The 144,179-nt window shown below is 46.0% G+C and overlaps 1 protein-coding gene across 1 annotated transcript; it reads right to left on the bottom strand.

Moving 5' to 3' along the window:
- Positions 1-25,134: 25,134 nt before the first annotated feature.
- Positions 25,135-69,204, bottom strand: LMO1 (LIM domain only 1). The gene is made up of 3 exons (XM_089663872.1): positions 68,973-69,204; positions 42,398-42,523; positions 25,135-25,620 (listed from the first exon to the last, which is right to left on the bottom strand). The coding sequence occupies exons 1-3, from the start codon at positions 69,176-69,178 to the stop codon at positions 25,515-25,517; spliced, it is 438 nt and encodes a 145-aa protein (XP_089519998.1). The 5' UTR covers positions 69,179-69,204; the 3' UTR covers positions 25,135-25,514.
- Positions 69,205-144,179: the final 74,975 nt, after the last annotated feature.

Genomic DNA, 144,179 nt, shown 5'->3' with positions numbered 1-144,179 from the left:
TAGTGGACTCATGACAGTTGAGTGTAAATTCAACTGAAGATTGAAAGTGATTAACATTTAACTTGTCCACAAATGTTTTTAATGATTCAACAGAGCCAGTCCAGATAATGAAAATGTCGTCAATATATCTACACCAACATACTGCATGATCAAGATAATTGCCCATAGCTTCTTTGGAGAAGAGATCCCGTTCCCACCCACCTGAAGTACAGATTGGCGTAGGCTAAAGTACAGCAAGTGCCCATGGCCACACCCTGCACCTGGAGGTAGTGGGACCCTTTGAAGAGAAACCAATTGTGTGTGAAGAGAAACCAATTGTGTGTGAAGAGAAACCAATTGTGTGTCAAAATAAAGAACAAAAGTCTCAATAGGAACTCATTGAATTCCCATTTGGAACGTTCTTGCTCAAAGTGGAATGTCTGTACAGTTCTTACTCCCTGCTTGTGAGAGATGCTGGAGTACAAGACCTCCACATCAAGAGTCACCAGCAGGGCATTGGAGGGTACAGACATTCTCTCATTGTGTTTCAAAAAATCAAGAATATCCTTGATATAGGATAGTAACCGCATGACATGGGGCATGAGGAAAAAAAAATCAATGACTCTACAGGCATTTTCGGTCAGAGAGCCTACCCTCGAAACAATGGGTTGTCCTAGTGGGGTCGTGGGATTTTTGTGAACGTTAGGTAACGCATAAAAAGTAAATCCAAAAATGTAATAGTGGACTCATGACAGTTGAGTGTAAATTCAACTGAAGATTGAAAGTGATTAACATTTAACTTGTCCACAAATGTTTTTAATGATTCAACAGAGCCAGTCCAGATAATGAAAATGTCGTCAATATATCTACACCAACATACTGCATGATCAAGATAATTGCCCATAGCTTCTTTGGAGAAGAGATCCCGTTCCCACCCACCTGAAGTACAGATTGGCGTAGGCTAAAGTACAGCAAGTGCCCATGGCCACACCCTGCACCTGGAGGTAGTGGGACCCTTTGAAGAGAAACCAATTGTGTGTGAAGAGAAACCAATTGTGTGTCAAAATAAAGAACAAAAGTCTCAATAGGAACTCATTGAATTCCCATTTGGAACGTTCTTGCTCAAAGTGGAATGTCTGTACAGTTCTTACTCCCTGCTTGTGAGAGATGCTGGAGTACAAGACCTCCACATCAAGAGTCACCAGCAGGGCATTGGAGGGTACAGACATTCTCTCATTGTGTTTCAAAAAATCAAGAATATCCTTGATATAGGATAGTAACCGCATGACATGGGGCATGAGGAAAAAAAAATCAATGACTCTACAGGCATTTTCGGTCAGAGAGCCTACCCTCAAAACAATGGGTTGTCCTAGTGGGGTCGTGGGATTTTTGTGAACGTTAGGTAACGCATAAAAAGTAAATCCAAAAATGTAATAGTGGACTCATGACAGTTGAGTGTAAATTCAACTGAAGATTGAAAGTGATTAACATTTAACTTGTCCACAAATGTTTTTAATGATTCAACAGAGCCAGTCCAGATAATGAAAATGTCGTCAATATATCTACACCAACATACTGCATGATCAAGATAATTGCCCATAGCTTCCTTGGAGAAGAGATCCCATTCCCACCCACCTGAAGTACAGATTGGCATAGGCTAAAGTACAGCAAGTGCCCATGGCCACACCCTGCACCTGGAGGTAGTGGGACCCTTTGAAGAGAAACCAATTGTGTTTCAAAATAAAGAACAAAAGTCTCAATAGGAACTCATTGAATTCCCATTTGGAACGTTCTTGCTCAAAGTGGAATGTCTGTACAGTTCTTACGCCCTGCTCGTGAGAGATGCTGGAGTACAAGGCCTCCACATCAAGAGTCACCAGCAGAGCGTTGGAGGGTACAGACATTCTCTCATTGTGTTTCAAAAAATCAAGAGTATCCTTGATATAGGATGGTAACCGCACAACATGGGGCATGAGGAAAAAAAAATCAATGACTCTACAGGCATTTTCGGTCAGAGAGCCTACCCCAGAAACAATGGGTTGTCCTGGTGGGGTCGTGGGATTTTTGTGAACTTTAGGTACCGCATAAAAAGTAAATCCAAAAACGTATCAGTCGACTCATGATAGTTGAGTGTGAATTTGAGATTGAAGTGATTATTATTATTAAAAAGTGAATACTTGTGAGCCACTATATCTCAGATGTTCAATATATTATGTGCAATTGGTGGTAGTAAACTACCTGTTGTGTTAGGTGCGCTGGCACTTTCACAAACTCACTTAATTGTGTATATGTAAATTGATTAGACGTATTTATAATGCCGCGCTCCTACTGTTAATACTTAATACTATATTGTGTATCACTCATAAACCTCAATAAACGAAATAAATAAATATTAAATATAATAAAAATCAATAAATTAATTGGTGTGATAAAGTGAATGACAATCAAAACATTAATTTGCTACATTATGTCATTAGTGCTCAAACAATATTATCAATGCCATATTCCAATTACGTGATTAAATAAAGAGTCTTTTATATCTTTGTGCAAATGTGCATACAATAATGAACAGTCTTAGATATATCTTTGTGCAAAGTGCAGGTGAACTCCTTAATCCCTCTTTCCAGGTGCCGTGTAGTCTCAACATGCGCTCACCTTAATATTTGCCCAAATAAATTTAGGCAAATAGACTTTTAGTCCTTCCAGGACTGGTGGGATAGTACTCCTTTATGCAGTGTTCCAGATGGATGTGCAGACCTGCTCAGATCCTCCTCCTCTAATCTTCTCTCAATTCATCCACGTGGCCACTCATAGATAAACTTTTGAAAGGGGTATCAGTATCTCCTATTTCCCCTCCTGGGGACACCTCCTTCTCATATCCACCTTTCCTCAGCGTAGAATATATAGATCAGATGGAGAAAAAAAATACCATGGTGCCTTATCCTTTTAAGTAAGCGTATTTATTGCTACCAATCCAATCAATTTCCCCCTGATGAAGTCACGTGACCCTGTGACGCAATGCGTAGGGGAGGGGCTCTGACGTCACGACGTTGCATCGGAGAGGCTCGGCGATTCTAGCAGAGGCAGACAGAGAGGCAGAGGGAATCACTAGCTCTGCACATCCGCCTAAGATAAGTGCCTCAAATGCTTGTATCACCGCATCTGGTAGCTTACTTAAAAGGATAAGGCACCATGGTATTTTTTTCTCCATCTGATCTATATATTCTACACTGAGGAAAGGTGGATATGAGAAGGAGGTGTCCCCAGGAGGGGAAATAGGAGATACTGATACCCCTTTCAAAAGTTTATCTATGAGTGGCCACGTGGATGAATTGAGAGGAGATTAGAGGAGGAGGAGGATCTGAGCAGGTCTGCACATCCATCTGGAACACTGCATAAAGGAGTACTATCCCACCAGTCCTGGAAGGACTGAAAGTCTATTTGCCTAAATTTATTTGGGCAAATATTAAGGTGAGCGCATGTTGAGACTACACGGCACCTGGAAAGAGGGATTAAGGAGTTCACCTGCACTTTGCACAAAGATATATCTAAGACTGTTCATTATTGTATGCACATTTGCACAAAGATATAAAAGACTCTTTATTTAATCACGTAATTGGAATATGGCATTGATAATATTGTTTGAGCACTAATGACATAATGTAGCAAATTAATGTTTTGATTTTCATTCACTTTATCACACCAATTAATTTATTGATTTTTATTATATTTATTATTTATTTATTTAGTTTATTGAGGTTTATGAGTGATACACAATATAGTATTAAGTATTAACAGTAGGAGCGCGGCATTATAAATACGTCTAATCAATTTTGATTATTATTATTATTTATCATTATTATACAGTATTTATAAAGCACCAATAGATTAACATTTAACTTGTCCACAAATATTTTAATGATTCAACAGAGCCTGTCCAGATAATGAAAATGTCATCAATATATCTACATCAACATACTGCATGATCAAGATAATTGCCCATAGCTTAGTTGGAGAAGAGATCCCATTCCCCCCCGAAATACAGATTGGCGTAGGCCGGAGCACAGCAAGTACCCATGGCCACACCCTGCACCTGGAGGTAGTGGGACCCTTTGAAGAGAAACCAATTGTGACAGATGCTGGAGTACAAGGCCACCACATCAAGAGTCACCAGCAGGGCATTGGAGGGTACAGACATTCTCTCAATGTGTTTCAAAAAATCGTTAGTATCCTTGATATAGGATGGTAACTGCAGAACATGGGGCATGAGGAAAAAAATCAATGAATCTACTGGCATTTTCGGTCAGAGAGCCTACCCCCAAAACAATGGGTCGTCCTGGTGGGGTCGTGGAATTTTTGTGAACTTTAGGTAACGCATAAAACGTACGATCGTGAGGATGTTTTGGGTTAAGAAAATCATAAGTATCTTTAGCAATATGTAAAAAATGCCACCTCCATAAAGACATGGTTTGACCAGTTTGGTGTCGAGGAACTCAAGTGTCCTGCAGAGAGCCCTGACCTCAACCCTACTGAACAACTTTGACTTTCAATGTCGGAAAAGTTGGGAAGTTACTTAGACAGATCCACTCTTCTTCCAGTTTATTCCTAAGTAACTTCCCAACTTTTCTGACATTGAAACGTCCTACAACTCTTCACAATAGGCTAACATTTAGTTCTAAACTTCTCTGCCTACCACTGGAAATCTGTGCCTTTTGTCTGACCTCATCCCTCTTGCTGCCCTAGTTCTTGCCTACCTTTCTGATTACCTGTATGGGTCATCAAACTCGATCCTCTTCTCTCCCATAATACCAAGATTCTTTGAGATTCCTCAAGCAATTTCGCAATGGTTATCGCCTAGAAGTTTGAAGGAAATATCCAGCAGCCAGGTACCATCTTCACCATCAGAGGAGCCTCCAAAGACCAGATGCTCTGTAGACTCTGCACCAAGAACACTTCTATGTCTCCTAATAGAGGGCAAGTCAATATGCAGCTTCCAAGTTGGGTGGCCTGGTACATTGCTGCTATATCTAGATAGAAATCTTAAGCCCTAGGCAGGTTAACTTTTAGACGATAAGATGAATTAGAAGAAAATATTTGATGGTTCTTCCGAGAACTATCTCCTTAGGAATAAACTGAAAGGAGAGTGGATCTGTCTAAGGAGATAGTTCTCGGAAGAACCATCAAATATTTTCTTCTAATTCATCTTATCGTCTAAAAGTCAACCTGCCTAGGGCTTCAGATTTCTATCTAGATATAGCAGCAATGTACCAGGCCACCCAACTTGGAAGCTGCATATTGACTTGCCCTCTACTAGGAGACATAGAAGTGTTCTTGGTGCCGAGTCTACAGAGCATCTGTTCTTTGGAGGCTCCTCTGATGGTGAAGATGGAACCTGGCTGCCGGATAGGTGCTTCAAACTCCCAGGCAATAACCATTGCGAAATTGCTTGAGGAATCTCAATGAATCTTGGTATTATGGGAGAGAAGAGGATCGAGTTTGGTGACCCATACAGGTAATCAGAAAGGTAGGCAAGAAATAGGGTAGCAAGAGGGATGAGGTCAGACTACATTGCTGCTATATCTAGATAGAAATCTGAAGCCCTAGGCAGGTTGACTTTTAGATGATAAGATGAATTAGAAGAAAATATTTGATGGTTCTTCCGAGAACTATCTCCTTAGGAATAAACTGGAAGAAGAGTGGATCTGTCTAAGTAACTTCCCAACTTTTCTGACATTGAAACGTCCTACAACTCTTCACAATAGGCTTCCGGGGTTTTTCATTGACTCTCGCAAATGCGCGTTTGGACTCAAAGGCATCCATTAAGAAGATTAGGCGTTGTCTTCGCGCATTCTGTTGGCGTGCCAAGCTTCGCATGTGTTTTTTGGCATCTTCTGAAGAAGCATGTCCTGTGAAATGTTCTTTTCAGTGAAGGCAATTTGTTGGCTTCCCAGCGAACAGTCCCAGGCATCAAACGCATTTTTTTAAAATTTTTCCTTTTGATTTGTAGGTTCAGACGCCGATATTTCTTCCAGCATTTTAGCATTGTCTAAATCCTTAACAAAAGAAAATCTCTTTTAAAAAGCCGATGATGCAGACGCTGCACCATATGTAACTTCCATATCTTGTATGTAAACCTAAAAATAAAAGATGCATTTGATGTGCGAGGCTTGATATGTGTTGACATTGGTTTTGGTGGGAATTATAACATGGCTTTGTTATTTATCTGTAGTCAGAGAGATTATGCAGACTTCAGCTTAAAGAACTGTTTTCAATCAATGTGATTATTTCAAGTTTTTCTCTTTTTTTTTTTTTGTAAAGTATAATTCCACCTCTTGGTACATTTTTCAGGATAAAATCAGCATAAAATGGCAACGCTTTCATCAATATAATCATTCTTCCTAATATGTGGATCTGTTTTTCTTTTTTTCTGTGGATTTCCCCTCTTCTGTCTGGATACAAAGCTCATTGTCGGATAGGATCTCGTCTTCTTCTTTTCAATTAACCTCTCGCAGCTCATGATATTTTTATGCTTTGTGTAATATTTGTGACTTAGGCTTCACATTTTGTCCCAGTGGGCTGGTCTTCTTCTCATTGCTGGACAACCCTGCCAGAAGCAAAGCCTTGTGGGAAAGTTAGGGGTTATATGCAAATGAAGACAACCTTGAGTTACAGTTGTGCTCAAAAGTTGGCCTCCCCTTGGAGAATTGGTAATATACAGGATGGACCATTTTTAAAGAAAACATGAATGAGCCGGAAAAACCCATTTCTTGTATTTCTCATGGGATTCCTATTCTGTAACTGGAGGTGATAACAAAATGGCCCAATCATAAAACAGAACATGGCGACAAGTAAACCAATGTTCTTAATCCTGTGTTCACCCCCCTTTGGCATCAATAGCAGTGTGCAGTCTTTTGTAATAGTTGTCTAGGATTCCAAGAATTCTTGCAGGTGGTAGAGCTGCCCATTCGTCTTGGCAAAATGCCTCCACCTCCAGGTCATGCAAAGTCTCTTTGGTCGTCTTGCATGAACTGTGTGTTTTAAGATCTCACCAGAGTGGTTCAATGATATTTAGGTCAGGAGACTGTGATGGCCACTCCAGAACCTTCACCTTCTCTGCTGTAACCACTGGAGGGCCAACTTGGCCTCATGCTTAGGATCATTTTCGTGCTGGAAAGTCCGAGAGCGTCCCATGCTCACCTTTCATGCAGAAGGATCCAAATTGTCTGCCAATATTTTCCGATAACATGCAGCATCAATGACAGCGTGCAGTCTTTTGTAATAGCTGTCTAGGAGGCCCCAGAATTCTTGCAGGTGGTAGAGCAACCCATTCGTCTTTGCAAAGCACCTCCACCTCCAGGTCATGCAAAGTCTCTTTGGTCATCTTGAGATCTCCCCAGATTGCCTCGATGACATTAAGGTCAGGAGACTGTGATGGCAACTCCAGAACCTTCACCTTTTCTACTGTAACCACTGGAGGGTCAACTTGGCCTCATGCATAGGATCATTGTCGTACTGAAAAGTCCATTAGTGCTAGGGTCAGGGTTACCGTTGGCATTAGTGCTAGGATCAGGGTTACCATTGCCATTAGTGCTAGGGTCAGGGTTACCGTTGGCATTGGTGCTAGGGTCAGGGTTACCGTTGGCATTGGTGCTAGGGTCAGGGTTACCATTGGCATTAGTGTTAGGGTCAGGGTTACCGTTGGCATTAGTGCTAGGATCAGGGTTACCATTGCCATTAGTGCTAGGGTCAGGGTTACCATTGGCATTAGTGTTAGGGTCAGGGTCACCATTGGGATTAGTGCTGGGGTCAGGGTTACCATTGGCATTAGTGCTGGGGTCAGGGTTACCATTGGCATTAGTGTTAGGGTCAGGGTCACCATTGGGATTAGTGCTAGGGTCAGGGTTACCATTGGCATTAGTGCTGGGGTCAGATTCACCATTGGCATTAGTGCTAGGGTCAGATTCACCATTGGGATTAGTGCTAGGGAAAAGGATACCATTGAGATTAGTGCTAGGGTCATGGTCACCATTGGGATTAGTGCTAGGGTCAGGGTTACCATTGGGATTGGTGCTAGCGTCAGGGTCACCATTGGGATTGGTGCTAGGGTCAGGGTCACCATTGGGATTGGTGTTAGGGTCAGGGTCACCATTGGGGTTGGTGCTAGGGTCAGGGTCACCATTGGGGTTGGTGCTAGGGTCAGGGTCACCATTGGGATTGGTGCAAGGGTCAAGGTCACCATTGGGATTAGTGCTAGGGACAGGGTCACCATTGGGATTAGTGCTAGGATCAAAGTTACCATTGGGATTAGTGCTGGGTCAGGGTTACCATTGGGATTAGTGCTAGGGTCAGGGTTACCATTGGGATTAGTGCTAGGGTCAGGGTCACTGTTGAGATTAGTGCTAGGGTCAGGGTTACCATTGGGATTAGTGCTAGGGTCAGGGTTACCATTGGGATTAGTGCTAGGGTCAGGGTTACCATTGGGATTAGTGCTAGTGTCAGGGTCACTGTTGACCCCTCTTCAAACATAGCGGTACGGTTGTGACCATAATGTTCTATTTTGGTCTCGTCACACCAGATTACAGTGTGCCAAATTTGTGAGGTGTGTCAAGGGGTTGGCAGGCATATTTTAACCGGGCTTTTTTGTGACATTGGTGCAGTAAAGGCTTCTTTCTGGCAACTCAACCATGTAGCTCATTATTGTCGTATTGTGCTCCTTGAAACGACCACTATATATTTTTCCAGAGCAGCCTTCATTTCTCCTGAGGTTACCTGTGTGGCTTTTCTTTGTATCCCGAACAATTCTTCTGGCAGTTGTGGCATGCGGTCTACCTGACCTTGGCTTGGTGTCAACAGATCCCCAAATGTTCCACTTCTTAATAGGTGATTGAACAGTAGGGACTGGCATATTCAAGGCTTTGGATATATTTTTATATCATTTTCCATGCTAGGATCAGGGTCACCATTGGGATTAGTGCTAGGGTCAGGATTATCGTTGGCATTAGTGATAGGGTCAGGGTCACCATTGGGATTAGTGCTAGGGTCAGGGTTACCATTGGCATTAGTGATAGGGTCAGGATTACCGTTGGGATTAGTGCTAGGGTCAGGGTTACCATTGGCATTAGTGATAGGGTCAGGATTACCGTTGGGATTAGTGCTAGGGTCAGGGTTACCGTTGGCATTAGTGATAGGGTCAGGATTACCGTTGGCATTAGTGATAGGGTCAGGATTACTGTTGGGATTGGTGCTAGGGTGAGGGTCACCGTTGGGATTGGTGCTAGGGTCAGGGTTACCGTTGGCATTGGTACTAGGGTCTGGGTCACCGTTGGGATTGGTGCTAGGGTCAGAACTACCGTTGGGATTAGTGCTAGGGTCAGGATTACCGTTGGGATTAGTGCTAGGGTCAGGGTCACCATCGGGATTAGTGCTAGGGTCAGGGTCACCTCCGGGATTAGTGCTAGGGTCAGGGTCACCTCCGGGATTAGTGCTAGGGTCAGGGTCACCATCGGGATTAGTGCTAGGGTCAGGGTCACCATCGGGATTAGTGCTAGGGTCAGGATCGCCATTGGGATTGGTGCTGGGGTCAGGGTCACCACCGGGATTAGTGCTGGGGTCAGGGTCACCATCGGGATTAGTGCTGGGGTCAGGGTCACCATCGGGGTTAGTGCTGGGGTCAGGGTCACCATTGGGGTTAGTGCTGGGGTCAGGGTCACCATTGGGATTAGTGCTGGGGTCAGGGTCACCACCGGGATTAGTGCTAGGGTCAGGGTCACCATCGGGGTTAGTGCTGGGGTCAGGGTCACCATTGGGGTTAGTGCTGGGGTCAGGGTCACCATTGGGATTAGTGCTGGGGTCAGGGTCACCACCGGGATTAGTGCTAGGGTCAGGGTCACCACCGGGATTAGTGCTGGGGTCAGGGTCACCACCGGGACTAGTGCTGGGGTCAGGGTCACCACCGGGACTAGTGCTGGGGTCAGGGTCACCACCGGGATTAGTGCTGGGGTCAGGGTCACCACCGGGACTAGTGCTGGGGGTCAGGGTCACCACCGGGACTAGTGCTGGGGTCAGGGTCACCACCGGGATTAGTGCTGGGGTCAGGGTCACCACCGGGATTAGTGCTGGGGTCAGGGTCACCATCGGGATTAGTGCTGGGGTCAGGGTTCACCTTTGTTGGCAAAGTAACAGTTCCAGGATGGTTGGAATGGACGTTTCTAGTCCTTGGCTCCATTTAAATACCATTCCCTTAGAAACCATCAAAAACTAATTTAATTTTGACTTTCATGCAGCCAAAATGGGAATTTTTTTAGGCAAAATGTCACCAAAACATTGCAAAGTTAAACTTCCTAATTTCACCGAATTAGTGCTGGGGTCAGGGTCACCATTGGGGTTAGTGCTGGGGTCAGGGTCACCATTGGGATTAGTGCTGGGGTCAGGGTCACCACCGGGATTAGTGCTAGGGTCAGGGTCACCACCGGGATTAGTGCTGGGGTCAGGGTCACCATCGGGATTAGTGCTGGGGTCAGGGTCACCACCGGGACTAGTGCTGGGGTCAGGGTCACCACCGGGACTAGTGCTGGGGTCAGGGTCACCACCGGGATTAGTGCTGGGGTCAGGGTCACCATCGGGATTAGTGCTGGGGTCAGGGTCACCACCGGGACTAGTGCTGGGGTCAGGGTCACCACCGGGACTAGTGCTGGGGTCAGGGTCACCACCGGGATTAGTGCTGGGGTCAGGGTCACCACCGGGACTAGTGCTGGGGTCAGGGTCACCACCGGGACTAGTGCTGGGGTCAGGGTCACCACCGGGATTAGTGCTGGGGTCAGGGTCACCACCGGGACTAGTGCTGGGGTCAGGGTCACCATCGGGATTAGTGCTGGGGTCAGGGTTCACCTTTGTTGGCAAAGTAACAGTTCCAGGATGGTTGGAATGGACGTTTCTAGTCCTTGGCTCCATTTAAATACCATTCCCTTAGAAACCATCAAAAACTAATTTAATTTTGACTTTCATGCAGCCAAAATGGGAATTTTTTTAGGCAAAATGTCACCAAAACATTGCAAAGTTAAACTTCCTAATTTCACCGAACTCGACTCCCGAGGTGACACTGGGGGAGGGTTCTCCGTTGTCACCCAGGAGAGGAACCCAACCAACTTCTTATGTAGTAGAAAAGTTTTCGCAAACCATATTGGGCAAAGACTCGACTTTATAACGTCTCATTTAAAATCTAAATGTCGCTCCTCGCAAATTCTAATTTGGAACTTTTCAAATAAAGAAAAACAAGTCATTAAGGAGCGCGGCGTCACGAGGCAGAAACGACGGTCCAGGAATATGAAAGGGAAAAATAAATGACGTGTGGAAGTTTAATTGGAATGTTCTTCTTGGTGTCAGCGGAGGAGCCGGGATTGAGTGACAGCTGTGAATCATTAGCGGCTGTTGTTGTTTTCTTGTCAGTCGCAGCAGAATCTCCACGAAATAAACAGGCAGAACGCACGGCGAGGGCGGAGGAGTCACAAAGGAATTAACGCTCGTAATCTACGTAAATCGGCATCCTAGGATGGCTTCTCTGCCGATGGGTTGAGTTATTTAAACTCCAGGTTTGGCGTGCTGGATGTGCGGGGCGACGCTGGAGTGCGGCTTAGAGGTGGATGTGCGGGGCGACGCTGGAGTGCAGCTTAGAGGTGGATGTGCGGGGCGACGCTGGAGTGCAGCCAGGGGTGGATGTGCGGGGCGACGCTGGAGCGCGGCTTAGAGGTGGATGTGCGGGGCGACGCTGGAGTGCGGCTTAGAGGTGGATGTGCGGGGCGACGCTGGAGTGCAGCTTAGAGGTGGATGTGCGGGGCGACGCTGGAGTGCGGCTTAGAGGTGGATGTGCGGGGCGACGCTGGAGTGCAGCCAGGGGTGGACTGACAACTCATGGGGATCATGGGGCCCCTGTGTCCTTGCCCAAACTAAAAAAAAACCTATGAAAAAAGTACCAGGGGCATCTCATGGGGCCTCTTTCTGACCCCGGGCCCTCGGGCAGTGCCCGAGTTTCCAAATGGTCAGTCCACCCCTGAGCGCAGCTTAGAGGTGACCAATCAGAATCTGGGAAATAAGAGCTAAATACGTCTGTGAAGGTTCTCATTTAACCAGGTAATGGTATAGATCCGTGGTCTCCAATTTGTGGCCCAGGGGCCAGATGTGACCCTTTGCTTGCCTTTATCTGGCCCTTCGGGCACCGTGCCATACTCTGACACCAATGATGGGGCACTATTCCTCCCACTGACACCAATGATGGGGCACTATTCCTCCCACTGACACCAATGATGGGGCACTATTCCTCCCACTGACACCAATGATGGGGCACTATTCCTCCCACTGACACCAATGATGGGGCACTATTCCTCCCACTGACACCAATGATGGGGCACTATTCCTCCCACTGACACCAATGATGGGGCACTATTCCTCCCACTGACACCAATGATGGGACGCTATTCCTCCCACTGACACGGATGATGGGGCGCTATTCCTCTCACTGACACCGATGATGGGGCGTTATTCCTCCCACCGACACCGATGATGGGGCGCCATTCCTCCCACCGACACCGGTGATGGGGCGCCATTCCTCCCACCGACACCGATGATGGGGCGCCATTCCTCCCACCGACACCGATGATGGGGCGCCATTCCTCCCACCGACACCGATGATGGGGCGCCATTCCTCCCACCGACACTAATGATGGGGCACTATTCCTCCCACCGACACCAATGATGGGGCACTATTCCTCCCACTGACACCAATGATGGGGCACTATTCCTCCCACCGACACCAATGATGGGACACTATTCCTCCCACTGACACCAATGATGGGGCACTATTCCTCCCACTGACACCAATGATGGGGCACTATTCCTCCCACCGACACCAATGATGGGACACTATTCCTCCCACTGACACCAATGATGGGGCACTATTCCTCCCACTGACACCAATGATGGGGCACTATTCCTCCCACCGACACCAATGATGGGACACTATTCCTCCCACTGACATAGATTAGTGCTGGGGTCAGGGTTAACCTTTGTTGGCAAAGGAACAGTTCCAGGATGGTTGGAATGGACGATTCTAACCCCTAGGCTCCATTTAAATAGCATTCCCTTAGAAACCATCAAAAAACTAACAGAGGTTCTAACCCTTCTCCACAACCCGGCAGAAGATCTAACCCTTCTCCACAACCCGGCAGAAGATCTAACCCTTCTCTATAACCCGGCAGAGGATCTAACCCTTCTCCATAACCCGAGAACAGAGGTTGTAACCCTTTCCCACACTTTCCATAACTCCAAACCCTAAACCCCCAACATTTTCGGTTGGACTTTGAACGACTCCTCGACATTTCCTTCTGTCGCTGTGCGCGGCGCTCGTCACAATCCTGCCACACAATCGAGTAAAAGTGAAATTGGCGGGGGAGGGGAGGGCGTTCATCTAATGGATTGGTTCCCGACAACCGCCATCGACATGTTCCTAGTTAACTCCGGTAAGAAATTCGCCCTCCGCACCGAACAATCAGCTATCATTCCAGGAGATCGCTTTAATTCACGGATAATAAAATAATGCGTTCCCCAGACACGGCCGCGGCGCCGCGCAGAATTCGCTCCGAACATTACAGGATTTGCGGCTAATGATTTAAAACTCCCCGTCGTCTCATTAAACGCGCTAATGTAAATACCGCCGACGCCGCGCAGCCCAGCGACTGCAAATACGTTAAATAAATAAAGCCGCGGCGACATCAGAAGGCGGGCGAGACGCGCGGTTTTAAGGGGACCCGTCGTGGCGATTGTTCCGAAAGTGAAGCGCCAAACTACTAAGAGGTTAAAATTTGGGGATGCGATCCCAAAAGCATCTATCACATTTCAAGGGGATCCAAGAGCGTTTCAGGGGGATCCGAGCGTTTCGGGGGGATCCAAGAGCGTTTCAGGGGGATCCGAGCGTTTTGGGGGGATCCAAGAGCGTTTCGGGGGGATCCGAGCATTTCGGGGGGATCCAAGAGCATTTCGGGGGGATCCGAGCGTTTTGGGGGATCTGAGCGTTTCGGGGGGATCCGAGCGTTTTGGGGGGATCCAAGAGCGTTTCGGGGGGATCCAAGAGCGTTTCGGGGGGATCCAAGAGTGTTTCGGGGGGATCCGAGCATTTTGGGGGGATCCGAGCGTTTCGGGGGGATCCAAGAGCGCCCCCCCTTCAGGAGGACTCGAGGACTGAATGGAAGAATTGTCCTGTGGCTTTCCTGTACAGCTCTGCCTTTCCACCCTGGGCGCCCCCTGCTGTATGATAGGTGCACAACAGGGCAGATAGGGCGGGGCAAGAAGCAATGAACTCCACCCCTTGATCACTGACCCCTCCCTTTATATTTCTATGGACTTTATGGTGGTTATTGCTGCGCAAACCGTTAGCATGTTGGGGTTCGGTGTTGTTGTTTTTTTTTGGGTTTTTTTTAGGTGAAATTTAATTGGGAAGGGAGGAGGGATTTGTACTGAGAAGGGTAATTTGGGGAGGATTTGTGCTAGGAGGGGGATTGGTGAGGTGGGTGGGGGTGTTCGCCAGGAGGGAACATTAGGGAGTAGAGGATTTGTGCTAGGAGGGGGATTGATGGGGTCGGGGGGGGGGGGGTTTGCCATGAGGGAACATTAGGGGGGAGAAGATTTGTGCTAGGAGGGGGATTGGTGGGGTGGGAGGGGGTGTTTGCCAGAAGGGAAAATTACAGGGGAGAGGATTTGTGCTAGGAGGGGGATTGGTGGAGGTGTGTGCCAGGAGGGAACATTATGGGGGAGAGGATTTGTGCTAGGAGGGGGATTGGTGTGCTTGGTTTGCCAGAAGGGAACATTACAGGGGAGAGGATTTGTGCTAGGAGGGGGATTGAGGGGGTAAGCCAGTGTTTGCTAGGAGGGGACATTGGGGGGGGGATTTGTGCTAGGAGGGGGATTGGGGTGTGTGTGCCAGGAGGGAACATAGGGGGAGAGGATTTGTGCTAGGAGGGGGATTGGGGGGGTGCCAGGTGGGAACATTAGGGGGAGAGGATTTGTGCTAGGAGGGGGATTGGTGGGGGTGTGTGCCAGGAGGGAACATTAGGGGGAGAGGATTTGTGCTAGGAGGGGGATTGGTGGGGGTGTGTGCCAGGAGGGAACTTTAGGGGGGAGAGGATTTGGGCTAAGAGGGGGGATTGGTGGGGTAGGCCGGTGTTTGCTATGAGGGGACATTGGGGGGGATTTGTGCTAGGAGGGGGATTGGGGTGTGTGTGCCAGGAGGGAACTTTAGGGGGAGAGGATTTGTGCTAGGAGGGGGATTGGGGTGTGTGTGCCAGGAGGGAACTTTACGGGGGAGAGGATTTGTGCTAGGAGGGGGGAATGGTGGGGTAGGCCGGTGTTTGCCAAATTTCCACTTCCCCCCACAATGTCCCCTCCTAGCAGAGGAGCAGATTTGTGCTAGGAAAGACAATTTTCTTTGTTTTGGGGGGGGGGGGGGCAAAGATTAGGACGCAGAATGCTATTGGTCGGAATGGGCGATACGGTTCATACTAAAATGGGGGGGAATATTCACATACGTTCATTCTGTGCAAATGGGGGATAACAAAAATCGAATGTTATTCGGCTCTTTTCTCACCCATGCAGATGTTCTTCATTCACATTAATGTGGAAAATACCCCATTATGGCCACTAGATGGCGCTGAGGATCAGAAGAAATGCTTGTTTACTAATATGGTCAGCGCCATCTAGTGGCCAAAAATGCAAAACTTCCCTGATTCACTCTATTCTGTATGAATGAATAACATTCGACCTGTAGAGGAAATAGCCGAATGACGTTTGATTTTGCTCCCATTCACATGGAATGAATGTACATGTATCCTGGGAGAGCGGTCCCCAAACTGAGGCCCTGGGGCCGGATGCAGGTCAATTGCTTGCCTTTATCGGGCCCTTGAGTTATTAACTGACACCAGTGATGGGCCACTATTCCTCCCACTGACCCCAATGATGGGGCACTATTCCTCCCACTGACACCAATGATGGGACACTATTCCTCCCACTGACACCAATGATGGGGCACTATTCCTCCCACTGACACCAATGACGGGGCACTATTCCTCCCACTGACACCAATGATGGGGCACTATTCCTCCCACTGACACCAATGATGGGGCACTATTCCTCCCACCGACACCAATGATGGGGCACTATTCCTCCCACCGACACCAATGATGGGGCACTATTCCTCCCACTGACACCAATGATGGGGCACTATTCCTCCCACTGACACCAATGATGGGGCACTATTCCTCCCACCGACACCAATGACGGGACACTATTCCTCCCACCGACACCAATGACGGGGCACTATTCCTCCCACCGACACCAATGATGGGGCACTATTCCTCCCACTGACCCCAATGATGGGGCACTATTCCTTCCACTGACACCAATGATGGGGCACTATTCCTCCCACTGACACCAATGATGGAGCACTATGGACCTCATATTATATGGTTTTTGGTCAATCTAAAGCATAAATTCTCAAGAAAATTGTATAATTTATGGCCAGTCTTATGCAGGCCATAGATGGGTTTTTTTTACTCAGGAAAGTTGGAAAAAAATCGGCCGATCGGCCGATTTTCGCGGCAATAATGGGCTAATCGGCCGATTTTTTACCGATAAAAAATATGCGCATGAGCAGTGACCTGCAAGAGGAAGACAAAAAGAAGAAAAAGAAGAAGAGGATGAAGAAGAAGAAGAGGATGATGATGATGAAAAAGAAGAAGAAGAAGAGGATGATGATGATGAAGAATAGAAGAAGAAGAAGAAGAGGATGATGATGATGATGAAGAAGAAGAAGAAGAAGAAGAGGATGGTGATGAAGAAGAAAAAGAAGAAGAAGAAGAGGATGATGATGATGATGATGATGAAGAAGTAGAAGAAGAAGAGGATGATGATGATGAAGAAGTAGAAGAAGAAGAGGATGATGATGAAGAAGTAGAAGAAGAAGAGGATGATGATGATGAAGAAAAAGAAGAAGAGGATGATGATGATGATGAAGAAGTAGAAGAAGAGGATGATGATGAAGGAGAAGAAGTAGAAGAGGATGATGATGAAGAAGTAGAAGAAGAAGAGGATGATGATGAAGAAGGAGAAGAAGAAGGATGAAAAATAAAAGGAATTCCAGTCCGGCAAAAAGTGTCCCTGCAGAGAGCTCCGCTATTTCTTTGACATTTATAGCGGTTGCAACATTGTATCTATTTGTTTCCGAATAAAAACATCTGTATCCTAAATGGATACAAATAGATACATTGTTGCAACCTCTGTAAATGTCAAAGAAATAGCAGAGCTCTCTGCAGGGACACTTTTTGCCGGCTGTAGACGGGATGAAAATCGGCCGATTTTTTTTACCATTGGTGGTAACGTCGGCCGCTTGAACAACCGATTGTTCGTTTTTTTAAAAGAAAAATCGGCCGATTTTCGACCCATCTATGACCTGCATTAGTCAGTAGGGTTCAATATTGGGTTGGCCCCGCCCTTTCCACACACATGACCTTTAATAGCCTCCCAGTCTTAGTCCGTAGGGTTCAATATTGAGTTGGCCCCGCCCTTTCCACGCACATGACCTTTAATGGCCCCCCAGTCTTAGTCCGTAGGGTTCAATATTGAGTTGGCCCCGCCCTTTGCAGCTATAACAGCTTCAACTCTTCTGGGAAGGCCCCCCACAAGGTTTAGGAGGGTGTCTATGGGATGGTTGGACCATTCTTCCAGAAGCACATTTGTCAGGTCAGGCACTGATGTCGGGGGAGGAGGCCTGGCTCGCAGTCTCCGCTCTAATTCATCCCAAAGGTGTTCTATGGGGTTGAGGTCAGGACTCTGTGCAGGACAGTCAAGTTCCTCCACCCCAAACTGGCTCCTCCATGTCTTTATGGACCTTGCTTTGTGCACTGGTGGGCAGTCATGTTGGAACAGGAAGGTGCCATCCCCAAACTCCTCCCACAAAGTTGGGGGCATGAAATTGTCCAAAATGTCACCTTGAGAGTTCCCTTCACTGGAACTAGGGGGCCAACCCAACCCCTGAAAACCACCCCCACACCATAATCCCCTCCACCAAACTTTACACTTGGCACAATGCAGTCAGGTAAGTACCGTTCTCCTGGCCACCACCAAACCCAGATACGTCCATTAGATTGCCAGACAGAGAAGTGTGATTGGTCCCTCCAGAGAACACGTCTCCTCTGCTCTAGAGTCCAGTGGCGGCGTGCTTTACACCACGGCATCCGTCGCTTTGCATTGCACTTGGTGATGGAAGGCTTGGATGCAGCTGCTCGGCCATGGAAACCCATTCCATGAAGCTCTCTACGCACTGTTGTTGGGCTCATCTGAAGGCCACACCAAGTTTGGAGGTCTTTAGCTATTGACTCTGCAGACAGTTGGTGACTTCTGCGCACTGTGCGCTTCAGCATGCGCTGACCCCGCCCTGTCATGTGACATGGCCTACCACTTGGTGGCTGAGTGGCTGTTGTTCCCAGTGGCTTCCACTTTGTTATAATCCCACTAACAGTTGAGCGTGGAATATTTAGTAGCCAGGAAATGTCACGGATGGACTTATTGCCCAGGTGGCCACCTATCACGGGACCACGCTTGGAGTCACTGAGCTCCTGAGAGCGACCCATTCTTTCACCAATGTTTGTAGAAGCCGTCTGCATGTCTAGGAGCTTGATTGTATACACCTGTGTCCATGGAGGGGATTGGAACACCTGAATCACATGATATGGAGGGGATTGGAACACCTGAATCACATGATTGGGAGGGGATTGGAACACCTGAACCACATGATATGGAGGTGATTGGAATGCCTGAGTCACATGACTGGGAGAGGATTGGAACACCGGAATCACAGGATATGGAGGGGATTGGAACACCTGAATCACATGATATGGTGGGCGGGGCCAATACTTGATAATTTTGGCAATCGAATGTATTTGCTGGCCCCTTTCCTTGCTCTCCATTCTGAAACATCCCCGTGTGCCTGCAGCAGCAGTCGGTGGGAGAAGAGGGAAGCCGGCAGCATTTTGGGGGGAAAGGGGCACACAGGGGGTGGGGGGGCAAGACAGCAGGGGAAAGGGGGCACAGATGCTAGAACTAAACCCACCGAAGTGTAGCCAAAGGGAGGGAGAGGAGAAGCCAGAAATGCTGCAGGGGAGGAACAAGAGGATCGCTGTCTGCAATATGGCAGTATGGCTTGTCCTCCTGCTCAGCAGAACTGGTAGGGCCTGGGCCTGGTAGGGCCGGCTGTTCCTCTTTATCAGTGGCTCTGGTGCAAGACGGGATTTGGGTGTTCTCAGGCCTATGGGCTAGGTGCTCCCAAAATGGCATGTTTTCTTGACCCACACAGGAACATGCCGTCCTTCATCAGACAAGCGGCCGTGCTGTTGATGGCAAACCATGCATCTGCTGGCACACACCAAGCATGCAATGAATTCATGGTTGGTTGCCCCTCTACGGTCTGAAAGTTCAACATGAATCTTTATTGGAATTTTTTGTGTCATATTATCTCCATTTCACACCGTAAGATGGAAACAGATACAGCTCTGGACACCACCCATCTACCCTTCTGTAGGTCTATGCCTGTCACTTTGCTGATGACAGGTCCTCTTTAGGGTTCTCTTGGATAAAGGTTCTATTTGCCACCATCATCTGATGACAAAGGCCACCCGTTACATTACTGCAAATCTCCTGGCCTACGTCCAACACTATGGAGCTCTTTCATTCCATTCTGAAGTCCTGATGGAGGCCCCACCTTTGAATCCTTGAAACTCACTGGCCACTTATACAGATTCCACCATAATTGTGGAAATGGATGCAGCTCCAGGGATCCAGCACCACCCATCTACCCTTCTGGAGACCCATACCTGTCAATTTATGCTGCCACTTTGCTGATGACAGATCCTCTTTAGGGTTCTATTGGATAAAGGTTCTATTTGCCACCATCATCTGATGACAAAGGCCACCCGTTACATTACTGCGAATCTCCTGGCCTACGTCCAACACTATGGAGCTCTTTCATTCCATTCTGAAGTCCTGATGGAGGCCCCACCTTTGAATCCTTGAAACTCACTGGCCACTTATACAGATTCCACCATAATTGTGGAAATGGATGCAGCTCCAGGGATCCAGCACCACCCATCTACCCTTCTGGAGACCCATACCTGTCAATGTATGCTGCCACTTTGCTGATGACAGGTCCACTTTAGGGTTCTCATTGATAAAAGGCTAAATTTTCAACCATCAGCTGCTGACGAGTGTGCTGGAAAGCTGGCTGGTACATTACTGTGAATCTCCCACCCTAAATCCACCACTGTCTAAGACCTTCATTCTATTCAGAAGAACTGTTGGCTACTTATACAGATTCCACTTTAGATTGGAACATATTTTTTTTGCACCACAATACTCTGGTGTGGCTCTCCAGTCCTTTCTCCAATTACAGTTCAAAGGAGACTTTGTGGAATTGGTGAAATGGATGCAGCTCCAGGGTTTCAGCACCACCCATCTACCCTTCTGGAGGTCCATACCTGTCAATTTTTGCTGCCACTTTGCTGATGACAGGTCCTCTCTGGGGTTCTCATGGATAAAATTCTCAATTTTCAACCATCCGCTGGGGGCAAGTGTGCCCGAAGGCTACCTGTTACATTTCTATGCATCTCCTACCCTATGTCCTCAACCATCTAAGACCTTCATTCTATTCTGAAGCTCCATCTACCCTTCTGGAGGCACATACATGTCACTTTGCTGATGACAGGTCCTCTTAAGGGCTCTCTTGGATAAAAGGCTCAGTTTGCAGTTATCATCTGGTGGTGATTGAGCCCGAAGGCTTCCTAGTACACTACTGTGCATCTCCTACCCTAAGTCCACCACTATCTATGACCTTCATTCCATTCTGAAGTCCTAATGGGTTGGGGACACCTTTTGAACCCTTGAATTTCATTGGCTTCTGTGACGGAAGTGTAGGCAGGACAGAACACACAGAGAAGATGGGGAACACACAAAGCTTTACTGAGACAACAAAATGACGGACACTCAATGGGGAAATGGCAGGGAGGGTGATCTGTGCGCAAACTAGGGACGATTCCTGGCACGGGGGGTCTTGCCAATAGGGGGGTGACACCAAGGAGGGGCTAAGATACTTGTAGCCCAGCACCAAGGGTAAGGAAGAGTCTCTGTGGCGGATTGTAATCTCACAAGGGGCAAGGGTCATCACAGAAATAGTTCCGGTAAAACAGGGGATCGTCCCAGCAGCAGTTCAGGTAAAACAGGGGGAAGCATGTGCCCACGGATCCAACAGGGTGTCCGGTCCCCCAGGGATAAGAAAGTAAGACACAAATAGCTGTTGGAGGTCCGGGACAGACGAGGGGTCTCAGGTAGGCTGGCTTGTGCGGTCTTCTCCCCCTTTGGACTGGGGTCTTCGGCAGCAGGCGAACAATCTCCCCTCTAGGCTGAGGTCTTCAGCAACAGGCAGGCGATCCACCCCTGGACTGGGGTCTCGGGCAACAGGCGGCAACCTACCCATGGACTGGGGTCTCGGGCAGCAGACGGCAACCTACCCCTGGACTGGGGTCTCGGGCAACAGGCAGGCGTTCGTCACGAGGGTCCTGCCTCAGCTGGGCTCCCTCCGTGACTGCACAGCGGACCGGGGCTTCAGGCAACAGGCGGGCAACCTACCCCTGGTCTGGGGTCTCAGGCAACAGGCGGCAACCTACCCCTGGACTGGGGTCTCGGACAACAGGCGGGCAACCTACCCCTGGTCTGGGGTCTCGGGCAGCAGACGGCAACCTACCCCTGGACTGGGGTCTCGGGCAACAGGCAGGCGTTCGTCACGAGGGTCCTGCCTCAGCTGGGCTCCCTCCGTGACTGCACAGCGGACCGGGGCTTCAGGCAACAGGCGGGCAACCTACCCCTGGTCTGGGGTCTCAGGCAACAGGCGGCAACCTACCCCTGGACTGGGGTCTCGGACAACAGGCGGGCAACCTACCCCTGGTCTGGGGTCTCGGGCAACAGGCAGCAACCTACCCCTGGACTGGGGTCTCGGGCAACCGGCGGCAACCTACCCCTGTACTGGGGTCTCGAGCAACAGGCGGCAACCTACCCCTGGACTGGGGTCTCGGGCAACAGGCAGGCATTCGTCACGAGGGTCCTGCCTCAGCTGGGCTCCCTCTATGACTGCACAGCAGACCGGGGCTTCGGGCAACAGGCGGGCAACCTACCCCTGGTCTGGGGTCTCAGGCAACAGGCGGCAACCTACCCCTGGACTGGGGTCTCGGGCAACAGGCGGCAACCTACCCCTGGTCTGGGGTCTCGGGCAACAGGTGGCAACCTACCCCTGGACAGGGGTCTCGGGCAACAGGCGGGCAACTTTCCCCTCAGCTGGAGGGTCTCAGGTAGGGTCAGGCGGTCTCCCCTTAGCTTGGGGGTCTCAGGAGTGGGGTCTGACCTTTGAGGAGGGGGCTCATGCAGAGCTGCGGAGACTCCCACCCTGGGACATTAAGCGGAGGGTAGCGGGTACTCCCAACCCTGGAATATTGGAGAGGGTTACAGTCCTGACCTTTGGGGGGTCTGCAGAGTGCGCAGCGGGGATGGCTGCAGAGGCTCGGTCCCCCCCACACGAGCCTCCCAGCGGCTTTCAGGGAGGTAGATGATTCCAGCAGCGTGCACAGGAACAAAGAGGAGGGCTGCTTCCTGTGCCAGTCCTTTTAAAGCAATGCGGGACGCTGCTGGGTTGCCTCGGCAATGGCTGGCCCAGCATGGAAGCTACAAGGACAGAGGAATGTGTAAGGGTGGAGGGATATGGCCGAGGAACAGCAGGCAAAAGGGGGTGGGGAAGGCAGGGGCACTCCGTGACAGCTTCTTATACAGATTCCACCATAATTGTGGAAAGAGATGCAGCTCTGGGTAGCCGGTGCCACTTCTGGAGGTCCATACCTGTCACTTTGCTGATGACAGGTCCTCTTTAGGGTTCTCTTGGATAAAAGGCTGAAATTGCAACCATCAGCTGGTGGCGAACGTGCCCGAAGGCTACCTGTTACATTATTGTAGGTCTTCTACTCCAAGTCTACAAAAATCTAAGATCTTCATTTCATTCAAAACCCTGATGGAGGAGGCACCTTTGAACCCTTAACACTTATAGGCTACCTATAAAGATTACATCATAACTGTGGAGATGGGTGCAGTTTGGTGAATCCAATGCCTCCCCATCAACCCTTCTGGAGGTCCATACCTCCCCCTTTGCTGATGACAGGTTCCCTTTGAGATTCTCTTAGATAAAAGGCTCTCAATCATTGTGACGAGTGTGCTTCAAGCCTGCCTCTGACATGCTTGTGAATCTCCTACACTAGGTCCACCGCTATAGAAGACAATCCATTCTTCATTCCATTCTTAATTTCTGATGGAGGAGGCACTTTTGAACCCTTGAAGCTCATTGGCTAGTTATACAGATTCCACCAAAATCTAAGACCTTCATTCCATTCTAAAGTCCTGATGGAGGAGGCACCTTTGAACCCTTAAAACGTATAGGCTACCTATAAAGAGTACATCATAATTGTGGGAATGGATGCAGCTTGGGGAATCCAATGCCTCCCCATCAACCCTTCTGGAGGTCCATACCTGCCCCTTTGAGCCCTTGAAAATCATTGGCTACTTATACAGATTCCACAAAAATTGTGGAAACAGTGCCATCCAATCAACCCTTCTGGAGGTCCATACCTGCCCCTTTGCTGATGACCGGTTCCCTTTAGGATTCTCTTAGATAAAAGGCTCACAATCATCAGCTTGCGACAAGTGTGCTTCAAGGCTACCTCTGACATGCCTGTGAATCTCCTACCCTAGGTCCACCGCAATCAAAGTCAATCCATTCTTCATTCCTTTCTGAAGTTCTGACGGAGGAGGCACTTTTGAACCCTTGAAGCTCATTGGCTACTTATACAGATTCCACCATAATTGTGGAAACAGATGTAGCTCTGGGTAGCCAGTGTCACCCAATCAACCCTTCTGGAGGACCATACCTGTCACTTTGTCAATAACATGTCTTCTTCAGGATAATCTTGGATAAAAGGCTTAAGTTACAACCATATCTGGAGACTACCTGCTACATTACTGTGGGTCACCTACCCTAAGTCCACCAAAATCTAAGACCTTCATTCCATTCTGAAGTTCTGAGGGAAGGGGGCACCTTTGAACCCTTGAAACTCATTGGCTACTTATACAAATTCCACAAAAATTGTGGAAACAGATGCAGCTATGGGTAAAAAGTGCCTCCCCATCAACCCTTCTGGAGGTCCATTCCTGCCCCTTTGCAGATGACAGGTTCCCTTTAGGATTCTCTTAGATAAAAGGCTCACAATCATTGTGACGAGTGTGCTTCAAGCCTGCCTCTGACATGTCTGTGAATCTCCTACCCAAAGGTCCACCGCTATAGAAGACAATCCATTCTTCATTCCATTCTGAATTTCTGATGGAGGAGGCACTTTTGAACCCTTGAAGCTCATTGGCTAGATATACAGATTCCACCAAAATCTAAGACCTTCATTCCATTCTAAAGTCCTGATGGAGGAGGCACCTTTGAACCCTTAAAACGTATAGGCTACCTATAAAGAGTACATCATAACTGTGGAAATGGATGCAGCTTGGGGAATCCAATGCCTCCTCATCAACCCCACTGGAGGTCCATACCTGCCCCTTTGAACCCTTGAAAATCATTGGCTACTTATACAGATTCCACAAAAATTGTGGAAACAGTGCCACCCAATCAACTCTTCTGGAGGTCCATACCTGCCCCTTTGCTGATGTATCCCTTTAGGATACATTATATCTGGGCTACCTCTGACATGCCTGTGAATCTCCTACTCTAGGTCCCCCGCTATCGAAGACAATCCATTCTTCATTCCATTCTGAAGTTCTGATGGAGGAGGCACTTTTGAACCCTTGAAGCTCAATGGCTACTTATACAGATTCCACCATAATTTTGGAAACCGATACAGCTATGGGGACCCAACGCCACCCTATCTGCCCTTCTGGGGCTCCATACCTGTTACTTTCCTGATGACAGGTCCTCTTTGGGGTTCTCCAGATAGAAGCACGGTGCAAATGAACGAGTCAGCCAAGCAGTAAACATTCATAATCTTTTAATTTCACACCAGTAATAAAATTGCATTACATTTTCATAAAATAAATGTTCCAGTTTATATACATAAAACAGACTGTACAGGGGGGCCCCCGGAACGCCACCCTCCCCAAATCCCTGACGAACATACAGGCAAACGCAGTGCTCAGCTAACCAGGCACGACTGTACACCTAAAAACCGCAACTGCTTCGTGGGGGGGGGGGGGGACAGAGAGTACCACATCGTACACAGTCCTCGGGGGGGTTCGGGAGGGGGCCAAAGATTTTAAAAAATATTGCAGGCGAGCCGACGGACGCTTTGTCGCTGCTTGCGTGGCAGGACAGCCAATCGGAGGAGCTTTTGGCGAAGCCGCAATGCCAGGCGCTATTGGACTTGGGATTCGAAGCTCCCGTTGAGCTGCCCCTCTTCATAGTCCATCTGGCACAGGATCATGTTGTTCTTCAGGAAAAACTTGTCCCCGACGCAGAACCTGCAGGAAGAAGAAACAAAAGGACAGTTTAGTCGCGGTGCCATTTCCTGCTGGTCACACTTCTCAACTGCCATTTCTTCGTGGTTTTGGGATGACTTTGGGTTTGTGGACATCAGTCTTATCCAACCGGGGTCCCTCCAGATGTTGCTAGGGGTTCATTGAGTAGTGAGAAATTCACCTGTACCACGCACCTACCATTCACCCGTACTGCGCACCTACCATTCACCTGTACCGAGCACCTACCATTCACCTGTACCGCGCACCTACCATTCACCTGTACCGCGCACCTACCATTCACCTGTACCGCGCACCTACCATTCACCTGTACCGCGCACCTACCATTCACCCAGACCGCGCACCTACCATTCACCTGTACCGAGCACCTACCATTCACCCGTACCACGCACCTTCTCCCCCTATTACCATTCACCCGTACCGCGCACCTACCATTCACCCGTACCGCGCACCTACCATTCACCCGTACCGCGCGCCTTCTCCCCCCCTTACCGTTCAACTGTACCGCGCACCTACCATTCACCTGTACCGCGCACCTACCATTCACCCGTACCGCGCGCCTTCTCCCCCCCTTACCGTTCAACTGTACCGCGCACCTACCATTCACCTGTACCGCGCACCTACCATTCACCTGTACCACGCACCTACCATTCACCTGTACAGCGTGCCTTCTCCCCCCATTACCGTTCACCTGTACCGCACGCCTTCTCCCCCCATTACCGTTCCCCTGTACCGTGCGCCTTCTCCCCCCCATTACCGTTCACCCGCACCGCGCGCCTTCTCCCCCCCATTACCGTTCACCTGTACCGCTCACTTTCTCCCCCTATTCCCGTTCACCCGTATCGCGTGCCTTCTCCACCCCATTACCGTTCACCCGTACTGCGCGCCTTCTCCCCCCCTGACCGTTCACCCGTACCACGTGCCTTCTCGCCCCATTACCGTTCACCCGTACTGCGCGCCTTCTCCACCCCATTACCGTTCACCCGTACCACGCGCCTTCTCCCCCCATTACCGTTCACCCGAACCGCACGCCTTCTCCCCCCCATTACCATTCACCTGTATTCACTGTGGTCTGTTGTGTGATGGGCTCTACGGCATGATGTATTTGGGTGCCATTCACACTGAATAGCACCACAACGCAGCGCATGTAGAGCAAGTGCAACGCAGCAATGTGTGTCAACACGGTTACTGCACAACACACAAGTGTGAATGGAATGGTTTGCCCCAATCTGATTTCCATTTGGATACAAAGTCCGTGGAATCGGATACAAAGCCTGTGGAATCGGATACAAAGCCTGTGGAATCGGATACAAAGCCTGTGGAATCGGATACAAAGTCTGTGGAATCGGATACAAAGCCCGTGGAATCGGATACAAAGCCCGTGGAATCGGATACGAAGTCTGTGGAATCGGATACAAAGTCTGTGGAATCGGATACAAAGTCTGTGGAATCGGATACGAAGTCTGTGGAATCGGATACAAAGTCTGTGGAATCGGATACAAGGTCCGTGGAATCGGATACAAGGTCCGTGGAATCGGATACAAGGTCCGTGGAATCGGATACGAAGTCTGTGGAATCGGATACAAAGTCTGTGGAATCGGATACAAAGTCTGTGGAATCGGATACGAAGTCCGTGGAATCGGATACGAAGTCTGTGGAATTGGATACGAAGTCTGTGGAATCGGATACAAAGTCTGTGGAATCGGATACAAGGTCCGTGGAATCGGATACAAGGTCCGTGGAATCGGATACGAAGTCCGTGGAATCGGATACGAAGTCTGTGGAATCGGATACAAAGTCTGTGGAATCGGATACAAAGCCCGTGGAATCGGATACAAAGCCCGTGGAATCGGATACAAAGCCCGTGGAATCGGATACAAAGTCCGTGGAATCGGATACAAGGTCCGTGGAATCGGATACAAAGTCCATGGAATCGGATACAAGGTCTGTGGAATCGGATACAAGGTCTGTGGAATCGGATACAAAGTCTGTGGAATCGGATACAAGGTCTGTGGAATCGGATACAAGGTCTGTGGAATCGGATACAAAGTCTGTGGAATCGGATACAAGGTCCGTGGAATCGGATACAAGGTCCGTGGAATCGGATACAAGGTCCGTGGAATCGGATACAAAGTCTGTGGAATCGGATACAAAGTCTCTATAATTTCCCTTCTTCCAGTCTGTGGAATCTACGAACGATCGTTTTCCCGCAGCGGCTGTCCCCGCCTTCCAATTGTCTTTTGTCACTGAACCTAATCGGATCATTCCAGGCCAATCCGCCGTCCATATCCTATCCCTCATCCATTATCAATATCCCGATCACTCCGCAATCACATCGAACGGTCGGCTGCACGGGGGGTGGGGGGGGATCGGCGTGCGTTCGGCCAGCACGACGGCAGAAAGGTAGCCGAGTCCTTCGAGGGTTAATCCGCGGAGTTAATTAACAGTCTTTGTGATTGATCTCAGGGGGACGTTGTGCGACTTTCAGCTACATTATGGAATTAATTGCCTGAGATTAATTGAAAGAATCTCTTAAAAAGCGACCCATTAATTGCGCATTCCATTATGGAGGACGGCGGCCATTCATTAGGTGACGCTCAGCGGCTGCAATACATCACAGGCAGTGCAGGTGCACCGCACCCCCTCCAGTCCTGAGGAGGGACCAGGAAGACGAATATATATCCCAACATGATTGGGCGTATTGATGAAGACGGGAAATGCGACATTCACCAAACATTCACAGGAGGGACATTACTTCCCAATTTTTTTTTTTTATGGTTGAAATGGATGGACTTTTGTCTTCTGTCAGCCAGACTAACTATATAACTTTAACTATGTAACTGTAACTATGTAACTTTTCTTTAGATCGACTGCCAGGGTCACCATGTCCCACCCTTCCTTAGATTGACTGTCAGTCCAACCAGGTCCCACCCTTCCTTAGATTGACTGCCAGGGTCACCATGTCCCACCCTTCCTTAGATTGACTGTCAGTCCCACCAGGTCCCACCCTTCCTTAGATTGACTGCCAGGGTCACCATGTCCCACCCTTCCTTAGATCGACTGCCAGGGTCACCATGTCCCACCCTTCCTTAGATTGGCTGTCAGTCCCACCCTTCCTTAGATTGACTGTCAGTCCCACCAGGTCCCACCCTTCCTTGGGTTGACTGTCAGGGTCACCAGGTCCCACTCTTCCTTAGACTGACTGCCAGCGTCACCATGTCCCACCCTTCCTTGGGTTGACTGTCAGTCCCACCAGGTCCCACTCTTCCTTAGATTGACTGTCAGTCCCACCAGGTCCCACCCTTCCTTATATTGACTGTCAGTCCCACTCTTCCTTAGATTTTCTGCCAATGCCACCAGGTCCCACTCTTCCTTAGACTTATTGCCAGTGCTACCAAGTCCCACCCTTCCTTAGATTGACTCCCAGTCCCACTCTTCCTTAGATTGGCTGTCGGTCCCACCCTTCCTTAGATTTACTGCCAGGGCCACCATGTCCCACCCTTCCTTAGATTGACTGTCAGTCCCACCAGGTCCCACCCTTCCTTATATTGACTGTCAGTCCCACTCTTCCTTAGATTTACTGCCAATGCCACCAGGTCCCACTCTTCCTTAGACTTACTGCCAGTGCTACCAAGTCCCACCCTTCCTTAGATTGACTGCCAGTCCCACTCTTCCTTAGACTTATTGCCAGTGCTACCAAGTCCCACTCTTCCTTTGATTGGCTGTCAGTCCCACCAGGTCCCAACCTTCCTTAGATTGACTGCCAGGGCCACCACGTCCCACTCTTCCTTAGATTGGCTGTCAGTCCCACCAGGTCCCACTCTTCCTTAGACTTACTGCCAGTGCTACCAAGTCCCACCCTTCCTTAGATTGACTGCCAGTCCCACTCTTCCTTAGATTGGCTGTCAGTCCCACCAGGTCCCATTCTTCCTTTGATTGGCTGTCAGTCCCACCAGGTCCCACCCTTCCTTTGATTGACTGTCAGACCCACCAGGTCCCACCCTTCCTTAGACTGACTGCCAGTCCCACCAAGTCCCACCCTTCCTTAGAGTGACTGCCAGTCCCACCCTTCCTTAGAGTGACTTCCAGTCCCACCAGGTCCTACCCTTCCTAAGACTGACTGCCAGGGTCACCATGTCCCACCCTTCCTTGGGCTGACTGCCAGTTCCACCAGGTCCCACTCTTCCTTAGATTGACTGCCAGTCCCACCCTTCCTTATGTAGCACCCTCTGGTGTTCTGCTAGGATAGTGCGGTGTATTGCAGGTACAATCATTGTGTGGGACTCCTGGTAACTGTCCGAGTCGGGGGTGGAGGTTATTGCAGGTCAGCTTGATGACATAACAGGTTGTGGCTCCATCGCCTCCTCCTGGCCCTGGAGGACCATAGAACATTCCAGAAGTCGGTAAGCAGGAAGGGGTGGAGACCTAATATGCATGTTTATGGGAGTCTGGCCACTCCCAGATTTGGAGGACCTGGTAGAGTGGTGGACCGGTCCGTAAATATCAGAGAGTCAGGCTGACAGAGGAGTCGGGTGGAAGATGGAGTGCTGAGGAGACTGTCGGTGCCTGGGAGAAGTCCCCTACGTCTGGCGGCCTCCAGGATGGGCTCAGGAGGATGGATCCAGCAGTGCAGCATGGACAGGATGGGGACCTGGAGCTGGGGGAGCAAGGAGGGCAATGTGAGTACAGCAGCACTCTCTGGGATCCACAAGGGGAGGGACTGCTACATGCAGCAAGATTTCCAAGGACAGCGCTGGGCACAGTCCTTTCAGCGCAGCCAGGAGGGTTGGTATTGTCTTCAGGCTGTGGAGCTCAGAGAGGAGATATCTCTGCATGTAGTTGCAAGAGGCTAAGTTGATTTTTGAGGGGCTGCAAGTTCCTTGTCCATAAAGGACTGTTGCTACTGATCTGGCGGCTTACAAGGAAAAGGACAGTCCAGGATCTGTCCCTGTACATTGGAAGGAAGTTGTCCCCCCAAACTGGGCATCCCATAATCCCTAGTACCCTATGCAAGTTATTTCCCCGAATAAAACAACAAAACCAAGCTCAAGGACTGTTCACGGACTGTAGATGAAAGTGTGAAAAGTGCATGTGCCTGGCAGTGCAGAACTTAGGGGTTCCTACAACACAGCGGTCCTCACGAGGGTAGATTGACCACCAGTGCCACCAGATTCCACCCTTCTTATTGCCAGTGCCACCAAGTCCCACCCTTTCTTAGGATGACTACCAGTCCCACCAGGTCCCACCCTTTCTTAGGATGACCGCCAGTCCCGACAGGTCCCACCCTTACTTAGATTGACTGCCAGTGCCACCAGGTCCCACCCTTTCTTAGGATGACTACCAGTCCCACCAGGTCCCACCCTTCCTTAGATTGACTGCCAGGATCACCAGTTCCCACCCTTCTTTAGATGTACTGCTAGTGCCACCAAGTCCCACCCTTTCTTAGACTGACTGTCAGTCCTCCCAGCTCCCACCAATCCTTAGATAGACTGCCATGGTCACTAGGTCCCACCCTTCCGTGGACTGACAGGCAGTTCCACCAGATCCTGTTCCTTAGTTTGCCAGTGCCACCAGGTCCCACCCTTCCTTAGATAGACTGCCAGGTTCACCAGGTCCCACTCTTCCTTTGACTGAATGCCAGTTCCACCAGGTCCCGCCCTTCCTTAGATTGCCTGCCAGGTCCTACCCTTCCTTAGATTGGCTGTCAGTCCTGACAGGTCCCAGCCCTCCTTAGATTGATTACCAGTCCCACCAGGTCCCTCCCCTCCTTAAATCGACTGCCAGGATCACCAGGTCCTACTTTTCTTTAGATTTACTGCCAGGGTCACCAGGTCCCACCCTTCCTTGGACGGACTGACAGGGTCACCAGGTCCCACCCATTCTTAGATAGTCAGTCCAAGGAAGGGTGGGACCTGGTGACCCTGGCAGTCAGTCCAAGGAAGGGTGGGACCTGGTGACCCTGGCAGTCAGTCCAAGGAAGGGTGGGACCTGGTGACCTTGTCAGTCTATCTAAGAATAGGTGGGACCTGGTGACCCTGGCAGTCAGTCCAAGGAAGGGTGGGACCTGGTGACCTTGTCAGTCTATCTAAGAATAGGTGGGACCTGGTGACCCTGGCAGTCAGTCCAAGGAAGGGTGGGACCTGGTGACCCTGGCAGTCAGTCCAAGGAAGGGTGGGACCTGGTGACCCTGGCAGTCAGTCCAAGGAAGGGTGGGACCTGGTGACCTTGTCAGTCTATCTAAGAATAGGTGGGACCTGGTGACCCTGGCAGTCAGTCCAAGGAAGGATGGGACCTGGTGACCTTGTCAGTCTGCCAGGGTCACCAGGTCCCACTCATTCTTAGACAGACTGACAAGGTCACCATATCCCACCCTTCCTTGAAATGACTGCCAGTTCCACCAGATCCTGCTCTTCCTAAGATTGGCTGCCAGTCCCACCAGGTCCCCACCCTTCCTTGGCCTGACTGCCAGTAGCCCCATCATCTCATCAGTTATTCTTGCCGAATCTTCCCGAACCAATCCACACTTTTTTGTAGCCCATCCTTGGAAATCGGCAATTTGGAGGTTCCAGAATTTTTAAATAGTTGGCGTTGAACAGTCCTTTGAGAAGTTCTAGTCCCTGGTGGAAGACATGAGGTGTAGAGGAAAACGCAGCCAAATTAGAGCCCTACGGAGGTCATAAATGAGGACAAACCTCACCATTTCCTTCTGACCGTAATTCACAAGAAAAGGTTATTTATACCCCCCCCCCCCCCGCGGCCGGCGGGCGTTCACCGCGCCAATGTCTGCCCCACGCCGGCCTGAAACATAATAATGACGAATTTTACGGCTGTAAATCTGCAAATATTCCCAGAGGAGCTTCATATATTCCGCCTCCTATATAAATATATCAGCCTGGAAAATAACCTCAAATATTTATTTGATACCCGCAGCTTAATGACATCTGCGGTGAATTATCGCCCAGATGTCGCCACAGACGCCTCACCGCCACTAGATGTCGCTGCAGCCCCAGACTGAGCGCCATTCATCTCCAGGGTCCATCCATTTGGAGAATCATGTGACTCGTTCCTTCGTGTGACCGTCAGAGGAGCCACGTATGAGCAGACAATCCTCAGAAATGTTCTTTATTGACGTTTTTTGGGGCGTAAATGTAAATAATTTGATGAAATTGTGCCAAAAACTAGAACATTCCGAACGGAGATTGTAAGTGTGATATACAGGGGAAAAAAAACGTATTTTGTTCATGACCTGGGATGAATCCAGCATAACCAATTTTACAGATTGTGCCACAAACAAAAAAAAAAACAACCCCCAAAAAACAAAACAAAAAGACCCCCCAAAAAACAAAACAAAACCCCCCCCCAAAGAACAAAACAAAAAACAACCCCAAAAAAACAAAAACAAAAAACCCCCAAAAAACAAAAACAAAAAACCCCCAAAAAACAAACAAAAAAAAAACCCACAAAAAAAACAAAAACAAAAAACCCCAAAATGTATTATTTTTTTTTTAACCTTTTTGTGGCCGGTATTTATGTTCTGTCCCCTTTCAATTTTTGTTTTTTATTTTATTTAGGAAAAAAAAATTTAAATAATAGGGATAACGAGGAGAGTTTTTGTCACAAGGACGAGCCACCCCCAACCATGTCACTGAAAGCTGAAATTCTCAAATTTACAAAAAGAAAAAACAAACACCCCCCCCCAAAAAAAAACCCTAAATACAAAAAAAACCCCCAAAAAACAAAACCAAAAAAAACCAAAATGTATTATGTTTTTGTTTAACCTTTTTGTGACCGGTATTTATGTTCTGCCCCCTTTTCAAATTTTATTTTTTATTTTATTTAGGAAAAAAAAACAATGAAAATAATAGGGATAATGAGGAGAGTTTTTGTCACAAGTACAAGCCCCCCCAACCATGTCACTGAAAGCAGAAATTCTCAATTTTACAAAAAGAAAAAACAAAACCCCCCCCCCAAAAAAAACAAAAACAACCCCAAAAAACAAAAACAAAAAACCCCCCCAAAAAACAAAAACAAACCCCCCCCCAAAAAAAAAACCTAAATACAAAAAAAAAACCCCCAAAAAACAAAACCAAAAAAACCCAAAATGTATTGTTTTTTTTAACCTTTTTGTGACCGGTATTTATGTTCTGCCCCCTTTTCAATTTTTATTTTTTATTTCATTTAGGAAAAAAAACAATGAAAATAATAGGGATAATGAGGAGAGTTTTTGTCACAAGTACAAGCCCCCCCAACCATGTCACTGAAAGCAGAAATTCTCAATTTTACAAAAAGAAAAAACAAACCCCCCCCCCCCAAAAAAAACAAAAACAACCCCAAAAAACAAAAACAAAAAACCCCCCCAAAAAACAAAAACAAACCCCCCCCCAAAAAAAAAAACCTAAATACAAAAAAAAAACCCCCAAAAAACAAAACCAAAAAAACCCAAAATGTATTGTTTTTTTTAACCTTTTTGTGACCGGTATTTATGTTCTGCCCCCTTTTCAATTTTTATTTTTTATTTCATTTAGGAAAAAAAACAATGAAAATAATAGGGATAATGAGGAGAGTTTTTGTCACAAGGACGAGGCACCCCCAACCATCTCACTGAAAGCAGAAATTCTCAATTTTACAAAAAGAAAAAACAAACCCCCCCCAAAAAAAAACAAAAACAACCCCAAAAAAACAAAAACAAAAAAACCCCCCAAAAAACAAAAACAAAAAAAACAAAATGTAATATGACTAGGGATGATTCCAGCATAACTGATTTTACAGATTGTGCCACAAAAGCAGAATTTTTACAAGATTTGAGTAAAAAAAAAAAAAAAAACCCCGAGAAAACAAAAACAAAATAAAAAAAAACCCAAAATGTATTATGTTTTTGTTTAACCTATTTGTGACCGGTATTTATGTTCTGTCCCCTTTCAATTTTTATTTTATTTAGGAAAAAAAATTAAAATAAAAGGGATAATGAGGAAAGTTTTTGTCACAAGTACAAGCCCCCCCAACCCTGTCACTGAAAGCAGAAATTCTCAATTTTACAAAAAGAAAAAACAAACCCCCCCCCAAAAAAAAACAAAAACAACCCCAAAAAACAAAAACAAAAAAACCACCCAAAAAACAAAAACAAAACCCCCCCCAAAAAAAACCCCTAAATACAAAAAAAACCCCCCAAAAAACAAAACCAAAAAAACCCAAAATGTATTGTTTTTTTTTAACCTTTTTGTGACCGGTATTTATGTTCTGCCCCCTTTTCAATTTTTATTTTTTATTTCATTTAGGAAAAAAAACAATGAAAATAATAGGGATAATGAGAGTTTTTGTCACAAGGACGAGGCACCCCCAACCATGTCACTGAAAGCAGAAATTCTCAATTTTACAAAAAGAAAAAACAAACCCCCCCCCAAAAAAAAACCAAAAACAACCCCAAAAAAACAAAAACAAAAAAAAAACCCAAAAAACAAAAACAAAAAAAACAAAATGTAATATGACTAGGGATGATTCCAGCATAACTGATTTTACAGATTGTGCCACAAAAGCAGAATTTTTACAAGATTTGAGTAAAAAAAAAAAAAAAAACCCTGAGAAAACAAAAAAAAAATAAAAAAAAACACAAAATCTATTATGTTTTTGTTTAACCTTTTTGTGACCGGTATTTATGTTCTGTCCCCTTTCAATTTTTATTTTATTTAGGAAAAAAAATTAAAATAAAAGGGATAATGAGGAGAGTTTTTGTCACAAGGACAAGTCACCCTCAACCATCTCATTGAAAGCAGAAATTCTCAATTTTACAAAAAGAAAAAACAAAAAAAACCCCAAAAGAACAAAAACAAACCCCCCCCCCCAAAAAAAAAACCCAAAAAACAAAAATAAATCAAAAACAAAATGTAATATGACTAGGGATGATTCCAGCATAACTGATTTTACAGATTGTGCCACAAAAGCAGAATTTTTACAAGATTTGAGTAAAAAAAAAAAAAACCCCAAAAAACAATTTTTCCCCTTATTTATTTATTTTTTTTGGGTGGGGGGGTTAGTTTTCTTTTTTTGTGTGTTCTTCGTATTATGTTATTTTTTAACCTTTTTGTGACCGTTATTTATGTTCTGTCCCCTTACAATTTGTCACTGAAAGCAGAAATTCTCAGTTTTACAAGATTTGAGTAAAAAAAAAAAAAAACCCCAAAAAAACTAAATAAATAAAAAATGTATTATGTTTTTTTTAACCTTTTTGTGACCGGTATTTATATTCTGTCCCCTTTCAATTTTTATTTTTTACTTTATTTAGGAAAAAAACAATGAAAATAATAGGGATAATGAGGAGAGTTTTTGTCACAAGGACGAGGCGCCCCCAACCATCTCACTGAAAGCAGAAATTCTCAATTTTACAAAAAGCAAAAACAAAAAAAAAAAACCCAAAAAAAACCCCTAAAAACAAAACAAAAATAACCCCCCCCCCAAAAAAAACAAAATGTAATATGACTAGGGATGATTCCAGCATAACCGATTTTACAGATTGTGCCACAAAAGCAGAATTTGTACAAGATTTGAGTAAACAAAAAAAAAAAAACCCCGAAAAAAATTTTTTCCTCTTATTTATTTTTTTTTGTTTTTTGGGGGGGGTAGTTTTCTATTATTTTATATTTATATATTATTTTATTTTTGTACCTTTTTGTGACCGTTATTTATGTTCTGTCCCCTTACAATTTGTCACTGAAAGCAGAAATTCTCAGTTTTACAAGATTTGAGTAAAAAAAAAAGAAAACCCCAAAAAAACAAAAGAAAAACAAAATATAATATGACTAGGGATGATTCCAGCATAACCGATTTTACAGATTGTGCCACAAAAGCAGAATTTGTACAGGATTTGAGTAAAAAAAAAAAAAACACCCCAAAAAACAATTTTTCCCCTTATTTATTTATTTTTTTTTTGGGGGGGGGGGTAGTTTTCTTTTTTTGTGTGTTCTTCGTATTATGTTATTTTTTTACCTTTTTGTGACCGTTATTTATGTTTTGTCCCCTTACAATATTGTCACTGAAAGCAGAAATTCTCAGTTTTACAAGATTTGAGTAAAAAAAAAAAAAAAACCCAAAAAAACCAAAATGTATTATGTTTTTTTTTTAACCTTTTTGTGACCATTATTTATGTTCTGTCCCCTTTCAATTTTTATTTTTTATTTTATTTAGGAAAAAAAACAATGAAAATAATAGGGATAATGAGGAGAGTTTTTGTCACAAGGACGAGGCGCCCCCAACCATGTCACTGAAAGCAGAAATTTTCAATTTTACAAGATTTGAGTAAAGAAAAAAAAAAAAAAAAAACCCCAAAAAAACAAAAACAAAAAACCCCTCAAAAGACAAATTTTCCCCTTATTTAGATTTTTTTTGGGGGGGTAGTTTTTTTTGTGTTTTCTTCGTATTATGTTTTTTTTTAACCTTTTTGTGACCGTTATTTATGTTCTGTCCCCTTTCAATTTTTATTTTATTTAGGAAAAAAACAATGAAAATAATAGGGATAATGAGAGTTTTTGTCACAAGGACGAGCCACCCCCAACCATGTCACTGAAAGCAGAAATTCTCAATTTTACAAAAAGAAAAAACAAACCCCCCCCAAAAAAAAACAAAAACAACCCCAAAAAACAAAAACAAAAAAACCCCCCAAAAAACAAAAACAAACCCCCCCCCAAAAAAAACCCTAAATACAAAAAAAACCCAAAAAACAAAACCAAAAAAACCCAAAATGTATTGTTTTTTTTAACCTTTTTGTGACCGGTATTTATGTTCTGCCCCCTTTTAAATTTTTATTTTTTATTTCATTTAGGAAAAAAAACAATGAAAATAATAGGGATAATGAGAGTTTTTGTCACAAGGACGAGGCACCCCCAACCATCTCACTGAAAGCAGAAATTCTCAATTTTACAAAAAGAAAAAACAAACCCCCCCCCAAAAAAAAACAAAAACAACCCCAAAAAACAAAAACAAAAAAACCCCCCAAAAAACAAAAACAAAAAAAAAAAAAATGTAATATGACTAGGGATGATTCCAGCATAACTGATTTTACAGATTGTGCCACAAAAGCAGAATTTTTACAAGATTTGAGTAAAAAAAAACAAAAAAAACAAAAAACAATTTTTCCCCTTATTTATTTTTTTCGGGGGGTAGTTTTCTTTTTTTGTGTGTTCTTCGTATTATGTTATTTTATAACCTTTTTGTGACCGTTATTTATGTTCTGTCCCCTTACAATTTGTCACTGAAAGCAGAAATTCTCAGTTTTACAAGATTTGAGTAAAAAAAAACAAAAAAAAAAAAACCCAAAAATACAAAAACAAAAAACCCCTCAAAAGACAAATTTTCCCCTTATTTAGATTTTTTTTGGGGTGGTAGTTTTTTTTGTGTGTTCTTCGTATTATGTTTTTTTTAACCTTTTTGTGACCGTTATTTATGTTCTGTCCCCTTTCAATTTTTATTTTATTTAGGAAAAAAACAATGAAAATAATAGGGATAATGAGGAGAGTTTTTGTCACAAGGACAAGTCACCCCCAACCATGTCACTGAAAGCAGAAATTCTCAATTTTACAAAAAGAAAAAACAAAAAAACCCCCAAAAAAACAAAAACAAACCCCCCCCCCCAAAAAAAAAACCCAAAAAACAAAAATAAATCAAAAACAAAATGTAATATGACTAGGGATGATTCCAGCATAACTGATTTTACAGATTGTGCCACAAAAGCAGAATTTTTACAAGATTTGAGTAAAAAAAAAAACAACCCCAAAAAACAATTTTTCCCCTTATTTATTTATTTTTTTTGGGTGGGGGGGGTTAGTTTTCTTTTTTTGTGTGTTCTTCGTATTATGTTATTTTTTAACCTTTTTGTGACCGTTATTTATGTTCTGTCCCCTTACAATTTGTCACTGAAAGCAGAAATTCTCAGTTTTACAAGATTTGAGTAAAAAAAAAAAAAAAACCCCAAAAAAACTAAATAAATAAAAAATGTATTATGTTTTTTTTAACCTTTTTGTGACCGGTATTTATGTTCTGTCCCCTTTCAATTTTTATTTGCGTTTTGAAAGCAGAAATTCTCAGTTTTAAAAGATTTGAGTAAAAAAAAAAAAAAAAAAAAACCCCTCAAAAGACAAATTTTCCCCTTATTTAGATTTTTTTTGGGGGGTAGTTTTTTTTGTGTGTTCTTCATATTATGTTTTTTTTAACCTTTTTGTGACCGTTATTTATGTTCTGTCCCCTTTCAATTTTTATTTTATTTAGGAAAAAAACAATGAAAATAATAGGGATAATGAGGAGAGATTTTGTCACACCCCCAACCATGTCACTGAAAGCAGAAATTCTCAATTTTACAAGATTTGAGTAAAAAAACAAAAAAACCCCAAAAGACAATTTTCCCCCTTATTTAGATTTTTTTGGGAGGGTAGTTTTTCTTTTTTTTGTGTGTTCTTCATTTTCTGTTTTTTTTTTTATCCTTTTTGTGACCGTTATTTATGTTCTGTCCCCTTTCAATTTTTATTTGCGTTTTGAAAGCAGAAATTCTCAGTTTTAAAAGATTTGAGTAAAAAAAAAAAAAAAAAACCCCGAAAAAAAAAAAAAAAAAAAAACCCCTCAAAAGACAAATTTTCCCCTTATTTAGATTTTTTTGGGGGGGTAGTTTTTTTTTTGTGTTCTTCGTATTATGTTTTTTTTAACCTTTTTGTGACCGGTATTTATGTTCTGTCCCCTTTCAATTTTTATTTGCGTTTTGAAAGCAGAAATTCTCAGTTTTAAAAGATTTGAGTAAAAAAAAAAAAAAAAACCCCAAAAAAAAAAAAAAAAAAAACCCTCAAAAGACAAATTTTCCCCTTATTTAGATTTTTTTGGGGGGTAGTTTTTTTTGTGTGTTCTTCGTATTATGTTTTTTTTAACCTTTTTGTGACCGGTATTTATGTTCTGTCCCCTTTCAATTTTTATTTGCGTTTTGTTTTATTTCTATAAAAGAAAAAAATAAATAAATAATAGGGATAATGAGGAGAGTTTTTGTCACAAGGACAAGTCACCCCCAACCATGTCACTGAAAGCAGAAATTCTCAATTTTACAAGATGAGAGTAAAAAAAAAAAAAAACAACCCCCCCCCCAAAAAAAAAAACGAAAACAAAAAAATCCCCAAAAAACAATTTTTTACCTTATTTAGATTTTTTTTGTGCTAAAGACTAGAAAATTCCAAGCAGAGATGGTAAGTGTGACATACAGGACAAACATATTTTGTTCCTGACTAGGGATGATTCCAGCATAACCGATTTTACAGATTATGCCACAAAAGCAGAAATTTTACAAGATTTGAGTAAAAAAAAAAACCCCAAAAAACAAAAACAAAAAAATCCCCAAAAATAATTTTTCCCCTTATTTAGATTTTTTTTGGGGGGTAGTTTTTTTTTTTTATTTGTGTGTTCTTCGTATTATGGGTTTTTTTTTTTAACCTTTTTGTGGCCGGTATTTATGTTCTGTCCCCTTTCAATTTTTATTTTTTATTTTATTTAGGAAAAAAACCAATGAAAATAATAGGGATAATGAGGAGAGATTTTGTCAGGACGAGTCACCCCCAACCATGTCACCGAACGCAGAAATTCTCAATTTTACAAGATGTGAGTAAAAAAAACAAACAAAAAAAACAAAAAAGAAACCCCCAAAAAACAAAAACAAAAAAAACCCCCCAAAAAACAAAAACAAAAAAAACCCCAAAAAACAATTTTTCCCCTTATTTAGATTTTTTTGGGGGTAGTTTATTTTTTTGTGTTTTCTTCGTATTATGTTTTTTTTTTAAGCTTTCTGTGACCGTTATTTATTTTCTGTCCCCTTTCAAATTTTATTTGCGTTTTCATTTTTTTTTCCTTTATAGAAATAAAACAAAACACAAATAAAATCTGAAAGGGGACAGAAAATAAATAACGGTCACAGAAAGCTTAAAAAAAAAACATAATACGAAGAAAACACAAAAAAATAAACTACCCCCAAAGAAATGGATCTGTCAGGTGGGGATGGAGCGACGTTCTGCAGATCTCTAGAGAGGTCAGTAGTGGGATAATCTGCAGAATATATCAATATGGATCTGTCAGGAGGGGACATGGGAGTGATGTTCTGCAGATCTCTAGAAGGAATAATCTTCAGAATATATCTATATGGATCTGTCAGGACGGGAGATGGGAGCGATGCTCTGCAGATATCTAGAAGGAATAATCTGCAGAATATATCTATATGGATCTGTCAGGATGGGAGGGAGCGATGTTCTGCAGATCTCTAGAAGGAATAATCTGCAGACTATATCAATATGGATCTGTCAGGAGGGGAGATGGGAGCGATGCTCTGCAGATCTGTAGAAGGAATAATCTGCAGAATATATCAATATGGATCTGTCAGGACGGGAGATGGGAGCGATGTTCTGCAGATCTGTAGACGGAATAATCTGCAGAATATATCTATATGGATCTGTCAGGATGGGAGGGAGCGATGTTCTGCAGATCTCTAGAAAGAATAATCTGCAGAATATATCTATATGGATCTGTCAGGATGGGAGATGGGAGCGATGCTCTGCAGATCTCTAGAAGGAATAATCTGCAGAATATATCTATATGGATCTGTCAGGACGGGAGATGGGAGCAATGCTCTGCAGATCTGTAGAAGGAATAATCTGCAGCATATATCTATATGGATCGGTCAGGGGGATGGGAGCGATGCTCTGCAGATCTGTAGAAGGAATAATCTGCAGCATATCTCTATATGGATCTGTCAGGACGGGAGCGATGTTCTGCAGATCTGTAGAAGGAATAATCTGCAGAATATATCTATATGGATCTGTCAGGACGGGAGATGGGAGCGATGCTCTGCAGATCTCTAGAAGGAATAATCTGCAGAATATATCAATATGGATCTGTCAGGACGGGAGATGGGAGCGATGCTCTGCAGATATCTAGAAGGAATAATCTGCAGAATATATCTATATGGATCTGTCAGGATGGGAGATGGGAGCGATGTTCTGCAGATCTCTAGAAGGAATAATCTGCAGAATATATCAATATGGATCTGTCAGGATGGGAGGGAGCGATGTTCTGCAGATCTGTAGAAGGAATAATCTGCAGAATATATCTATATGGATCTGTCAGGATGGGAGGGAGCGATGTTCTGCAGATCTCTAGAAGGAATAATCTGCAGAATATATCAATATGGATCTGTCAGGAGGGGAGATGGGAGCGATGTTCTGCAGATCTCTAGAAGGAATAATCTGCAGAATATATCTATATGGATCGGTCAGGACGGGGGATGGGAGCGATGCTCTGCAGATCTGTAGAAGGAATAATCTGCAGCATATCTCTATATGGATCGGTCAGGGGGATGGGAGCGATGTTCTGCAGATCTCTAGAAGGAATAATCTGCAGCATATCTCTCTGTAGGGATCTGTCAGGACGGGAGATGGGAGCGATGTTCTGCAGATCTCTAGAAGGAATAATCTGCAGAATATATCAATATGGATCTGTCAGGACGGGAGATGGGAGCGATGCTCTGCAGATCTGTAGAAGGAATAATCTGCAGCATATATCTATATGGGTCTGTCAGGACGGGAGATGGGAGCGATGCTCTGCAGATCTGTAGAAGGAATAATCTGCAGCATATCTCTATATGGATCTGTCAGGACGGGAGCGATGTTCTGCAGATCTCTAGAAGGAATAATCTGCAGCATATCTCTCTGTAGGGATGTAAGCGGACAGAGCGATGCTCTGCAGAGCGTCTCACCTCTGGTTGCAGAGCTGACAGGCGAAGCAGTCCAGGTGGTAGACGTTGTCTCTGGCCCGCATGACCATTTCGAAGGCGGGGATGAGCTTGCTGCAGGCGGCGCAGTTCCCTGTGGTTCCGAAGAGCCTGCCAAACAGACACACCAATGAGATCTCGCGGCAATGACATCACAGACACCGCACATCACTCCACGTCTGAACAAAACCCACACCCACCCACAGAGGCTCGGCATCCCATGTGGGCGTTACCTATGCCTAGGAACACCCACTCCTCCAGACCGACCCCGCCCATCAAGGCATTTTGATCTTTGCAAAACTACTCCCACTGCTTGCATCAGGACTGAGGAGTACTGAGGCCGGAGGGGGGGTGGCTGGGATGTTTTCAGGAAGCTATGTACAGCCCCCCTGCCGGCCCCTCCCCCACCAGCCATGATCTGCCTGCATTGCCTAGAGAAGCACAGGGACCCAGTGATGACATCATTGGAACGAAAATAAGGGATGCAATGGAAATGGAGGGAAAATAATAAGCGGATTAAACTTTGGCTCCTGGTGATCCTTCCAAGAGGGACTTTGCCTGAACACCTCCTGTTATAGGGTGACAACACCCTTTCCATGTTTCTGAATTTTGGTTCCTGTGTTGTCACCCTGTCACATGGGCGTCGTCCTGGCCCTATGACACCTATAGGGGGAAAAGGGGGGGGTTGTCACTTTGTCCTGAAACCATGGACCGCAATGAAAACGTTGTCAGGGGTTGGGGAACTCAGGCACTGCCCGAGGGCCCGGGATCAGTAGGGGGCCCCATGAGATGCCCCTTGTACCTTTCATAGGATTTTTTGGGTGTGGGCAAGGACACAGGGGCCCCATGAACCCCTATTGCCCGGGGGGCCCCATGAGTTGTCAGTCTGCCACTGCCCTACCCCCATTCGGTTTTTGTGTCCCCACTGATGGGATTTCTCATTTCCTACAAATGGGATGCAGACATCAATATGAACCTTCCAGAAACCCTGACCCCTCCCCCGCCCCGCCCCGCCCCCATATCTCCGCCCTTGGAGACAGAGGTGGCAGAAGTAGGCGGGGCTACCCACATGGAAGAAAAATATATTTGAAATGCTACAATTTTGGTCATATTCAATATATTTCAATACATAAATATACACCGCGCGCTGAAATGCGTTTTTATTACAAAATATATGAAAAATATTTAAAAAATACATTTCAAATTCACTGCATGTCTTTTACAAACACAAATCTACATTTTTGGAACACATTTACAAATATATGTTATAATGACCTTTTTGTATGTTAAAAATTAATCTGAAGAATATATTTAAAAATTATTTATTTTTAAAAATATATATTTTTTAAATATATTCTTCAGATTTTTTTTACCATACAAAGTAACATTGTTTATAAACATCGATCAGACGGGAGATGGAGAGATACAAAGTAACATTGTTTATAAACATCGATCAGACGGGAGATAGAGATACAAAGTAACATTGTTTATAAACATCGATCGGACGGGAGATAGAGATACAAAGTAACATTGTTTATAAACATCGATTAGACGGGAGATAGAGAGATACAAAGTAACATTGTTTATAAACATCGATCAGACGGGAGATGGAGATATACAAAGTAACATTGTTTATAAACATCGATCAGACGGGCGATAGAGATACAAAGTAACATTGTTTATAAACATCGATCAGACGGGTGATAGAGATACAAAGTAACATTGTTTATAAACATCGATCAGACGGGAGATGGAGATATACAAAGTAACATTGTTTATAAACATCGATCAGACGGGAGATGGAGATATACAAAGTAACATTGTTTATAAACATCGATCAGACGGGCGATAGAGATACAAAGTAACATTGTTTATAAACATCGATCAGACGGGTGATAGAGATACAAAGTAACATTGTTTATAAACATCGATCAGACGGGGGATGGAGAGATACAAAGTAACATTGTTTATAAACATCGATCAGACGGGGGATAGAGAGATACAAAGTAACATTGTTTATAAACATCGATCAGACGGGAGATAGAGATACAAAGTAACAATGTTTATAAACATCGATCAGCCGGGAGATAGAGAGATACAAAGTAACATTGTTTATAAACATCGATCAGCCGGGAGATAGAGATACAAAGTAACATTGTTTATAAACATCGATCAGATGGGAGATAGAGAGATACAAAGTAACATTGTTTATAAACATCGATCAGATGGGAGATGGAGAGATACAAAGTAACATTGTTTATAAACATCGATCAGACGGGCGATAGAGATACAAAGTAACATTGTTTATAAACATCGATCAGACGGGGGATAGAGAGATACAAAGTAACATTGTTTATAAACATCGATCAGACGGGAGATAGAGAGATACAAAGTAACATTGTTTATAAACATCGATCAGATGGGAGATAGAGAGATACAAAGTAACATTGTTTATAAACATCGATCAGATGGGAGATAGAGAGATACAAAGTAACATTGTTTATAAACATCGATCAGACGGGAGATAGAGAGATACAAAGTAACATTGTTTATAAACATCGATCAGACGGGAGATCGAGATACAAAGTATCATTGTTTATAAACATCGATCAGACGGGAGATGGAGAGATACAAAGTAACATTGTTTATAAACATCGATCAGACGGGAGATGGAGATACAAAGTAACATTGTTTATAAACATCGATCAGACGGGAGATGGAGATACAAAGTAACATTGTTTATAAACATCGATCAGACGGGAGATGGAGATACAAAGTAACATTGTTTATAAACATCGATCAGACGGGAGATGGAGAGATACAAAGTAACATTGTTTATAAACATCGATCAGACGGGAGATGGAGATACAAAGTAACATTGTTTATAGACATCGATCAGACGGGAGATGGAGAGATACAAAGTAACATTGTTTATAAACATCGATCAGACGGGAGATAGAGATACAAAGTAACATTGTTTATAAACATCGATCAGACGGGATAGAGAGATACAAAGTAACATTGTTTATAAACATCGATCAGACGGGAGATAGAGAGATACAAAGTAACATTGTTTATAAACATCGATCAGACGGAAGATGGAGAGATACAAAGTAACATTGTTTATAAACATCGATCAGACGGAAGATGGAGAGATACAAAGTAACATTGTTTATAAACATCGATCGGACGGGGGATAGAGATACAAAGTAACATTGTTTATAAACATCGATCAGACGGGAGATAGAGAGATACAAAGTAACATTGTTTATAAACATCGATCAGACGGGGGATGGAGAGATACAAAGTAACATTGTTTATAAACATCGATCAGACGGGAGATAGAGATACAAAGTAACATTGTTTATAAACATCGATCAGACGGGAGATAGAGAGATACAAAGTAACATTGTTTATAAACATCGATCAGACGGGAGATAGAGATACAAAGTAACATTGTTTATAAACATCGATCAGATGGGAGATGGAGAGATACAAAGTAACATTGTTTATAGACATCGATCAGACGGGAGATGGAGAGATACAAAGTAACATTGTTTATAAACATCGATCAGACGGGGGATGGAGAGATACAAAGTAACATTGTTTATAAACATCGATCAGACGGGGGATAGAGAGATACAAAGTAACATTGTTTATAAACATCGATCAGACGGGAGATGGAGATACAAAGTAACATTGTTTATAAACATCGATCAGGCGGGAGATAGAGGGATACAAAGTAACATTGTTTATAAACATCGATCAGACGGGGGATAGAGAGATACAAAGTAACATTGTTTATAAACATCGATCAGACGGGGGATAGAGAGATACAAAGTAACATTGTTTATAAACATCGATCAGACGGGAGATGGAGAGATACAAAGTAACATTGTTTATAAACATCGATCAGACGGGGGATGGAGAGATACAAAGTAACATTGTTTATAGACATCGATCAGACGGGAGACAGAGAGATACAAAGTAACATTGTTTATAAACATCGATCAGACGGGGGATGGAGATACAAAGTAACATTGTTTATAAACATCGATCAGATGGGAGATGGAGAGATACAAAGTAACATTGTTTATAAACATCGATCAGACGGGCGATAGAGATACAAAGTAACATTGTTTATAAACATCGATCAGATGGGAGATGGAGAGATACAAAGTAACATTGTTTATAAACATCGATCAGACGGGAGATAGAGATACAAAGTAACATTGTTTATAAACATCGATCAGACGGGAGATAGAGAGATACAAAGTAACATTGTTTATAAACATCGATCAGACGGGAGATAGAGATACAAAGTAACATTGTTTATAAACATCGATCAGATGGGAGATGGAGAGATACAAAGTAACATTGTTTATAGACATCGATCAGACGGGAGATGGAGAGATACAAAGTAACATTGTTTATAAACATCGATCAGACGGGGGATGGAGAGATACAAAGTAACATTGTTTATAAACATCGATCAGACGGGGGATAGAGAGATACAAAGTAACATTGTTTATAAACATCGATCAGACGGGAGATGGAGATACAAAGTAACATTGTTTATAAACATCGATCAGACGGGAGATGGAGAGATACAAAGTAACATTGTTTATAAACATCGATCAGACGGGGGATGGAGAGATACAAAGTAACATTGTTTATAGACATCGATCAGACGGGAGACAGAGAGATACAAAGTAACATTGTTTATAAACATCGATCAGACGGGGGATGGAGATACAAAGTAACATTGTTTATAAACATCGATCAGATGGGAGATGGAGAGATACAAAGTAACATTGTTTATAAACATCGATCAGACGGGCGATAGAGATACAAAGTAACATTGTTTATAAACATCGATCAGATGGGAGATGGAGAGATACAAAGTAACATTGTTTATAAACATCGATCAGACGGGAGATAGAGATACAAAGTAACATTGTTTATAAACATCGATCAGACGGGATAGAGAGATACAAAGTAACATTGTTTATAAACATCGATCAGACGGGCGATAGAGAGATACAAAGTAACATTGTTTATAAACATCGATCAGACGGGATAGAGAGATACAAAGTAACATTGTTTATAAACATCGATCAGACGGGGGATGGAGAGATACAAAGTAACATTGTTTATAGACATCGATCAGACGGGAGATAGAGATACAAAGTAACATTGTTTATAAACATCGATCAGACGGGAGATATGAGATACAAAGTAACATTGTTTTATAAACATCGATCAGACGGGACATGGAGAGATACAAAGTAACATTGTTTATAGACATCGATCAGGCGGGGGATGGAGGATAGGAGGTGACGTTGTTACTTTGTATCTAATCTATATCATTCATCTCCGATTATTTATTTCTATTTTGTTACCATTTCAGCAAAACCAAAGACCAGACAGATATCCGGAACTCCAGCAGATGAAACTTCCAGATTCCGGAGTTATTGAGGTTCCATTACAAAGTGCAATCATGTAAACTGCCAGGAAAAGGGCTAAATAAACATCCCCCCCCCCCCCCCCCCCAGTATCTCCGCCACGGCCCTATGTTTGCACTTTTCCTGGCACCTAATAATGGAACCTCGATGAATCTGGAATCTGCTGGTGTGTTGGACGATCTGTCCATCGATATCCGCGCAGGCTGAGGGTGCTCTGCGGATTGGACTGAATTCGGTTTATCGCTGTTTGTGTCCCCATTGGGGGGATTCGCTCCCTCCTTTCGTCTTGCTGACCTTCCTCTTTGGTATAGAAAGTGATTGAGGGATTTGTGTGATTGCGGGGCCCTGTAATATGGGGGGGGACTGTGTGATTGCGGGGCCCTGTAATATGGGGGGGATTGTGTGATTGCGGGGCCCTGTAATATGGGGGGACTGTGTGATTGCGGGGCCCCTGTAATATGGGGGGACTGTGTGATTGCGGGGCCCTGTAATATGGGGGACTGTGTGATTGCGGGGCCCTGTAATATGGGGGGGACTGTGTGATTGCGGGACCCTGTAATATGGGGGGAGACTGTGTGATTGCGGGGCCCTGTAATATGGGGGGACTGTGTGATTGCGGGGCCCTGTAATATGGGGGAGACTGTGTGATTGCGGGGCCCTGTAATATGGGGGGGACTGTGTGATTGCGGGGCCCTGTAATATGGGGGGGGGCTGTGTGATTGCGGGGCCCTGTAATATGGGGGGGACTGTGTGATTGCGGGGCCCTGTAATATGGGGGGGACTGTGTGATTGCGGGGCCCTGTAATATGTGGGGGGACTGTGTGATTGCGGGACCCTGTAATATGTGGGGGGCTGTGTGATTGCGGGACCCTGTAATATGGGGGGGACTGTGTGATTGCGGGGCCCTGTAATATGGGGGGGACTGTGTGATTGCGGGACCCTGTAATATGTGGGGGGCTGTGTGATTGCGGGGCCCTGTAATATGGGGGGCTGTGTGATTGCGGGGCCCTGTAATATGGGGGGACTGTGTGATTGCGGGACCCTGTAATATGGGGGGGACTGTGTGATTGCGGGGCCCTGTAATATGGGGGGGACTGTGTGATTGCGGGACCCTGTAATATGGGGGAGACTGTGTGATTGCGGGGCCCTGTAATATGGGGGGGACTGTGTGATTGCGGGGCCCTGTAATATGGGGGAGGACTGTGTGATTGCGGGGCCCTGTAATATGGGGGGGACTGTGTGATTGCGGGGCCCTGTAATATGGGGGGGCTGTGTGATTGCGGGGCCCTGTAATATGGGGGGGGGGCTGTGTGATTGCGGGGCCCTGTAATATGGGGGGGCTGTGTGATTGCGGGGCCCTGTCATATGGGGGGGGCTGTGTGATTGCGGGGCCCTGTAATATGGGGGGGCTGTGTGATTGCGGGGCCCTGTAATATGGGGGGGGCTGTGTGATTGCGGGGCCCTGTAATATGGGGGGGACTGTGTGATTGGAGGGTTCTGTATAATGGGGGGGGGACTGTGTGATTGGAGGACTCTGTGATGGGGGGGCTGTGTAATTAGAGGACTCTGTGATGGGACGGAGACTGTGTGACTGGGGGGGCTCTGTGATGAAGGCCTCTGTGGTGAAGGGTGGACTCTAATGTGACAGGAGACTCCGATGTGATGGGATGGAGGTGACTCTGAAATGGAGGGGTGACTTTGATGCAAACAGGGAGGGGGGGGGGGGTCTCTGATGAAAAGGGGAGACTTTGACATGAAGGGGTGACTCTGATGCGAAAGGGGGACTCTGGTTTAAAGGGGTACTCTGATCTGAAGGGGGGGGGACTCTAACATAAAGGGGAAACTCTGATGTGATGGGGGGGGACTCTAATGCGAAAGGGGGGAAACCATCAGTAATTTGGATCAGCTGCCTTCGCAGCGCCTCCCAGTGACCGCAGAGTGAACTGCATCCCCGGAGATTTCTCTCTCTAAGCTCCCCGTTTGTTCTCTATAATTACACCGCCGGCTTCAGAGAGCGCCGAGCGACTCGCCATTCCGGGGGGGGGGAGGGGACAAGGGTCCCCGCCCCCCCCCCCCCCCCCGTGTCCGGCACCCGAGAGAGCGAGTCCTTGGCGCCCAGGAATACAGTGCGTTGTATAAATGATATAATATCCCATTAAAAGGTATCGCAGCCCCCGAAGCGCGCTGTCAGTCCCGCCGTCCGCCTGGCCCCGCCCGCCGCGCTCTTGTTTTTATGTGAAGAAATACAACGTTCAGACATTTTAAACACACAATATGGGAGAAAAACAAGAAAAACTGCGATTCCGGAAAGCTTTTTTTTTTTTCTTTTTCCTCCGTCGGGGGAGACGCCGCAAACAATCGCCAAACGCGGAATTTATATGTCGTCCTTGTGTACAAAATAACTGCTGTGCCCGCCCCCCGCCACCAAGACCCCAGAAATATTTCCAGCTATGGAGACCCCAAAAATATTTCCATCTGTGGAGACCCCAAAAATATTTCCATCTATAGAGACCCCAAAAATATTTCTATCTATGGGGACCCCAAAATATTTCCATCTAAGGAGACCCTCAAAATATTTCCATCTATGGAGACCCCAAAAATATTTCCATCTGTGGAGACCCTCAAAATATTTCTATCTATGGGGACCCCAAAATATTTCCATCTAAGGAGACCCCAAAAATATTTCCATCTATGGAGACCCCAAAAATATTTCCATCTCTGAAGACCCCAAAAATATTTTCTTCTATGGAGACCCCAAAAATATTTCCATCTGTGGAGACCCCAAAAATGTTTCCATTTGTGGAGACCCCAAAAATATTTCCATCTGTGGAGACCCCACAAATATTTCCATCTATGGAGACCCCAAAAATATTTCCATCTATAGAGACCCTCAAAATATTTCCATCTATGGAGACCCCAAAAATATTTCCATCTATGGAGACCCTCAAAATATTTTCATCTATGGAGACCCCAAAAATATTTCCATCTATGGAGACCCCAAAAATATTTTCTTCTATGGAGACCCCAAAAATATTTCCATCTGTGGAGACCCCAAAAATGTTTCCATTTGTGGAGACCCCAAAAATATTTCCATCTGTGGAGACCCCACAAATATTTCCATCTATGGAGACCCCAAAAATATTTCCATCTATAGAGACCCTCAAAATATTTCCATCTATGGAGACCCCAAAAATATTTCCATCTATGGAGACCCTCAAAATATTTTCATCTATGGAGACCCCAAAAATATTTCCATCTATGGAGACCCCAAAAATATTTCCATCTATGGAGACCCTCAAAATATTTCCATCTATGGAGACCCCACAAATATTTCCATCTATGGAGACCCTCAAAATATTTCCATCTAAGGAGACCCCAAAAATATTTCCATCTATGGAGACCCTCAAAATATTTTCATCTATGGAGACCCCAAAAATATTTCCATCTATGGAGACCCCAAAAATATTTCCATCTATGGAGACCCTCAAAATATTTCCATCTATGGAGACCCCACAAATATTTCCATCTATGGAGACCCTCAAAATATTTCCATCTAAGGAGACCCCAAAAATATTTCCATCTATGGAGACCCTCAAAATATTTTCATCTATGGAGACCCTCAAAATATTTCCATCTAAGGAGACCCCAAAAATATTTCCATCTCTGGAGACCCCAAAAATATTTTCTTCTATGGAGACCCTCAAAATATTTCCATCTAAGGAGACCCCAAAAATATTTCCATCTCTGGAGACCCCAAAAATATTTTCTTCTATGGAGACCCCAAAAATATTTCCATCTATGGAGACCCCAAAAATGTTTCCATCTCTGGAGACCCCAAAAATATTTTCTTCTATGGAGACCCCAAAAATATTTCCATCTATGGAGACCCCAAAAATGTTTCCATCTGTAGAGACCCCAAAAATATTTCCATCTATGGAGATCCCAAAATATTTTCATCTGTGGAGACCCCAAAAATATTTCCATCTATGGAGACCCTCAAAATATTTTAATCTGTGGAGACCCCAAAAATATTTCCATCTGTGGAGACCCCAAAAATATTTCCATCTATGGAGATTTTAAATACACAATTTGGGTGAAAACAAACCCTGCGACTCCGGAGATCTTTTCCCCCCTCGGGGGAGACGCCGCAAACAATCACCAAACGCCGGATTCTGACGTCCTTCTTGTAGAATAATCGCCACCAAAAACCGAATGAAACCGGAAGAATCCGCCGACAATCATTCCCTCACTGGGGGGTGTTTCCTGCCAAGGCAATTACAGCTTCCAATCTGTTTGTGGCGCTGCGCTGACCTCGGTGCCGATGCGGGGTCAGTAATATATTGCAAGAGGATTAACTATGTTTTTCTTCTCTTTCTCTCTTGATAAGAGCTGGGGGGGGGGATGGGGGCTGTGGGGGGGGGGGGGATGGGTCTGAAGCACCTTGGAGGCCGCCGGTGACTGCAAATCTGTGATTATTACCAACGCCGGGATCGCCATCCGATGGAGCGAGACGCAGGACGCCGCGCTAATTGAAAAGCCGGAGATGGAAAATGAGCCGCTGCTGGTGTCACTGAATGTAAACCATTGTCATGTGTGTGACCGACCAATGGGGGCGCCGCTAACAGGCCAAACCGGGACACAACACCCTCACAAACTATGGGGGGCGCGTTATACAGAACCAAAATATTTCCATCTATGGAGACCCCAAAAATATTTCCATCTATGGAGACCCTCAAAATATTTCCATCTATGGAGACCCTCAAAATATTTCCATCTATGGAGACCCTCAAAATATTTCCATCTATGGAGACCCTCAAAATATTTCCATCTATGGAGACCCAAAAAATATTTCCATCTATGGAGACCCTCAAAATATTTCCATCTATGGAGACCCTCAAAATATTTCCATCTATGGAGACCCAAAAAATATTTCCATCTATGGAGACCCTCAAAATATTTCCATCTATGGAGACCCAAAAAATATTTCCATCTATGGAGACCCAAAAAATATTTCCATCTATGGAGACCCAAAAAATATTTCCATCTATGGAGACCCTCAAAATATTTCCATCTATGGAGACCCTCAAAATATTTCCATCTATGGAGACCCAAAAAATATTTCCATCTATGGAGACCCCAAAAATATTTCCTTCTATGGAGACCCCAAAAATATTTCCATCTATGGAGACCCCAAAAATATTTCCATCTAAGATGGAAATATTTTTGGATCTCCTTAGATGGAAATATTTTGAGGGTCTCCATAGATGGAAATATTTTTTGGGTCTCCATAGATGGAAATATTTTGAGGATCTCCTTGGATGGAAATATTTTTGGATCTCCTAAGGAGATCCTCAAAATATTTCCATCTATTTATATATATAATCAACGAAAAACAGCTACTTCAGCATATAAAACAAACTTTTTTGTTTTTTTCCGGAAAACAACAAAACAGAACCAATCATATTCTAGTATCATCATCTTTATATTGCATCTTAACAAACCCGTCACCTAAGCCCCGCCCTCAGGCTACGAAACGATGAAACATTCATCCCATACATTGATCCCACACATTCATCCCATACATCGATCCCATGCATGCCGCCTTTCCAAAAATCTGATGTTCTAAAAATCTAGGGGACGTGAAAGGACAGAAAGAGAAGCCACGCCCCCAGAGACTGACAGACAGCAGCTACGGGGACCTGACATTCCTCCACGCCTTTGTCCAGGCTCCCGGCCCCCACCTGTCCTTCTCAAGACCCCGAATCTTCCCAACCTCACCCAGAATGTTGTTCACCACCACCTCAGCAGGAGGAAACCTGACACCGTGCATTCCACGTGTAGTAACGGACTGCTAAGCTAACTAGAAAAAGTGTCTCAAAATCAAAGTCCCGGAGAGTCTGAAAGGCACCGTAAGACCACTCCGCGTAACTCAAGCGGGAAAGGAAAGGGATCCCCAGAGCCCCACCCACCCGCTTGTAGACTTCTATATTGAAGGGGCACTGAAGCAAGAAATGGTCCATCGTCTCCTCCACTCCACCACACTACACTCCTCCGCCCCACCGCACTCCACTCCTCCGCCCCACCGCACTACACTCCTCCACCCCACCGCACTCCACTCCTCCGCCCCACCGCACTCCACTCCTCCGCCCCACCGCACTCCACTCCTCCCCCTCACCGCACTCCACTCCTCCACCCCACCGCACTCCACTCCTCCACCCCACCACACTCCACTCCTGGACAACCACGGTTCTCCGCAGAGCGATGCTTCAGGTTGCCCTTCACGTAGAGTCTGCCATGGAACAAGAGCCAGGCCAAATCCCGAAACTTTAAAGGGATTCTCTCCAGATTCATCAAATGCAAACCCTCCCTCATAACCGGGCCTGGGCAATCCCTCCCCCATAACCGGGCCTGGGCAATCCCTCCCCCATAACCGGGCCTGGGCAATCCCTCCCCCATAACCGGGCCTGGGCAATCCCTCCCCCATAACCGGGCCTGGGCAATCCCTCCCTCATAACCGGGCCTGGGCAATCCCTCCCTCATAGCCGGGCCTGGGCAATCCCTCCCCCATAACCGGGCCTGGGCAATCCCTCCCCCATAGCCGGGCCTGGGCAATCCCTCCCCCATAACCGGGCCTGGGCAATCCCTCCCCCATAACCGGGCCTGAGCAATCCCTCCCCCATAACCGAGCCTGGGCAATCCCTCCCCCATAACCGGACCTGGGCAGTCCCTCCCCCATAACCGGGAAATCCCTCCCCCATAGCAGGGCCCGGGCAATCCCTCCCTCATCACCGGGCACGGGCAATTCCTCCCCCATCACCGGGCCCGGGAAATCCCTCCCCCATCACTGGGCCCGGGCAATCCCTCCCTCATAACCGGGCCTGGGCAATCCCTCCCTCATAACCGGGCAATCCCTCCCTCATAGCTGGACCTGGGTAATCCCTCCCCCATAACCGGGCAATCCCTCCCCCATAACCGGGCAATCCCTCCCTCATAACCGGGCCCGGGCAATCCCTCCCCCATAACCGGGCCCGGGCAATCCCTCCCTCATAACCGGGCCTGGGCAATCCCTCCCTCATAACCGGGCAATCCCTCCCTCATAGCTGGACCTGGGTAATCCCTCCCCCATAACCGGGCAATCCCTCCCCCATAACCGGGCAATCCCTCCCTCATAACCGGGCCCGGGCAATCCCTCCCCCATAACCGGGCCTGGGCAATCCCTCCCTCATAACCGGGCCTGGGCAATCCCTCCCTCATAACCGGGCCTAGGCAATCCCTCAAGGCCAATGGCTCGCTAAAGGCAGATTCAACAACCCTCCTCTCCAGGGCCTTCCTAGGAAGAGATTTAATTTCCTCCACCGTCACTCGCCATTGCCGAAGCATTTTCAGACATGGGGCAACATAAGCCGGGAGCTTACCATGTTGGACCCTCAGGCTTTTCACTGGCCCACCATTCTCCCAGCTCTGTAGAAAAGGCCTAAACCAGGACTGAAAAATACCAACCCACCCAGGCGGTTCCTCTGCCAGCATGCTACCAAAATTATGTTTCAGAAACATCAGAGAAAAGAAAACCACCGGAGTCACCATACCGGAGTCACCATACCTGGGCCACCCACCCGCCTGGGAAGGTAAGTTACAGACCTCAGTCTTATCCTGACTGATCATTGAGCCAGAAGCCTCAGCATACTGCTCCATCACCGAGACCACCTCCTCCTCCTGCCTCAGCATACTGCTCCATCACCGAGACCACCTCCTCCTCCTGCCTCAGCATACTGCTCCATCACCGAGACCACCTCCTCCTCCTGCCTCAGCATATTGCTCCATCACCGAGACCCCCTCCTCCGCCTCCTGCCTCAGCATACTGCTCCATCACCGAGACCCCCTCCTCCTGCCTCAGCATACTGCTCCATCACCGAGACCCCCTCCTCCGCCTCCTGCCTCAGCATACTGCTCCATCACCGAGACCCCCTCCTCCTGCCTCAGCATACTGCTCCATCACCGAGACCCCCTCCTCCTGCCTCAGCATACTGCTCCATCACCGAGACCCCCTCCTCCTGCCTCAGCATACTGCTCCATCACCGAGACCCCCTCCTCCGCCTCCTGCCTCAGCATACTGCTCCATCACCGAGACCCCCTCCTCCTACCTCAGCATACTGCTCCATCACCGAGACCCCCTCCTCCGCCTCCTGCCTCAGCGTACTGCTCCATCACCGAGACCCCCTCCTCCGCCTCCTGCCTCAGCGTACTGCTCCATCACCGAGACCCCCTCCTCCGCCTCCTGCCACAGCGTACTGCTCCATCACCGAGACCCCCTCCTCCGCCTCCTGCCACAGCGTACTGCTCCATCACCGAGACCCCCTCCTCCGCCTCCTGCCTCAGCGTACTGCTCCATCACCGAGACCCCCTCCTCCGCCTCCTGCCACAGCGTACTGCTCCATCACCGAGACCCCCTCCTCCGCCTCCTGCCTCAGCGTACTGCTCCATCACCGAGACCCCCTCCTCCGCCTCCTGCCTCAGCGTACCGCTCCATCACCGAGACCCCCTCCTCCGCCTCCTGGACTGCTAGAGCGTCAGCTCCTCTGTACAGAGACTGATGGGACTGTGGGGGAGAGGACATTAGAGCGTAAGCTCCTCTGTACAGAGACTGATGTGACTGTGGGGGGAGGGGGCATTAGAGTGTAAGCTCCTCTGGTACAGAGACTGATGTGACTGCGGGGGAGGGGACATTAGAGTGTAAGCTCCTCTGGTACAGAGACTGATGGGACTGTGGGGGGAGGGGACATTAGAGCGTAAGCTCCTCTGGTGCAGGAATTGTGTCTCTGGGGTTGCGGTCGCCGCCCTCCCTCCATGCGGCCGCTCTCTCCCTCCATTATTCGTGAAGCGCGCAGTTGTCTCTCCGATTTGCCGCCATAAAAGGCGCGGCGTTCTGCCGTTCACACGGTGAAGTCCTCGGCGGCTCGCTCCGGGGGATCTGCAGAGAAGTTTCGGCGGGCGCCCCTTTTAAACCGCGTAACCAGCACTCTTCATAGGCGAGAGCCGTGCGTCCGGCGCGGTCGGTGAGTCGCGGGGCGCGAGGTTAAGCGCTGTCCGCCGTCCCTTTTGGCTTCAAAACGTTTCGCCGCGATCTGCAGTCCGTTCTTCTCTGCACACAAATGGAAAAAAAACTCGCATTATCTTCCGCCATCAGCGCCGCGGAATCCGGAGCCCCTGAATCCCACGTCGTTCCGTCGCGTCTTCCGAGATAAAAGCGCCGGTTTATTGCGTCGGATGCGAATGCGATAAATACAGACAAACGGCTTCGGACATTTTTACGGTCGCAGATGAGCGGATTGAAGGCGAACAAAGAGCTGGAGATCGCTGAATAAATAATCGACAAATGCTTCTTCGGAGCCGAATTTTGACCCCATTTTCTGACGCCCTCAAACTATGGGGGGCGGTATTTATAAAAGAATCTGTATAAGTCTTCATTCTGTACAAATGAACACCCCCCTCCTTTCACATCAGAGCCCCCCCACCCCCCTCCTTTCACATCAGAGTCCTCCACCCCCCTCCTTTCACATCAGAGCCCCCCCACCCCCCTCCTTTCACATCAGAGTCCCCCACCCCCTCCTTTCACATCAGAGCCCCCCCACCCCCCTCCTTTCACATCAGAGCCCCCCCACCCCCCTTCTTTCACATCAGAGTCCCCCACCCCCTCCTTTCACATCAGAGCGCCCCCACCCCCCTCCTTTCACATCAGAGTCCCCCACCCCCCTCCTTTCACATCAGAGCCCCCCACCCCCCTCCTTTCACATCAGAGTCCCCCACCCCCCTCCTTTCACATCAGAGTCCTCCACCCCCCTCCTTTCCCATCAGAGTCCCCCACCCCCCTCCTTTCCCATCAGAGTCCCCCACCCCCCTCCTTTCACATCAGAGTCCTCCACCACCCTCCTTTCACATCAGAGTCCTCCACCACCCTCCTTTCACATCAGAGCCCCCCACTTCCCTCCCTTCACATCAGAGTCCCCCACCCCCCTCCTTTCACATCAGAGTCCCCCATGTCCCTCCATTTGCATCAGAGCCCCCCACTCCCCTCCTTTCACATCAGAGTCCTCCCCCCCTCCTTTCACATCAGAGCCCCCACCCCCTCTTTTTGCATCAGAGACCCACACGCCCAGGGGCGGACTGACCATTCAAGCACTCGGGCACTGCCCAAGGGCTCGGGGTCAGTAGGGGGCCCCATGAGATGCCCCTGGTACCTTTTTTTATAGATTCTTTAGGGTGTGCTTTGACACAGGGGCCCCATGAGTTGTCAGTCCACCCCTGCCCACGCCCCTCCTTTCACAGAGTCCCCCCCCCCCTCATTTCACCTCATAAGCCTCTTCAGACCTCCCCTTTGAAATATCAGAGTCCCACCTTTCACATCAAGCCCCCCTGTTCACATTAGAGCCCCCTTCACATCAGAGCCCCCCATCACATCAGAATTCCCCATTTCACATCAGAAGCCCCCCTTCCTTTAGAGTCCCCCTTTATGATCATAGTCTGCCTTTCACATCAGAGCCCCCCTCCCTTCATATAAGAGTCCCACCTTTCACATTCGAGCTCCTCCATCACATCAGACTCCCCCCCCCTGTTAACATCAGACTCCCCCCCCCAATTTCATATTAGAAATTCCCTGCCATTCCCATCAGAGTCCCCCCTGTTCACATCAGGAGCCCCTCTTTCACATTATAGCTCCCCCTTCACATCAGAGTCCCTCTTTCGAGTCGAATTCGAATTTCGTCCTCATTTCAGATCCGTTACTGTTGTAATTCGGATACATTCGCATCTCCGCATCACGTGACCCAATTTGAGTTTGGAACGAATCGCACCGCGCGTCTGGCTGCAAATGTTTTTGGCGATTCCTCTTCTTACAACCGCAGAGAATCCTCATTCGGCGCCGGAAACAAAAAAGATCGGCTAAAGAAATCCGCACCTCGTCTGTTACGCAAAAAAAACGAACGCGTATCAAAAAAAATGGCGGCAAACGTTTTCAGCCGACACATTTTACATCTGTCTCTGGGCTTGTCTGCTCCACCGTACATTACTTCCACCGGGATCCCCGAGCAACACCACCAAGGACCAACCTTCGGCCTTCAAGCACTAAATAACGATAGCGCCTGAACAGCGGCGCGTTTCCCCGCGGATCTTTTCTTCGAAACCTTCGCCAGGCGGGAAATTTCATGCGACGCCATTATTAAAAAAAAAAAAATCAGATTTTCGTTTTTTTGACTGAAATCACAGAAAGTCTCGGAAAGTTCTAATCGAGGCGTTTAGCCGCCTTGAAGAACGCGTCTCGGAAGTCGCTCGGCGCCGTCCCTCGCACGCGAAGGAAGAAGGTTGGAGAGAATAAAACGGCGAGGAGTTCCAAGGCCGGCCGACGCGTTCTAAAGTCGCTCGCTTGATGTTCAAAATACATCGCGGCCTTTGTGAGGCTTCGGATCCGGAGGATTCAGATCTCACATCACACGGCGCCGGCGCTTTCACAGGCGGGAAAAAGGTGCAAATTTCTGCGACTTCTCCCGTTATGCCGAGTGGCTGCTTTTTATTTTTTTAATTTATTATTATAGACATACTTTATATATATATTTTTATTTACACGTGGTGCCCGGCGGGGAAAAATGCGAGTCGCCGTACGCAAATAATACAACCTCATTGGGGGAAAATAACCCCCCCCCCCCGTACTGCAGGCGCTGAGAAAGCCGCCATTACCTTTTATTTATTTTTTATTATATACATACTGTCTATATATATATATATATTTTTTTTTTTTTTTCTTTTTTTTTTTTCATATGTGGCACCCGAAAATCTGCAAATAATACAGATTTTTTTATTATATACATTATATATATATATAAATAATTTATATATATATATTATTTATATATAAAAAAAATAATAATATTATAAATAATATATATATTTTAATATTTATTATATTATTTATTTATTTATTTTTTTATACGTGGCGCCTGGCGGGGCAAATCCGCAAATAATACAACCTCATTGGGGGAAAATAACCCCCCCCCCCCCCGTACTGCAGGTGCTGAGAAAGCCGCCATTACCTTTTATTTATTTGTTATTATATACAGACTGTCTATATATATATTTTTTTTTTCTTTTTTTTTTTTCATATGTGGCACCCAAAAATCTGCAAATAATACAGATTTTTTTATTATATACATTATATATATATAAATAATTTATATATATATATATATATAATTTATATATAAAAAAAATATATAATAATATTATAAATAATATATATACTTTAATATTTATTTATTATATTATTTATTTATTTTTTTAATACGTGGCGCCTGGCGGGGCAAATCCGCAAATAATACAACCTCAGTGGGGGAAAATAAACCCCCCCCCCCCCCCGTATTGCAGGCGCTGAGAAAGCCGCCATTACCTTTTATTTATTTTTTATTATATACAGACTGTCATATATATATATATATATATATTCTTTTTTTTTTACATATGTGGCACCCAAAAATCTGCAAATAATACAGATTTTTTATTATATACATAATATATATTATATATATATATATATATATATATAATTTATATATAAAAAAATAATATAATATTAATATTAGAAATAATATATATATATATTTTAATATATATTATATTATTTATTTATTTAATACATATTTTTTTTTTTTTTTTTTTTTTTTTTCCATACATGGCGCCTGGCGTGGGAAAATCCACCAATAATACATTTTGGGAAAATTAAAAAATGCCCCCTCCCCCCCCCCCCCCCCCGCACTGCAGGCGCTTAGAAAAGCCGCCATTACCCTTTAAAAAATTTTTTTATTATATGCTCAGCGGCAGAAAATCTGCAAATAATACAACCTGATTCGGGGAAATAAAAACTGTATACATGGCGCCCGGCGGGGAAGATCCGAGTTGCCGTACGCAGATAATACGACCTCATTTTCGGAAAATAAAAAATTATAATAAAAATAGCGAAAGGGTTAAAGGGCGGCGGCGGCGGCGGGAGGGCGGGGTTAATAGTCAACAAAACTTGGCGCTTGTTTTATGCGATCGCATGACCGCCATGTTGACCTTCTATTACAGCGCACCGATTAAAAGATGCAAAAAAAAAAAAAGTAATGGCGCCTTTCTCAGCGCCTGCGAAAAAAATAATTTGAGGCGTTTTTTTATTTTTATTCTTTTTTTCTTTTTTTGGCTGTTTTTAAAAAAAGTTAAAAAAAAAGTTGAGACCTGAAGATTAGGCAAAGCTTGAGGTGACTGTTCTATTCTTTTCTGTTCTATTCTATTCCTTTAGTTTCTTTTCTATTTTATTCCATTCTGTTTTATTCATGAAAATTATCCTCCGAATTTCTATTTGGAAGGAAACGAGCCGCGCTGATCTAGTCGCCGATTTTTTTTTTTTTGCAGATCTAGTTGCTAAATTTTTTTTTCCGCAGATCTAGTCACCTATTTTTTTTTTTTCGCAGATCTAGTCGCTGATTTTTTTTTTTCTGCAGATCTAGTCGCTGATTTTTTTTTTTCCGCAGATCTAGTCGCTGATTTTTTTTCACGCAGATCTAGTCGCTGATTTTTTTTCACGCAGATCTAGTCGCTGTTTTTTTTTTTTCCGCAGATCTAGTTGCTGATTTTTTTTTTTCCGCCAATCTAGTCGCTGAACTTTTTTTTCTCAGATTTAGTCGCCAATTCTTATTTTTTTTTGCAGGTCTAGTCGCTGAATTTTTTTATCTCAGATCTAGTCACCGATTTTTTTTTTCCGCAGATCTAGTCGCCGATTTTTTTATTCCACAGATCTAGTTGCCGATTTTTTTTTCCGCAGATTTTTTTTTTTGCAGATCTAGTCGCCGATTTTTTATTTTTGCAGATCCAGTCACCTATTTTTTTTTTTCCGCAGATTTATTCGCCGATTTTTTTTTTTTCGCAGGTCTAGTAACTATTTTTTTCCGCAGATCTAGTCACCGATTTTTTTTTTCCGAAGATCTAGTCGCCAATTTTTTTTTTCTGAAGATCTAGTCGCCAATTTTTTTTTTCCGCAGATCTAGTCGCTGATTTTTTTTCCCGCAGATCTAGTTGCTGATTTTTTTTTTTCTGCCGATCTAGTCGCTGAACTTTTTTTTTCTCAGATTTAGTCGCCAATTTTTTTTTTTTTTTGCAGGTCTAGTTACCGATTTTTTTTTTTTCGCAGATTTTTTTTTTTGCAGATCTAGTCGCCGATTTTTTTTTTTGCAGATCCAGTCACCTATTTTTTTTTTCCGCAGATTTAATCGTCGATTTTTTTTTTCCGCAGGTCTAGTCACTATTTTTTTCCGCAGATCTAGTCACCGATTTTTTTTTTCCGCATATCTAGCCACTGTTTTTTTTTTTTTTACAGTGCTAGTTGCCAATTTTTTTTTCGCAGATTTTTTTTTTCGCAGATCTAGTAGGCGATTTTTTCTTTTGCAGATCTAGTCACCTTTTCTTTTTTTTTTGCAGATTTAGTAGCGGATTTTTTTTTTTTTGCAGGGCTAGTCGCTGAATTTTTTTTTCTTAAATCCAGTCGCCAATTTTTTTTTTTTCACAGATCTGGTCGCTGAATTTTTTTTTCGAAGATCTAGTCGCCAATTTTTTTTTCTTGTTCCATTGTACAGAGTAACAGCCAGGCGATATGTAATTGTATAAACGGCGTCCATTACCCTCCTCCTGCGTCCATTCCCCTCCTCCGGCGTCAAGGTCGTTCGCTTCTATATTGCGACGGTCGCCTTGCGCTGCAGCAAAATTGCCAAAATCCTAAACAGCTGGTCAGCCGTCGTCGCGGTTCGCAGTGACGGAACATCCGGGGTAATTAGTCTCCTCTGCCGCCATCGCCGCGAACGCGTTTGGTGAAATAGATTGGAGGGGGGAGGGGGGACACGGGCGAGCTGCGGGCCCCGGGTCCTCCGTGACAAGAGCCGTTATAAATCATTAATGGTCATCTCCTTGAAGGAGTAATAATGGCGATCGTTCTCCAAAGGACAGAGGTCGTCTATCTAGTCTCTCGGAAATGTCAGGGTCTTAAATTCATCTTCCGTATTAGACTCGTGTCAACAGCCGCGACCGCGCTCCCCGCCTGCGGAATTAGACTTCCACCAACAGCCAACCGCGGGGTTTACTGGGGCGCTTGTTGCTTTTTCGGAGGACTCGGGAAGGGGGGAGGGGATAAAAAAAAAATACTCTAATTTTTCCTTTGATAAATTAGGAATAGTAACAAAAAAATGCCAACTAAAAAAAAAAAACAAAACAAGTTCTTTGATTTAAAAAAAAAATAAATTTCTTTCATTATTAAAAAACGAACTTTTTTTTTTTAACCAAAGAAATTTTTTTTCTATATATCAAAGAACTTGTTTGATTAAAAAAGTTATTTTATTTAAAAAAAAAAGTTCTTTGATTTAAAAAAAAACAAACAAACAAGTACTTTGATTTAAAAAAAAAAAAAAGTTATTTGATTTAAAAAAAAGTTCTTTGATTTAAAAAAAAACAAACAAACAAGTACTTTGATTTAAAAAAAAAAAAAAAAGTTCTTTGATTTAAAAAAACAAAGAACTTTTTTTTTTTAAATCAAAGAACTTGTTTGTTTGTTTTTTTTTAAATCAAAGAACTTTTTTTTAAATCAAATAACTTTTTTTTTTTTTTAAATCAAAGAACTTGTTTGTTTGTTTTTTTTAAATCAAAGAACTTTTTTTTAAATCAAAGAACTTTTTTTTTAAATCAAAGAACTTGTTTGTTTGTTTTTAAATCAAATAATTTTTTTTTCTTTTAAATCAAAGAACTTTTTTTTCTTTTTTAAATTAAAGAACTTGTTTTTTTTTTTGTTTTTTTTTTAAATTAAAGAACTTTTTATTTTTTTTTAAATCAAACAATTCTTTGATTTAAAAAAAACAAACAAACAAGTTCTTTGATTTGAAAAAGAAAAAAAGTTCTTTGATTTAAAAAAACAAACAAACAAGTTCTTTGATTTAAAACAGAAAAAAGTTTTTTGATTTAAAAAAAATTAAAAAAACAAGTTCTTTGATTTAAAAAAAACAGACAAACAAGTTCTTAGATTTGAAAAAGAAAAAAAAAAGTTATTTGATTTAAAAAAGAAAAAAGTTTTTTGATTTAAAAAAAAATTAAAAAAACAAGTTCTTTGATTTAAAAAAAACAGACAAACAAGTTCTTAGATTTGAAAAAGAAAAAAAAAAGTTATTTGATTTAAAAAAGAAAAAAGTTCTTTGATTTAAAAACAAAAGAAAAAAACAAGTTCTTTAATTTAAAAAAAAAAAAGTTCTTTGAGTTAAACAAACAAACAAACAAACAAGTTCCTTGATTTAAAATAGAAAAAAAAAGTTCTTTTCATTTAAGAAAAAAAAAAGTTCTTTGATTTAAAAAAAAAAAAAAACAAAGAACTTTTTTTTTTCTTAAATCAAAGAACTTTTTTATATTTTAAATCAAAGAACTTTTTTGTTTGTTTTTTTAACTCAAAGAACTTTTTTTTTTTAAATCACACAAGTTGTTTTTTTGTTCTTTTTAAAAAAAATGAAAAGTTATTTGATTAAAAAATACAACAAAAAAAGTTCTTTGATTTAAAAAAAAAAAAAAAAGTTCTTGGATTTAAAAAATTTAAAAATGGAAACATTTCTGGCATGATCCAAAAAAATCCAGACGGACAATGTTTTAATATCTTTCCACAATGCCTAAAACCGTTTCCTCGCTGTTTAGAATTTTATATCCATAACTGATGTGCATGAAATTTACAGTGAGGAATACAGCGAACTTATTTTCTGTATATACACGATATTGCCCCAAGTATTGGGCCGCCTGCCTTCCCACCACATGAATGCAGATGAATGAACAGGAAGCACTCAGGGATTTCACGTTTTGTTCACAAATTGAAGCATAGAAAACACAGTTTACTATGCTTCAGAAAGGAATGGAGGCAGGAGCGGTACCAATCAATTACTGTGTTCATTCGGAAAAGGAAGGTGCCGGTAAATGACAAGTATTTTTACATATATTTGTAAACGCATTCCAAAAATGTAGATTAAATGTATTTTTAAAGACATGCAGTATATTTGAAAATGCATTTTTTAAAATATTTTTCATATATATTGTAATAGAAATGCATTTCAACATAATATGTATATATTGTTTTTTTTTGTTTTTTTTAATATTCCTCCCAAATATATTGACATATATTTGAAATACTACAATTTTGGCCGAATTCAATATATTTTAATACATTATATATATATATATCTATCCCGGATGTAGATACAATATACAGGTGAAACTGGAACAATGAGAATCTGGTGCCTTCATTCCTTCATTCATTCATTCATTCATTCATTCTTTGATTTCAGTGCAGCAACTTAAAAGGTGACACTAATACATGAGACTCATTCCATGCAAAGCAAGATAGTTCCAGCCGTGATTTGTCATCATTGTGATGATTATGGCTTACAGCTCATGAAAACCCCAAATCCACAATCTCAGAAAATGAGAATATTCCATGCAATCAATAAAACACGGATTGTACATAGAACAATATTGCACCTCTGAAAAGTAGAAGCTGCATATGTACTCAGTACTTGGTTGGGGCCCCTTTTGCAGCAATTACTGCCTCAATGCGGCGTGGCATGGAAGCTATCAGCCTGTGGCACTGCTGAGGTGTTATGGAAGACCGGGATGCTTCAATAGCGGCCTTCAGCTCTTCTGCAAGTTTGCTGGCCAATCAAGCACAGTAATCCCACGGTCATTGAACCAGGTTTTGGTGCTTTTGGCAGTGTGGGCGGAGCCAAGTCCTGCTGGAAAATGAAGTCAGCGTCCCCATAAAGCTGGTCTGTGGAAGGAAGCATGAAGTGCTCCAAAATCTACTGGTAGACGGCTGCGGTGACCCTGGACTTAATGAAGCACAGTGGGCCAACACCAGCAGATGACATGGCTCCCCAAATCAACACAGACTGTGGAAACTTCACACTGGACTTCAAGCATCTTGCAGTGTGTGCCTCTCCATTCTTCCTCCATACTCGGGGTCCTCGGGCCTCTCCATTCTTCCTCCATACTCAGGGTCCTTGTGCCTCTCCGTTCTTCCTCCATACTCGGGGTCCTTGGGCCTCTCCATTCTTCCCCCATACTCGGGGTCCTTGGGCCTCTCCGTTCTTCCCCCATACTCGGGGTCCTTGGGCCTCTCCGTTCTTCCTCCATACTCGGGGTCCTTGTGCCTCTCCGTTCTTCCTCCATACTCGGGGTCCTTGGGCCTCTCCATTCTTCCCCCATACTCGGGGTCCTTGGGCCTCTCCGTTCTTCCCCCATACTCTGGGTCCTTGTGCCTCTCCGTTCTTCCTCCATACTCGGGGTCCTTGGGCCTCTCCATTCTTCCCCCATACTCGGGGTCCTTGGGCCTCTCCGTTCTTCCCCCATACTCTGGGTCCTTGGGCCTCTCCGTTCTTCCTCCATACTCGGGGTCCTTGGGCCTCTCCGTTCTTCCTCCATACTCGGGGTCCTTGGGCCTCTCCGTTCTTCCTCCATACTCGGGGTCCTTGGGCCTCTCCGTTCTTCCTCCATACTCGGGGTCCTTGGGCCTCTCCGTTCTTCCTCCATACTCGGGGTCCTTGGGCCTCTCCGTTCTTCCTCCATACTCGGGGTCCTTGGGCCTCTCCGTTCTTCCTCCATACTCGGGGTCCTTGGGCCTCTCCGTTCTTCCTCCATACTCGGGGTCCTTGGGCCTCTCCGTTCTTCCTCCATACTCGGGGTCTTTGGGCCTCTCCGTTCTTCCTCCATACTCGGGGTCTTTGGGCCTCTCCGTTCTTCCTCCATACTCGGGGTCCTTGGGCCTCTCCGTTCTTCCTCCATACTCAGAGTCCTTGGGCCTCTCCATTCTTCCTCCATACTCGGGGTCCTTGTGCCTCTCCATTCTTCCTCCATACTCGGGGTCCTTGGGCCTCTCCGTTCTTCCTCCATACTCGGGGTCCTTGGGCCTCTCCGTTCTTCCTCCATACTCGGGGTCCTTGGGCCTCTCCATTCTTCCTCCATACTCGGGGTCCTTGTGCCTCTCCATTCTTCCTCCATACTCGGGGTCCTTGTGCCTCTCCATTCTTCCTCCATACTCGGGGTCCTTGTGCCTCTCCATTCTTCCTCCATACTCGGGGTCCTCGGGCCTCTCCATTCTTCTTCCATACTCGGGGTCCTTGGGCCTCTCCCATGTCCAGGATCCGTCTGTGTGTGGTGGCTCTTGATGCACTGACTCCAGCCTCAGTCCACTCCTTGTGAAAGTCCCCAACACTATTGAATGGCCTCTTCCTGACAATCCTCTCCAGGCTGCGGTGATCCCTGCTGCTTGCGCACCTTTTTCTCCCACACTTTTCCCTCCCACATAACTTTCTATTAATGTGCTTTGATACAGCACTTTGGGAACATCCAACTTCTTCTGCAATTCCCTTTTCAGGCTTTCCCTCCTTATGGAGGGTGTCAGTGATGGTGTCAGGTCAGCAGTCTGTCCCATGATTGTGATTCCTACTGAACCAGACTGAGAGACCATTGAAAGGCTCAGGAACCCTTTGCAGGTGTTATGGCTGAATGAGCTGATTAGAGTGGGACACTTTGAGCCGAGATTATTCCACCTTTTCCCAATATTCTCATTTTCTGAGATTGTGGATTTGGGGTTTTCATGAGCTGTAAGCCATAATCATCACAATGATGACAAATCACGGCTGGAACTATCTTGCTTTGCATGGAATGAGTCTCATATATTAGTGTCACCTTTTAAGTTGCTGCACTGAAATCAATGAATGAATGAATGAATGAAGGAATGCACCAGATTCTCATTGTTCCAGTGTCCCCTGTACACACACACACATATATATATATACACTGCATGTCGAAATGCATTTTATATATTAGAAAGTATCTGAAAAATATTTTTAAAAGTATTTTTTTTTTCCATATAAAAAAGTCATTTTAACATATATTTGTAAACGCATTCCAAAAATGGAGATTAAATGTATTTTTAAAAATATTTTTCATTTATTTTGTAATAAAAATGCATTTCAACATACAGCATATATATATATATATATTTATATACTTCATATATTTTGTATATTTTTACAATATTCTTCCCAAATATGTTGACATGTATTTGAAATACTACAATTTTGGCCGTATTCCATATATTTAAAAATATATTTAATTAAATAAATAGATATACTGTATATAATTGAATTATATTGAATACGGCTAAAATTGTAGAATTTCAAATACATGTCAATATATTTGGGAAGAATATTTAAAATATATATTTAGAAAATATATTTTGCTACCATGTGGGTGGTGGGGAATGCAGACATTTGACACTTCCAGAAGTGTCAGATACCAAAACATCCTAGAAAGGCCTCAGCACTGGGTGGGCAGTGAAGGGTCAGCAGTGAAGGGCCGGAAATGAAGGGCCAGCAATGAAGGGTCAGCAGTGAAGGGCCGGAAATGAGGGGCCAGCAGTGAAGGGCCGGAAATGAGGGGCCAGCAGTGAAGGGCCAGCAATGAAGGGCCAGCAGTGAAGGGTCGGCAGTGAAGGGCCGGAAATGAAGGGCCGGCAGTGAAGGGCCAGCAGTGAAGGGCCGGCAGTGAAGGGCCAGCAGTGGCAGTGAAGGGCCAGCAGTGAAGGGTCAGCAGTGAAGGGCCAGCAGTGAAGGGCCAGCAGTGAAGGGCCAGAAGTGAAGGGCCAGCAATGAAGGGCCGGCAGTGAAGGGCCAGCAATGAAGGGTCGGCAGTGAAGGGCCAGCAATGAAGGGTCGGCAGTGAAGGGCCAGCAGTAAAGGGCCAGTAACGAAGGGCCAGCAATGAAGGGTCGACAGTGAAGGGCCAGCAGTGGCAGTGAAGGGCCAGCAGTGAAGGGCCAGCAATGAAGGGTCGGCAGTGAAGGGTCGGCAGTGAAGGGCCAGCAGTGGCAGTGAAGGGCCAGCAGTGAAGGGCCAGCAGTGGCAGTGAAGGGCCAGCAGTGAAGGGCCAGCAGTGAAGGGCCAGCAGTGGCAGTGAAGGGCCAGCAGTGAAGGGCCCCTTAGTGGAGACCTTAGTGCTCTTACCGTAAGTAATCCCTGCGGCAGAGTATGAGATTTGCTTTTGTGTAGAGGGTGGAGCCGACCTCGCCCAATCGGCAGTCGCAGCAGGCGCACTTCAGGCAGTCTTCATGCCAGTACTTGTCCAGCGCCTTGAGCAGGTAGCGGTCCTTGATCTTCCGGTTGCACCCGGCGCACCCTTTCTGCTTTCCCTTCGGCTGGACTGAGAGCATCGGCACTCCTAGAGGAAGAGAAGAGAACGTCACACTCTGCGGGGGGGAGGGGCTGACAACTACTGACAACATTTCAAACCATTTCTACAATTGGATGGACTGAAGACTGATCACCTGACCAACTGAACGCCCAATCCTGTGCAAGGGAGATAAAAAAAAAAGCAGAACTTTTTTCTTGCGGGTGATTGGAGGATCGAGGTGAACGCCCCTTCGTTGGTATCAGTGGGAGGAATAGTGCCCCATCATTGGTGTCAGTGGGAGTAATAGTGCCCCATCATTGGTGTCAGTGGGAGGAATAGTGCCCCATCATTGGTGTCAGTTGGAGGAATAGTGCCCCATCATTGGTGTCAGTGGGAGGAATAGTGCCCCATCATTGGTGTCAGTGGGAGGAATAGTGCCCCATCATTGGTGTCAGTGGGAGGAATAGTGCCCCATCGTTGGTGTCAGTGGGAGGAATAGTGCCCCATCATTGGTGTCAGTGGGAGGAATAGTGCCCCATCATTGGTATCAGTGGGAGGAATAGTGCCCCATCATTGGTGTCAGTGGGAGGAATAGTGCCCCGTCGTTGGTGTCAGTGGGGGGAATAGTGTCCCATCATTGGTGTCAGTGGGGGGAATAGTGCCCCGTCATTGGTGTCAGTGGGAGGAATAGTGCCCCGTCATTGGTGTCAGTGGGAGGAATAGTGCCCCATCATTGGTGTCAGTGGGAGGAATAGTGCCCCATCATTGGTGTCAGTGGGAGGAATAGTGCCCCATCATTGGTGTCAGTGGGAGGAATAGTGCCCCATCATTGGTGTCAGTGGGAGGAATAGTGCCCCATCATTGGTGTCAGTGGGAGGAATAGTGCCCCGTCGTTGGTGTCAGTGGGGGGAATAGTGCCCCGTCATTGGTGTCAGTGGGAGGAATAGTGCCCCATCATTGGTGTCAGTGGGGGGAATAGTGCCCCATCATTGGTATCAGTGGGAGGAATAGTGCCCCATCATTGGTGTCAGTGGGGGGAATAGTGCCCCATCGTTGGTGTCAGTGGGGGGAATAGTGCCACATCGTTGGGGTCAGTGGGAGGAATAGTGCCCCATCGTTGGTGTCAGTGGGGGGAATAGTGCCACATCGTTGGGGTCAGTGGGAGGAATAGTGCCACATCGTTGGGGTCAGTGGGAGGAATAGTGCCCCATCATTGGTGTCAGTGGGGGGAATAGTGCCACATCGTTGGAGTCAGTGGAAGGAATAGTGCCCCATCATTGGTGTCAGTGGGAGGAATAGTGCCTCATCATTGGTATCAGTGGGAGGCATAGTGCTCCATCATTGGTGTCAGTGGGAGGAATAGTGCCCCATCATTGGTGTCAGTGGGAGGAATAGTGCCCCGTCATTGGTGTCAGTGGGAGGAATAGTGCCCCATCATTGGTGTCAGTGGGAGGAATAGTGCCCCATCATTGGTGTCAGTGGGAGGAATAGTGTCCCATCATTGGTGTCAGTGGGAGGAATAGTGCCCCGTCGTTGGTGTCAGTGGGAGGAATAGTGCCCCGTCGTTGGTGTCAGTGGGAGGAATAGTGCCCCATCATTGGTGTCAGTGGGAGGAATAGTGCCCCATCATTGGTGTCAGTGGGAGGAATAGTGCCCCATCATTGGTGTCAGTGGGAGGAATAGTGCCCCGTCATTGGTGTCAGTGGGAGGAATAGTGCCCCATCATTGGTGTCAGTGGGAGGAATAGTGCCCCATCATTGGTGTCAGTGGGGGGAATAGTGCCACATCGTTGGGGTCAGTGGGAGGAATAGTGCCCCATCGTTGGTGTCAGTGGGGGGAATAGTGCCACATCGTTGGGGTCAGTGGGAGGAATAGTGCCCCATCATTGGTGTCAGTGGGGGGAATAGTGCCACATCGTTGGAGTCAGTGGAAGGAATAGTGCCCCATCATTGGTGTCAGTGGGAGGAATAGTGCCCCATCATTGGTATCAGTGGGAGGAATAGTGCCCCATCATTGGTATCAGTGGGAGGCATAGTGCTCCATCATTGGTGTCAGTGGGAGGAATAGTGCCCCATCATTGGTGTCAGTGGGAGGAATAGTGCCCCGTCATTGGTGTCAGTGGGAGGAATAGTGCCCCATCATTGGTGTCAGTGGGAGGAATAGTGCCCCATCATTGGTGTCAGTGGGAGGAATAGTGTCCCATCATTGGTGTCAGTGGGAGGAATAGTGCCCCGTCGTTGGTGTCAGTGGGAGGAATAGTGCCCCGTCGTTGGTGTCAGTGGGAGGAATAGTGCCCCATCATTGGTGTCAGTGGGAGGAATAGTGCCCCATCATTGGTGTCAGTGGGAGGAATAGTGCCCCATCATTGGTGTCAGTGGGAGGAATAGTGCCCCGTCATTGGTGTCAGTGGGAGGAATAGTGCCCCATCATTGGTGTCAGTGGGAGGAATAGTGCCCCATCATTGGTGTCAGTGGGAGGAATAGTGTCCCATCATTGGTGTCAGTGGGAGGAATAGTGCCCCGTCGTTGGTGTCAGTGGGAGGAATAGTGCCCCGTCGTTGGTGTCAGTGGGAGGAATAGTGCCCCATCATTGGTGTCAGTGGGAGGAATAGTGCCCCATCATTGGTATCAGTGGGAGGAATAGTGCCCCATCATTGGTGTCAGTGGGAGGAATAGTGCCCCATCATTGGTGTCAGTGGGAGGAATAGTGCCCCATCATTGGTGTCAGTGGGAGGAATAGTGCCCCATCATTGGTGTCAGTGGGAGGAATAGTGTCCCATCATTGGTGTCAGTGGGAGGAATAATTGCGTTTCTACCATAAAGCGATCTTTAGTTCCGTGTCTCCAGCGCGGAACGCATATTCGTCACGCACGGCGCGGGGTCGTTCTATAGGAAGGACGATTAAACCGGCGGGCAGCCTCCTTTCCCGCGCTCCCACTTTCCGGAGGACGAATACAAGTCCGTGTAATCGATGCCCGCGGGGGATAATGGCCGCCACACACTTGACATTTTGTAGAAGTCGTAAAATAAATTAAAGGGGGGCGGGGCTGGTGGGGGCGGGGCTGGCGGTGGCGTCGCGGAAGACGCGCTCCTCTCTCTAATCACTGACAGCGAAGATAAAAGCTTCGGGACGACGGCACTTAAGACGATTTCACACAAACACGGAACGATCGATCCATTGGAGAACGCAGTAGCTGCACTACCATGGAGACGGCGGAGGAACGGCCACTTAGACGTTTCCAAAGTCGCAGTTTTTTTTTTCTCGCCCGTCTCCCCAGCGCCGATAATGATTTAAAGTGGCGATCGTTCACGCCGCCTGTAAGTGCGCATTTTCCTTCCTCGCCGCTCCGCTTAATACATTGAAATGGTAAAAATAAATATCTTTGCTGCCTGAGACGCGTTAAGTGCTGCCGACCCGACATTCCCAGAATCCTCCTCTCTGGGGCGTGAAACGCGCGCACAAAGGGGGCGGTAAAAAGCAGAATGTAGCAATAAATATTCAAAGGGATCGCTGATCTGCCGTGCCATGTGATCGGCCGTGCCGTGTGATCGGCCGTGCCATGTGATCGGCCGTGCCGTGATCTGCCGTGCCATGTGATCGGCCGTGCCGTGATCTGTCGTGCCATGTGATCGGCCGTGCCGTGATCTGCCGTGCCATGTCATTGGCCGTGCCGTGTGATCGGCCGTGCCATGCGATCTGCCGTGCCGTGTGATTGGCCATGCCATGCGATCTGCCGTGCCGTGTGATCGGCCGTGCCATGCGATCTGCCGTGCCGTGTGATTGGCTGTGCCATGCGAGTTGCATGTCATGCGCTATTGTCCGGAAATAAAGCCGTCCTATCGGTGTGAGATCGACTCGTAACATAATAATGTTCAATAACGGAATCGATCGATCAGAGAAGATCCACCTTCTATCAGTAAAAAAAAGCTGTCCTTCAATCGGTGACTCTGCGTAGGCTGAGATGATGTCATCAGTCTGCTGCAGGCAGGAGGAGGCATTTCCTCAGTTTCCCTTCCCCCAGTGATCAGACTGTACATTGTAACTTTGTAAAAGGCGGCAGCACAGTGTCTAAATGGTCAGCACTTCCGCCTGGCAGTACTCGGGTCGTTGGTTCAAATCCCAACCACAGCACCACCTGCCTGAAATTTGCATGTTCTCCCTGTGCCTGTGTGGGTTTCCTCCGGGTACTCCGGTTTCCTCCCACACTCCAAAGACATGCTGGTAGGTGAATTGGCTCCGGTCTAAATTGTCCCTAATATGTGTATGTATGAATGTGAGTTAGGGACCTTAGATTGTACGCTCCTCGGGGGCGGGGACTGATGTGAATGTACAATATATATGTAAAGTGCTGCGTAAATTGACGGGGCTATATAAGTACCTGAAATAAATAAATAAATAAATAAGGAGGAGGGGGCATTTCCTCAGTCTCTCCTCCCCCAGTGATCAGACTGTACATTGTAACTTTGTAGAAGGAGGAGGAGGCATTTCCTCAGTCTCTCCTCCCCCAGTGATCAGACTGTACATTGTAACTTTGTAGAAGGAGGAGGAGGCATTTCCTCAGTCTCCCCTCTCCCAGTGATCAGACTGTACATTGTAACTTTGTAGAAGGAGGAGGAGTCATTTCCTCAGTCTCCCCTCCCCCAGTGATCAGACTGTACATTGTAACTTTGTAGAAGGAGGAGGAGTCATTTCCTCAGTCTCCCCTCCCCCAGTGATCAGACTGTACATTGTAACTTTGTAGAAGGAGGAAGCATTTCTTCAGACTTCAGGTAGAGGAGACGACCCCAACAAAGAGGTAGAGGATCTGACCCCAACAAAGAGGTAGAGGAGACCACCCCAACGAAGAGGAAGAGGAGACGACCCCAACAAAGAGGCAGAGGAGACGACCCCAACGAAGAGGCAGAGGAGACGACCCCAACGAAGAGGCAGAGGAGACGACCCCAACAAAGAGGTAGAGGAGACCACCCCAACAAAGAGGTAGAGGAGACCACCCCAACAAAGAGGCAGAGGAGACCACCCCAACGAAGAGGTAGAGGAGACCACCCCAACGAAGAGGTAGAGGAGACGACCCCAACGAAGAGGAAGAGGAGACGACCCCAACGAAGAGGCAGAGGAGACGACCCCAACAAAGAGGAAGAGGAGACGACCCCAACAAAGAGGCAGAGGAGCCGAGCCCAACAAAGAGGCAGAGGAGCCGACCCCAACAAAGAGGCAGAGGAGCCGACCCCAACAAAGAGGCAGAGGAGCCGACCCCAACAAAAAAGTAGAGGAGCCGACCCCAACGAAGAGGAAGAGGAGACGACCCCAACGAAGAGGAAGAGGAGACGACCCCAACAAAGAGGTAGAGGAGACCACCCCCACAAGGAGGTAGAGGAGACCACCCCAACAAAGAGGTAGAGGAGCCAACCTCAACAAAGAAGCAGAGGAGACGACCCCAACAAAGAGGCAGAGGAGCTGACCCCAACAAAGAGGTAGAGGAGATGACCCCAACAATGAGGAAGAGGAGACCACCCCAACAAAGAGGTAGAGGAGACGACCCCAACAAAGAGGTACTGGAGATGACCCCAACAAAGAGGTTGTGGAGACGACCCCAAGAAAGAGGAAGAGGAGACGACCCCAACAAAGAGGTAGAGGAGCCAACCTCAACAAAGAGGTAGAGGAGCCAACCTCAACAAAGAAGCAGAGGAGCTGACCCCAACAAAGAGGTAGAGGAGCCAACCTCAACAAAGAGGTAGAGGAGCCGACCCCAACAAAGAGGTAGAGGAGATGACCCCAACAAAGAGGCAGAGGAGCCGACCCCAACAAAGAGGTAGAGGAGATGACCCCAACAAAGAGGCAGAGGAGCTGACCCCAACAAAGAGGCAGAGGAGCCGACCCCAACAAAGAGGTAGAGGAGCCGACCCCAACAAAGAGGCAGAGGAGCCGACCCCAACAAAGAGGTAAAGGAAATGACACAACAACGAGGAAGAAGAGCCGACCCCATCAAGAGCCAATATGGCCCCATTGCAGAGTTGGCTGGTGTGTGGAGGCTGCGGTTCCTTCTGTACAACTTTGAAAATAAAAAAAAATGTTTTTGCCAGAAAAATCTTTTTAAATGTCACTTTTTTCTCTCTCCTCGTAATGAACTGACCTCTTCTAATATTTAATTTGCGGCTAATCTCTGCAAAGGAAACTTGATGGACGAGCCGATTTGAACCTTCACAAGTCATCCTCCTCAGATCAGATTAAATCTAAATCACGCTTCTCTTGATATAAGAGAGAGGCATTTCTTCCCGGGAAGGGGAATTTCCATTTCAAGTCTTCTGAGGGATCTTTGTACCATCCTAATGAAATGTGTCCAGAATTATCCATCACAAGGAGCTTATCTCCGCTCATATTCTCTGCTCTCTTCATCTCCCGCCTCAATCAGCCAATAGATAGAAATTAAATTTACCTCCGGAAAGTTTTAATTAGCGGAGGAAAAGGCCGCGCCGGAGGATGAAGTCTATCGGCCCCTTTTAAAACCGACTAACTTATCGGGGAAAAACTTATCTTGATCCACCTGTCATCTGCTCTTCAAAGGGCTCGGCGAGACTTGAAGGAAAAAACGCAAAGTGACGGCAAGGACAGGAACTGCAGATGGCTCTTCGGGGGGGGGGGGGGTGATAATGACTCTGTCACATCATTACCGAAGTTTGGGGAAAGTGGGGGGAGGGGCGACATCTCTGATTTTAAAACCTCTTCCTTCAAACTGAGACTTGTTTTCTAGAAGCTTCAAAGTGGAACGTAGGCCTTTCTAGTTTTGGTCAACCTGGAATATGGGTTAGAACCTGAAATGTTCCCTCATGTCCTGTGACACCGGGACAGGAAATGAGGGAAAATCTCCAACCCAATGGGGACACCGGGAACAAAATAAACCCCAAAAAAAAGTTCCCAACTGGGTTAGAACCTGAAATATTCCCTCATGTCCATGTCTATCGGCCCCTTTTAAAACCGACTAACTTATCGGGAAAAACTTATCTTGATCCACCTGTCATCTGCTCTTCAAAGGTCTCGGCGAAACTTGAAGGAAAAAACGCAAAGTGACGGCAAGGACAGGAACTGCAGATGGCTCTTCGGGGGGGGTGATAATGACTCTGTCACATCATTACCGAAGGTTGGGGAAGGTGGGGGGAGGGGCGACATCTCTGATTTTAAAACCTCTTCCTTCAAACTGAGACTTGTTTTCTAGAAGCTTCAAAGTGGAACGTAGGCCTTTCTAGTTTTGGTCAACCTGGAATATGGGTTAGAACCTGAAATGTTCCCTCATGTCCTGTGACACCGGGACAGGAAATGAGGGAAAATCTCCAACCCAATGGGGACACCGGGAACAAAATAAACCCCCAAAAAAAGTTCCCAACTGGGTTAGAACCTGAAATATTCCCTCATGTCCATGTCTATCGGCCCCTTTTAAAACCGACTAACTTATCGGGAAAAACTTATCTTGATCCACCTGTCATCTGCTCTTCAAAGGTCTCGGCGAGACTTGAAGGAAAAAACGCAAAGTGACGGCAAGGACAGGAACTGCAGATGGCTCTTCGGGGGGGTGATAATGACTCTGTCACATCATTACCGAAGTTTGGGGAAGGTGGGGGGAGGGGCGACATCTCTGATTTTAAAACCTCTTCCTTCAAACTGTAACTTCTGGAAGCTTTGAAGTGAAATGTAGGCCTTTCTAGTTTTGGTCAACCAAGAAAATGGGTTAGAACCTGAAATGTTCCCTCATGTCCATGCCTATCGGCCCCTTTTAAAACCGACTTATCTTGATCCACCTATCATCTGCTCTTCAAAGGGCATGCCGAGACTTGAAGGAAAAAGCGCAAAGTGACGGCAAGGACAGGAACTGCAGATGGCTCTTTGGTGGTGATAATGGCTCTGTCATTACCGAAGTTTGAGGAACCTCTTCCTTCAAACTGAAACTTGTTTTCTAGAAGCTTCAAAGAGGAACGTAGGCCTTTCTAGTTTTGGTCAACCAGGAAAATGGGTTAGAACCTGAAATGTTCCCTCATGTCCATGTCTATCGGCCCCTTTTAAAACTAACTTATCGGGGAAAAACTTATCTTGATCCACCTGTCACCTGCTCTTCAAAGGGCTCGCCGAGACTTGAAGGAAAAAGCGCAAAGTGACGGCTCTTCGAAGTTTGAGGAACCTCTTCCTTTAAACTGAAACTTGTTTTCTAGAAGCTTCAAAGTGGAACGTAGACCTTTCTAGATTTTGGTCAACCAGGAAAATGGGTTGGAACCTGAAATGTTCCCTCATGTCCTGTGACACCGGGACAGGAAATGAGGGAAAATCTCCAACTCAATGGGGACACAGGGAACAAAATCAACCCCAATAAAAGTTCCCAACTGGGTTAGAACCTGAAATATTCCCTCATGTCCATGTCTATTGGCCTCTTTTAAAACCAACTAACTTTTCGTGAAAAATTTATCTTGATCCACCTGTCATCTGCTCTTCAAAGGGCTCTCCGAGACTTGAAGGAAAAAATGCAAAGTGACGGCAAGGACAGGACCTGCAGATGGCTCTTCGGGGGTGATAATGGCTCTGTCAAATCATTACCGAAGTTTGGGGAGGGGCAACATTTCTGATTTTAAAACCTCTTCCTTCAAACTGAGACTTGTTTTCTAGAAGCTTCAAAGAAGAACGTAGGCCTTTCTAGATTTGGTCAACCAAGATAATAGGTTAGAACCTGAAATGTTCCCTCATGTCCATGTCTATCGGCCCCTTTTAAAACCTAACTTATTGTGGAAAAACTTATCTTGATCTATCTGTCATCTGCTCTTCAAAGGGCTTGCCGAGACTTGAAGGAAAAAGCGCAAAGTGACGGCAAGGACAGGAACTGCAGATGGCTTTTTGGGGGTGATAATGACTCTGTCACATCATTAACAAAGTTTGAGGAACCTCTTCCTTCAAACTGAAACTTGTTTTCTAGAAGCTTCAAAGAGTTTTGGTCAACCAGGAAAATGGGTTAGAACCTGAAATGTTCCCTCATGTCCATGTCTATCGGCCCCTTTTAAAACTGGAGGGGCCACATTTCTGATTTTAAAACCTCTTCCTTCAAAAGTGTAACGTCTGGAAGCTTCAATGTGGAACGTAGGCCTTCCAACCAGGAATATGGGTTAGAACCTGAAATGTTCCCTCATGTCCTGTGACCTCGGGACAGGAAATGAGGGAAAATTTCCAACCCAATGGGGACACCGGGAACAAAAACATCCTCCAAAAAAGTTCCCAACTCAACTAAAAAATGGTTTTATTTATAAATTTGATAAGAGGGGGCGGGGGGACCAGGTAAGGCAAGATATAATCAGATTAAACTTCAGCTTTCAGCAGATTGTATCGGTTTGTAACAAATGGCGGCATCTCTGTGCGAAATATAAATCATCCCAACGAGGACGAGGAATTAGTATATAGAAGGTTGTTAATATTGATCGCTCGCCGTTCTCAATCACCCGAGTATGGCTGACGGGCGGGAGTGTGATGGATCCCCCCTGACAGGAGATGTAAGTCCTGTCCTCCTCCTTCCCCCCGCCCCGATCTCCGGGATGAAAGACGTTCGGTTTAATATGGAGATGGAAGATATTCAGAATTAATGGAGCCGAGAAAATTCTCCGCTAATCAGCACTTGTGACAGTCAGAAATTCTCCAAATGGCGCTTCAAACTTTCCGGGGGGAACTCGATTCTCCGAGCTTGATCAGATCCCGCCATTAAATCTTCCCAATTTACAGGGCGGGTTCTGAAATTCAGATCAGGACGGGGCGAGCGGCCCGGGAGCTCCATCCAGAACTGGAAATTTACTGCGGAGAGCGGCATGGCGGTCTACCTTGACGGCGAATTTAGTATGAGACGCCAATGCGATGGAGAGTGTTATGTCATAACATGGATGATGGAGCCAAAACCATTCCAATGGAAGCCATATTGAAATCCAGTCTTGTTAAATCCCGCCTCTATACTAATACAAATAATAATAATAAGTGATCAGAGATCAGATACACCGCGTTCCAAATTATTCTGCAAATTCTATTTAAGTGTCACAAAGATGAAATCTTTTGTTTTTCAGTGTAACTCATGGATGGCATTGTGTGTCAGGGCTCTTTTGATCTGGGACACCTGTGATCATTAGATTGGCCGGTGAGCCCAATTGAAGGAAAAACTCCTAAAGGACGGCGTTCCCCATTATTAAGCAGAGCGCCATTTTTAAGCAATATGGGGAAGAAAAAGGATCTCTCTGCTGCCGAAAAGAGTGAAATAGTTCGATGCCTTGGACGAGGGATGAAAACATTCGATATTTCAGGAAAATGTAAGCGTGATCATCGCACTATGAAGAGATTTGTGGCTGATTCAGAGCACAGACGGGTTGGTGCAGATAAAGGCACATTGAGGAAGATTTCTGCCAGATCCAGGCATCAGATCAAGAGAGCAGCTGCTAAAATCCCATTACATAGCAGCAAACAGATATTTGAAGCTGCTGGTGCCTCTGGAGTCCCACGGACATCAAGGTGTAGAGTCCTCCAGAGTCCTGCAACTGTGCAGAAACCTTCTATTCGGCCACCACTAACCAATGCTCACAAGCAGAAACGGCCGCATTGGGCAGAAAAATACATGAAGACTCATTTTCAAACAGTCCTGTTCACTGATGAGTGCCGTGCAACCCTGGATGGTCCAGATGGATGGAGTAGTGGATGGTTGGTGGACCTGTTCCAACAAGGCTGCGACGTCAGCAAGGCGGTGGTGGAGTCATGTTTTGGGCCGGAATCATGGGAACAGAGCTGGTCGGCCCCTTTAGGGGCCCCGAAGGTGTAAAGATGACCTCTGCAAAGTATGTGGAGTTTATGACTGACCACTCTCTTCCCTGGTACAGAAGTAAGAACTATGCTTTCCGTAATAAAATCATCTTCATGCATGACAATGCACCATCTCATGCTGCAAAGAATACCTCTGCATCAATGGCTGCTATGGGGATAAAAGGAGAGAAAGTCATGGCGTGGCCTCCATCCTCCCCTGACCTCAATCCTATTGAGAACCATTGGAGCATCCTCAAGCAAAAGATCTATGAGGGTGGGAGGCAGTTTACATCCAAACAGCAGCTCTGGGAGGCGATTCTGACATCTTGCAAACAATTTCAAGCAGAAACTGTCCAAAAACTGCCAAGTTCAATGGATGCCAGACTTGTGATCTGCTATCAGATAAGGGCTCCTATGTTACAATGTAACGTGACCGCTTCAAATGGTTACAAAGTTACAATGTTGGGAAAAGTTGGATTGAAATAGCTTTTGATTTCAGTAAATTTGCTGCAAACACAACAAATGACAATTTTCAGTTCTTTACAACCTAGAAAGTGTTTGGAAACTTCCTGTGCGGAATAATCCGGAACACAAATCCTGTTATCATTAGGAGGTTTGTTCAATAAAATGTGAATTGTCCTCTTCTAGTTGTCACCTGAGAATTCTGCCGACTGATATTTACATCAATTATTGAGGGAAATGAGGAAATATCATCTGCAGAATCATTTGGAACACGGTATATATATATAAATTTGAGTAGTATAATATATTCCATATAATTCAACCAAAAAAAAAAAAATATTATATAATATATATATCTCAATAAGAGGTAATCAGTAATTACAAAAAAATAAATAAATAAATATAACAATAATATAAAATGATAATAATAATCATTTATGACAAAATTTTTATGGCATTGCCTGTCGCTGACTTTGAACTTGAAAAGAAATGTGATTTGCACGCGGGTCGTCCTTTTATTCTGCAGAACGTTGCGATCGTTCAGGATGGGGATGATGGGAAGCGCGGGAGGGGATGATGGGAAGCGCGAAGGGGATGATGGGAAGCGCAGGAGGGGGTGATGGGAAGCGCGGGAGGGGGTGAGGGGAAGCGCGGGAGAGGGTGATGGGAAGCGCGAAGGGGGTGATGGGAAGCGCGGGAGGGGATGAGGGGAAGTGCGGGAGGGGGTGACGGGAAGCGCGGGAGGGGGTGAGGGGAAGCGCGGGAGGGGGTGAGGGGAAGCGCGGGAGGGGGTGATGGGAAGCGCGGGAGGGGGTGAGGGGAAGCGCGGGAGGGGGTGAGGGGAAGCGCGGGAGAGGGTGATGGGAAGCGCGAAGGGGGTGAGGGAAAGCGCGGGAGGGGATGAGGGGAAGCGCGGGAGGGGGTGACGGGAAGCGCGGGAGGGGGTGAGGGGAAGCGCGGGAGGGGGTGAGGGGAAGCGCGGGAGGGGGTGACGGGAAGCGCGGGAGGGGGTGGGGGGAAGCGGAGGGGATGAGGGGAAGCGCGGGAGGGGATGATGGGAAGCGCGGGAGGGGATGATGGGAAGCGCGGGAGGGGATGATGGGAAGTGCGGGAGGGGATGATGGGAAGTGCGGGAGGGGATGATGGGAAGCGCGGGAGGGGATGATGGGAAGCGCGGGAGGGGATGATGGGAAGCGCGGGAGGGGATGATGGGAAGTGAGATCTCCCTCTCCGCGACTCTTAGAAAAGTAATAAAGACTAAAGCGCAGTTTTATCTACAATGCCGGCGTTTCAGGAGCCGACGAAATTGCCGCAATCTTTCAAAAAGGGAGCCGGAGAGGAGTGGAGAGGAGATGGAGAAAAGGTCGGGGAGGACAGGATTCCCCCGCAGAAAGAGGCCCTGAAAGCGTCACTCCACCCAAAAGTGATTGGTAGATGGTCCGTCCAGTCCTGACACTTACACAGCTCTGCCGGTGTGACCGCACACCTACACAGCTTCCTTCCATCTGTCCCAATTGACCATACTTAGACACACCCACAAATTACACCACTCCCCCCATACTTTGATATAAGGACACGGCCATGATGCTACATACAGAGAGGAAAGGGAGTTGGTAACATCAGAATTCCCCTCAGAGTCCCCCCCCCCTTACATCGGGGCCCCCATTAGACTACCCTCTTACCCTCCTGAGTCCACATCAGAGCCTCCTCTTCTATCAGGATCCCCATTAGAGTTTCTCTTACATCAGGATCCCCAGCAGAGTCCACATCAGACTCTCCTCCTACATCAGAATCCCCACTTACATTAGGATCTTTATCAGAGTCTCCTCATATTAAAGTTCTGATCAGAGTCCCCAATTACATCAGAATTCCCCTCAGAACCTCCTCTTACCCTCCTGAGTCCACAGAGTCCCCGCACACTCAGGGTCTCCATCAGCACCCCCTTTTACATCAGGGCCCCCATTAGACTACCCTTTTACCCTCCTGAGTCCACATCAGAGTCCCCGCACACTCAGGGTCTCCATCAGAGTCTCCCCTTACGTCACAGTCAGAGTATTTATTTTTTTCAAGAGATAACAAAGTATCAAAATGTATCAAATAAAGAAACTTTTGATAAGTCTGTACAGCGATTGTCCCTGGCGGTCTGGCGCTCCGTCCCGTATCCCCTCTCCGTGCCCCCCCTCCACCTCTCTGCACCCCCCAGTTCTCTGCGCCCCTCCCCCCCACACACCTCACCTCTCTGCACCCCCCCAGCTCTCTGCGCCCCTCCCCCCCACACACCCCACCTCTCTACACCCCCCCAGCTCTCCGTGCCCCCCCTCCACCTCCCTGCACCCCCCCAGATCTCCGCGCCCCTCCCCCCCACCTCTCTGCACCCCCCCAGCTCTTCGCGTCCCTCCCTACCACACCCCACCTCTCTGCACCCCCCCAGCTCTTCGCGTCCCTCCCCCCCACACCCCACCTCTCTGCACCCCCCCAGCTCTTCGTGTCCCTCCACACCCCACCTCTCTGCACCCCCCCAGCTCTCCGCGCCCCTCCCCCCAACTCTCTTCACCCCCCAGCTCTCCGCGCTCCCCCCCACCTCTCTGCACCCCCCAGCTCTCCGTGCCCCCCCCACACCCCACCTCTCTGCACCCCCTGTGCTTTCCGTGCCCCCCCACCTCCCTGCACCCCCAGCTATCCACGCCCCTCCCCCCACCTCTCTGCACCCCCTCTACGCCTCTTCACTCTGTCAGCGACTTTCCGAGAAGTTGACATGAAAGGATTAGCGGCTGAACTTCACCTGCGTTCCGTACCTTGTTAGCGGGATAAGTGCGCTCATTAAGGCTCTGCGAGACTAAAAAAACGACGCTAATGAGGAAAAATTGGTGGTGAGAGAACAAAGTGTGCGAGGGGGGGGTCTCTTTTTACGTTTCCTCGGGGAGCTTCTCCAAAAAACATACGAAGGGAAAAAAAAAAAAAGAAAGAAAAGTTTTGTTTTATGGCGGCTAATTGGCGATTCTTTTGTGGCGTTCTGCTTTGAATAAAAGAACTAATTACAAAGGTCGTCCCGCCTCCTGCAAACCCCCCGTAATTGGCTTGTTCTGCAGACAATGCCGCCCGGCCTTAAATCACCCCCCGAAAAAATGGCCGCGACAGGTTCACAATGCGGTCTGCCGGCCCGATGACCTTTTTTGGTGAAACAATTTAAAGCCTCTTTTGTCTCCGTCCAACAATGAGCGCCGGAGTTACTGGCTCGTAAAAACGTTCCTGTTTATCTGTTGGTGAATGTCGTCCGGTAAACGCGCGGCCCTGCGGCCGTAAACGCCGTCTGGAGATCGGAGACTCATTAAAGCTGGACTTTATGGGGGACATTTCCATTCTCCCGCTGAGCGACTCCTGACGTCTCCCAAATGTGTCTGACATCTGTCCTGTCCTCACGTGGCACAGATAACACGCCAAGTGTGGCCCCTGACATCGCTAAAGGGCCACATGGAACACCAGTATGTGAAATTCTACAGAGAACTGTCAGAGAGTGCAGGCATACAAGAGACTGTCAGAGGCTGTGGATACACTACAAGAGACTGTCATATTCTGGGAATATACTACAGGAGACTGTCAGTGACTGTGAATCCTCTGAAGGAGACTGTAAGAGATTGTGAATGCACTACAGGAGACTGTTAGAGGTTGTGAATACACTACAGGAGACTGTTAGAGGTTGTGAATGCACTACAGGAGACTGTTAGAGGTTGTGAATGCACTACAGGAGACTGTTAGAGGTTGTGAATACACTACAGGAGACTGTTAGAGGTTGTGAATACACTACAGGAGACTGCCATAATTTGGGAATATACTACAGGAGACTGTCAGTGACTGTGAATACACTACATCAGGCTGTCAGAGGCTGTGAACACACTTCAAGGGACTGTCAGAGGCTGTGGATACACTACAAGAGACTGTCATATTCTGGGAATATACTACAGGAGACTGTCAGTGAACGGTAATACACTTCAAGGGACTGTCAGAGGATGTGAATACACTACAAGAGACTGTCAAACTGCAGACATACAACAGAAGACTGTTAGAGGTTGTGACTATACTACAGGAGACTGTCAGTGACTGTGAATACTCTGAAGGAGACTGTAAGAGGTTGTGAATACACTACAAGAGGCTGTCAATACACTGCAAGAGGCTGTCAGAGGCTGTGAACACACTTCAAGGGACTGTCAGAGGCTGTGGATACACTACAAGAGACTGTCAAACTGCGGACATACAACCGAAGACTGCTGGAGGTTGTGACTATACTACAGGAGACTGTCAGTGACTGTGAATACTCTGAAGGAGACTGTAAGAGGTTGTGAATACACTACAAGAGGCTGTCAATACACTGCAAGAGGCTGTCAGAGGCTGTGAACACACTTCAAGGGACTGTCAGAGGCTGTGGATACACTACAAGAGACTGTCAAACTGCGGACATACAACAGAAGACTGCTGGAGGTTGTGAGTGTGACTATACTACAGGAGACTGTCAGTGACTGTGAATACTCTGAAGGAGACTGTAAGAGGTTGTGAATATACTGCAAGAGGCTGTCAGAGGCTGTGAATGCACTACAGGAGACTGTCAGTGACTGCGAATGCACTACAGGAGACTGTTAGAGGTTGTGAATACACTACAGGAGACTGCCATATTCTGGGAATATACTACAGGAGACTGTCAGTGAATGTGAATACACTACATCAGGCTGTCAGAGGCTGTGAACACACTTCAAGGGACTGTCAGAGGATGTGATCACACTACAAGAGACTTTCAAACTGTGGATATACAACAGAAGACTGTCAATGATTGTGAATATACTACAGGAGACAATCAAACTGCAGATATAAAAGATGAGACTGCAAAAGCTGTAAAAATAATACAAGGGACTGTCAGAGAGTGCAGACATAAAACAGAAGACTGCCAGAGACTATGAATATAGTACAGGAGACTGTCAGAAACATTAAATAAACTACAGGAGACTGTCAGAAGCTGTAAAAAATAATACAGAAGACTGTATCTACTCACCCTCTACCTCACACTGCTGATCAGGAAGTCGTAATGGAGCCCCCCCTTCTTTTCATTGATATAGTTCTACTACTGGGCACAAAGTATTACTTTCGGTGATTCCCTGTGATGTGGGACTGGAGAGCCCACTCACCCTCTACTTCCCACTGCTGATCAGGAAGTCGTAATGGAGCCCCCCCTTCTTTTCATTGATATAGTTCTACTACTGGGCACAAAGTATTACTTTCGGTGATTCCCTGTGATGTGGGACTGGAGAGCCCACTCACCCTCTACTTCCCACTGCTGATCTCTGGAGGCTTTCGGAGAGAGTTGTAATGGGGCCCCCCCTTCTACAGCACAAGGTCACCACAGCATCCCAGAGAGAGCTATTCACTATTGCAGATAGCGCTCGCAGAGACTGAGACACCGAAGGCAAGACACTGAATGCACCCAATCCATACCGCACCCTATACCTCACTTATTCCAAACCTAGGCTACACCTATGCCAGCCCTCTAACGCATTATACCAAACCTATCCCGCATCTGAACCACATCTACCTGCACCTGCGCCACGACTATACCGTACCTATATCGCATGCGGGTTAACTGGGACTGTTGTTAAGTGCAAAGACGCTCTTAAAGGGCCCCAACGATAGCCGGAAGAAGAACATCTCAAAGCACTGCCCCTCCAGGAATAATTATTCCCCCTGCCCCCACCACTACCATCCTCCTTTTCTTTTGGACCCAGTCAGTCTAGGACTAGCATTGCCGCCATAAATGCGCTCTGGCAGTATAGTTCCAGCACTCGGTCGATGAAACTTTACTACTGCTGCACCAGCAATAAAAGAAATACATGGACTGAATTCTGATGCCGGGATTTTGCTTTGTGACAGGTTCTCTTTTAAAGGGCCTCTGCACTGCGGTAGCAGAATCGGGGAAATGTAACAACCTCCAAGTCTCTGAAGTTTTCAGCCGGGTAGGTTGTGTCTGGTATATAATGTGTGTCTTGGCACTCGGGCGTGCGATTTTTCAATCACATATAATGATAATATAAGATAATGGCGTTTTAGGAACATTTTCATATAATAATAGAAGATGATTCCATTTCTGTGATTCATTATAGATCAGAACACAGACGACGCTTCTCAGAATCCAACGCATACATCTTCCCGCACTCACTGGAGAGGAATATTTGCATATTTAGAAGTTTAAAGAGTACCGGATGTTCTGTACAGCAAGCTGTGGCCCCGTCAGAGGACGCAGCCAGTCAATTCGCTGGGAGTGACATCACTGCGGTATCAGCGAATCGCGCCGAATGTTGAAACAATCCTCAGATAATTACCTACGCTACTCTGATAATAATACAATCATCAGAAAAACATACACTGATCAGCCACAACATTCTTTTTTTTTTTTTTACCTATTGGAATGCCCCTGTGGCCTCCAATATGCAGCCATAACAATGTGACCACTGACAGGTAAAGTGAATAACACGGATTATCTCCTCACAATGATACCTGAAAGTAGATGGGATATGTTAGGCACCAAGTGAACATGTTGTCCTTGAAGTTGATGTGTTGAAAGCAGAAAAAATGGACAAGCTTAAGGATTCGAGGGACTTTGACAAATTGTAATGTCTAGACGACGGGGTCAGAGCAACTCCAAAACTGCAGCTCTTGCGGGATGTTTCCGATGTGCAGTGGTCAACCAACCAAAAGTGTTTCAAAGAAGGAAAACCTTCAACAGGGTCATGGGTGGCCGAGGCTTGTTGATGGAGGTGGGGAGTGAAGGCTCATTGGTGGTGGAGGTGGGGAGGAAAGGCTCATTGATGGAGGTGGGGAGGAAAGACTCATTGATGGAGGTGGGGAGGGAAGGCTCATTGATGGAGGTGGGGAGGAAAGACTCATTGATGGAGGTGGGGAGGGAAGGCTCATTGATGGAGGTGGGGAGGGAAGGCTCATTGATGGAGGTGGGTAGAAGAGGCTCATTGATGGAGGTGTGGAGGAGGCTTATTGATGGAGATGGGGAGAGAAGGCTCATTGATGGAGATGGGGAGAAAATGCTCATTGATGGAGATGGGGAGAGAAGGCTCATTGATAGAGATGGGGAGAGAAGGCTCATTGATGGAGATGGGGAGGGAAGACTCATTGATGGAGGTGGGGAGAAAAGGCTCATTGATGGAGGTGGGAGAGAAGACTCATTGATGAAGGTGGGGAGGGAAGGCTTATTGATGGAGGTGGGGGAGGCTTATTGATGGAGGTGGGGAGGGAAGGCTCATTTATGGACATGGGGAGGGAATGCTCATTTATGGACATGGGGAGGGAAGACTTATTGATGGAGGCGGGGAGAAAAGGTTCATTGATGGAGGTGGGAGAGAAGGCTTATTGATGAAGGTGGGGAGGGAAGGCTCATTGATGGAGGTGGGGAGGGAAGGCTCATTGATGGAGGTGGAGAGGGAAGGCTCATTGATGGAGGTGGGGAGGGAAGGCTCATTGAAGGAGGTGGGGAGGGATGGCTCATTGATGGAGGTGGGGAAAGAAGGCTCATTGATGGAGGTGTAATTGATGGAGGTGAAGAGGGAAGGCTTGTTGATGGAGGTGGGGGGAAGGTCATTGATGGAGGTCGGGAGAGAAGACTCATTGATGGAGGTGGGGAGGGAAGGCTCATTGATGGAGGTGGGGAGGGACGGCTGGTCTGTGTAGTCCAATGAAATGGAAGAGCTACTGGAGCTCAAACTGGTGAAAAGGTTAATGTTGCTTCTGATTGAAAGGTGTCAGAACACGCAGAGCATCGCAGTACCTATTAGTCACCCTCTGAACGCTCTGCCCCCCCCCCCCCCCCCCCCCTGTGGTCCCCTGCCCACTCACTGTGACCGGCGGTCAGGCCAGGTTAATAGACATCACTGCTTCCATTCTGTACTTTCCAGCTCTCTGTGGGAATAGTCAGATGTGCGGCGGTGTCACACGACATTTAAATCTCCCAGATGAAGATCCCTTGCGGTGCGCCCAAGTCCACGTCTTACTATTCTATTACCTGCTATGCGGTACGGCGCCAATCTACGGGCAGCCGGGATTACACCTGAATGCCGCACATCGATGTTCAGCACCGGAAAGCTGGGAAAATAATAAATATTCTATAAAAGCTTTGAGCCCCAAACGAGCAGAACGGCCGCGGCGTCAGCAGACAAAAAAAAACGTATTCTGTTAGCGAATTCCTGTAAATAGAATTTTCCTTCATTTGCATCGGCTGGCGAAGAGCAAAGCGTCTATTAGCTGCTTTGGAGGCCGCTCAGACGGGATCCTGCGGGAGCGCAGCTGCGGATATGCATTCAATTAGCGGCTGTCACATGGGGTCGCGGAAAGAACGGCCGCGCTTCGCATATTACCCGTTTATAAAGGTCCTGGCTGATACTTTGTTGTTTCATTTCATGAGAGATCTCATCTCTGGGCAGCACAGTGGCTAAATGGTTGGGCAGCACAGTGGCTAAATGGTTGGGCAGCACAGTGGCTAAATGGCTGGGCTGCACAGTGGCTAAATGGTTGGGCAGCACAGTGGCTAAATGGTTGGGCAGCACAGTGGCTAAATGGCTGGGCAACGCAGTGGCTAAATGGTTGGGCAGCACAGTGGCTAAATGGTTGGGCAGCACAGTGGCTAAATGGTTGGGCAGCACAGTGGCTAAATGGCTGGGCAGCACAGTGGCTAAATGGTTGGGCAGCACAGTGGCTAAATGGCTGGGCAGCACAGTGGCTAAATGGTTGGGCAGCACAGTGGCTAAATGGTTGGGCTGCACAGTGGCTAAATGGTTGGGCAGCGCAGTGGCTAAATGGCTGGGCAACGCAGTGGCTAAATGGTTGGGCAGCGCAGTGGCTAAATGGTTGGGCAGCACAGTGGCTAAATGGTTGGGCAGCACAGTGGCTAAATGGTTGGGCAGCGCAGTGGCTAAATGGTTGGGCAGCGCAGTGGCTAAATGGTTGGGCAGCACAGTGGCTAAATGGCTGGGCAGCACAGTGGTTAAATGGTTGGGCAGCACAGTGGCTAAATGGCTGGGCAGCACAGTGGCTAAATGGTTGGGCAGCACAGTGGCTAAATGGTTGGGCAGCACAGTGGCTAAATGGTTGGGCAGCACAGTGGCTAAATGGTTGGGCAGCACAGTGGCTAAATGGTTGGGCAGCACAGTGGCTAAATGGTTGGGCAGCACAGTGGCTAAATGGCTGGGCAGCACAGTGGCTAAATGGTTGGGCAGCACAGTGGCTAAATGGTTGGGCAGCACAGTGGCTAAATGGTCAGCACTTCCTCCTGGCAGTACTCAGGTCGTTCGAATCCCAGCCACTGCACCGCCTGCCTGGAGTTTGCATGTTCTCCCTGTGCCTGCGTGGGTTTCCTCCCACACTCCAAAGACATGCTGGTAGGTGAATTGGCTCCTGTCTAAATTGTCCCTAGTATGTATGAATGTGAGTTAGGGACCTTCGATTGTACGCTCCTCGGGGGCGGGGACTGATGTGAATGCACAATATATATGTAAAGTGCTGCATAAATTGATGGCGCTATCAGGGGCGGACTGACCATTGGGAAACGCGGGCCCGAGGGCACATGGTCATTAGGGGGCCCCATGAAATGTCCCTGGTACCTTTCATAGGCTTTTTTGAGTGTGGGCAAGGACACAGGGGCCCCATGATCCCCTATTGCCCGGGGGCCCCATCAGTTATCAGTCCGCCCCTGGGAACTATATAAGTACCTGAAATAAATAAATCTCTGAGGGCTCGTTGGTAGAGGTGCGTCCATGTGCGTTTTTCCTGCGTTCCTGACCAGCGCGGTTTTTTTGGCAGCCTATTTCAATGGGTTGCCAAATGCGCAAGAACGAGCAAAAAGTATGGCGGCGTGGTGGCTGTGAACACGCTAGATGCATGGGGGTGCCATTTGAAGTTGGTTCCCACCGTATAGGCATTTTTTTTTCTTTGCGTATTCCCGCCCAGCGCGTTTTTTTGGGAGCCTATTTCAAATGCGCAAGAACGGACAAAAAGTATGGCAGGCGTGATGTTTAAAATTGTGGTACCATGCGGTTTGGTGGCTGTGAACACGCCATGCTAGATGCATGGGGGTGCCACTAGAAGTTGGTTCCCACCCAACGCGTTTTCAGTAGCCTATTATTGTCAATGGGCCGGCGAACATGCGGGAACGCGCAAAACGTACGGCAGGTAAAATCGCGCTGCGCAAAATTGCATGGTACGGCGGTAACAGGTGGTTTGGCGGCCCGCAGACGCACCCACATTTTGCTGGGTGAGTGGGGGTGCCATTAAGAATGAACGGAACCTGCGTGAGTCCGCACTGCACGTGGCGGCGTGTTTCCACACGGTGCGGGAAAATCAACACTTCATCAAGCGTTCCTGCACCGGGCGTGGTGTGAGGTGCATTTTCATCAAATATGGCGGCTAAATGTATTCCGTAGATTCTTTAGCCAATTAAAGAGGATCATTTACAGGTTTAGGCGAGGTCCACATCATAGAGGTGCGATTGCGCGTGCGTCCCTGCGAGCCGCGTTAACGGCAGCCAATTCATTTCAATGGGCCGCCTTACACGCAAGAAACACGAAAGAAGAAGTCCCGCCCCTTTTCCGAAATCGCAATGAACCGAACCGCATGGTGCTTGGCAGCTTAACATTTAATGGCCCCTCCCCACGTCTGCTATGGGGCAACGCGTTTCTGCGCGCCAGGAAAGCGGGCAATTTTGCGTCACATGTGTGTGTGGGAAAAGCGCGCACAATTGTGTTCCCGACCCGCAGAGAAGCGTGCTGAACTTCAGAAGGCGTGCGGGGGTTCCTTTCATTCTTTATGGCACCGCCCACGTCCGCTATAGGGCAACGCGTTTCTGCGCGCCAGGAAAGCGGGCAATTTTGCGTCACATCTGTGTGTGGGAAACGCACGCACATTTGCGTTCCCGACCCGCAGAGAAGCGTGCTGAACATCGGCAGGCGTGCGGGGGTTCCATTCATTTTTAATGGCACCCCCCCTTACCGACGCGTATCGGCAACCATGGCGCGTTTTTACATGCGGCATGATTTTAAAAAAAAAGGGTCGGGGACTTCTTTCCTCGCGTTTCTAGGGGGGTGGGGAATCCCACTGAAATAAAAGGGCTGCCCTACCCCCCAACTTGTGAACTGGCCCTTAGTCCATCGACCCCATTGGGACGCTCAATTTTCTGTGGGTGTGGTCTTCCTGAACAATGATTGGCAGCAGCGGGCATTTCAGACTCCACCCACCTTTACGCAAATAATCCAGAGGTTTAAAAGGAGCCTTGTTATCCCCTTCCCGCCCAGCCCCGGCATCCCTTTTGTAGGGCTGTGTGCCTGGGGGGGGGGGGTGGAAAAGATCGGTGACAGGGGCGGACTGACAACTCATGGGGCCCCCGGGCAATAGGGGATCATGGGGCCCCTGTGTCCTTGCACAAGCTCAAAAAAGCCTATGAAAAAAGTACCAGGGGCATCTTATGGAGCCCCCTACTGACCCCGGGCCCTCGGGCAGCGCCTGAGTTTCCAAATACTCAGTCAGCCCCTGATCCTTGATCATGTGACCACCACTAGTAATCATTAGTGGAGACTGAGAGCTGTCTTTGAGGGCTGTAGTTGTATAAAAAATTTGCTGCGCAAATGTCTCACCAATAATCCCTGTTATGTGTATTTCCTATGATCATTAGCTCCATCTAGTGGCCAAAATGCGGTATTTTCCTGTTTGCGGTATTTCAGGAAAATACCGCATTATGGCCACTAGATGGCGCTGCCAATCATAGGAAATACACATACTAGACACATTAGGGGGATGGAGACAGAAGGTGGAGCCGCCACTCCATCAATTTCAATCAAAATGCAAGAGCCGCGTACGAGCGATGATATCATCCGCCGACCTCTGCGTCGCAAACCGCGCACCTTTAACCACGCGTCGATGTGAAGACGGCTCCCGCTTTTACCGCCCAGACTAATGCGGGGCGGCCATTAAGTCTGGAAACAGAGAAATGTCATCCGCATCTTCCGGAGATGGAAAACTCCTTTCGGCGGGATTTTACGGCGCGGATATTTGCACGCCGGGCTATCAGCGCGGCGCTCTCCGATTAAAGCAACGGCGCCCTTTTTCAGGCGACCGTTTGGGGGATCCATCTTGGCGTTATCTGGAATTTAGATCTACGCGATAATCCTTTTCACGTCCCTTTCGCCGCGCGCCGAGTTTTATGTTCCTTCCGGGAAGCGTTATAGACCATTAACCAGTAATTACCGCTCACCCGTACGGTCGGGACGCAATCTTTTATAATCTGTAATCAGCTCGCTGTCTTCAACCAAAACGCCGTCTAGCGAAAAATGACGGCCGCCGCGATACGCAGATATTAACAGCAAGCTTTAATAGCGAATCTGTCGCTGCGTCACGGCTGATGGATGATTGCGGGGGGGGGAGGGGGGGCACTGCCTTATATACAACAGACAGCTCAGTTTAAATATTTACTCTAGAAGGATACAATGTAACTAGTGCGCCAAAATTATTCCCGCGACGGGATGGCGATTATTACCAGTGCGCCTACCACGGCAGATTATTTATTTATTTATCGCACACGCTAAATTCTGCATTTTTTTTTGCTAGAATTTACTGTAAACCCCCCTCCCCCCCCAGGGGCATACTGACCATTTGGGCTCCCAGGCACTGCCTGAGGGCCCGGGGTCAGTAGGGGGCCCCATGAGATGCCCCTGGTACCTTTTCGTAGGTTTTTCTGGGTGTGGTTTGAGTGTAGGCGAGGACACAGGGGCCCCATGATCCCGTTTCCCGGAAACTCCATCAGTTATCAGTCTGCCCCTGCCCCCCCCCCCCCCCATATTTTATTTTCTGAAAGCAGAATAAAACGGTGGTAGTTTTTATTATTTTATTTTTTATAAGAAACACCCAAAAAATGTACTAAAATGAAGCAAACACAATATTATTTTGGTAAAAAATGTAAAACCTTGGGTTGCATCGAGTAAAGGGATACCAAACATGTCAAGTCTTAAAACTGCGCACGCCCGTGAAATCGCAAAAAAATCGACGGTAGCTAAAATTCCCTATAGGCATGGCACACCCCAATACCTCACATCTGGTCCAATTGATGTTGCCTCATGCTGCGCTTTCTTTATAGGGTGTGCATGGGGGTGACGGGGGGGGGGTGACGGGGGGGAGGAGTGCTTTAAGAAAGTTGTTCAAATTATTTTTAATTATTACTTTTTTTTTTTACACTTTTTTGTTTATAGATTTTTATTACTATCACAAGGAGGCTAACAGGCCCTCTATGTGATTGCATTGGGGGAGGTGACAGGTCCTCTTTAGGCATATAAATGGCCAGTTGGTTTTTAAGTTGAGGATGATAGGTTAGGGGTGGAGATGAACCCCCAGATCAGTCCGAACACTGGTATTATGTACCCCTTACCGGGAAAGCACCTTGTCTCCATGTTGATGAGAACAAGGGCCCCTTCCACCCAACCCTGACCTGGTGGTTGTGGGGGGTCTGAGGGCAGGGGCCTATCGGAATCTGGATAAGTTAAGGATGATAGGTTAGGGGTGGAGATGAACCCCCAGATCGCTCCACGTACTGGTACTATGTACCCCTTACCGGGAAAGCACCTTGTCCGCATGTTGATGGGAAGGGCCCCTTCCACGTAACGCTGGCCCAGTGGTTGTGGGGGGGTCTGAGGGCAGGGGCCTATCGGAATCTGGATAAGCTAAGGATGATAGTTTAGGGGTGGAGATGAACCCCCAGATCGGTCCGAGCACTGGTTCTATGTACTCCTTACCGGGAAAGCACCTTGTCTCCATGTTGATGGGAAGGGCCCCTTCCACACAACCCTGGCCCGGTGGTTGTGGGGGGTCTGCAGGCAGGGGCCTATCGGAATCTGGATAAGTTGAGGATGATAGGTTAGGGGTTGAGATGAACCCCCAGATGGCTCCACGTACTGGTACTATGCTCCCCTTACCGGGAAAGCACCTTGTCTCCATGTTGATGGGAAGGGCCCCTTCCACATAACCCTGGCCCGATGGTTGTGGGGGGTCTGCAGGCAGGGGCCTATCGGAATCTGGATAAGTTGAGGATGATAGGTTAGGGGTTGAGATGAACCCCCAGATGGCTCCACGTACTGGTACTATGCTCCCCTTACCGGGAAAGCACCTTGTCTCCATGTTGATGAGAACAAGGGCCCTTTCCACACAACCCTGGCCCGGTGGTTGTGGGGGGTCTGCAGGCAGGGGCCTATCGGAATCTGGATAAGTTGAGGATGATAGGTTAGGGGTGGAGATGAACCCCCACATCGATCCACGTACTGATACTATGTACCCCTTTCCGGGAAAGCACCTTGTCTCCATGTTGATTGAAAGGGCCCCTTCCACGTAACGCTGGCCTGGTGGTTGTGGGGGGTCTGCAGGCAGGGGCCTATCGGAATCTGGATAAGTTAAGGATGATAGGTTATGGGTGGAGATGAACCCCCCACATCGCTCCACGTACTGGTACTATGTACTCTTTACCAGGAAAGCACCTTGTCTCCATGTTGATGAGAACAAGGGCCCCTTCCACACAACCCTGGCCCGGTGGTTGTGGGGGGTCTGCAGGCAGGGGCCTATCGGAATCTGGATAAGTTAAGGATGATAGGTTAGGGGTAGAGATGAACCCCCAGATCGGTCCAAGCAATGGTTCTTTGTACTCCTTACCGGTAAAGCAACTTGTCCCCATGTTGATGGGAAGGGCCCCTTCCACATAACCCTGGTCCGGTGGTTGTGGGGGGTCTGCAGGCAGGGGCCTATCAGAATTTGGAAGCCCATAGGGGAGGTCAGTATATTGGGGTGCACTTCATAATAAGGGCACCCCCAGATACTACCCTCCCCTATGTGAGTAAGGGGTACACAGTACTCGTGTTTGGACCAAACTTGGAGCTCATCCCTACCCTTAACCTACACATTCTTGTTATAGTCCTCAAAAAGCACCATGAATGGTCAAGTCTTTTTTTCTTTGTGGCCCCTTGAACCCCCAAACTGAGCTGCCCTCAGCAAACTGTTGGCTTTTGAGACCCAACACAGCCCTTACTCTTTACTTATTATCCAATGAGGAGCTTCGGCTGTCAATAGAGAGGGGCCCCATTGGATAATGAGAAAGAGAAGTGCCCGCCAGGGCTCCACCGTCAGCGCAGAAGAAATTGTAACCCACCTAAAAACAGAAAATAATTAAAGAGCTCCGCTAAGCATTACTCGTACCCAGCAAGTCCATATCACATAATCCCGCCATCTCCTTCTGGGGGAAATATCCATTTCAGTATTCCCAAAGTGTTGAACTCCGCGTAATGAAAAACTCAGCGCCGTTAAAGTCGTTGGATCTCGTCCGAGAGCTCTGCCAAGTCCCAGTGAAAAGTTAAAAACAATTAGATGAGATTATTCATTTGTAACAAAACGATAAAACTCTATTACTGCACGCGAGAACGATCCCGGCGCCTAATGGGCGCTCCGTCTACGCTGCAACAAAATAAAAGGTTACGGAGAAATGAGAAATATACGGAACGTTTCAGAGGAAATGCAGCGGATGGTGCAAGGACGACTCCACCCTAAAAGAAATCTCCTGGGCTTATTTTATTTCCCGTGGTCGGTGGTCAGTTCATACGTGACCAACATCAGCGTCGATATTTTTTTAATTAAAGATTCCTCCCACCCAAAATTATTATATCTGGCAGAAGATGCACCCAACTACCGAATGGTTTCTTCTATCCCTCGGCGGCTCCAGTGGTGAAGTCTCTGTGGTTGGGTTCCAAGATCAACCGAGGCCATTATGGCCTATGGTTTCTTCTATCTCTCGGCAGCTTCAGTGGTGAAGTCTCTGTGGTTGGGTTCCAAGATCAACCGAGGCCATTATGGCGTATGTTTTCTTCTATCTCTCGGTGGCTCCAGTGGTGAAGTCTCCGTGGTTGGGTTCCAAGATCAACCGAGGCCATTATGGCCTATGGTTTTTTCTATCTCTCGGCGGCTCCAGTGGTGAAGTCTCTGTGGTTGGGTTCCAAGATCAACCGAGGCCATTATGGCCTATGGTTTCTTCTATCTCTCGGGGGCTCCAGTGGTGAAGTCTCTGTGGTTGGGTTCCAAGATCAACCGAGGCCATTATGGCCTATGGTTTCTTCTATCTCTCGGCGGCTCCAGTGGTGAAGTCCCTGTGGTTGGGTTCCAAGATCAACCGAGGCCATTATGGCCTATGGTTTTTTCTATCTCTCGGCGGCTCCAGTGGTGAAGTCTCTGTGGTTGGGTTCCAAGATCAACCGAGGCCATTATGGCCTATGGTTTCTTCTATCTCTCGGCGGCTTCAGTGGTGAAGTCTCTGTGGTTGGGTTCCAAGATCAACCGAGGCCATTATGGCGTATGTTTTCTTCTATCTCTCGGTGGCTCCAGTGGTGAAGTCTCCGTGGTTGGGTTCCAAGATCAACCGAGGCCATTATGGCCTATGGTTTCTTCTATCTCTCGGGGGCTCCAGTGGTGAAGTCTCTGTGGTTGGGTTCCAAGATCAACCGAGGCCATTATGGCGTATGATTTCTTCTATCTCTCGGTGGCTCCAGTGGTGAAGTCTCTGTGGTTGGGTTCCAAGATCAACCGAGGCCATTATGGCGTATGGTTTCTTCTATCTCTCGGTGGCTCCAGTGGGGAAGTCTCTGTGGTTGGGTTCCAAGATCAATGAAGGCCATTATGGCCTATGGTTTCTTCTATCTCTCGGCGGCTCCAGTGGTGGACTCCCTGTGGTTGGGTTCCAAGATCAACCGAGGCCACTATGGCCTATGGTTTCTTCTATCTCTTGGCGGCTCCAGTGGTTTAGTCCCTGTGGTTGGGTTCCAAGATCAACCGAGGCCATTATGGTGTATGGTTTCTTCTATCTCTCGGTAGCTCCAGTGGTGAAGTCTCTATGGTTGGGTTCCGAGATCAACCAAGGCCAATATAGCGTATGGTTTCTTCTATCCCTCAGCGGCTCCAGTGGTGAAGTCTCTATGGTTTGGTTCTAAGATGAACTGAGGCCACTATGTCGGATCCCACACTTACTAGTTTAGAAGAATGTCTAAAATATGGTGCAATGTCCCCCGAGAGGTACCTCTCAGCATAACCAATAGGTGAAGAGTTCTGTGTAGTGGCTGTAAAGGGACAGTCTTAAGGCCTAACTCTTCAGCCGGCTAGCATTGGGGCCTAGTTGTACCGTTGGTGCACAGTAGATTTATCCTAGTTGAGCCTTGGGGCAGCAATTAGGCTACTAGATGGCTGTGTGGTCAGTTTCCTGACCATACAGCAGCTCTCTCTCTGGCAGCAGATAGAAAATGCCTACAGCAGCATCTCACCATCCAGTCTCACACAGCGATTAGTCTGCTCTCTTTTCTGCACCCAGGTGACTCTGGCACTCTAGAACTCACTGCTCCGGATCCCGCTCAGACCGCCGATATGCAGCAATGGTGGTGCACACTGGACAGCGATGTGCACTCTCCGGTCTCGCTCACAGCAAGGGGAAGCTGTGTCCTGTACAGCCTGAGAAAACGCAGCTTTTTCCCTCCTCCTGAAGATCTCACTCTGGGGAAACGCAGTTTCAAAGCTCGTGATTACAGTAGACCAGGGGTGTCCATTTCATGGCGGGCCGTATCAGCATTATGGTTGCCCTCAAAGGGCCGGTTGTATCTGTAAGACTAGATGTCCGGAGCACCCCAACCCCCCATTACATCAGATGTCAAGAATCCCACACCCTCCCTAACATCACCGTGCACCCCCTTTGGGGGCGGAGCTGGAAAGCAGAAAGTGCAGTGTCTGGAGGAGGACCAGAGGAGGAGTGGAGTCAGTTACCAGAGTCTGCTGAATGCTGAGACCGGGGGAGGCAGAGATGAGGGGGTGCTGCAGCTACACTGAGAGGTGCAGGATTCGGCAGAGGAGTTCTATTCTCCTCTCTGCTGCCGACTGCTGAGACAAGGGGGAGGCTGAGACAAGGGGGTACCTGAAGGAGAGGTGAAAGGGCCACATAAAATGGCCTGGAGGGCTGGATTGGGCCCATATCCCTTTTGTTTGACACCTGCGCAGCAGAGTCTCTTCTCTGGACTACAGTTGTCACAGTGCATTGCTGCCTGACCCAGTCCGTTGAGCTCCTCCTGCTCAGCAGCTCCCTCCTCTGGCTGATATAGCTGTCAACCAATTCATCACTGCAGGGCAGCAGCTACACAGAGGGCAGCTGCAGCCAGTGTCTCTCTCACTCTTCATTCTTAGCCAAGCACCTGGCTACACAGATACATGCGTACGACTGCTGAGACAAGGTGGAGGCGGAGACAAGGGGGTACCTGCAGGAGAGGTGCAAGGGCCACATGAAATGGCCTGGAGGGCCGTATTGGGCCCATGGGCCTTTTGTTTGACACCTGCGCAGTAGAGTCTCTTCTCTGGACTACAGTTGTCACAGTGCAGTGCTGCCTGACCCAGTCCGTTGAGCTCCTCCTGCTCAGCAGCTCCCTCCTCTGGCTGATATAGGCAATTCCTCACTGCAGGGCAGCAGCTACACAGAGAGCAGCTGCAGCCAGTGTCTCTCTCGCTCTTCATCCTTAGCCAAGCACCTGGCTACACAGATACATGAGTGTCAGGAAGGGGTTACAATGACCACTGCTGTCACTCAGGCAGATCTGCGACATGTCTCCCGCCCCGGGTGCTCAGGACAGATTAGGAAGTACTCCGGCAGCAGCAATCGCTCGGCCGGGGCTCTCAGATCGGCGGCACGTCTCACCATAATGGCGGTGCTCCAGAAGTCCGGAATTTAAAGGGCAGCACCGCAGAGAGGCTTAGAGACAACTTATGGGCTTAACCGGCTCCCTGGAAAAGGCCAAACATCACACGCCGCTCGCCGCCAACTCGGCTCGTCTGCACTTTCTATGACAAAATTGATCAGCGTGACATTTCGCAGAGACTGTTATCTTTTTTCATCTAATTTCCTTCCCCGGATAGAAAGAATTCGAGTTTCTTCCAAGCGCAGGACTGCGCAGGATGACCTGAACCCACCGGAGCCCACAACCCGACCCGACAGGCGGAATTTTTACCCAATTCTCTATGTCTGCGTTTACCTCTGCCAGGATACCAGAAAGAACTGCCTTGTGACAGGAGACTGTCATATTCACTAAGGAATACAGGAGACTGCTAGAGACTGCTGCCTTGTCCCAGAAACTGCTAGATACTTCTGGCATGTTACAGAAAACTGCTGCCATGTCACAGGAGACTGCTGCCATTGCTGCCATGGTAGAGGAGACTGCTAGAAACTGCAGCCATGTCACAGAAGACTGCTAGAGACTGCTGCCATGGTAGAGGAGACTGCTAGATACTTCTGGCGTGTTACAGAAAACTGCTGCCATGTCACAGAAGACTGCTAGAGACTGCTCCATGGTAGTGAAGACTGCTAGAGACTGCTGCCATGTCCCAGAAACTACTAGATAATTCTGCCATGTCACAGAAGACTGCTAGAGACTGCTGCCATGGTAGAGGAGACTGCTAGAAACTGCAGCCATGTCACAGAAGACTGCTAGAGACTGCTGCCATGGTAGAGGAGACTGCTAGAAATTGCTGCCAGGTCACAGAAGACTGCTAGAGACTGCTGCCATGGTAGAGGAGACTGCTAGAAATTGCTGCCAGGTCACAGAAGACTGCTAGAGACTGCTGCCATGGTAGAGGAGACTGCTAGAAATTGCTGCCAGGTCACAGAAGACTGCTAGAGACTGCTGCAATGTCACAGAAACTACTAGATAATTCTGGCATGTTACAGAAAACTGCTAGAGACTGCTACCATGGTAGAAGAGACTGCTAGAAATTGCTGCCATGTCACAGAAACTACTAGATTCTTCTAGCACGTTACAGAAAACTATTAGAGATTTGTTATAAGAGACTGCTGCAGACTGTTGCCATGTCACATAAAATTGCTAAAGACTGCTGCTATGTTACAGGAAACTGCTAGACTGGTGCTATGTTACAAGAGACTGCTGCCGTGTTACTGGTGACTGCTAGAATCTGCTGCCATGTCCCATGAACTACTACTCCAGGAGAGAGATAGAGAATGCTTCTAACTTTTAGGAAACTACAAGAGATTGCTGTCATGTTACAAGAGACAGACAGAGATGACTACCGTGTCACAGAAAACTGCTAAAGATGCTCCTATGCTGCCATGTTACAGGAAACTGCTAGAGACTGCTTCTATCTTACAGAGGACTACTAAAGATTGCTGCCATGTTGCAGGAGACTGTCATATTCATTAAGAAATACAGGAGACTGCTAGAGAGTGCTGCCATGTCCCGGAAACCACTAGATCCTTCTATCATGTTACAGAAAACTACTAGAGACTTTTTAGAGGAGACTGCTACAGACTGCTGCCACATCACAGAAAACTGCTAAAGACTGCTGCTATGTTACAGGAAACTGCTTAAGACTGTTGTTGTGTTACAAGAGACTACTGCCATGTCACTGACGGCTGCTGGAATCTGCTGCCATATCAGAAACAAAATGATAAAGAGTATTGTAATGTTACAAGAGACTGCTCCCATATTATGGGGGACTACTAAAGATTGCTGCCATGGTACTAGAATCGATAGAGACTGCTTCTATCTTACAGAAGACGACTAAAGATGGTGGCCATGTTACAGGAGACTGCTAGAGGCTGCTTCTATATTACAGAAGACGAATAAAGATGGCGGCCATGTTACAGGAGACTGCTAGAGGCTACTTCTATATTACAGAAGACGAATAAAGATGGTGGCCATGTTACAGGAGACTGCTAGAGGCTGCTTCTATATTACAGAAGACGAATAAAGATGGCGGCCATGTTACAGGAGACTGCTAGAGGCTGCTTCTAGGTTACACAAGACGGCTAAAGATGGCGGCCATGTTACAGGAGACTGCTAGAGGCTGCTTCTAGGTTACACAAGACGGCTAAAGATGGCGGCCACGTCACAAGAAACTGCTTCTATCCTACAAAAGACTGCTAAATATTGCTGCCATGTTACAGGAAACTGCTACAGACTGCTTCTATGTTACAGAAGACTATTAAAGATTGTGACCGCGTCACAAGAAACTGCTTCTATGTTTTCAGAAGATGACTAAAGATGGCGGCCATGTTACAGGAGACTGATAGAGGCTGCATTATCTTACAGACGACTACTAAGGATTGCTGCCACGTCACAACAAACTGCTTCCATATTACAAAAGACTGCTAAATATTGCTGCCATGTTACAGGAGACAGCTAGAGGCTGCTTCGATGTTATAGAAGACTACTAAAGATGGCGGCCACGTTACAGGAGACTGCTAGAGGCTGCTTCGATGTTACAGAAGACTACTAAAGATGGCGGCCACATTACAGGAGACTGCTAGAGGCTGCTTCGATGTTACAGAAGACTACTAAAGATGGCGGCCACATTACAGAAGACTGCTAGAGGCTGCTTCTATGTTACAGAAGACTACTAAAGATGGTGGCCATGTTACAGGAGACTGCTTCGATGTTACAGAAGACTACTAAAGATGGCGGCCACGTTACAGGAGACTGCTAGAGGCTGCTTCTATGTTACAGAAGACTACTAAAGATGGCGGCCACATTACAGGAGACTGCTAGAGGCTGCTTCGATGTTACAGAAGACTACTAAAGATGGCGGCCACATTACAGAAGACTGCTAGAGGCTGCTTCTATGTTACAGAAGACTACTAAAGATGGTGGCCATGTTACAGGAGACTGCTTCGATGTTACAGAAGACTACTAAAGATGGCGGCCACGTTACAGGAGACAGCTAGAGGCTGCTTCTATGTTACAGAAGACGTCTAAAGATGGCGGCCATGTTACAGGAGACAGCTAGAGGCTGCTTCTATGTTACAGAAGACGTCTAAAGATGGCGGCCATGTTACAGGAGACAGCTAGAGGCTGCTTCTATGTTACAGAAGACGACTAAAGATGGCGGCCATGTTACAGGAGACTGCTAGGGGCAGCTTCTATATTACAGAAGACTACTAAAGATGGCGGCCATGTTACAGGAGACTGCTAGGAACTGCAGCCATTGTAAGAAGAGACGGCCGCCATGTTACAAGAGACTACTAGAGCGCACTGCCACACAGCAGAGAACGGCAGAAGGCTGCGTTACCAGAGGGCGCTTCCATGTCACAGGAGACTGCTGGAGACCGTTTCTAGGCTCCAGTCTCACCTCAGCGTGCAAATTTTTGGGCTTAGCGTTTCCGAAATTCGCAAAAAAAAAAAAGTGCGTTGAGGTGTCAGAGCCGTTCATTGTGAAATGTCCCCAAACGCGGCAATCAGACGCGCAACGCGCAAGGTAAGGAGCCGCGTGACGCTCAGCGATCAAGAAGCCATCTGAGCGACTTCGGCGTGTTTGCGGCACGCAGGGTCCTCACTGCAGCCAATGAGCCGCCCTGCTGGCGCAGCACGCAAGAAGATGCGCGAATTTGCCACGCCCGCCAAGCGGAAGGGCCCCTCCCCCATCACAGATCCTCGCCATGGCCACAGCGGGGGTCAGTTTTGCGGTCATTTTCCTTCTTTTTGGTGTTCAGAACTTTTTTTTCGATCCTTTGTATCGAATTCTTTGTAACATTTTGTTACTTTTTTGTGTCAATTTTTTCCCAGGTTTGGTGAAAAGGGGGTGGAGTCTCCGGGATGTCGCCGCGGCCACCCATCCTGGTGACCCCGAAAGGTTCTGTATGTTCCGGGGGCGGGGAGGATGGATGAGCGATCCTGTGTGTGATAGGCCGTCACCGTGGTCACATGATCCGGTGGGGGGCGGTCCTGCTGACTTCCGGTCGCGTCTTCGCACGGTCTCTGCGCAGGGAGAGCGTTTTCAGCGCACAAACAATTCCAAATCGAACTTTGGGCGAAATATTCGTTCTTCGGAGATTCAGATGTCTCCGAATTTCTGATTTGCAGCGAATTTAAACAAATCCGAAATAACAAAACAAAATTTCGCCTGAAATTCGGACCGAAAACGAAATCAAATCGAATTCTAAATATAAACACAAAACTGAATATCGCGGATTTCCTGAAATTCCAACTTACAAAACAATAGAAAAAAATAGGAAATAAACCATCACCATCTACAAAGGTACAATGTACAGTCTGATCACTGGGGGAGGGGAGACTGAGGAAATGACTCCTCCCCCTTCTACAACATTACAATGTACAGTCTGATCACTGGGGGAGGGGAGACTGAGGAAATGACTCCTCCTCCTTCTACAAAGTTACAATGTACAGTCTGATCAGGGGGAGGGGAGACTGAGGAAATGACTCCTCCTCCTTCCACAAAGTTACAATGTACGGTCTGATCACTGGGGGAGGGGAGACTGAGGAAATGACTCCTCCCCCTTCCACAAAGTTACAATGTACGGTCTGATCACTGGGGGAAGGGAGACTGAAGAAATGACTCCTCCTCCTTCTCCTCCTTCCACAAAGTTACAATGTACGGTCTGATCACTGGGGGAGGGGAGACTGAGGAAATGACTCCTCCCCCTTCTACAACATTACAATGTACAGTCTGATCACTGGGGGAGGGGAGACTGAGGAAATGACTCCTCCTCCTTCTACAAAGTTACAATGTACAGTCTGATCAGGGGGAGGGGAGACTGAGGAAATGACTCCTCCTCCTTCCACAAAGTTACAATGTACGGTCTGATCACTGGGGGAGGGGAGACTGAGGAAATGACTCCTCCCCCTTCCACAAAGTTACAATGTACGGTCTGATCACTGGGGGAAGGGAGACTGAAGAAATGACTCCTCCTCCTTCTCCTCCTTCCACAAAGTTACAATGTACGGTCTGATCACTGGGGGAGGGGAGACTGAGGAAATGACTCCTCCCCCTTCTACAACATTACAATGTACAGTCTGATCACTGGGGGAGGGGAGACTGAGGAAATGACTCCTCCTCCTTCTACAAAGTTACAATGTACAGTCTGATCAGGGGGAGGGGAGACTGAGGAAATGACTCCTCCTCCTTCCACAAAGTTACAATGTACGGTCTGATCACTGGGGGAGGGGAGACTGAGGAAATGACTCCTCCCCCTTCCACAAAGTTACAATGTACGGTCTGATCACTGGGGGAGGGGAGACTGAAGAAATGACTCCTCCTCCTTCTCCTCCTTCCACAAAGTTACAATGTACGGTCTGATCACTGGGGGAGGGGAGACTGAGGAAATGACTCCTCCCCCTTCCACAAAGTTACAATGTACGGTCTGATCACTGGGGGAGGGGAGACTGAGGAAATGCCTCCTCCTCTTTCTACAAAGTTACAATGTACAGTCTGATCACTGGGGGAGGGGAGACTGAGGAAATGACTCCTCCTCCTTCTACAAAGTTACAATGTACAGTCTGATCACTGGGGGAGGGGAGACTGAGGAAATGACTCCTCCTCCTTCTACAAAGTTACAATATACAGTCTGATCACTGGGGGAGGGGAGACTGAGGAAATGACTCCTCCTCCTTCTACAAAGTTACAATGTACAGTCTGATCACTGGGGGAGGGGGGACTGAGGAAACGACTCCTCCTCCTTCTACAAAGTTACAATGTACAGTCTGATCACTGGGGGAGGGGAGACTGAGGAAATGACTCCCCCTCCTTCTACAAAGTTACAATGTACAGTCTGATCACTGGGGGAGGGGAGACTGAGGAAACGACTCCTCCTCCTTCTACAAAGTTACAATGTACAGTCTGATCACTGGGGGAGGGGAGACTGAGGAAACGACTCCTCCTCCTTCTACAAAGTTACACTGTACAGTCTGATCGCTGTCAGGAAACGTTCACTGATTCATTCTGAGGCTCCATTCACATTTAAGCGTTCCGTGAATGCGCCCAAACGCGTGTATTTTTCAAGCATTCACGGAACGCACCAAAAACATAAAAGAAAAAAAAAACAGAGGCTCAGAACCAATAGAAAACCATTTGTCCGTTTCAATGGTGCCACAGAAGTTACAATTCAATGGAACGGATCACATGACCAACGTTCGGCCAATCCTGCGATCGTCATGCACCGCGCGCTCCCAGCAGTACATTCTGCCCGGCGTCCCGCGCGCCGTTGGCGGGAGAAGCCATGTTGGATCGGCGCGCTCTGCAATGCGGACTCGGGTTAATGAATCCCGGCGGCGGTGAGTCGGTTTCCTCCCCCTTCGCTGCACATCGATCGTCGCCCTCATTGAATAATTTAAGCACGCGTTTTGATTTTAGCGTAAATGTGACATCGCCTAATTAAACTATTCATCTTCCCCGGACGGAGCTGACAGATCGCCGCCAAACTCCCAACTGGACGCAGTTAATTGAGGCGGCGCAGTTATTAACTGTCCCGGGGAGAGGGAGGCGGAATCCGGGGGATTATGTGGGAGGCGTTCACACGCGGCATCGTCCAATCAGCCGGTCTGTAGATCACTTTCTGGATGAAATTCAATTTTGTAAAAATTAAAAAAAAATTTTAGTGTCCGAGAATTACCATCGGTGGGAATAAGAATGTAGGAGGAGCGCGGCGGGAGCCGCCGAAAATTCTGAACAAATCAGATGCAGCGATGTGAGAGGTCACACCCCTTTTATAAAGGACGACTACGTCCACCCAGTTCTGGGTGGGTGCTGGTGGGGTGACTCCACTCTCTGGGACTCCCATCGAGGGATCTCCCTGGTAGTGTTCCTGACTCCGCCCACTGGCTGCAACTGGCACAAAGGGGGAGTGACCATGTGACTCTCCATTTACGGGTTTTGCATCCAACACCCCCCCATAGATGGCAGCAGTTCTGGATTTCCAGGGACCGGCCTTCATCTTGGCCTTCTGCCCGGCCAATGCTGTGTCCAGGGCCATGTCCCGGCAGGGGCGGACTGGCCATTTGTGAACTCAGGCACTGCCCGAGGGCCCGGGGACAGTAGGGGGCCCCATGAGATGCCCCTGGTACCTTTCATAGGCTTTTTTGAGTGTAGTTTGAGTGTGGGCGAGGACACAGGGGCCCCATGATCCCCTATTGCCCGGGGGCCCCATGAGTTGTCAGTCCACCCCTGGTACTGGGATCACATCAACTTCATCTGAGTTGGGACTAATCCACAAAATGGGTGTGATGGGTGGTCCTTGCATATTTAGGGGCTGGGACTGGGTGGGACTAACCCACAAAATGGGTGTGATGGGATGTGCTTGCATATTTAGGGGCTGGGACTGGGTGGGACTAACACACAAAGTGGGTGTGGTGGGAGGTCCTTGCATATTTAGGGGCTGGACTGGGTGGGACTAACACACAAAGTGGGTGTGGTGGGAGGTCCTTGCATATTTAGGGGCTGGACTGGGTGGGACTAACACACAAAGTGGGCGTGGTGGGAGGTCCTTGCATATTTAGGGGCTGGGACTGGGTGGGACTAACACAAAGTGGGCGTGATGGGAGGTCCTTGCATATTTAGAGGCTGGGACTGGGTGGGACCAACTCAAAACATGGGTGTAATGGGAAGTCCTTACATATTCAAAGGTCAGGACTGGGTGGGACTTACTCATAAAATGGGTGTGGTAAAAAGCATATTTAGGGGCTGGACTGGGTGGGACTAACCCACAAAGTGGGCGTGATGGGAGGTCCTTGCATATTTAGGGGTCAGGACTGGGTGGGACTAACCCATAAAATGGGTGTGGTAAGTACTTCTTTGATATTTAGGGGTGGGCACTGGGTGGGGCTAGGTTTGCAGTCCCCAGGGAGTGCACATGTCAGGTGACAACGCTGCTCCTGCATTGGACGCTTCTCAGGGAGAGTTGTCACCATAGGACAGGTATAGAAGACTCTGATGACTGTCTCCTCTGGAAGGGGCGGAGGGGGGAGGGGGAGATACAATGTCACAGGTTTTAGTTACATTGTAATCTCGAACATTTCCCGATCTTCCAGGATGAAATTGGAGGAAATGTTCGCCTCGCGGTGGATACGGAAATAGCGGGCGCGTTCTTCTCTCCAGATCCCGCTTGTCACGTGACGGTAATTGTATAACGGCCGTCCGTCTGAGAACTGCGCACTGCGAGCAATGCTGAGCTATACTGGGAGCGCTAATCTATGTATCCAGGACACGAGAAAAGTCTGTTCCCCCCGACATGGCGCTCATTAATCTTCACCGCGCAGCAGGACGCACCAGCGACATCCCACGCCACAATATCCGGGGAAGGCTTGTGTAACGACGGACCGCGCAGATCCGACACGGCGCAGAATATACCGCAAACCCGACACGGCGCAGAATCTACCGCAAACCCGACACGGCGCAGAATATACCGCAAACCCGACACGGCGCAGAATATACCGCAGACCCGACACGGCGCAGAATATGCCGCAGACCCGACACGGCGCAGAATATACCGCAGACCCGACACGGCGCAGAATATACCGCAAACCCGACACGGCGCAGAATATACCGCAAACCCGACACGGCGCAGAATATACCGCAAACCCGACACGGCGCAGAATATACCGCAAACCCGAAACGGCGCAGAATATACCGCAAACCCGACATGGTGCAGAATATACCACAGACCCGACACGGCGCAGAATATACCGCAAACCCGACACGGCGCAGAATATACCGCAAACCCGACACGGCGCAGAATATACCGCAAACCCGACACGGCGCAGAATATACCGCAAACCCGACACGGCGCAGAATATACCGCAAACCCGACACGGCGCAGAATATACCGCAAACCCGACACGGCGCAGAATATACCGCAAACCCGGCACGGCGCAGAATATACCGCAAACCCGACACGGCGCAGAATATACCGCAAACCCGACACGGCGCAGAATATACCGCAGACCCGACACGGCGCAGAATATACCGCAGACCCGACACGGCGCAGAATATACCGCAGACCCGACACGGCGCAGAATATACCGCAGACCCGACACGGCGCAGAATATACCGCAAACCCGACACGGCGCAGAATATACCGCAAACCCGACACGGCGCAGAATATACCGCAAACCCGACACGGCGCAGAATATACCGCAAACCCGACACGGCGCAGAATATACCACAGACCCGACACGGCGCAGAATATACCGCAGACCCGACACGGCGCAGAATATACCGCAAACCCGACACGGCGCAGAATATACCGCAAACCCGACACGGCGCAGAATATACCGCAAACCCGACACGGCACAGAATATACCGCAAACCCGACACGGCGCAGAATATACCGCAAACCGCGAGGAAGGCGCAAATGACCAATCACCATGCAACCAAAATGTCTGCGTGTCCTATATACAGAGTGGGAGCGACATTATAATTCATTTATAGCTCTGATATATCGCAGCTCTGAGATCACTGAGCCAATCACATCGGTCTCTGTACCAGAGGAGCTTACACTCTAATGTCCCCTCCCCCACAGTCACATCAGTCTCTGTACCAGAGGAGCTTACACTCTAATGTCCCCTCCCCCCCAGTCACATCAGTCTCTGTACCAGAGGAGCTGACGCTCTAATGTCCCCTCCCCCGCAGTCACATCAGTCTCTGTACCAGAGGAGCTTACGCTCTAATGTCCCCTCCCCCGCAGTCACATCTGTCTCTGCACCAGAGGAGCTTACGCTCTAATGTCCCCTCCCCCACAGTCACATCAGTCTCTGTACCAGAGGAGCTTACGCTCTAATGTCCCCTCCCCCACAGTCACATCAGTCTCTGTACCGAGGAGCTTACGCTCTAATGTCCCCTCCCCCGCAGTCACATCAGTCTCTGTACCAGAGGAGCTTACGCTCTAATGTCCCCTCCCCCGCAGTCCCATCAGTCTCTGTACCAGAGGAGCTTACGCTCTAATGTCCCCTCCCCCGCAGTCCAATCAGTCTTCACCATGAAGGCTCAATAGCCTGCTGCTTAGAGCGCCATCCTCTGGTGGGGCAGGGAATCCTATGACTTCATACACAGGTCAGGACATAATGGGAGGTGGGTGTTGGTGCATGAATAGACCTGGGGGCCCCACAGGAGTGGGAGGCGGGTGTTGGTGGGGGTTCCATAGGGGCGGGTAGGGGGAGGAGATAGTGCTCAGGAAGGAGCTCCCCCCACTATCAGGAATTTGGTGTTTTTCCTTACCCCCCCCCCCTCCTATAGGTCCATCCTATAGGTGACTCACGATGTCCCCTCCCCCCCCCCCCCGGCGTCCCACGTTGCGTCACCATTCCATCGGCGGCCCCCCCGGCTCAGCTCCAACATCCGCTCCGCAGCTCCTACCCATCAAATTATACCGAATCCTAATCTTTCCAAAAATATATTTAATGAGAATCTAATGGTTGCCATAGCGATCAACTTTATTTTCCATTGAAATGCTGAAATCTGCATACGTGCCGCCGAGCCGAAATCCTGGGGGAGAGGCGACGCCGAGACGCTATTTTGAGGTTAATATGTTTGAAGCGGAGAATTAATCAGCGAAGAATCCGCCAATCAAATGTTTTGTACATTTCTTATTTATTTGTATTTTTGGAGTGAGAAGCTAAGCTTTGCAGAGCAAGATACCGATGACAGGTGAACTACAACTCCCAGCATGGCGCGTGACTGCGTTGGGGCATTAGAGTGTAAGCTCCTCTGTACAGAGACTGATGGGACTGTGGGGGGGGGGGACATTAGAGTGTAAGCTCCTCTGTACAGAGACTGATGTGACTGTGGGGGGAGGGGACATTAGAGCGTAAGCTCCTTTGGTACAGAGACTGATGGGACTGTGGGGGAGGGGACATTAGAGCGTAAGCTCCTCTGTACAGAGACTTATGTGACTGTGGGGGGGGGACATTAGAGCGTAAGCTCCTCCGGTACAGAGACTGATGTGACTGTGGGGGAGGGGACATTAGAGCGTAAGCTCCTCCGGTACACAGACTGATGTGACTGCGGGGGAGGGGACATTAGAGCGTAAGCTCCTCTGGTACAGAGACTGATGGGACTGTGGGGGGAGGGGACATTAGAGCGTAAGCTCCTCTGGTACAGAGACTGATGGGACTGTGGGGGAGGGGACATTAGAGCGTAAGCTCCTCCGGTACAGAGACTGATGGGACTGTGGGGGAGGGGACATTAGAGCGTAAGCTCCTCTGGTACAGAGACTGATGGGACTGTGGGGGGAGGGGACATTAGAGCGTAAGCTCCTCTGGTACAGAGACTGATGGGACTGTGGGGGGAGGGGACATTAGAGCGTAAGCTCCTCTGGAACAGAGACTGATGGGACTGTGGGGGGAGGGGACATTAGAGCGTAAGCTCCTCTGGTACAGAGACTGATGGGACTGTGGGGGGAGGGGACATTAGAGCGTAAGCTCCTCCGGTACAGAGACTGATGGGACTGTGGGGGGAGGGGACATTAGAGCGTAAGCTCCTCTGGTACACAGACTGATGTGACTGCGGGGGAGGGGACATTAGAGCGTAAGCTCCTCTGGTACACAGACTGATGGGACTGCGGGGGAGGAGACATTAGAGCGTAAGCTCCTCTGGTACACAGACTGATGTGACTGTGTGGGAGGGGACATTAGAGCGTAAGCTCCTCTGGTACAGAGACTGATAGGACTGCGGGGGAGGGGACATTAGAGCGTAAGCTTCTCTGGTACACAGACTGATGGGACTGTGGGGGAAGGGACATTAGAGCGTAAGCTCCTCTGGTACACAGACTGTCGGGACTGTGGGGGAGGGGACATTAGAGCGTAAGCTTCTCCGGTACACAGACTGATGGGACTGCGGGGGAGGGGACATTAGAGCGTAAGCTCTTCTGGTGCAGAGACTGATGGGACTGCGGGGGAGGGGACATTAGAGCGTAAGCTCTTCTGGTGCAGAGACTGATGTGACTGTGGGGGAGGGGACATTAGAGCGTAAGCTCCTCCGGTACAGAGACTGATGTGACTGCGGGGGAGGGGACATTAGAGTGTAAGCTCCTCTGACTAATGTGACTTATAGATGAGATGGTCATGTGACCAGACTAAACATGAATCTGATTATTCAGCACCTTTATTGGACTCCTGAGTTCGGCCCGGAGGACCCAGAAGGTGAACACAAGCGGGAGGTAATTGCCCTCTGGCCCCCGGCATGGCGGGCTAATCATCGTGCGTTGGGGGCAGTTCCAGAAAGCGCTAATGATTTCTCCCCCTGAGGTTAATAAATTCCCTCGCAGATCAATCTGTTCCCGGTAGAGAGCTCAGAAATAAACCGTTATGGCGCGGTATTAATGGAGAATGTCGCTCTTTCGCGATCGGTGATTTAACGCCATGATTAGCAGCTCATAAACAATTTAAAATACAAGTCTAATTAGTTTTTTTGGAAGTAAAATGGGGGATCGGCTTCTCCGTTACGTTTCACTTTTCCAGCGGCACACTTTTTAATTAAATCTGAATGTCACAATAAATTTGAAGTGTTTTATTACTGGTGCAGCTTACAGAGCTATGCGGGCGAGTGCGCTTTATGGCGGTGGACAGCGGACGCGGTGCTGGAGAAAAAGTCGACATTTGTCTTCTGTGTCTGCAAAGGAGAAAGCCCATCTGAGTTATAATTGCTGTGGGGTAGCTGACCCCTCCCCCCCCTCATTCAGGGCCCCATAACCTTTAAACCTAACAAACCCCATACCCTCCCCCTGCAACTGCCAACCCCCGTTAGCGTTCAAACTTTCAAGCTACAGATGAACAAACTAAATTCAGTGAACAAACAGCTGGTGTTCCCCAAAACCCTCCTTTGCTATATGTTGACTCCTCTCCAAATGAGTTCACGTGGTGTTACGGTACTCCGAGGTATCCCCAGCATGACTTCCAATGGTACTCTCAGCATCCGTGCCAGGACTTCCAATGGTACTCACAGCATCCCTGCCAGGACTTCCAATGGTACTCACAGCATCCCTGCCAGGACTTCCAATGGTACTCACAGCATCCCTGCCAGGACTTCCAATGGTACTCACAGCATCCCTGCCAGGACTTCCAATGGTACTCTCAGGTATCCCCAGCATGGCTTCCAATGGTACTCACAGCATCCCTGCCAGGACTTCCAATGGCACTCACAGCATCCCTGCCAGGACTTCCAATGGTACTCACAGCATCCCTGCCAGGACTTCCAATGGTCCTCACAGCATCCCTGCCATGACTTCCAATTGTACTCACAGCATCCCTGCCAGGACTTCCAATGGTACTCACAGCATCCCTGCCAGGACTTCCAATGGTACTCACAGCATCCCTGCCAGGACTTCCAATGGTACTCTCAGGTATCCCCAGCATGACTTCCAATGGTACTCACAGCATCCCTGCCAGGACTTCCAATGGTACTCACAGCATCCCTGCCAGGACTTCCAATGGTACTCACAGCATCCCTGCCATGACTTCCAATGGTACTCACAGCATCCCTGCCATGACTTCCAATGGTACTCACAGCATCCCTGCCAGGACTTCCAATGGTACTCACAGCATCCCTGCCAGGACTTCCAATGGTACTCACAGCATCCCTGCCATGACTTCCAATGGTACTCACAGCATCCCTGCCATGACTTCCAATGGTACTCACAGCATCCCTGCCAGGACCTCCAATGGTACTCACAGCATCCCTGCCAGGACCTCCAATGGTACTCACAGCATCACTGCCATGACTTCCAATGGTACTCACAGCATCCCTGCCAGGACCTCCAATGGTACTCACAGCATCCCTGCCAGGACTTCCAATGGTACTCACAGCATCCCTGCCAGGACCTCCAATGGTACTCACAGCATCCCTGCCAGGACTTCCAATGGTACTCACAGCATCCCTGCCAGGACTTCCAATGGTACTCTCAGGTATCCCCAGCATGACTTCCAATGGTACTCACAGCATCCCTGCCAGGACTTCCAATGGTACTCACAGCATCCCTGCAAGGACCTCCAATGGTACTCACAGCATCCCTGCCAGGACCTCCAATGGTACTCACAGCATCCCTGCCAGGACCTCCAATGGTACTTGCTTGCCAGTTGGCTGTTTGTGGCTGACCCAGACTGACCTGACTACTGTCTTAGTTGCTGCTTTCCTAGACCTCTGCACACATCTGACTAGGACTTTTCTTCCTGCTTGCCAAGACCTCTGCACAGATCTGACTGCGCTCCTGAAGCCTCCCTAGACCTCTGCTTGGATTTGACTACACTCTTGCCTACCAGATGCCTCAACCTCTGCTTGGACCTGATTATTCTCTCTGAGCAGCCCTGTGAGCATTCTCCACACCATGACCTCTCCATTCCTCCATTCCAGTCACTCCCTTTGGTGGGGCGATCCTGAGGCCTGCAATCTGGTGTCAGTTTGTAGACAGATGTCAGTAGAGATCTGTAGATTTCTTTAGAGGCCTGTAGTGTTTGTAGAGTCCAGGAGATGGTTGTAGAGGCCAGGAGATGGTTGTAGAGGCCAGGAGATGGCTGTAGAGTCCAGGAGATGGCTGTAGAGTCCAGGAGATGGCTGTAGAGGCCAGGAGATGGCTGTAGAGTCCAGGAGATGGCTGTAGAGGCCAGGAGATGGCTGTAGAGTCCAGGAGATGGCTGTAGAGTCCAGGAGATGGCTGTAGAGGTCTTTAGGTGTATGTACACATCTGTAGGTGTCTGTAGAGGTCTACAGAGGACTGTAAAGGTCTGTAGAGGTCTATAGAGGACTGTAAAGGTCAGCAGATGTGTTTAGAGGTTTGTAGATGTCTGTAGAGGTCTTTTAAGGTCTGTGGATTTTTGTAGATGCCTGGAGGTGTCTGTAGAGGTCTGCAAATATGTACAGAGATCTGTAGATGTCTATAGAGGTCTAAAGAGGTCTAGAGTGGTCTGTAGATGTCCATAGAGGTCTGTAGATGTACATACTGTATATGTCTGTAGAAGTCTGTGGATTTCTGTAGTGTTCTTTAGCTGTCTTTAGAGGTTTGTAGATGTCTTGAGGTGTCTATAGAGGTCTGTAGATTTCTGTGAAGGTCTTTAGAGGTTTGTGGAGGTTTGTAGATGTCTGTAGAGGTCCATAGAGCTTTGTGGAGGCCTGGAGATGTTTATACGGGTGTGTATTTTTCTACAGAGGCCCTTAGATGTCTTTAGAAGTTTGTAGACTTATATAGATGTCTGTACATTTCTGTAGAATTTCTTTAGAGATCTGTAGAAGTCTGTAAAGGTTGGTAGAGATTTGTAGAGGTCTGTACATGTCTATAGAGGTCTATAGAGGCCTAATGAGATCTGTAGATGTTGGTAGAGTTCTGTAGAGATCTGCGCATTTCTGTAGATATTTGCAGAGGTTTGTACAGGTCCATAGAGGTCTGTAGAGATCAGTAGAGGTCTGTAAATGTTTATAGAGGTCTGTAGAGGTGTATAGATGTCTGTAGAGGCCTGGAGATGTCTGTAGATTCCTACACAGATCTGTAGAGGACTGTAGAGGTCTGTATGGGTCTGTAGAGGTTGGTAGAGACCTGTAGATGTCTGTGAATGTCTCTAAAAGTCTGTAACTTTCTGTAAAGGTCTGTAGAGGTCTGTAGGGGACTGCAGATTTCTGTAGATATTTGTAGAGGTTGGTAGAGACCTGTAGATTTCTGCACAGTCCTGTGGAGGTCTGTGAATGTCTCTAGAGGTCTGTAACTTTCTGTAAAGGTCTGTAAAGGCCTGGAGATGTCTGTAGATTCCTGAACAGATCTGTAGAGACCTGTAGATGTCTGTGAATGTCTCTAGAAGTCTGTAACTTTCTGTAAAGGTCTGCAGAGGTCTACAGAAGTCTATAGAGGTCTGTAGGGGTCTGTAGAGGTTGGTAGAGACCTGTAGATGTCTTAGATTTCTGCACAATCCTGTAGAGGTCTGTGAATGTCTGTAACTTTCTGTAAAGATCTGTACGAGGTATATAGAAGTCTATCGAGGTCTGTGGGGGTCTGTAGAGGTATGTAGGGGTCTGCAGAGGTATGTGGGGGTCTGTAGAGGTCTTTGGGGGTCTGTAGAAGTATGTGGGGGTCTGTAGAGGTCTGTGGGGGTCTGTAGAGGTATGTAGGGGTCTGTAGAGGTATGTAGGGGTCTGTCGAGGTCTGTGGGGGTCTGTAGAGGTATGTAGGGGTCTGTAGAGGTATATAGGGGTCTGTAGAGGTCTATGGGGGTCTGTAGAGGTATGTAGGGGTCTGCAGAGGTATGTGGGGGTCTGTCGAGGTCTGTGGGGGTCTGTAGAGGTATGTAGGGGTCTGTAGAGGTATATAGGGGTCTGTAGAGGTCTATGGGGGTCTGTAGAGGTATGTAGGGGTCTGTAGAGGTATGTAGGAGTCTGTAGAGGTATATAGGGGTCTGTAGAGGTCTATGGGGGTCTGTAGAGGTATGTAGGGGTCTGCAGAGGTATGTGGGGGTCTGTAGAGGTCTGTGGGGGTCTGTAGAGGTATGTAGGAGTCTGTAGAGGTATATAGGGGTCTGTAGAGGTCTATGGGGGTCTGTAGAGGTATGTAGGGGTCTGTTGAGGTCTGTGGGGGTCTGTAGAGGTCTATGGGGGTCTGTAGAGGTATGTAGGGGTCTGCAGAGGTATGTGGGGGTCTGTAGAGGTATGTAGGGGTCTGCAGAGGTATGTGGGGGTCTGTAGAGGTATGTAGGGGTCTGTAGAGGTATGTGGGGGTCTGCAGAGGTATGTAGGGGTCTGCAGAGGTATGTGGGGGTCTGTAGAGGTCTTTGCTGGTTACCAGGACAAACGTTTGTTTGTAATAATAGGTTGTTGAGGGTGGACCTTGCTAAGTGGAGGTCAGACGGCTCAGAGTAGTGGAGGTCGGGAAGCAGCTGAGGTCAGGCTACGAGAGGTCAATGTATGGCCTGATTCTAAAGATACAAGATGTCCCCGGGACTCCATTGTGTTCCTTCACGGAGAACGGGCTGCGCTAATCATGCTCCCAGCTCGGCGATTCCTTCCCTCGCTCTGCCGTTTCATTAAGAAGTTTCATATACGAGTCACAAGTGTGCAGATTCCATCGTCTGACGATGAATATTATAATTGTGTGTGAAATCACCAGCCAAATGTTCCCATTAGGAATGAGAAATCCACAAAGTGTGGGATTAGAGGGATCTGAATGGACAGCGCGCTGCTTCTCATAGATTACAACAGACAGTCCAGGAAATACAAGAGTCTGCGTAGAGACAGGGATGTCACAGAGATGCTCAGGCTGCTCTGGGGTGCCAGGATGACACCGGAGGTCAATGGGTGACATTGGAAGCACAGGAGGCACTAGAGATGCAGAAGACACTGGAGATAGAGGAATGAAGGAGTCATTGGAGATGCAGAGGTGCAGGAGTCACTGGAGACTCAAGAGTCATTGGAGATGCAGAGGTGAGGGAGTCACTGGAGACTCAGGAGTCATCGGAGATGCAGAGGTGAGGGAGTCACTGGAGACTCAGGAGTCATCGGAGATGCAGAGGTGAGGGAGTCACTGGAGACTCAGGAGTCATCGGAGATGCAGAGGTGAGGGAGTCACTGGAGACTCAGGAGTCATCGGAGATGCAGAGGTGAGGGAGTCACTGGAGACTTAGGAGTCATTGGAGATGCAGAGGTGATGGAGTCACTGGAGACTCAGGAGTCATTGGAGACGCAGAGGTGAGGGAGTCACTGGAGACTCAGGAGTCATTGGAGATGCAGAGGTGACGGAGTCACTGGAGACTCAGGAGTCATTGGAGATGCAGAGGTGAGGGAGTCACTGGAGACTCTGGAGTCATTGGAGATGCAGAGGTGAGGGAGTCACTGGAGATTTTGGAGTCATTGGAGATGCAGAGGTGAGGGAGTCACTGGAGACTCAGGAGTCATCGGAGATGCCGAGGTGAGGGAGTCACTGGAGACTCAGGAGTCATCGGAGATGCAGAGGTGAGGGAGTCACTGGAGACTCAGGAGTCATCTGAGATGCAGAGGTGAGGGAGTCACTGGAGACTCAGGAGTCATCGGAGATGCAGAGGTGAGGGAGTCACTGGAGACTCAGGAGTCATCTGAGATGCAGAGGTGAGGGAGTCACTGGAGACTCAGGAGTCATCGAGGACGCAGAGGTGAGGGAGTCACTGGAGACTCAGGAGTCATCGGAGATGCAGAGGTGAGGGAGTCACTGGAGACTCAGGAGTCATCGGAGATGCAGAGGTGAGGGAGTCACTGGAGACTCAGGAGTCATCGAGGACGCAGAGGTGAGGGAGTCACTGGAGACTCAGGAGTCATCGGAGATGCAGAGGTGAGGGAGTCACTGGAGACTCAGGAGTCATCGGAGATGCAGAGGTGAGGGAGTCACTGGAGACTCAGGAGTCATCGAGGACGCAGAGGTGAGGGAGTCACTGGAGACTGAGGAGTCATTGGAGATGCAGAGGTGAGGGAGTCACTGGAGACTCAGGAGTCATTGGAGACGCAGAGGTGAGGGAGTCACTGGAGACTCAGGAGTCATTGGAGATGCAGAGGTGAGGGAGTCACTGGAGACTCAGGAGTCATTGGAGACGCAGAGGTGAGGGAGTCACTGGAGACTCAGGAGTCATTGGAGACGCAGAGGTGAGGGAGTCACTGGAGACTCCGGAGTCATTGGAGACGCAGAGGTGAGGGAGTCACTGGAGACTCCGGAGTCATCGGAGATGCAGAGGTGAGGGAGTCACTGGAGACTCAGGAGTCATTGGAGATGCAGAGGTGAGGGAGTCACTGGAGACTCAGGAGTCATCGAGGACGCAGAGGTGAGGGAGTCACTGGAGACTCAGGAGTCATTGGAGACGCAGAGGGGCAGGAATCACTGGAGACTCAGGAGTCATTGGAGACGCAGAGGTGAGGGAGTCACTGGAGACTCAGGAGTCATTGGAGACGCAGAGGTGAGGGAGTCACTGGAGACTCAGGAGTCATTGGAGACGCAGAGGTGATGGAGTCACTGGAGACTCAGGAGTCATTGGAGACGCAGAGGTGATGGAGTCACTGGAGACTCAGGAGTCATTGGAGACGCAGAGGTGAGGGAGTCACTGGAGACTCAGGAGTCATTGGAGACGCAGAGGTGAGGGAGTCACTGGAGACTCAGGAGTCATTGGAGATGCAGAGGTGAGGGAGTCACTGGAGACTCAGGAGTCATCGGAGATGCAGAGGTGAGGGAGTCACTGGAGACTCAGGAGTCACTGGAGATGCAGAGGTGAGGGAGTCACTGGAGACTCAGGAGTCATCGGAGATGCAGAGGTGAGGGAGTCACTGGAGACTCAGGAGTCACTGGAGATGCAGAGGGGCAGGAGATCGAATGCACACTGGGAGCTTCTCACAATGTGTATTAGAAGCTGCAGAGTGTCAAATAGAACTCCACCTCCTTTCCTGGCTCTAGGACGTCCAGCATCATCTAGCACTTTCCGCCCCATGCTGACTGTCCCTGGCCCCGTCCCTTTCATTCATTTGAGCCCATCTCATTTCCTGGCTGGAGGACGTCCAGCATTATCTTGTTCTTTCCTCCCCAGCCTCGCTTTTTCTGATCCCACCCCTTTCATTCATTGGATTTCATGGAGGCTCAGCATCACATGTGGGCGGTCTGCATGTAAATACAGCCTGCCTAGAAACGCCCACTTCAGAATGACACCCGCCCATAAATGTATTTTGATTTTTGCATAACCTTTCTCCCAAGAGCCAGCCCACTGCATGAATCAGGACTGAGGGCTTTTAAGAGGAGTTGGACCCTCCTACCAGATATGGTCTGCTTGCTTTGTATAGAGAAGCACAGAGACCCAGTGATGACATCACTGAACCTAAAATAGGGTATGTGGTATGTTGATGAGAGGGAGGGGAGAAGGAACCAGGGAAGGCAAAATATAGGCAGATTAAACTACAAACCCTCCCCCCATGGCCATTAATATAGAGTTGCCCCCCCCCCCATGGCCATTAATATACAGTTGCCCCCTCCCCCCATGGCCATTAATATACAGTTGCCCCCTCCCCCCATGGCCATTAATATAGAGTTGCCCCCCCCCATGGCCATTAATATACAGTTGCCCCCTCCCCCCATGGCCATTAATATAGTTTCTCCCCTCCCCCCATGGCTATTAATATAGAATTACCCCCCTCTCCTCATGCCAGTTAATATGGCATTGCTCCTCCCCCCATGACCATTAATATAAAGTAGCCCCCCTCCCCCAATGGCCATTAATATAAAGTTGGCCCACTTTCCCCCTCATGACCATTAATATGAAGTGTCCCCCTTCCCCCCATGGCCATTAATATAGTTTCTCCCCTCCCCCCATGGCTATTACTATAGAATTACCCCCCCCCCCTCATGCCTGTTACTATGGAGTTGCTCCTCCACCCATGACCATTAATATAAAGTAGCCCCCCCTCCCCCAATGGCTATTAATATAGAGTTTCTCCTCTCCCCCCATGGCTATTAATATAGAATTACCCCCCTCCCCTCATGCCAGTTAACATGGAGTTGCTCCTCCCCCCATGGCCATTAATATAAAGTAGCCCCCCTCCCCCAATGGCCATTAAAATGTAGTTCCTCCCCTCCCTTCATGGCCATTAATATAGAGTTGCTCCACTTTCCCCCCAATGGCTATTAATATAGTTTCTCCCCTCCCCCCATGGCTATTAATATAGAATTACCCCCCTCCCCTCATGCCAGTTAACATGGAGTTGCTCCTCCCCCCATGACCATTAATATAAAGTAGCCCCCTTCCCCCAATGGTTATTAATATATAGTTTCTCCCGTCCCCCCTCATGGCCATTAAAATCGAGATGCCCCCTTTTGAGGATGTAACATCCTCCGCTCTTCGAGTGGAAGTCGAGGTGGAAGACTTTCCACAAGATTTTGGGGGGGTATCTGTGGGAATTCGGTCCCCATTTGTGAGGTCAGGTACTGATGCTAGGCTCACAGTTGGTGTTCCAGTTGCACTGCGCAGTGCGGGACGAGTGAGCGGATCACAAGACCGGCTGAACAGAATGACTAACGTGTGTTTGTCAACTATGAGTCCGGAGCAGGGGCGGACTGACAACTCATGGGGCCCCCGGGCAATAGGGGATCATGGGGCCCCTGTGTCCTTGCCCACACTCAAAAAAAACCTATAAAAAACGTACCAGGAGCATTTCATGGGGCCCCCTACTGACCCCGGGCCCTCGTGCAGTGCCCGAGTGCTGGAATGGTCAGTCCTGGCCCGGAGTTCAGCTCCGTCCTCCCTAATGCGGCGGTGTCAGGACACCATTAGCGGACTATCCCTTTAAGATGGAAATGATAAAACATGGAAGTGCGGATCACACGGGAGGACAAGGACAAGTCTCCTCTGTTCAGTTATTAAAGAAGAAGAAAGGAAATTAATTACTTTAAAAAGCCTCCAACAAGACAATTTAATTTGCACTTTCGCCGGGTCGGCGTCGGTGGCGCATTTCGTCTCCTCGTCCAATCTCCCAATTAAACGGCCGGCGCACTTCTCGCCGCCCAATGACGGATAGTAATTAAGATAACAGCTGGACTTTTTTTTTCTTTATAAAATGGATTAAAAATATATTCTGATGTCCTTAAGTCCTATAACTTAATTTGCTAATGCGCACATCTGTTCTGCGGCGGACAGGACGCCATGTTGCCGCCAGACGTGAGCCGAGGGAATAATGACGCCACCCGGGGGTGTCCTCTGACTGTCTGCCACTTAAAGGGACACCACCACCTTCATGTGTCTCTCCGGTGTGAAGGGCTGACTCCGCGAGACGTTTCTGTTCCGGAGCTCCGCCCCAAATCCCATTAATAAGGTGTCGCTGGACAGCGAGTGACATCAACGCGTTAAGTACGCCCACTATGAGCTCACTTACAGAAGCACCTCCCCTTCCCACCAGGGACAGACTGACCATTGGAGCACTTTGGCACTGCCCGAGGGCCCAGGGTCAGTAGGGGGCCCCATAAAATGCCCCTGGTACCTTTTATAGGCTTTTTTGGGTGTGTTTTGAGTGTGGGCAAGGACACAGGGGCCCCATGATCCCCAATTGCCTGGGGGCCCCGTTAGTTGTCAGTCTGCCCCTGCTTCCCACCCATCTACTGGTCAGGCACACCCACCACAAGCCTGAACTCTTCAGCTGCTGTGCAGCAAATCTCTATAAAAAGAGATTTCCGGTCATTACCGCGGCTGAAGACGACCCGGAGCCGAGGCGGAGCTCCCCTTTATACTTCATCTATTCTATATTCTGAGGAACAGATTCCAGGAAACCTCCAAAGTCACAAAAAGATCGGATTATTGATCCAAGATGGACAGGAAGATCAATAGATAGATGGAGATTCATCAATATAATGGAGTGATATGTAAATAGACCGATCGATCAATCAGATGATAATCATATAGATAATAGACTGATACAGTATATTGTCCCCGCCCTCCCAATCATGTGATTCAGGTGTTCCAATCCCCTCCATATCATGTGATTCAGGTGTTCCAATCCCCTCCATATCATGTGATTCAGGTGTTCCAATCCCCTCCATATCATGTGATTCAGGTGTTCCAATCCCCTCCATATCATGTGATTCAGGTGTTCCAATCCCCTCCATATCATGTGATTCAGGTGTTCCAATCCCCTCCCAATCATGTGATTCTGGTGCTCCAATCCCCTCCATATCATGTGATTCAGGTGTTCCAATCCCCTCCCAATCATGTGATTCAGGTGTTCCAATCCCCTCCATATTATGTGATTTAGGTGTTCCAATCCCCTCCCAATCATGTGATTCAGGTGTTCCAATCCCCTCCATATCATGTGATTCAGGTGCTCCAATCCCCTCCATATCATGTGATTCAGGTGTTCCAATCCCCTCCCAATCAGGTGATTTGGGTGTTCCAATCCCCTCCGTATCATGTGATTCGGGTGCTCCAATCCCCTTCATATCATGTGATTCAGGTGTTCCAATCCCCTCCATATCATGTGATTCAGGTGTTCCAATCCCCTCCCAATCATGTGATTCGGGTGTTCCAATCCCATCCGTATCATGTGATTCGGGTGCTCCAATCCCCTTCATATCATGTGATTCAGGTGTTCCAATCCCCTCCATATCATGTGATTCAGGTGTTCCAATCCCCTCCATGGACACAGGTGTATACAATCAAGCCCCTAGGCATGCAGACTGCTTCTACAAACATTGGTGAAAGAATGGGTCGCTCTCAGGAGCTCAGTGACTCCAAGCGTGGTCCCGTGATAGGTGGCCACCTGGGCAATAAGTCCATCCGTGACATTTCCTGGCTACTAAATATTCCACGCTCAACTGTTAGTGGGATTATAACAAAGTGGAAGCCACTGGGAACAACAGCCACTCAGCCACCAAGTGGTAGGCCACGTCACATGACAGGGCGGGGTCAGCGCATGCTGAAGCGCACAGTGCGCAGAAGTCTCCAACTGTCTGCAGAGTCAATAGCTAAAGACCTCCAAACTTGGTGTGGCCTTCAGATGAGCCCAACAACAGTGCGTAGAGAGCTTCATGGAATGGGTTTCCATGGCCGAGCAGCTGTATCCAAGCCTTACATCATCAAGTGCAATGCAAAGCGTCGGATGCCGTGGTGTAAAGCACGCCGCCACTGGACTCTAGAGCAGTAGAGACGCATTCTCTGGAGTAACCAATCACGCTTCTCTGTCTGGCAATCCGATGGACGTGTCTGGGTTTGGTGGTGGCCAGGAGAACGGTACTTGCCTGACTGCATTGTGCCAAGTGTAAAGTTTGGTGGAGGGGGAATTATGGTGTGGGGGTGTTCCTCAGGGGTTGGGCTTGGCCCCCTAGTTCCAGTGAAGGGAACTCTTAAGGCAACATTTTGGACAATTTCATGTCCCCAGCTTTGTGGGAGGAGTTTGGGGATGGCCCCTTCCTGTTCCAACATGACTGCCCCCCAGTGCACAAAGCAAGGCCCATAAAGACATGGAGGAGCCAGTTTGGGGTGGAGGAACTTGACTGTCCTGCACAGAGTCCTGACCTCAACCCCATAGAACACCTTTGGGATGAATTAGAGCGGAGACTGCGAGCCAGGCCTCCTCCCCCGACATCAGTCCCTGACCTGACAAATGTGCTTCTGGAAGAATGGTCCAACCTTCCCATAGACACCCTCCTAAACCTTGTGGACGGCCTTCCCAGAAGAGTTGAAGCTGTTATAGCTGCAAAGGGCGGGGCCAACTCAATACTGAACCCTACAGACTAAGACTGGGAGGCCATTAAAGGTCATGTGCGTGGAAAGGGCGGGGCCAACTCAATATTGAACCCTACGGACTAAGACTGGGAGGCCATTAAAGGTCATGTGTGTGGAAAGGGCGGGGCCAACTCAATACTGAACCCTACGGACTAAGACTGGGGGGCCATTAAAGGTCATGTGTGTGGAAAGGGCGGGGCCAACTCAATACTGAACCCTACGGACTAAGACTGGGGGCCATTAAAGGTCATGTGTGTGGGAAGGGCGGGGCCAACTCAATATTGAACCCTACGGACTAAGACTGGGGGGCCATTAAAGGTCATGTGCGTAGAAAGGGCGGGGCCAACTCAATATGGAACCCTACGGACCTAGACTGGGGGGGCATTAAAGGTCATGTGTGTGGAAAGGGCGGGGCCAACTCAATATTGAACCCTACGGACTAAGACTGGGGGGGCCATTAAAGGTCATGTGAGTGGAAAGGGCGGGGCCAACTAAATATCAAACCCTACGGACTAAGACTGGGGGGGCCATTAAAGGTCATGTGTGTGGAAAGGTCGGCAGCCCGATACTTGGGGCAATATAGTGTAGATAGATAGATAGCTAGATAGATGATAGGTGGGTAGGTAGGTAGATGATAGGTAGATAGATGATAGATAGGTAGGTACATAGATGATAGGTAGGTAGATGATAGATAGATAGATAGATGATAGGTAGGTAGGTAGATAGATGGTAGGTAGATGGTAGGTAGGTAGATAGATGGTAGGTAGATAGATGATAGGTATGTAGGTAGATAGATGATAGGTAGGTATATAGGTAGGTAGGTGGATAAATGGTAGGAAGGTAGGTAGGTAGATGGTAGGTAGGTAGATGATAGGTAGGTAGGTATAAAGATGGTAGGTAGGTAGATAGATGATAGGTAGGTAGATGATAGGTATATAGATGATAGGTAGGTAGGTAGATAGATGGTAGGTAGGTAGATGGTAGGTAGGTAGATAGATGGTAGGTAGGTAGATGGTAGGTAGATAGATGATAGGTATGTAGTTAGATGATAGGTAGGTAGATAGATGATAGGTAGGTAGATAGATGATAGGTAGGTAGATAGGTAGGTAGATAGATAGATAATAGATAGACAGATAGATAGATAGATGATAGGTAGATAGATGATAGGTAGATAGATGGTAGGTATGTAGTTAGATGATAGGTAGGTAGATAGATGATAGGTATGTAGTTAGATGATAGGTAGGTAGATAGATAGATAGATAGATAGATAGATGGTAGGTAGATAGATGATAGGTAGGTATGTAGATAGTTAGGTAGATAGATGGTAGGTAGGTATGTAGATAGGTAGATGGTAGGTAGATAGATGATAGGTAGGTATGTAGATAGGTAGGTAGGTAGATGGTAGGTAGATAGATGATAGGTAGGTATGTAGATAGGTAGGTAGATAGATGATAGGTAGGTATGTAGATAGGTAGGTAGATAGATGGTAGGTAGATAGATGATAGGTAGGTATGTAGATAGGTAGGTAGATAGATGGTAGGTAGATAGATGATAGGTAGGTATGTAGATAGGTAGGTAGGTAGATGGTAGGTAGATAGATGATAGGTAGATGGTAGGTAGGTAGGTGGATGTCGGTCTCTGGGTATGTTCCCCTGTAGGAGGGACTCCTCCGGTTCCCATGGACGGTGGTGGTCGGTCTTGTTCCTCCTGAGTGGGTTCCTGCTCTCCGGATCTATCGATCGATGTCTTCTCTGGGATTGGACGCCCTTTTTGCTGGCGGGGGTGGGGCCCGCATCGCTCGGATAAATGGCTGTTTGATCAGCCGAGGCCGGGATGGATTTAGGACGAAGTCATTACAGAACGATCGATCCCGAGGTCGCTGTGCGATGAGCTTAACATCCCGGATGAAGTTAATAAATATACATTAGAAGCCGCAACAAACAGCTGGACGCTCTAATGGGCCGTCTCCCCGAGAACCGCCGCAATTACCGCCCCGGAGGAGACGACGCAGGACGGACATGACACAGCGAACGATATATACTCCAGGTGTGTGTATACAGAGTATATATATTGTATACTCCTCTCTGCATGTGTGCTGCTCTCAGTCTCTTAATATCTACCAGAGCGCAATGTGACAGCAAAGAGGACCTGTCAGTATCGTCTCCATGGATACATTCCTGAGATGTCACAATTTGCAACAAAAGCAGCATTTTTCAGAAAAGCTCCGCCTTTTATCATTAAAAAGCTGCTGTTCATGACTCTGCCTAGGCTGAGATGATGTCATCAGTCTGCTGCAGGCGGGAAGAAGCAGTCTCCTCCCCCAGTGATCAGACTGTACATTGTAACTTTGTAGAAGGAGGAGGAAGCATTTCCTCAGTCTCCCCTCCCCCAGTGATCAGACTGTACATTGTAACTTTGTAGAAGGAGGAGGAAGCATTTCCTCAGTCTCCCCTCCCCCAGTGATCAGACTGTACATTGTAACTTTGTAGAAGGAGGAGGAGTCATTTCCTCAGTCTCCCCTCCCCCAGTGATCAGACTGTACATTGTAACTTTGTAGAAGGAGGAGGAAGCATTTCCTCAGTCTCCCCTCCCCCAGTGATCAGACTGTACATTGTAACTTTGTAGAAGGAGGAGGCATTTCCTCAGTCTCCTCCCCCAGTGATCAGACTGTACATTGTAACTTTGTAGAAGGAGGAGGAAGTATTTCCTCAGTCTCTCCTCCCCCAGTGATCAGACTGTACATTGTAACTTTGTAGAAGGAGGAGGCATTTCCTCAGTCTCCCCTCCCCCAGTGATCAGACTGTACATTGTAACTTTGTAGAAGGAGGAGGAGTCATTTCCTCAGTCTCCCCTCCCCCAGTGATCAGACTGTACATTGTAACTTTGTAGAAGGAGGAGGAAGCATTTCCTCAGTCTCCCCTCCCCCAGTGATCAGACTGTACATTGTAACTTTGTAGAAGGAGGAGGCATTTCCTCAGTCTCCCCTCCCCCAGTGATCAGACTGTACATTGTAACTTTGTAGAAGGAGGAGGAGTCATTTCCTCAGTCTCCCCTCCCCCAGTGATCAGACTGTACATTGTAACTTTGTAGAAGGAGGAGGAAGCATTTCCTCAGTCTCCCCTCCCCCAGTGATCAGACTGTACATTGTAACTTTGTAGAAGGAGGAGGCATTTCCTCAGTCTCCTCCCCCAGTGATCAGACTGTACATTGTAACTTTGTAGAAGGAGGAGGAAGTATTTCCTCAGTCTCTCCTCCCCCAGTGATCAGACTGTACATTGTAACTTTGTAGAAGGAGGAGGCATTTCCTCAGTCTCCCCTCCCCCAGTGATCAGACTGTACATTGTAACTTTGTAGAAGGAGGAGGAAGTATTTCCTCAGTCTCTCCTCCCCCAGTGATCAGACTGTACATTGTAACTTTGTAGAAGGAGGAGGAGGCATTTCCTCAGTCCCCTCCCCCAGTGATCAGACTGTACATTGTAACTTTGTAGAAGGAGGAGGCATTTCCTCAGTCTCCTCCCCCAGTGATCAGACTGTACATTGTAACTTTGTAGAAGGAGGAGGCATTTCCTCAGTCCCCTCCCCCAGTGATCAGACTGTACATTGTAACTTTGTAGAAGGAGGAGGAGTCATTTCCTCAGTCTCCCCTCCCCCAGTGATCAGACTGTACATTGTAACTTTGTAGAAGGAGGAGGAGTCATTTCCTCAGTCTCCCCTCCCCCAGTGATCAGACTGTACATTGTAACTTTGTAGAAGGAGGAGGAAGCATTTCCTCAGTCTCCCCTCCCCCAGAGATCAGACTGTACATTGTAACTTTGTAGAAGGAGGAGGAAGCATTTCCTCAGTCTCCCCTCCCCCAGTGATCAGACTGTACATTGTAACTTTGTAGAAGGAGGAGGCATTTCCTCAGTCCCCTCCCCCAGTGATCAGACTGTACATTGTAACTTTGTAGAAGGAGGAGGAGGCATTTCCTCAGTCTCCCCTCCCCCAGTGATCAGACTGTACATAGTAACTTTGTAGAAGGATGAGGAGTCATTTCCTCAGTCCCCCCCTCCCCCAGTGATCAGACTGTACATTGTAACTTTGTAGAAGGAGGAGGAAGCATTTCTTCAGTCTCCCCTCCCTCAGTGATCAGACTGTACATTGTAACTTTGTAGAAGGAGGAGTCTGGGGTAAGTGACCCTTCTGCCCCCCCATCCCTCGACTTAGCTCTAATGAAAGGGGCGGGGCCAGGGACAGTCAGGCTCCATGATTGAAAGAACTGACATCCAATGAATGATAGAGGCGGGGCCAGGCACAGTTGGGGAGGGGGGAAGGGCTCTGGAAATGTCAGGAAAGGAGGCGGGCTCTGTATGGAGCTGGGGGAGGGAGTTAAAGGTGAAGTTTAACCCTTCAGCTGTAACTTGCAAGCACTGGGAGGAGCTATGCAAATATCAAAATGCCTTGATGGGCAGGTGTCTGGGGGAGAGGGTGTTCCTAGGCTGGCTGTATTTGCATAGGCAACGCCCACATGTGATGCTGACCCTCCATGATTGAATGAACTGAAATCCAATGAATAAAAGGGGCGGGGCCAGGGATATTCAGGCTGAGTCATTGAGTCTGGGGCGAGTGTCCCGTCTGCCCCCCCTCTTGACTTGGCTCGAATGAAAGGGGCGGAGCCAGGGAAGTCAGCCCTCATGATTAAAAGATCAGAAAATTAAATGAACAAAAGGGGCGGGGCCAGCGAGTTTGGGACGACTTCCCCTTCTGCCCCCCCCCCCACCCCCTTGACTTTAATGAAAGGGGCGGGGCCATGGACAGTAGGGGTGGGGCAGAATGAGCTAGACGCTCTCCATACTGTATGGAGGAGCAGCGTTGTCACCCCTGAACAGTGTGTTAGGACTACAATACACCTCCCCCTTTCCTTTGTATAGATACCGGCCAATCACAGAGCTCCGTTCCCCGCCCCCCCCCCCCCCCCCCCCCCCCCCGACAGATCCCGGCTCTCCTCCTTTCCATCATTAGGAAAGTTCCAGGAGAAATTCAGCAGCGGAACGCGTCCCGCAGAATCCGCATCACATGACGTCCTATACGCTCCGAGCGATCAATTAACCCCGGGTCAGCGCAGATAACGATCCGCCTCCATCTTTGTTTAATACCTTTTTCCATTAGTGAGAGACGGCGAGGAGATCGGTATCTGCAGGAGGATCGCAGAGCATGCCGGAGCGTCTGAGGATCTGATGTATACTGTATATACGGCGGGGACCCCCGATACTGAGGGGTATATACGGCGGGGACCCCCGATACTGAGGGGTATATACGGCGGGGACCCCCAATACTGAGGGGTATATACGGCGGGGACCCCCGATACTGAGGGGTATATACGGCGGGGACCCCCGATACTGAGGGGTATATACTGTATATACGGCGGGGACCCCCGATACTGAGGGGTATATACGGCGGGGACCCCCGATACTGAGGGGTATATACGGCGGGGACCCCCGATACTGAGGGGTATATACGGCAGGGACCCCCGATACTGAGGGGTATATACGGCGGGGACCCCCGATACTGAGGGGTATATACTGTATATACGGCGGGGACCCCCGATACTGAGGGGTATATACGGCGGGGACCCCCGATACTGAGGGGTATATACTGTATATACGGCGGGGACCCCCGATACTGAGGAGTATATACTGTATATACGGCGGGGACCCCCGATACTGAGGGGTATATACGGCGGGGACCCCCGATACTGAGGGGTATATACTGTATATACGGCGGGGACCCCCGATACTGAGGAGTATATACTGTATGTACGGCGGGGACCCCCGATACTGAGGGGTATATACTGTATAGACGGCGGGGACCCCCAATACAGAGGGGTATATACGGCGGGGACCCCCAATACTGAGGGGTATATACTGATGTCTCTGGTCATCTCCTGTACTGTGTCCGCAGTCTCTGGTCATCTCCTGTACTATGTCCGCAGTCTCTGACCATCTCCTGTACTGTGTCCGCAGTCTCTGGTCATCCCTGTACTGTCCGCAGTCTCTGACCATCTCCTGTACTGTGTCCGCAGTCTCTGGTCATCTCCTGTACTGTGTCCGCAGTCTCTGGTCATCTCCTGTACTGTGTCTGCAGTCTCTGGTCATCTCCTGTACTATGTCCGCAGTCTCTGGTCATCTCCTGTACTGTGTCCGCAGTCTCTGGTCATCTCCTGTACTGTGTCTGCAGTCTCTGGTCATCTCCTGTACTGTGTCCGCAGTCTCTGGTCATCTCCTGTACTATGTCTGCAGTCTCTGATCATCCCTGTACTGTGTCCGCAGTCTCTGGTCATCTCCTGTACTGTGTCCGCAGTCTCTGGTCATCTCCTGTACTGTCCGCAGTCTCTGGTCATCTCCTGTACTGTGTCTGCAGTCTCTGGTCATCTCCTGTACTATGTCTGCAGTCTCTGGTCATCTCCTGTACTGTGTCTGCAGTCTCTGGTCATCTCCTGTACTGTTTTTAGTCTCTGACCGTCTCCTGCAGTATTACATATGCTGATTGCAATGTGTGGCCCTTTGGTGACACCAGGGGCCCCTGCTGTGGTTCTCTTGACCAGCTTTGCTGTGAGCGTTTGGTGGTGGATCCGGCGCTCTGTCCATGAACGCTCCCCCGGTGTCTCACTCCTGGCCAGTGGATGGTGTTACTTTGTTGCGTTGTGTGATGTCGGTTTTGTCTGGGACCCTGCAGTTGTTTTCTGTCCTCAGCACAGCGCTTCCTCCGTCCTCCCCTACAAATGTCTGCAGGGTTATCGCTACATTGTTCCCTCACCAAATCCTGAGCCAGGCCGGAGATGAAGGAGGAGGAGGCATTTCCTCAGTCTCCCCTCCCCCCAGTGATCAGACTGTACATTGTAACTTTGTAGAAGGGGGAGGAGTCATTTCCTCAGTCTCCCCTCCCCCAGTGATCAGACTGTACATTGTAACTTTGTAGAAGGGGGAGGAGTCATTTCCTCAGTCTCCCCTCCCCCAGTGATCAGACTGTACATTGTAACTTTGTAGAAGGAGGAGGAGGCATTTCCTCAGTCTCCCCTCCCCCAGTGATCAGACTGTACATTGTAACTTTGTAGAAGGAGGAGGAGGCATTTCCTCAGTCTCCCCTCCCCCAGTGATCAGACTGTACATTGTAACTTTGTAGAAGGGGGAGGAGTCATTTCCTCAGTCTCCCCTCCCCCAGTGATCAGACTGTACATTGTAACTTTGTAGAAGGAGGAGGAGGCATTTCCTCAGTCTCCCCTCCCCCAGTGATCAGACTGTACATTGTAACTTTGTAGAAGAAGGAGGCAGCATTTCCTCAGTCTCCCCTCCCCCAGTGATCAGACTGTACCAAGGGCGGACTGAGCATTTGGAAACTCAGGCACTGCCCGAGGGCCTGGGGTCAGTAGGGGGCCCCATGAGATGCCCCTGGTACCTTTTTCATAGGGTTTTTTGTTTGGGCAAGGACACAGGGGCCCCATGATCCCCTATTGCCCGGGGGCCCCATGAGTTGTCAGTCCGCTCCTGGTGTACTAGTGTACCTTTGCAGAGAGGCTGCAGTCAGGGGCTGATCTGCGTCAGACATTTGTGAACACGGCCAGGAACTGCACAGGCACCAGGATTTCCATGATTCTGTCATCTCAGTCCAGGAGGTAGATGGTGACACCGGATGATGCCGGAACAAAGATGGTGCCGCCCTTCTGGAGAGAACAGCAGATGGCGGCGTTGTCAGGGGGAGTCCTGCGATCTCTGTGAGAGGTTCTGTATATATAATATATACACCCGGAAGGGTGTCACTGACACATTACTCAGCATGCTGCGTCCTGTATCCAGGGGCGGACTGACAACTCATGGGGCCCCCGGGCAATAGGGGATCATGGGGCCCAAACTCAAAAAAGCATATGAAAAAGGTACCAGGGGCATCTCATGGGGCCCCCTACTGACCCCGGTCAGTATCTGATGACAGGTCCACTTTGACAAATTGACCCCCAAGCGACCCTCCCACCGAATTCCTGACACCTGACTATTTTCCAATGACACCATTCCATCGCCGTCCTCCAACTTCCCGCAGCCCCGTCTCCCGCGGCAACACAAGAGGCGCTCGGCGGCGCGCCGCGTGTTATTAGCCTCGGCAAAGAGTAATATTTTGTTCAAACAAGGGGCCGGCGCAGACAGCGGTCTGAGAGAAAAACTGCAAGTTTAATTTAAAAAAAAAAAAAAAAAAAAAGCGCGAGCCAATAAGCTCGCCAAATAGCGCGGCGCGAGAGAAAATTACCCGTCTCCGGGGAGGAAGGAAAAAAGTGGAAAGACTTAAGAAATTTATAAATGTAATCTCGCCGTGGAAATTAGACATCAACCCCGAGAAACGGAGGAACACAAAAGAAATATTACTGTCCACTTTTTAAATCAATAGAACGGCGCGCGGCGGCGGCGTCACCATGGCAACCCGACTACAAAGAATAAAGCAATTCGTATTATATGAAAATAAAATCACAGCCCGCAGCTCCGGCTTTATTACAGCGCGTTGATAGATCGCCGACGCGGATTTATCTGAAATATTGCTTTTCAAATCAATCATTTCATGAATGTACAAATTTCACCCCCGCTTGTCGGCTGCAGGAATTTAAGCAAATAATAATAAAAAAGCAAAAAAAAACAAAAAAAAAACAGGACATTGGAGGCCGCCGCGACTTTTTTTTCTTTTCTTTTTTTTTTTACTTAAATCAATCATTTCATGAATGAACAAATTTCACCTCGCTTGTCGGGCTGCAAGAATGTAACCAAATAATAATAATAATAATTTAAAAAATAATAATAATAATTTAAAAAATAATATTAATAATAATAATAATAATAAAAAAAAAAATAATAATGATAAAAAAAAGACGACATTGGAGGCTGCCACGACTTTTTTTTTTTACTTAAATCACTCATTTCATGAATGTACAAATTTCACCTCGCTTGTTGGGCTGCAAGAATTGAAGCAAATAATAATAATAATAATAATAATAATAATAAAAAAAAAAAATAATAAAAAAAAGGACATTGGAGGCCGCCACGACTTTTTTAAATTTTTTTTTTTTTTTACTTAAATCAATCATTTCATGAATGAACAAATTTCACCCCGCTTGTCGGGCTGGAAGAATGTAACCAAATAATAATAATAATAATAATAATAATAATTTAAAAAATAATAATAATAATAATAAAAAAAAAAATAATAAAAAAAAGGACATTGGAGGCCGCCGCGACTTTTTTTTTTCTTTTCTTTTTTTTTTTTACTTAAATCAATCATTTCATGAATGAACAAATTTCACCTCGCTTGTCGGGCTGGAAGAATGTAACCAAATAATAATAATAATAATTTAAAAAATAATAATAATAATTTAAAAAATAATATTAATAATAATAAAAAAAAAAAATAATAATGATAAAGAAAAGACGACATTGGAGGCTGCCACAACTTTTTTTTTTTTACTTAAATCACTCATTTCATGAATGTACAAATTTCTCCCCGCTTGTCGCGCTGCAAGAATTTAAGCAAATAATAATAAAAAAGCAAAAAAACAAAAAAAAAACAGGACATTGGAGGCCGCCGCGACTTTTTTTTCTTTTCTTTTTTTTTTTACTTAAATCAATCATTTCATGAATGAACAAATTTCACCTCGCTTGTCGGGCTGCAAGAATGTAACCAAATAATAATAATAATAATTTAAAAAATAATAATAATAATTTAAAAAATAATATTAATAATAATAATAATAATAAAAAAAAAAATAATAATGATAAAAAAAAGACGACATTGGAGGCTGCCACGACTTTTTTTTTTTACTTAAATCACTCATTTCATGAATGTACAAATTTCACCTCGCTTGTTGGGCTGCAAGAATTGAAGCAAATAATAATAATAATAATAATAATAATAATAAAAAAAAAAAATAATAAAAAAAAGGACATTGGAGGCCGCCACGACTTTTTTAAATTTTTTTTTTTTTTTACTTAAATCAATCATTTCATGAATGAACAAATTTCACCCCGCTTGTCGGGCTGGAAGAATGTAACCAAATAATAATAATAATAATAATAATAATAATTTAAAAAATAATAATAATAATAATAAAAAAAAAAATAATAAAAAAAAGGACATTGGAGGCCGCCGCGACTTTTTTTTTTCTTTTCTTTTTTTTTTTTACTTAAATCAATCATTTCATGAATGAACAAATTTCACCTCGCTTGTCGGGCTGGAAGAATGTAACCAAATAATAATAATAATAATTTAAAAAATAATAATAATAATTTAAAAAATAATATTAATAATAATAAAAAAAAAAAATAATAATGATAAAGAAAAGACGACATTGGAGGCTGCCACAACTTTTTTTTTTTTACTTAAATCACTCATTTCATGAATGTACAAATTTCTCCCCGCTTGTCGCGCTGCAAGAATTTAAGCAAATAATAATAAAAAAGCAAAAAAACAAAAAAAAAACAGGACATTGGAGGCCGCCGCGACTTTTTTTTCTTTTCTTTTTTTTTTTACTTAAATCAATCATTTCATGAATGAACAAATTTCACCTCACTTGTCGGGCTGGAAGAATGTAACCAAATAATAATAATAATAATAATAATTTAAATAATAATAATAATAATAATAATTTAAATAATAATAATAATAATTAAAAAAAAAAAAATAATAATAAAATAAAATAATAATGATAAAAAAAGACGACATTGGAGGCCGCCACAACTTTTTTTTTTTTTACTTAAATCACTCATTTCATGAATGTACAAATTTCACCACGCTTGTCGGCTGCAAGAATTTAAGCAAATAATAATAAAAAAGCAAAAAAACAAAACAAAAAAAAAACAGGACATTGGAGACCGCCGCGACTTTTTTTTTTCTTTTTTTTTTTTACTTAAATCAATCATTTCATGAATGAACAAATTTCACCTCGCTTGTCGGGCTGGAAGAATGTAACCAAATAATAATAATAATAATTTAAAAAATAATAATAATAATTTAAAAAATAATATTAATAATAATAAAAAAAAAAAAATAATAATGATAAAGAAAAGACGACATTGGAGGCTGCCACAACTTTTTTTTTTTTACTTAAATCACTCATTTCATGAATGTACAAATTTCTCCCCGCTTGTCGCGCTGCAAGAATTTAAGCAAATAATAATAAAAAAGCAAAAAAACAAAAAAAAAACAGGACATTGGAGGCCGCCGCGACTTTTTTTTCTTTTCTTTTTTTTTTTACTTAAATCAATCATTTCATGAATGAACAAATTTCACCTCACTTGTCGGGCTGGAAGAATGTAACCAAATAATAATAATAATAATTTAAATAATAATAATAATTTAAAAAATAATAATAATAATAAAAAAAAAATAATAATGATAAAAAAAGACGACATTGGAGGCTGCCACGACTTTTTTTTTTTTACTTAAATCACTCATTTCATGAATGTAAAAATTTCACCACGCTTGTCGGCTGCAAGAATTTAAGCAAATAATAATAATAATAATAATTAAAAAAAAAAATAATAAAAAAAAGGACATTGGAGGCCGCCACGACTTTTTTTTAATTTTTTTTTTTTTTTACTTAAATCAATCATTTCATGAATGTACAAATTTCACCCCGCTTGTCGGCTGCAAGAATTTAAGCAAATAATAATAAAAAAGCAAAAAAAAAAAAAAAAAAAAAAGCAGGACATTGGAGGCCGCCGCGACTTTTTTTTTTCTTTTCTTTTTTTTTTTTTACTTAAATCAATCATTTCATGAATGTACAAATTTCACCTCGCTTGTCGGGCTGGAAGAATGTAACCAAATAATAATAATAATAATTTAAATAATAATAATAATTTAAAAAATAATAATAATAATAAAAAAAAAAAAATAATGATAAAAAAAAGACGACATTGGAGGCTGCCACGACTTTTTTTTTTTCACTTAAATCACTCATTTCATGAATGAACAAATTTCACCCCGCTTGTCGGGCTGCAAGAATTTAAGCAAATAATAATAATAATAATAATTAAAAAAAAAAATAATAAAAAAAAGGACATTGGAGGCCGCCACGACTTTTTTTTAATTTTTTTTTTTTTTTACTTAAATCAATCATTTCATGAATGTACAAATTTCACCCCGCTTGTCGGCTGCAAGAATTTAAGCAAATAATAATAAAAAAGCAAAAAAACAAAAAAAAAAAAAAAACAGGACATTGGAGGCCGCCACGACTTTTTTTTTCTTTTCTTTTTTTTTTTTTACTTAAATCAATCATTTCATGAATGAACAAATTTCACCTCGCTTGTCGGGCTGGAAGAATGTAACCAAATAATAATAATAATAATTTAAAAAATAATAATAATAATTTAAAAAATAATATTAATAATAATAATAATAATAAAAAAAAAAATAATAATGATAAAAAAAAGACGACATTGGAGGCTGCCACAACTTTTTTTTTTTTACTTAAATCACTCATTTCATGAATGTACAAATTTCACCACGCTTGTCGGCTGGAAGAATTTAAGCAAATAATAATAATAATAATAATAAAAAAAAATAATAAAAAAAGGACATTGGAGGCCGCCACGACTTTTTTTTAATTTTTTTTTTTTTTTACTTAAATCAATCATTTCATGAATGTACAAATTTCACCTCGCTTGTTGGGCTGCAAGAATTTAAGCAAATAATAATAAAAAAGCAAAAAAAAAAAAACAGGACATTGGAGGCCGCCGCGACTTTTTTTTTTCTTTTCTTTTTTTTTTTTTACTTAAATCAATCATTTCATGAATGAACAAATTTCACCTCGCTTGTTGGGCTGCAAGAATTTAAGCAAATAATAATAAAAAAGCAAAAAAACAAAAAAAAAAAAAACAGGACATTGGAGGCCGCCGCGACTTTTTTTTTTCTTTTCTTTTTTTTTTTACTTAAATCAATCATTTCATGAATGAACAAATTTCACCTCGCTTGTCGGGCTGGAAGAATGTAACCAAATAATAATAATAATAATTTAAATAATAATAATAATTTAAAAAATAATAATAATAATAAAAAAAAAAAAATAATGATAAAAAAAGACGACATTGGAGGCTGCCACGACTTTTTTTTTTTTACTTAAATCACTCATTTCATGAATGTACAAATTTCACCTCGCTTGTCGGCTGCAAGAATTTAAGCAAATAATAATAAAAAAGCAAAAAAACAAAAAAAAAAAAAAAACAGGACATTGGAGGCCGCCGCGACTTTTTTTTTTCTTTTCTTTTTTTTTTTTTACTTAAATCAATCATTTCATGAATGAACAAATTTCACCTCGCTTGTTGGGCTGCAAGAATTTAAGCAAATAATAATAAAAAAGCAAAAAAACAAAAAAAAACAGGACATTGGAGGCCGCCGCGACTTTTTTTTCTTTTCTTTTTTTTTTTACTTAAATCAATCATTTCATGAATGAACAAATTTCACCTCGCTTGTCGGGCTGGAAGAATGTAACCAAATAATAATAATAATAATTTAAAAAATAATAATAATAATTTAAAAAATAATAATAATAATAATAATAATAAAAAAAAAAATAATAATGATAAAAAAAAGACGACATTGGAGGCTGCCACGACTTTTTTTTTTTACTTAAATCACTCATTTCATGAATGTACAAATTTCACCCCGCTTGTTGGGCTGCAAGAATTTAAGCAAATAATAATAATAATAATAATAAAAAAAAATAATAAAAAAAGGACATTGGAGGCCGCCACGACTTTTTTTTAATTTTTTTTTTTTTTTACTTAAATTAATCATTTCATGAATGTACAAATTTCACCCCGCTTGTTGGGCTGCAAGAATTTAAGCAAATAATAATAAAAAAGCAAAAAAACAAAAAAAAAAACACAGGACATTGGAGGCCGCCGCGACTTTTTTTTTTCTTTTCTTTTTTTTTTTACTTAAATCAATCATTTCATGAATGAACAAATTTCACCCCGCTTGTCGGGCTGGAAGAATGTAACCAAATAATAATAATAATAATTTAAATAATAATAATAATTTAAAAAATAATAATAATAATAAAAAAAAAATAATAATGATAAAAAAAGACGACATTGGAGGCTGCCACGACTTTTTTTTTTTTACTTAAATCACTCATTTCATGAATGAACAAATTTCACCTCGCTTGTCGGGCTGCAAGAATTTAAGCAAATAATAATAATAATAATAATTAAAAAAAAAAATAATAAAAAAAAGGACATTGGAGGCCGCCACGACTTTTTTTTAATTTTTTTTTTTTTTTACTTAAATCAATCATTTCATGAATGTACAAATTTCACCCCGCTTGTTGGGCTGCAAGAATTTAAGCAAATAATAATAAAAAAGCAAAAAAAAAAAAACAGGACATTGGAGGCCGCCGCGACTTTTTTTTTTCTTTTCTTTTTTTTTTTTACTTAAATCAATCATTTCATGAATGAACAAATTTCACCCCACTTGTCGGCTGCAAGAATTTAAGCAAATAATAATAAAAAAGCAAAAAAAAAAACAAAAAAAAAACCAGGACATTGGAGGCCGCCGCGACTTTTTTTTCTTTTCTTTTTTTTTTTTTTACTTAAATCAATCATTTCATGAATGAACAAATTTCACCTCGCTTGTCGGGCTGGAAGAATGTAACCAAATAATAATAATAATAATTTAAAAAATAATAATAATAATAATAAAAAAAAAATAATGATAAAAAAAAAGACGACATTGGAGGCTGCCACGACTTTTTTTTTTTTACTTAAATCACTCATTTCATGAATGTACAAATTTCACCTCGCTTGTCAGGCTGGGAGAATTTAAGCAAATAATAATAAAAAAAAACTAAAAAAAAACATTGGAGGCTGCTGCAACTTTTTTTTTTTTTTTCTTTTTTTTTTAAATTAAATCAATCATTTCATGAATGTACAAATTTTTGCCCCGCTTGTTGGGCTGGAAGAATTTAAGCAAACAATAAAAAAAAATAAATAAATAAAAAAGGACATTGGAGGCTGCCACAACTTTTTTAAAATTTTTTAAAAAAATTTTCTTACTTAAATCAATTATTTCATGAATGTACAAATTTCACCCCGCTTGTCGCGCTGCAAGAATTTAAGCAAATAATAATAAAAAAGCAAAAAAACAAAAAAACAGGACATTGGAGGCCGCCGCGACTTTTTTTTTTCTTTTCTTTTCTTTTTTTTACTTAAATCAATCATTTCATGAATGTACAAGTCTCACCCCGCTTGTCGGGCTGGAAGAATTTAAGCAAATATTTAAAAAAAAAAAAAAACATTGGAGTTCGCCGCAACTTTTTTTTATTTTTTCTTTTCTTTTTTTCTTTTCTTTTTTTTAATAATAAAAAAAAATAATAATAAAAAAAAAAACGACATTGGAGGCTGCCACGACTTTTTTTTTTTTTTTTTTTACTTAAATCAATCATTTCATGAATGTACAAATTTCACCCCGCTTGTCTCGAGCTGGAAGAATTTAAGCAAAAAAGAAAAAAATAAGCAGGACATCAGTCCGTCACGACTTTTTTTTTTTCTTTTTTTACTTAAATTAATAATTTCATGAATGTACAAATTTTCGTCCCGCTTGTCAGGCTGGGAGAATTTAAGCAAATAATAATAAAAAAAATAATTAAAAAATAATAATAAAAACAAATTGCAGCAGCCTCCAATGTCCTGTTTTGTTTTTTTTTTTTTTTTTTTTTTTTATTATTTGCTTAAATTCTTCCAGCCCAACAAGCGAGGTGAAATTTGTACATTCATGAAATTATTGATTTAAGTAAAAAAAAAAGAAAAGAAAAGAAAAAACCAGGACATTGGAGGCCGCCGCAACTTTTTTTTCTTTTTTTTTTTTTTACTTAAATCAATCATTTCATGAATGTACAAATTTCACCCCGCTTGTTGGGCTGGAAGAATTTAAGCAAATAATAATAAAAAAACAAAAACAAAAAAACAAAAAAAACAGGACATTAAAGGCCGCCGCAACTTTTTTTTCTTTTCAGGACATTGGAGGCTGCTGCAACTTTTTTTTTTTCATTTTCTTTTCTTTTTCTTTTTTATTTTTTTTAAATTAAATCAATCATTTCATGAATGTACAAATTTCACCTCGCTTGTCTCAAGCTGGAAGAATTTAAGCAAACAAAAAAAATAAAAATAAAAAAAAAACAGGACATTGGAGTCCGTCACAACTTTTTTTTTCTCTTTCTTTTTTTTTTTTTTTTACTTAAATTAATCATTTCATGAATGTACAAATTTTCGTCCTGCTTGTCAGGCTGGGAGAATTTAAGCAAATAATAATAAAAAAAAAATAAAAAAAAGTCACGGTGGCCTCCAATGTCCTGTTTTTTTTTTTTTTTTTTATATTTTTTTTAAATTATTATTTGCTTAAATTCTTCCAGCCTGATAAGCGGGGCGAAAATTTGTACATTCATGAAATGATTGATTTAAGTAAAAAAAAAAAGAAAAGAAAACGAAAAAAAAAAAATTGCAGCAGCCTCCAATGTCCTGTTTTGTTTTTTTTTTAGTTTTTTTTTTTTATTATTTGCTTAAATTCTTCCAGCCCGACAAGCGAGGTGAAATTTGTACATTCATGAAATGAGTGATTAAAGTAAAAAAAAAGAAAAGAAAAAAAGTAGTGGCGGCCTTCAATATCCTGTTTTTTTTTAATTTTTTTTTATTATTATTTGCTTAAATTCTTCCAGCCCAACAAGCGGGGTGAAACTTGTAGATTCATGAAATGAGTGATTTAAGTAAAAAAAAAAAAAGAAAAAAAAAAAGAAAACGAAAAAAAATTAAGTTAAAAAAAAAAAAAGAAAAGAAAAAAAGTTGCGGCGGCCTCCAATGTCCTGGTTTTTTTTTTTTCTTTTTTTTTTTTACCTAAATCAATAATTTCATGAATGTACACATTTTCACCCCGCTTTTCAGGCTGGAAGAACTTAAGCAAATAATAATAAAAAATAAATAAATAAATAAAAACCAGGACATTGGAGGCCGCCGCAACTTTTTATTCTTTTCTTTTTTTTTTTTTTTACTTAAATCAGTCATTTCATGAATGTACAAATTTCACCTCACTTGTTGGGCTGGAAGAATTTAAGCAAATAATAAAAAATACTAAAAAAAAACAAAACAGGACATTGGAGGCAGCTGCAACTTTTTTTTTTCGTTTTTTTTTTTTTTTTTTAATTAAATCAATAATTTCATGAATGTACAAATTTTTGCCCCGCTTGTCGGGCTGGAAGAATTTAAGCAAATAATTAAAAAAAAAAAAAAACATTGGAGTTCGCCGCAACTTTTTTTAAATTTTTTAAATTTTTTTTTTACTTAAATCAATCATTTCATGAATGTACAAATTTTACCCCGCTTGTCGGGCTGGAAGAATTTAGGCAAATAATAATATAAAAAATTAAAAAAAAACAAAAAAAACAGGACATTGAAGGCCGCCGCTACTTTTTTTCTTTTTTTTACTTAAATCAATCATTTCATGAATGTACAAATTTTCGCCCCGCTTGTCGGGCTGGAAGAATTTAAGCAAATAATTAAAAAAAAAAAAAAAAAAAACATTGGAGTTCGCCGCAACTTTTTAAAATTTTTTTAATTTTTTTTTTTCCTTAAATCAATCATTTCATGAATGTACAAATTTCACCCCGCTTGTCGGGCTGGCAGAATTTAAGCAAATAATAAAAAAATAAATAATAATAAAAAAAAAACAGGACATTGGAGGCCGCTGTGACCTTTTTAAAATGTTTTATTTCTCCCCGCTTGTCAGGCTGAAAGAATTTAAGCAAATAATTTAAAAAAAAAAACAAAAACAGGACATTGGAGGCCACTGCTACTTTTTTTTTTTTTTTTTTTTACTTAAATCAATAATTTCATGAATGTACAAATTTTCGCCCCGCTTGTCGGGCTGGAAGAATTTAAGCAAATAATTAAAAAAACAAACAAAAAAAAAAATTGGAGTTCGCCGCAACTTTTTTTAAATTTTTTAAATTTTTTTTTTTACTTAAATCAATCATTTCATGAATGTACAAATTTTACCCCACTTGTCGGGCTGGAAGAATTTAAGCAAATAATAATATAAAAAATTAAAAAAAATAAAAAAAAACAGGACATTGAAGGCCGCCGCTACTTTTTTTCTTTTTTTTACTTAAATCAATCATTTCATGAATGTACAAATTTCACCCCGCTTGTCGGGCTGGAAGAATTTAAGCAAATAATTAAAAAAAAAAAAAACATTGGAGTTCGCCGCAACTTTTTTAAAATTTTTTAAATTTTTTTTTTACTTAAATCAATAATTTCATGAATGTACAAATTTTCGCCCCGCTTGTCGGGCTGGCAGAATTTAAGCAAATAATTTAAAAAAAAAAAAAAAAACATTGGAGTTCGCCGCAACTTTTTTTTATTTTTTTTTTTTTTTTTTTTTACTTAAATCAATCATTTCATGAATGTACAAATTTTCGCCCCGCTTGTTGAGTGGGAGAATTTAAGCAAATAGTAGTAATTAAAAAAAAAACCAGGACATTGGAGGCCGCTGCAACTTTTTTTTTCTCTTTTTCTTTTCTAATTTTTTTTTTTTTTACTTAAAATCAATGATTTCATGAATGTACAAATTTCGCCCCGCTTGTCATCTGGAAGAATTTAAGCAAATAATAATAAAAAAAAAAAAACGACATTGGAGGCCTCTGCAACTTTTTTTTTCTTTTTATTTTCTTCTCTTTTTTTTTTTTTTTTTTTTACTTAAAGCAAAGTGAATGTTTTTAATGAGAGCCTCAAAGCAGCCGGTAAGCCAATTTCGTGTGACTGGCGTTAAGAACGTTTCGAGGCGAAGGCCGGACGAATCTAAGAGGTGCTTATTATAATCTCGCCTTTTTTTTTTTTTTTTGCGATACGCCGCAAGTGGAGAGGGGAGGGGGGGGGGTTCTCGCCTTCTCTGTCGATCCATTAAAAGAACATCAAAGGCAAAGAGAGAGGCGCTTTGCGAAGGGAGAGGAGTCAGGGGGGGGCTCTTCGCTACTGCGCGGCGTCTGACTGCGAAACTTATCGGGCACTTACGGCGCCGACGGAGGAGCGCAATTAATTAGGCCGAATGTACAATCTGGGGGTCACGGGGATCTACCGGTAAACGGCGTCCGTATACGGGACAATCTGATTGATCGGCCCCTCCCATCCTACGCTATTCTAATCAAACCTTCATGAAATGGGCCCCTTGGGATTAACTCCGTGCAACTCTCGCCAATTTGCGAATTTTATGCGTGTGGCGTTTTAGATATTGTTGGGTGATTTGAAGTCAAATCCCTCTTTTTTTTAAAAATGTATTTATTTCAGGTACTTATATAGCCCCATCAATGTACTCCGCGCTTTACATATATATTGTACATTCACATCAGTCCCCGCCCCCGAGGAGCGTACAATCTAAGGTCCCTAACTCACATTCATACATAGACAGACTAGGGACAATTTAGACCGGAGCCAATTCATCAACATGTCTTTTTTTTTCTTGCTAACACATGTGTGAAAAAAATGCACACCCAAATACACGGTGACAACATACGTGATTTAAAAAAAAAGTCATAATGTGTGATTTTTGTGCATAGGGCAGCCCATTCGATTGCTAAAACACACAAAAACACCTACATAGGCATGAATGGAGGCTACAGTTTATTTTATATTTATTATTTTATATTTATTATTTTATTTTGTCTTATTTTAAATTTATTTCTAGATTTAACTTTATTTTATATTTATTATTTTATTTAGTTTTATTTTATATTTATTATTTTGTCTTATTTTAAATTTATTTCTAGATTTAACTTTATTTTATATTTATTATTTTATTTAGTTTTATTTTATATTTATTATTTTGTCTTATTTTAAATTTATTTCTAGATTTAACTTTATTTTATATTTATTATTTTATTTAGTTTTATTTTATATTTATTATTTTATTTTATCTTATTTATATTATATTTATTATTTAATTTTGTTCCACTTTGCGTTTGTTAAATTTGTAATTTTATCCTGTTTCGTTTTATTTTTCTATTTATTATTTTATTTTTTAAATATATTTTAATTTATCTATTCTGTTTTATTTATTTTAAATGATTTTGTTTTTGAGTTTATTAATTTATTTACTTTAGATTTATCATTTTATTTTGTATTGTTTTATGTATTTCATATTTATTATTTTACTTTATTTTGTTTTATTTAGTTATTATTTTCTATTCATAATATTTTTTTTATTTTATATTTATTATTTCATTTTGTTTTATATGTATTATTTTATTTATTTTATCTTTATATTTTATGTTTATTAGTTTATCTGGTTGTTTTGATTGGTTTCAATTTGTATTTATTATAAATGTATTATTCTATTTATTTAATTTATTGTTTAATTTTTTTTTATTTAATTTACTGTTTTATCTTGTTTTATTTTAGAATTAATATTTTATTGTTCAATCACAGTTTTATATTTATTATTCTATTTATTTAGTTTTTTATATATATATATATATATATATATATATATATTTTTTTTTTTTTTTTCATGTCAAATATAATAGCGGAGCTCTCTGCAAGGGACAGAAGTAATTAAATGCCGGCACGATAATCGGACGATTTTTTTTTTTTACTGTTGGTGGTAACGTTGGCCTATTGAACGACCAATTTTTTTTTTTTTTAAAACATCCGGTTTTCGACC

The sequence above is a fragment of the Staurois parvus genome, unplaced genomic scaffold, assembly GCF_062004578.1.
Source record: "Staurois parvus isolate SC_StPar_1 unplaced genomic scaffold, SC_StPar_1.0 ptg001794l, whole genome shotgun sequence".
Lineage (NCBI taxonomy): Eukaryota > Metazoa > Chordata > Amphibia > Anura > Ranidae > Staurois > Staurois parvus.
The sequence above is the reverse complement of the archived record's forward strand: the minus strand, read 5'-3'. Positions and strand labels throughout refer to the sequence as shown.

Excerpts from the sequence above, each read along its gene's own strand:
- LMO1 (XM_089663872.1), bottom strand. The coding sequence starts at position 69,178 with ATGCTCTCAGTCCAGCCGAAGGGAAAGCAGAAAGGGTGCGCCGGGTGC. Across the intron at positions 42,524-68,972 it reads TGCCGCAGGGATTACTTACG|GCTCTTCGGAACCACAGGGA; the intron begins GTAAGAGCACTA and ends TCTGTTTGGCAG. Across the intron at positions 25,621-42,397 it reads TGTCAGCTCTGCAACCAGAG|GTTCTGCGTCGGGGACAAGT; the intron begins GTGAGACGCTCT and ends TTCTTCCTGCAG.